Genomic DNA, 131,239 nt, shown 5'->3' with positions numbered 1-131,239 from the left:
AGGGAAAACGGGATAAGATGTTAAGGTGGTATGTCGGGCAGTGAACCAATGCCTCAATATGAAATCAGGGTTTGGGAAGTGAGATATGAATGCAGTGTACGGCCGAAAATTATTGCACGTTAGAAAGATTTTTGTGAAGTGTGTTGCCTACCTAACAGGGGATTTGAAAATAAAGTTCCTTTTGAAATATGAGTCCATGGCAGAACGAAAGACAAAGTCGGAAGTTTTGCCAGCTGAAAACTTATTAGACGATTTCAAAAAACGCTTATATTTCATTTCGAACTCTGAATTAGGTGTTGTTGGTGGTACGTAATGTTTCAAACGAGTCTTTCCTATAAGGGTGGGTTTACCCTCTATGTCAACGAGGACTTCGTTTGGAGAAACAGTTGATATCAGCCTATAAGGTCCTTTATAAATTCTGGACAGTGGTTTACAAGTACCAGGCTGAGAAGATGTGTCCAAAATCATAACTTGAGAGTCTGGTAGAAACTCTGTGGGCGGTTTGCTTGATTCGACTTTTTTCTTGAAGTCAAGAAATGCTTGGTGCGTCCTATATTCAACTAAATCCCTCATGTCTTTTAATGCCAAAAGGCGGTCCTGTAAATCTAGATGTTCTTTCTCAACATGTAGCAAGTTATCTATGGGTAGGCGAGGAGGTACTCCATATAACAACTCATGAGATGAGACACCTAAAGATGTTAAGGGAGTCTTGTTAAGTGCGGAAGTGGCGTGAGGCAAATATTTTGGCCAGAGTTTTTGATTAGATTGACACAAAAATTTAAGACTGGTTTGCAATGTGCCCAGACGTTGTTCAACTTTTCCTAGTGTGAAATGCTGATATGGTAATCCATACTTAACTGTAATGTTGAGTGATTTGAGAAATCTCAGGGATAAAGTGGAAGTGTGGCTTGACTGACGGTCCGTATAAATACAGGAAGGAACACCAAAGGGAATGATTATTTGGTTCGTAATGAAGGAGATGAAATTGTCAGTATTTGGGGTAGTGATGGGTTGTGTAATGGTAAAGCCTGTGCAATGTTCGGTTGCGGCATAGAAATATTGGTATTTCTCTGGGTCACTGGCTATGAATTTCCCTGCTAAGTCCAAGCTATAAACTGAAAATAGGGGAGCTTGGGGAAAACGTTGTATGCTGGGGTTGTTGGGCAAATAATTGCGTTTGAAAATTGCACACTGTTTGCAAGATTTGAGTTCACTCGCTAACCAAGATTTCAAGCGTGGTACGTAATATTTATAACGTATCATCCAGTAAAGTTTGTTAAAGCCTACATGAGTAAGTTCACCGTGATATTCCTGAAATAAAGCGGGTTTTAGCGCGTCTGGAATACAGACAAGCAAACGGGTTTGCGAGGCACGATACAACATACAAGATGTTCTTCTTAAGAACGTACTGTTTTGTGAGACGTAAAAAGGCCGGGTCTGATTCATTTTTGGTATTTAGAGTCGTAATAATTTTGCCAAAAAAACGGTTCTGAAGCTGGAGATTTGGTAGGTCAGTGTTGTCACCTATTGTAGTTAGAACAGTAGGAGGAGTGTCCTCCAAGGATGGGTGGGTCTGGTCAGTATCAGTCGTGTTGGTAAAGAGGACGGCATCGGGAGTGTCATCCTGTTCTAAGGCAATGGCGTCTGGTGAGACGTCCAGAGGAAAACGGCTAAGTAGGTCGGTCACTGCGTTAGACTGACTTTTTACGTGTTTGATTGTAAAAGTGAAAGTGTTGATATAAGTGATCCACCGGAGAATTTTTGCGTTTGGGATAACAGTTTTCCTAATAGCGAGGAGGGAAATGTTATCAGTGATCAAAGTAAAATGTTTTCCCAGAAGGTATTTTTCTAATTTCTTAAGTGAAAAGAAAATTGCATATAATTCCTGATGAAAAATCGGGAGTGGGTTGACAGTTTTTGGATGCCTGGAAGAAACATAACAGACGGGCTGAATGACATTAGAGCTAAGGTCTTTTTGTAACAATACGGCGCCAACGCCTAGGGCTGAGGAATCGCACATTAAAATATGTTCTGTGTTCTTTGTTGAGTACAAAGCAAGCACTGGTGGGGAAGTGAGGAAGTGCTTCATCTGGTCGAAGGCACGGTCTCTTTCAGGGGTCCATATCAATTTGCGATTTCCATTCGAAATAGCTTCATAAAGTGGGGCTAATATGAGAGAAATGTGATGGAAAAATTTCCTAAAGTAATTAGCCGAAGCTAACCAACTTTTTAACCCTTTGATGGTGGTCGGTTTGGGTGCATTGGCGAGGGCAGCGGTTTTCTCGGGATCAGGTTTGACTGTATGATTTTCCACAATATGACCTAAGCATTTAATCCGTTTAGCACCAAATACTGATTTGTTAATATTGAACAGCAAGGAATGTTTTGCAGCTGTATGAAAAAATGCGCGTAAAACTGTCATCATGTGATCAAAAGAATCAGCATGAATATACATGTCATCTACGAACGAAGTGATGTTATTGGTATATAAATCCCGAAAGATAGTTTGCAGTACCTGTTGTAATAAAATAGATGAATTTTTGAAACCCTGTGGAATTGAAGTGAGTTGCATATGATTGAAGGGCAAAGAGAGGCCCTTTAAACTAAAGGCTGTTGCAGGACAATCATCAGGATGAAGGGATAACTGATGAAAAGAGGAATGGAGATCGAAACTCGAAAAAAAAGTGGAATCACTAAGCGAATCTATAACGTCCTGTATGTCCTCTAATGGAGAAGCTAAAGTCCGGCATTTCCCATTTAAAACCCTCAAATCAAATACGGCTCGAAGAGATTCAGAATTTGGTTTTAAAACAAATAGGATGTTGTTTTTATAGGGGGAATCCGATTTTTCAAAAATCCCTTGGTTCAAAAGTTGTATAACTAACTCTCTCGCTTTGGGGCGTAATTTGTGCGGAATGACAAAAGAGTTACACTGAAATGGAGTTTTGTCTTCTAAATCTAATGTTGCCACAAAAGAATCTATTTTGGTGAAATGGTCACTTGCCCATTGAAATAAAAAGGCATATTCGGAGAGTAATTCCCGCATTTGAGCTTGTTGTTCCTCATTCATGTCTGGAGACAGCTTAAATTTACTAATATCTATGAGATGACCAATTTCTTTAAGACGCTTTTCTTTGTTGCGTGCCGCATCTTCGTCTGTAGGAAAATATATTTGCCTAACAGTCAGGATATTGTGGTCATTGTCTTGTTGGGAAAAGAGAGAACCTATAACTACCGGATTATGAGCCTGAATCGTTTGTTTTTTGTTTGTGAGATTAGCTAACGGGAGAACAAGGTTTTGTGTGGAAACTACAGTATGTGCCATATAACATTTACTTAAATTCCGAGAAAGCGGTGTATGTAGGCGAAACTGTGCATCAGGGAAATAACCATTAGTAGCAAGTGGTACGAATCTAACAGAATGAGGGGGAATAACGTTAGTGCGCCGCGCAAAAAATACAATCTGAGGTTTTGAGTGTTTTTGAAAAAAATGCGAGATGTTAATACTAACTGGGTTTTTATCCTTTACAGTATGTGGCATTTGTCCAAAATGTTTCAAGGACAAAGTGCCTTGTGAGTAATCCAAAATTGATTGGTGATCTTGCAAAAAACGTGATGAAAGAAGGGGTGGGAAATTTTTGAAGGGAACTAACCGAAAAAGAATGGAGTAATTACGACCATTAAAGTTAATTTTGAGAATAGTAGCGCGATTTAATTGGACGGGTTTGTCTGACAAACCGTGAAGAAGGGACGGGAGATGGAAAGTATGCGCATTCGGTTCCAATAATTCAAATGGAAATAATCCTACGTCTGCACCACTATCGAGGCAAAAAAGTAATTCTTTGTTTGCGTAAGTGCCCCGTATATACGGAGAATTTCCCTTAAACTGCAAGGGAAGGGTATGGTAGTCCTGGCTAGTCGCTGTGGGAGATGAAGAGGAAGGGGGAGCGAAGTTTGGGTGGTTAACGCGCGGTGAGGTGACTTCCGCGCTAATTTTGGCCGTTTTTTGAATTCTTAGGCGTGTTTTGTGTGGTCCCAGGGGCAGAAGGAGGGAACGGAGGTGGGGGATACTGGAAAAAAGGATGATAAAACGGGTAGGGAGGAATAGGTATTTGGGTAGATTGTGTGGTAAAAACATTCTGGAATGGAGGTTGGTTGTTCTGACTAGAGCGCCACTGTTTCTTGGGGTTCTTCCGTTTGGTATTGTTTGTAGATGAAGGTTCGTTTGTGGAGTTATGAGAAGGATGGGAAGGGGTTGAAGAAACGTGTTGGCAACATTGATGTTGCTGTGGGATACAGTTAGTGCAGGAGGGTGTACTGGGATTGGTGGTATGGGAATGTGGGAGGGAAGTGGAGTGCATAGCGCAAGGTGCACATGAGGTAGAGGTGGAAGCAGTGGAATGAAAATGTGGAGGAGTCGGTGAAGAGCAGTGTTGATAGGAGGTTGTGAGAGAATTGGTGCGATGGGAATGTGGGAGGGGAGCGGAGTGCATAGTGCAAGGTGCACATGAGGTAGAGGTGGAAGCAGCGGAATGAAAAGGTGGAGTAGTCGGCAAAATGGTGTTGATAGGTTGTGAGAGAATTGGTGGGATCGGAGTGTGGGAGGAGGGAAGAGGAAGGTGAGTGAGTTGGGCTCGGGGAAGAAGGTCGGGATGGTTTGGAGGAGTAGAAACGGTTATGAGGACTTGGAGAACGGGAACGGGAGGGAGCAAAATGGACAGATGCGGATTGGGAGTTTGAAAGAGTATTAACATGGAGACGGAGTTGGGATATTTGATCTGTTAGTTGGGAAATAGCCTGCGCTGTGGTATCGGTTGCGGTTGTGGAATGTCCCTTTGTTTCGTTTTCCCGTTTGTGAACAAGGTGGTTGGTCCGTTCCAGCAAAGTTACTTCGTCTAAGAGGGTGGGATAATCTGAAATTGTGCGTGTTCCAAACCAACGAATATATTCAGGTAACATACTAGAAACACATTCTAACAAAAATTCCTGAAAGTCTAGCTGGGTATAAGCTTGGTCTGCTAAATGCTTTTTGGAAAAGACATAATGAGAGAGAGGTTCGTTGGGGAGCTGAACGCGTGAGCGGTATTGGTGAATACGGGAACGGGGGACCTGATCTTGACCAAACTGACGTAAGAATTTTGATTGGATGGTTGCCCAAGGTTGGGATGAAAGGGTCTGGGTGGAAAACCAGAAATGAGCGGGTCCAGCTAAGGATTTCTCAAAAATTTGCACACATTTTGAGTCTGACCAATTATTCACTACGGCGATTTTGAGAAAATTCTTTAAAAATAATTCCGCGGATGGGTGCGTACTTGGATCATATATGTCGGGAATGATAGAAACTGTACCAGAAGTATTATTGGTATTATTGTCTGAAGTGGAATTCATGGTGAGAGGTATGAAAGATGCTTGTCTACGAGTTATAGGCATATCATAACAGAAAATATAAGTATAATGAAATATGAAAACAAAAGTATTGCCTTACAAGAATGTGAAATGTACACAAGACAGTCTTAACAACGAGAGCTTAAATTCCTCGGGGGGAGCCATAACAAATCTTTAAAAAAATATTATGATTGATTGAATGATTGAATGATTGACTAAGATTGAGAGAGGTAGTATAGAGTTAGAAATTCACTTTTATAGGCATTACATGAAGAAAACTAATTTATTACAATTATATATAACAAAGAATATATAAGATGTTTTCACTCTGCTATATTGTTCTAGAAACTTAGAGTTGATCCGTTAACTGTGTACTTCTATATTATTATTTTTAAACCTCAAAATGAGGAATGTCTTATTATTATAAAATCCACCATAAACAGTATATTAAAAATTATTACCATAATGTATTTTATCTAATACTGGATCTAATACTAGTATCTAATACTATTTTATCTAATACCGAGCAGCCTAGGGCAGGATCTGCAGAGCTCCGAAGCAAGCTAGGTGAAGTGAATTTTAGAATTCGCAATGCTCGTGCAAGCAATGAGGCGTTTAAGAGTCACAGAGCTCCGAAGCAAGCTAGCTGGAGTGGATTTTAGGATTCTCAATGCTCGTGCTTGCAATGAGGCGTTTAAGAGTCGCAGAGCTCCGAAGCAAGCTAGGTGACTAAGGTTAGGAGTCCCAACAAAGCTCCGAGGAAGGTGAGTGGTAAGCCTAGAGTTCTGAAGCTAATTAGAAGATTAGGTATATCCTACAGCAGCAAGCTAAAGGAAGTGACCAGTCACAGGCTGATGCCTTTCGTTTATATTATCTCTGTTATATAGGTACTCCAGGTGAGGCGGTGATGCTGTTATTCCAACGTCGTCACATGACCAGTGATATCGCTGCTCTCCCTGTTGTATGCAGCCATAGTAATCTATAATAAGACGTTCATGATTGTTGTTTGTAAACCCAACCGTGCGGAATATATATACGCAGAATATTCCAAAACAGCACTGACAATGTTTGGGAGATGATTTCTGACACGAAGGTGAGACAAAAATTAAAGACCAAGATAGATGTAAAATACTTCCCATCGGCGCTATGACCAGCCGAAAATTTGTCGAAAAAAAAATGCAAAGCCAGCAATAGCTCGAGAACAGTGTTCGATGGAAGTCGGGTAAAACAAATGTCTATCGTTCTTAGTTGTAGAAAATATACAATAATATGTGGAGCAGGGACGGCGAAGGTGACGCCCTAAGAAACTGGAGAATTAATGTGGGATTCTATCAAAAGTTGAATCAAGAAAATAACCATCTGTTAAGTATGATACTTGAACTCAACAGAGAGCTCCCTCGCGGCTAAGCGGTTGGCGTACGCGTCTTTGGCGTGGGAGACCCTGGTTCGATTTCTGGTGGGAGCTCATGTGGTTCGAATTCCACGTTAATCAGTAGGTCCATGTCTCAAATAGCCTCACTGTTGAAAGGGAGGACGATAAACTCAAAATCAACTCAACTTGAACTGAACAGAAATTAAAGCACATCATTCAAGTTAGAAGAACACTGCATTTCGAAAGAAAGGGAGACACATGTTTTACGATCTCGTCTCGGTGCAAAATAAACTCTGAGACGAAAAGCTGAAGCTGCAATCAACTGAATTATATAACGTTTTACGGTTATACCTTTCTACGTTATGGAAACGGATGATATATGATAGCTGATTTTTGAGAAAAAGATTTGTAGAATTAAAATGTAGAATAAAATGTGAAAACCTTAAGAAAATTCACAGACACGATGTTGTCTATCACAACCTTTTGTAGTCTGGGATCGAGCGATGGACTTTCCCCCCAGAAGTGAACACTTCATCACCAAACCACTGTGTCCGTACTTTGGAGGAGGGGGACTGATTTTGATCAATGTATTCGTCGAATAAATATTATACATGATAAATAAACGTACAAAAGGTATTGACACTCGAAATGGGAATTCGTAGAATTTTCTTCTTCCAGAAACGGTAAGTACATGTTTCTTACTCAGCTATTCCCAACTGGTGGCATGTGTTCCTCTAGGGATCACAGACCAAATGACAGTTAGTCACCGCTAAAGGTATCGCTTAATACTTTTTATTATCGTTTTTATTATTTGTAAGAAAGAAGGGATCATACGGGGCTAGAAAAGGGGGATCGTAGTAATCACAAAGCCTGATAATTACTGTCCTGGGTTAATTGTAAGAAGATGGAAATTGTATGAATTACATATAACGATAACCAAGTATATTAGATTTATGAGTCTTAAGTATTATTAGTTGTATCATGGATGAAGAAATAATTCAGCCTGTCTTTTAATGGTGGAGGAATGAGGAAATAGAAGTCTTCAATGCATGAAGAATGTAGTCGGATAAGGAAGTGAAAAGTGACCTTACACGGATTGCTGCGATATTTATACCAAATGTACCTCATATCTATATATAACGTTGGCCAGAAAATCAACTTCAAATTCCTTCGAATTTCTAAGTTATTGTTGAAAACTAAAAAGTCAAAAAGTGTTCATATCTCGAAAATAACTAAAGTTATGAGGATGAAACAAAACATGAATATACTTTGTTTGAAGAGCTTTACAGAAAACAAGAAACACTCTATTTCGCCCTTCAAATTTCTAGCGAAAAACACATCGAAAATATTTGAATTCAATTTTTTTTTGCACTATGAGTGACCACCCACTATTTTCCACCATAGAAACAATATCAACCCACCTATAAAATATTTTCACCACGGTTTGATACTCGCAGTGAAACTTGGTGTAAAATTTTTAAAAAAAAGAAAGAAACCTCTGGAAAATATGCAATCCGCATTACACCATATGTGTTGTGGCCGGCAGGAATACTGTCAGAAATCAAAGATAGTTAAGTTTGACTTTTTGACTCATCATGAATGGTTATACGTGGGAATATAACTATCATAATCGTTCCAGAAAGAGCAGCAGAGCACTTGTGCCATTGAGTTTCAGTCTGCCTTAGTAGAATTACAACATGTGGCACGCAACCTTACTATTTTGACGTAGGCAAATAGTCACACTGCTGACTTTCTCACTGAGCTCTCAGTAATTAATCAATCCCTTTTTTTTTTGAAAATAAGAACATAACTGGCTAAAGATAATCAAGAAAGTTTGTGCGGTTTTTAAAAACAGTTACATTTGTGGCGTTAGTGTAATCAAATTGATTCTGATGATATCATATGTTTACATTTTTTCAAACTTTATTCAGTAGAGAGTTGTTCAGTGCATCGCACCTTTCGATATTGGTGTTGTAGGAAGCGCAATCTTTGAAAGAACATGTCGTAGAAGGGAGTTTTTCGGGACCTAAATTGATTTACTCGTATAAATTAAGAAACAAAGCTGCTGAGGCCGCTAGAAAATTATGCTCCGCGTTTGGGGAGACGTCAGTAAGTGAACGGACTGCTCAAAAGTGGTTCAGCAGCTTTTATTCCGGAGACAAGACCTTTGAAGGTCGTCCATCCAACCTCGACAAAGTCCAGCTGGAGAAGCAAATCAAGGAGACTCCTCATCAAACCTGCCAGGAGCTTGCACACAGGTTTGAAGTATCTGACGAAACTATTCAATCATATCTTCATAACCTTGGGATAACATGGAAACTAAGCAAGTAAGTTCCTCATATCCTGTACGAGGGAAACAAACTTCAATATTTAACATATGTTTGTCGTTGCTGTCGCGTCATAATAAAGCCTTGTTGCTGAACCAAATCTTGACATGTGACAAAAAATAGATTATGTATGATAACCGAAAGAGGAAACATCCTTGGTCTACTTCTGGTTCGGTCTCATTGTTCACTAAACCGGACATTCACCAAAGAAGGTAATACTGTGTATTTAGTTGACCAGCGCTGGCATAATCCACTATGAATATCTAGAAAGCGGAAAATACATAACAGTCGCGGTCTACTCGTAACAATTGCACTGCTCCAGAAGCAACCAGCACTGATCAACAGAAGATTTCTCTTTCTCCACGATCTTGCCACACCTCATACGGCAAAAGTGACCAAAGAGGTGACCAAAACACTTGCCTGGAAAGTTCTGAATCATCCACCCTATTCCACGGACGTCACCGCATCGGACTATTACCTGTTGTTGGCCATGGATTACTGCCTGCAGAACAGCAGTTCCGAAAACGCGACTATGTCACAAAGGCTGTATCACAATTTTTGGACTCCAGAAAGAAGGATTGTTTCAAAGAGGGCATTTCTACTCTTGTGTCTTGTTGGGAACATGTCACTAAAGCCAATGGTGATTATTTCGAAGAATAAGGTGTGTGTTTAAGACTTTTGTGGGCCGTGTTAGATGAGTGATGAAAACCGCTCGAACTTTCTTGGTTACCTGATACTTGCAAACTGGCCAGTTACCTGATAGTTGCAAACTGAAAGAAGTGACTTTTTTTTATTTTGCCTCCCGTATTCCATGTAAACTACATTAAATTACTCTGTACTGGGCTAATTACATTACATCTTAATTCTAAGATGTTTTCTTATACTCTCACATGTCTGTATTTATGTTAGTAAAGAATATACATAAAACTCCCATAACTAATTCCTTTGTTTCCTCTTCGTTGCCAATTGGCTAACCTAGTTGATTTCTCTTATGAGATATCAAAATAAGGATATAACCCATTTTCAGATTCAGAAACCTCAAGTAGTCAAGGTGTTCTGTTTTCAGACCACCGAGACAAGTTAAATATTGTTTAAGAACAATTTAAGCCAAACTTACTACTTGAGAACAAAATTAAACAAAATGGAGAATACGAAAGAAAGATGTTTTCAATTGTCTTTCCAAAGCTCCGATGCATTCTTCTGCCGTAAAGAAATACCTAGCAATAATTGAATTCATGCGCCTGAGCTCCATGGAATGTACCATAGATATAAAATTGTATATAATAAAAGGAAGTAACCAAACAATGGACTTGCTATTTGGCACTCTGAATAATAAAAGATGTTTTCTTAGCATTTCAAAATTTAATGACTACGAATCGTTCGTTTCATTTTATGTTTATACCGTTTCAAACAAAAGAGCTTGAATCGAGTTACATTCCATCTGTAGCTTCAATATGTTGATAAAAATTCAATTCTTTTCTTGAAATTTGTTTTCTTAAAATAAAGTATTTCCCAATAAATCCAATATGGTTGCAGGGCTTCTAAATTTAGTAATAGTATTTCTCTTGAAGGTAAGTATTGTATAAGATTTCTAATTTTTGTAAATGTACTTATCATAATTTAGTTACATAATGAAATGTTATGTTCAAAAAATGTTATTTTTGGATAGAAATAAAACACTGAACTGTTGAACAAGAGTGTACTATTCATAGAAATAAATACTTTACATGTTACGTTTCCATCTTCTAACCAAGATCTTCATCATCAGACATACACTCAGTGCAGGCACGTAGCCAGGATTTCGTGAAGGGGGGAGGTTCCGTGATATGAAATACTGTGGTCATGAAACAAGCGGCTCGATCATTCTAAACTTTTTTACTGGAACATATATTGGTTCGTTTAGCAAGAATTTCGTAACAGGGGAGGGGGAGGGCGTGACATGAAATTCTGAAGGCCCAGGAGCTCGATCAATCTAAACTACTTTACTATCAACATATGTTGGTTTGTTAGGACAATAAAATGAGGATATGTTGGTAAGTATTTTAATAACAAACTATGAAGAAATCTCGAGTAAAATAATAATAAAAAAAACGTATTGAAAAAGATTATAAACTATTTACGTACTTCCTCTGTTTATTCAAATATAACAATTTTCCTTTCATTATGACCTCAACTATTATAAAAAGTACATATTCACTATTATAAACAGTACATACTCAATAGTGTCTTGTAAAGTATTTTACAATATCTGCGTTCCTTTCTCTGTTGAATCAAATGTTAACAGAACTTTCTTTCCACATAAATTTTTGTTTTTATTATTCCGTCAACTACTCTCTGTTCCAAATGACACGTCAAAAGAGCAGTAGAAAATTGTTTTTGAAATAACATGTTTGATACTGCAACGATGCAATGAAAAATTATGATTAAAAAAATGTCCACGCAGTTACACAACGGCACTATGCCTTCGGAAGCTTGAAATCTCCTTAACTAGTAGCAGAAATTCTGACATTTCCGTAACCTTTCTAGAAATTGCAAATTCCCTGACTCTTCCAGGATATCTCGCTCACCTCGCCATTATGTATTGCAAGTAATACAAATCTCGTCATAAGAAAGAGTAACCAAAAGTTTCCTGTAATTTATTTTTAAGGCTGATCCTTCTTTTTCTCATTTTATTTTATTTCATCCTTCCTTAATTTTTTTTATTTGTGATCTCGAAGGGGGGGTCCGGACCCCCCGGAGCCCCCCTTGGCTACGTGCCTGCTCAGTGTTTTATTTTTGTTCTTATTTGCAAGACGTACAGCAATGTTGCGTTGTCTATTTTTGAATGTAAGAGGCTTTCCTCATGTCAAGGCTTAGAAAAATCAGAATCAAGTAAAATTTTCTCAGGTTGACTGACTCAGGACAAGTGTTTAGTTGGACTTGTTGAAAGGTACAGCTATAAATTTGTATATTATTATGGGAATATATTTGTGGGTGAGATATTGGTTCTACGAGTCAGGAATGTTGCGTTTAATTTGTAGTAATGCGTTTACAATTCTAGTTTAACATTCGTGGCAAAATCCATTGAAGTAGCAATAACTCTAAACCAAATCCACTGAATTGAAATAATTTGCCTCCTTTAGCCTAACCGGCATAACCGTGGGATGTGAAACTGAAAGATTTCTGAAATAATTTGGAAATATGCAGAATATTTCTTTTGATTTCGTTCGTTAATATTGATCCTAGATATTTGAAAGTATCCACTTTATGAAAAGTATTATTTGATATTTAAACGCATACATAATTTACCATATTTTACGATCTTGGCGAACTTCAATGTATTTAGTTTTCTCTGCTTTTGCTTCTAAACCCATGTCCCTGGAAGCCTTTAATTAGACCTATGCATTTCTTTCTATTGTCCTCCTATCATCCCCTATTAAGTTTACATCACAAACTGGCGAATACCATTCAACTCTAGAACCTGGTTGCTATCTTTGATTTTCCTTATAGCGTATTCCAGGACAAAGTTGAATAATAATAGCGACAATGCATCTCCTTGTTTCAGGCCATTCTCGACGTGAAAGCTCGTGAACAAAAGTTTACCCACCTGGACTTTGTGATTTATTTAAACATACCTTAATTAATCTAATTAGTTTTTTTTTCGCTATTCCAAATTCTGTAAGAATGTTGTACAATGTATCTCTCCTAACGTAAGCCTTTCTAAAATCAACAAATAGTTGATGTAGTGGGATATTGTATTCCCACTTCTTTTGGAGTATTTGTCGAATGGTAAATATTTGATCGATTTCGTCTAAACCCGCACTGATAATCTCCAATAATTTCTTCTACGCACGGGGCCAATCTTACTAATAGAATGTTATGTCTCGATAATTATTAGTCAGTTTTGCCACCTTTCTTGTGAATTGGAACAATGATTGATTCTTTCCACTCTTGTGGCAATTCTTCCTTGTTCCAGATAAGGAGAACGAGTTTGTGTATCTTGTTCCACAATTCGCCTCCATCTAAAATTAAGTCGGCCGGAATTTCGACTACACCCGGAGATTTGTGTTCCTTTATTTCTTTATAGCGATTTCTACTTCTATTCGGTTAGGTACTGGAATATACGGTTCTGCGGTGTGTATTTCCCTTTATCCACGCACATTAGTTTTTGGCTGCGTGTTAAACAAATCTTTCCATCTACTTAAGATGCTACCTGTATCAGTGAAAACTGTTCCGTCAGATTTCTTTAATATATAAGCACAAGGTTTATAGCCTTTCTTAAATTCGTTGATCCCTCTATACCTGTCGCAAAGATTTTTATTTTTAGTATTATCTTCAGGTTTCTTAATTTTAGCTTTCAAAAATTCGCGTTTCTTTGTTCTAAAAGTTTTGGAAGTTTCCTGCCTGATGTGTATGAAATTTTGTGTAGTTATTTGATTCGGATTTTGTTGCCAACGTAATTTTGCCTGTTTTCTCTTCTCTGTTAGTTTAATGCATTCCTGGTCGAACAATGGTTTATTTCTACGTATTTTCCTGGGCCCCAATTTTTCATGTGCTGAAATTTTAATGCTATCTTTAATTTCAATCGAAGTATCCTCAACACTAGTGCACTCCGAATCTTCTAAAACCGAGAATTTATTCGAAACTTCAATCTGGTATTCCTCTCTTATTTGGCTCTCTTCTAATTTCTTTAAATTAAATCTCTCCGTTTTCAGACACTGAATATTTCCTTTATTCAATCCAGGTAGCGATCAGTGTCACAGTCAGCCTCTTTAAACGACCGAACATTAATTAAGCTACATTGTCATCTTCTATCTAGTAAAACGCGATCAATTTGATGATGTGTTTTTCCATCTAGGTGAGGTCCAAGTGTATTTATGATCAAAGTGCAATTTCATACTTTAATTTTTTCCCATTTCACAAGTGATTCTGATTGTTTTTTCCCTGTATGACTTTCTTCTATTATTATTTTCCGTAGACTAACAATACTTTTACATGTTTCAATGTGTCAAAATGAAGTACTCGATTCCTAGAATAGCGTTCTATCACAATCTATGATTCGACCTCAAAACAGAGTTTGATTATTTTTTGCCCTGTACTCTTTAATTGGATCATTAGGTGCTTAAAACTTTTAAAACAAACGTTAAGCCAAATAGTACATGGCTGAGCGGTCAAAGATATTCGGAAAATAATAGCAAGTTTCGTCTGTTACGTATTAGAGTCTTACTCAGGGTATTCATGTTAATGGATTATCCTTTATCATTCGTTTTATTATCATCATTACCTTTAGCTTAAGGGATACAACCATGTAACGTAACATTTAAATACGAAACTATACATATTATTTGGATTTTAAGTGTACAAAAAACATAAAAAACATTTTACTACACATCTCACATTCTACATTCTTAACAGGTGACACCTACACGCTGTAATAATTACTACATGTGGAATCAACCATTTCCACAATCGGTAAGTTTCTAAGCTAACATTTTTTCCATGAGAAATCTTTTAAATATATAGTTACATCAGATTTACAGTATATAAACAATACTTTGTGTAACATATTCTTCAATCTCTCTTTACCCAATTAATTGTGAATTGTTGCGAAATATAGTCTTGTGTTCATATATATTTCTTTCCATATACGTCATCATATTTTCCTCTTAAGCTGCCACTACTGCTATATATATCATTAACATCCTGTATATATATACACAGGGTGTTAATGAACTATACCGACAAACTGTAAGAGGTGATAGGCGATTCCGTAAACATCAAAATAAGAGAAGAATGTCAATGGATATATGGCGAAAAGTGCATAGTTTCAGAGCTAGGGCTGTAAAAAATCGCGAAAAAGCCAAATTTCAGCAGGCCCTATTTCGGATTCCAGAAACTGTAGATGGTGGCCCTTATCAGCGTAAAGGAAGCCACGCATACACAATCCAAAAGTGCATATTCACCAATTGTCAATAGGTATACGGGGTATTCTCTACAGGGTGTAATTCTCAGATCTGCTCTCAGTAGAGTTTTCACATAAACCCTGATTTCAACGAGGGTCCAAAGTAGGTAGAAGCTAAGCCTTCACAACAATGGACATCCAATGCTTCGGAGGGAAGGCGGAAGTATTAGGAGCCGACAGCTCCATGTTTCTTTGTGTTCGGAATAACGTATGATGCGATGTATTTCGTCAAGGTATACTTCACGTTTTCTTCACTTATAAGCGTGAAAGAAAACATCGCAGCATGTTTTTCCCCGAGTACTAGAGAGTGTGCTGTTGACGATTCTTAACACTTCCGACATCGCACCAAAGGATTCCGTGTTCACTGCCGTCAAGGCTTATCGTTTGCCTACTTTGGACCAATCATAAAATCAGAGCATATCTCAAAATTCGCCTGATGGCACGTCTGGGAATTTCACTCTGCAGGGAATATTCTGCTCACCCATTGAACATTAATGAAATATGCATTTTTGGATTATGTATGCGTGACTTCCTTACGCTGATAAGGACAACCACTCCACGATTTCTCGAAATTGAAATAGGGCCTCTTGAAATTAGGTTTTTTCGCTATTTTGGACAACCCTTGTCCTGAAACTATGAACTTTTCGCAATAGGTCCATATTAACTTTTTTCTCTTATTTTCATGGGAGGAATCACCTTTTACAGTTTGTCGGTATAGTTCATTAACACCCTATATATATATATAGCAATATTGGCAGTTTAAGAGGAAAATATGATGAAACAGAATGTGCATACGATATTAATTTTAATAATTCTGATGATTTGATCATTTTCAAGCATTAATAAATTCGAAATTAAGTTAATGTCAATGAAAAATTTGGCACAAACTTCTAAATGTAAAAGTGCTGAATGAAAAGATACGTCATAATGAATAGAGATAACGGGAATATATCAAGACAGAAATGTATAAATTCTGGGGATTACACTAAACAGCACCCATCCATAGTCCTCTGAAAATGTTAATCCAATAACATACGAACCTCGACATAAATACGTAAAGCAAGATCGCAATGCTGCAAAAATGTTGCAACCTTTGCTTCGGGATCCACCTGAATCGTTCAAAAGAGAGAGAGCGCATCCTCCGTAGAATGTCACGATAATATGTCCTCAGTATCCAATATCTCGTTAGTTAATAAAAGCCTCCTAATGTGTGTGTATCATACAGATCTACATATTTGTAGATACATACTACAACATAATTTTTTCCTGCCTGTATCTTTCTTAGGAACGGTCAGGTTGACTTTGCATCCGACCAATAGTAATTGTTTTGCTTACTTATATCATCTAACACTTGAAAGTGTATTTTGTCATTAAACAAAACTTGTTAAGGGAACTGTGGATTACGGTTGCACATCTTCAGTTCCCATTAGGAGAAATATACACGCCTATCAGGGTTTTTCTTCGTGAGGTGTTGTTTGCAAGTGAGTATGCTGTTGTTGTCATTGTTAGTAAACAGCAGATTTTGGTTTGACATTTATCATTTAATATATTTCTCTCAATAACCGGTGCATACTGAGTTTTAAATTCTTCAGATGTGATACAACAAATGTTGAAGTTTGCTCAACACTAGTTGCCCTCGACATCCACTGAATGGCCTGTACAACACAGACTCTATGGCCTAAATTTCTGAACCATCTGAGATAAGATATGATATAAATTGCCTCCTTTTCCTGGTTACAATGCATAAAATGTGTCTGCGATAACTCGGATCCTGGTCTAGCCACTCAACAACAAAACTTTGATTTATTCTTGCAGCTTAAGTGTCACGCTATATCACATGAGAAAAATAAATTATTATACCGTTGGATTTCCTCAGTTTTACAGGTAATATATCTTCTAGGAATAAAGTTTGCTTTTTGAAAAAAATTCAAATTTGGTTGGTTGATTGACTTAGTTTTTAGTGTCCTGTTCAGCGCCGAAGCTATGGAAGACGTGAATCTACAGCTTAACATGCGATATAAACTACGTGAGCTTCAATTGAGTTCGGGTCTCCCGCAACGATTCATTTTCAAATTAGTTTTTGTGGTGACACGAGAGTCTTCTGAGTTAAGTTTTGGACCTGAATTCACGTGTTCGAGTTTTAAGCTAGCTGTGATGCTAGACAAACAGACTAACATGTGGGGCGTCATTTCTACCATAGCTATCGACAATATTATTTTATTCTCTTTGGCTGTTCCAAAATTACAAGTTATCTTATTTAAACACATACACTAATGTTGATAATACTGTAAATTCTTAATATTCTTTTGTACCTGTATATATGCTTTTAATTTCTTCCACGAAATTTACAAACTATACAGTATCTATGCATAAGGTTGATACGAGTGTATTCTAATACGAACATTTGAAGCACAGCTCATCTCATGACATGTGAAAACGTCACCAATGATACGAACAGGGTCACTACATTAGATTAAAGACTAAAGTTCAATATTTGTAGAAGGATTATTAATTTTTCACATTCCATTCTTTATCATTACCTCAAAGCAACCGACTAATTTGACTTACAGTTTAAATTCAACAATAGATTCTTTACATGGACCGTTTTCAATTACACCACCAGGAACTTAATTGTAAGTTTGTAATGATTCGCCAACTACAGATATAACACCTTATTTAATGAATGGTAAAGCAAAGCGGTCTTAAAGGAAACAACAAATATATATAATAATAAGAAAAAAATACAATTAGGCAAGTTTTATATATATATATATATATATATAACTTGCCTAATTGTAATTTTTTCTTATTATTATTATAACCTAATAGCATAGTTCTTGATGATGAATTAGAGGTGGTTTAAAGAAGAGAGTTGCAGAGTAGGAGAGCGTTATTATATCCAAAAGCAGTGCTTCATTGTATTCTCTCTATAGACACCAAGAATAACAACACAATTACTAGTAGCAGTGTCATGTGTACATCACATAAAAGAGTTTGTTTTTTTATAACGTTATATTTTCTCAATTATTTTTGAAACCTAAGATGATATTACTTTATACCATAATTAGTTTCAGTAAAGAGGTTAAAGTGGATACGAAATATATTTCTTCGCCTCTAAATTGTTTCCAAAAACCGCTTCTCACTATTCGATATCTTTCTTCTCTATGCAGATCAATATTGAAACCGGAAACTGAATTATGTTTGCACCACTTCCGGTTTCAGTAGAGGGTTAAGGAAGGAGATATATAATGTATTGTTGGGGCACTTAACCAATTGCAGAAAACCATTTTTCTCTACGTATTACCGGTTTTGCTCTATATCGATCAATGTTAAAACCGGAAATGGTTAATTTCTACTACATCCGGTTTGAATATTGGCTTGAACATGAACTCGAATCCTAACTTCCGACCTTCTACATTCTAATCAAATTTTGTGAATGATCAAATGATTCTTGAGGTTTTTTGTCTCCTGTAGACGAAAAGGGAAATACAGGGTGATTATAATTAAAGTCACAGTTTCAAAACGCTGTAGAAAAAGAACCACTGGTCAGAATGACGTCATATTTGAACTGAATATACTTTAAGAAGAGGGAAACAGTATGGCATAAGAAAAAAGTTCCGAAGTGTATCAATACATGGCGCTCTAAGCGGTACACCATGCAAATTAAAGACTATCATGCCCACGACACATTGCATTTGTTATACAAACGTGGGGTACGTGGCATTCTCCTCATATTGGATCTGACAAGGGAAGTGTGAATGAGCTCATATCGAAACCTACCGTAAAATTTCACTCAGAGGAAGGAAGTTCCACAGAAAGACCACACATAAAAAAGCAGCTGCGTTTTTGAAGTGGAATTAACCAAATTGACAGATTGAAATGTCGCGTATCCATGTCCACAATTGCACAATACGTTCAGTACCTCACCATGTAAACGGCCTGTTAATAATAAAAAGTCAATAACAACAATGTGGGTACATACTATACCTAAGGGAAAGTCGTACGGTGAGGTGAACCTTGACAGCAGCCATCTTGAAATCCGCCATCTTGAATTAAGGTCAAATTTTGTAAATAGGAATAGGGCAATATGATACATGATTTTGGGCTAGAATTGAAGCAGAAAAACAATGGTAGGAATAGTTTTAAGATGCGTGCATTTGGTAAAAAGTTACAGGTATATTTATTGTGTATGTTTCCATGTGCACAACTCCCGAATGAAGCAGCTGTCGGTGTCGGTGCTGAAATGTAACTTCTACTTGATAGTTCCACAATACATTTCAATGAGGGACAAAGAAAAGCAGAAATGAGACAGATCAGAGGAAAATTGCACGTACAGCATTTAATATAACAATTTTGTTATCAGCGATTTTGGCTAAATTTTCGTATTATCTTGTCTATCTCTGCCCCTATTCAATTAATTTGGACAAAATTTGCCGACTAATCTCCTACAAGTGTGTAGCTTTGCACAACACCATTTGGAACAAATTGGGAAAATATAGAGAGTGTTTCCTATATTTTGTATTTTACAAATTGTTGGACAGCTGCTTCATTCGGGAGTTTTTCACATGGAAACATACACAATAAATATACCTGTAACTTTATACCAAATGCATGTATCTTAAACTATTGCTACAATTGTTTTTCTGCTTCAATTCTAGCCCAAAATCATGTATCATATTTCCCTATCCCTATTTACAAAATTTGACCTTAATTCAAGATGGCGGATTTCAAGATGGCTGCTGTCAAAGTTCACCTCACCGTACGACTTCTCCTTAGGTATAGTATGTATCCACATTGTTGTTATTGACTTTTTATTATTAACAGGCCGTTTACAAGTGTAGTACTGATTGTATTGAGCAATTGTCGATATGAATACGTGAAATTTCAATCTGTCATTTTGGTTAATTCCACTTCGAAAACGCAGCTGCTTTTTTATGTGTGGTCTTTCTGTGGGACTTCCTTCCTCTGAGTGAAATTTTACGGTAGGTTTCGATATGAGCTCATTCATACTTCCCTTGTGAGTAGCTTGTCCTGCGTCTCTCAATGAATAATTCCCTTCTGGTACCGTGGTGGATGGGCTTTCTACTAAAAGTGCCACGACTGTTGAATGAAGTCTAAATCATCTTTCCGTCCGACAACGAAACCGAACCAATCATGCACATTGAACAGTACAGTTGGTTTAATGTGTAACTAATGGCAAAGCCGTCATATTTTGATTTAAAATGTCATTTGTAGCCGAATCCACTTAAGTTCTGCCGCTTACAGCACCATCTATTGATACAGTTTGAAACTTTTTTTCTTATGCCATAACGTTTCTCCTTTCTTCAAGTATATGCAGTTCAAATTTGTAGTCATTCTGACCAGTGGTTTCTTTGTACAGCATTTTAAAAGTGGGACTTTAATTGTAATCACCCTGTATATACACATAAAGGAATGTGGATAAATCGAACTCTTAAATTATGATACTTTGGAAAAATATATAAATTTTATTTATATTTGCTTTTTTTTTAAAAAAAATATTGTAACTTTTAATTTACATTTATTCTTCTGTAACGTTATACCGGTACTTTTAGTAACCTAATACTTGACTTATACAACTATATTTACTATTTTTCTTTTGTTGAAAAATCGTCCTTACAATACTGAACATAGAAACCATAGCTGATAATCATTTGTAAACTAATATGTGAAATAAAGTTTTTCATTGTGATCCAGTTTATCAAAACCACTACCTACATTGATATAATAGAGAAGAAAATAATACTACACTCACAATAGCATTCACGCACTTTATAATTCAGTTACCCGTAACAAGAATTTTCGAAGTGATAAAAAAAAAAAAGAATCAAAAGATTGCGATCTTGGCCAATAATTAGTTTTTAGATCAGGTGCCACAACATTTTTGAACGGCCCCTGATACTAGTTTTCGTATTTTCTACGGAATAAGCACATCATAATGAGTAAAGTGATAGTTTGGGTTCGGCTACACTACATGTAGTTCTCCAGATACAAAATAAGGCGAAAAAAGAAATTTTTGATTGAAATGTATTGGATCTTTTGATCCCAAAAAGACTAAACAAAGAGGTGACTGGACATCTGATACTGTTTCCATTTACATATTTCTCTATTAATGTGATTTGATGTTATGCATTTTGCTATATTTTAATCAGAAAAAGTACGTTTTTATTTTATCATAATTATTTCACTGAATTACAGGAACCAATTGCTGGTGAACAGTTCTGGCCAAAGACATGGGTAAGCTATATCGTATGTTAGCACGTTCTCCTTTCGTTTTGCATTTGAAATGTTTGCATAGTGTTCAGATTATTAAGAATATCACGGTGTTATATATCATATCACGATCATAGTATGTCATTCTAAGGTACTTAAGATGTGCGTTGCCCTGTTTGTCATACTTGCATTATTAATGTGGTAGAGAACATATTTGTTAGTGAAAGTTTTTTGTGATTCTGTTGCATCCTCAGTTTGTAACACTGAATGAAAAGTGTAAAGATTTTATTTAATATGCAATTTTGAAATTTGCAATAATCTGGCGTAGTTCAGTTTGAAAAAATATAACTGTTAGGTCTGCAATATACCATAGTATAGATCCCAGGAAATATCTTACGATTCGTTCTAGAGTCAAAATCTTAACATGTAAGGCATCAGATTGCATGTCGTTCCCTATGTTTCTCTTGTTTAGAACACCCTATATTTCGGAAAGAAAATTCATAAGATTTCAATTTAAGCTCCATCAGGTGAGAGAAAGTGAAAACAAATTTGTTTTCTCCCCGCTAGCAAGGATGCTGTTTGCACACTTACAGTATTAGTGCATACAAGGAGCATGCATTTTTATTTAATACAAAGTCAACACTGTATCACAACAGACATGCAAGGCAGAAGGCACTACAAAACATTACTGGCTGAGTATGCGTTGTGAAACCTGGCACATCTTCGTAGGATGTGAAACAGGTAAAATCTTCACGTGTATGGCACAAAAAGGGTAGGATTTAATACGAGATATGAAGTACCATTTTTGATAACATAGATCCTAATATATTTTCTAGGATTTATCCCATAGTGTAAAGCGGGCATTATTTTCGTGGTACTGCATGCAGAATATACATTTTTTTTTCATATTTGTATTCCTTTTATTTATTTCAACGTTCCTTTTATTTATTACGTAATTCTCATATTACATATGAACATGCAATAATACATGATTATATTATACTTTTTTGTATTAGGTTTACGGTACAAAATCGGAGCAACTTATTCCTGGCTATAAAAACGAGGACCAGCAACCGCCATTGACATTCGGCGATTTTTCTTCTGACGTAGGAATTAATGAGTACGATTTCCCTCAGTACGAATCTTTTACACCAGGATTAGAGTTTCCAGCGGGGAGTCGTGCCTTTCGACCCCGCCAATTTAATCGTCCGTCACCCAATGGACCAGGTGCCAACAATATTGCACCGAATGCTCCTCACTCGCAGGGACCCCAGTCTTACTTTGGAGGATTACCTGGAAGTCAACAACAACATCCCACGCCTGGTAATTATCCAGGTCCAGCACCCTCCAATCAGATGGGCCCTCCTCCTCAGTCTCAAGGTAAAGGCCAAATGGAACGTTCCTCACAAGTTGATCAACAAGGCTTTAAACCTAGACCTCCGAAAAAGCCATATCGTCCCCTTCCCTCAAATGGTAGACAACGACAACAGTCTTCTTCTGATGCTGGACAACAGAAAGGATTTCCTCCAGATGCTCAAAGTTCATCTCCAGGAGAAAAACAGATTCCTTTCCAACCTTCGCAAGTTTCCGAACAGCCGAGCAACAATGCGGTAAGTACACTTATTTCAGGTCTTATAGGATTTAATCAAAAACAATAAGAAAAAAGGGTTCCATAATCTATATCTTGAAACCCTTATTGAAAACGTCAGGAAACCAAGTGTACAAGTGAATGAATATTAATATATTAATAAGTAAATTCAGGTAAGAATATATAATACGGAAGTGTATGCTAAGTCTTAAAGTAAGTTGGAACATGGATGAAGGCCACTTCAAATGGCTAAAAAATTAAAGAAGGCACCTGACTTTGGATTTTTAAAATTTAATAGGACGAAAGCTCAAATGGTCAATGGTTTCTGAAATGTTTGCATGCGTGACTGACTAGATCGAGAATAACCCAAAGTGACTTATTTCTGCCCATAAGGTAATGTTAAATTTTTATTGGCAACTTTGAAAAAAATTATTTATTTTTGAGATCAACAAAAAACATTGATTATCAAGCTCAAGTGGTTTTAATTTAAAATACTCATTTACTAAACCAAAAAAGAAGTTGGGGCACTCTAACGTCAAGCAGAAGATAGTGAGACTTTTTACCAACATCTAAATGTTAATAATTAAAACAAATACAGTTTTAGCCACACTGGAAATGTCTGTGAAAATAAATTATATATATAAAAAACGCTCTATTTTTAAAAATCAATATCTGTTTCTTAAGGGTCTTCACTACAGCGATATTAAACTACTGCTAATTCTAGAGTTTTTCTGTAATATCTTCAAAACAAATAAAAATATTCGAAAAGCAGAAACGTAGTGAACTAGACAATACGATTTTGCATGTGATTTCTTTACCACAATTAACCTATCTGCTTTTGGTACGCCGCTATTTACAGAACCCGCAAAAAATGTTAAATCTACCTACGGTTGCAAATTGAAAGCAGATAAATGAGTTGTGATAACGGTATCACATGCAAAATCGTGTTGTCTAGTTCACTACGTTTCTACTTTTCGAATATTTTTATTTGTTTTGAAGATATTACAGAAAAAGTCTAAAATTAGGGGTAGTTTAATTTCGCTGTAGTCAAGATCCTTAACATAAAATAATTTCATCATCTTATATGTAAAATGTCTTGTTTTAATTTCACAATAGAAGAAAATATATATTTCTTCGCTTGTTTGCACATCACCAATCAGTGGTGTGAGAGTTTAAATCGCCGTTTGACCCCAAGGATGGAAAGGTGTTTCATTTTTCAAAATTCTTGACTCAAATTTCCAAAATATCCTCTTTAAGATGGAAATACTCCGATACGAATATGTTAAATATGATAGAATATCAAAAATTTTAATCTTTGGTAATCCACCCATGTTTAATAAATTTTATTTTAACTTAAGTTTGAAATGCACTGATTATTCAACATCAGAGTTCAACTATCTATGAAGATAATCTTCAAGAAAAATTCGTAGGTTGAAGTGTGTTTTTGTGTTTTTTCTAGAAAATGGTTATAATGAAAAAGATATCAATAAGGTCAAAATTCGGAGAAAACTCTGAAGGAAAAAGAAAAACAGAATTTATACCATAAAATAACCTGTTGAAATGATCTACTATGCTAGTGAAAACGTTATCTGATGCCACACTGTATAAATCCTACTTTTTTCGCCGATGATGTATAATAGGCATATAAAAATTCTATGGCATATATATTGCAATGTGAGGCAAATCTACATTTATTACTTTGAGCAACATAGTTCTAAGCCCACATATTATGTTGTACTTATGTGTATATCTATTGTAATTAACTTTTCATTGCTCAGTGCCCTTCGTAATTAACTTTCAGTAAATAGTTAATATTTAACATAATATACGCTCAAAAAAGAATATACATTGTATTTGAAGAACACAGTGTGAAGCCACATTATATTTTTAAAAATACTCAACTTGATCAAATCACTTTTCTTCTAATAAATCTTATTCACTAGCATAAGAAACATAATCTTTATGAATGGAAAGTAAATCTTCAATGTTACTTTCTTTGATTATATAACACAATCTTATTCTCGCACGTTTCCCGTAGCCGTTGTGGCTCAGTGGTAGAGCGTTCACCTCAGGTGCACAGGGTCTTTGGTTCGATCACATCTCGATCCAATTGAACTTTGTGGTGAACAAACACCACGTGCGTGGGTTTTTTCAGGGTTCTCCCGTTTCCACCCACTTTCCTTAATTCACTATTTTACTTTTTTCATCAAAGTCTTCTCCTTTAGCCTAACTGGCATAAAAGTGGAACGCAAAACCTTAAAAATTTCATCACAAACACCGTGTGCGTAGGTTTTCTCGAATTTCTCCCGTTTCTTTCCACTTTCTTCATTCCACTATTTCACTCATTTCTCATCATCGTCGTCTCCTTTAGCCTAACCGGCATAATCGTGGGACGTAAAAACTTAAAGACTTCATTTCATTTCCCATCTTTTCTGACACCTTTTGTACTAGCATTTACCATGTTGCTCCGATTTGTGCCACAGGTTTTTTCACGCAAAAATTTTCATGATGGGGCAATACGGATTTATAGCACTTGGGCTCTTACTTCTTAACATTTCTTGAAACTTCTTTCCAGCAATTAGAAGTATTTTAGATGGAGTTCCACAGTTCATTTTCATCAAAGTTTAGCTTAGCATTATCTTGCCCGGAGCCCTTCAATTACACAAGAATGATTGTACAGAATACAATTCCTTGTATAATGATATTCGCAGTCAATGTGTTTGAAACGCAAGCTGAAACAAAAGAAATAAAACACGAATGGAATACCAACAATTAAAAAAAAAGACAAGATAGACTTCTACAAGTTATTCCATTTCAAACATTGCATTGCAAAAGTCACTAGGCTGGGTTTTGGGATACCATGTTACCGACTGAAACGACGTGTCGACACTTTTGGACTCTGCTCGATTACCTGTCGTATGGTCTGCATAGTTTCTTGCCGCGTCGTTGGCCAGCCAGAACATTTCTCGTTATCAATACTTCCAGTTCGCTGGAATTTTGACCAAACCTCTAATGGTTATTCGCGTGGGGGCTTTTCTATTGTAACTTCAGCAAAATAGTTGTTAAACCTTAGCAAATGACAGTCCATTGTGTATTTTAAGACGTCTATTCATTGTCTCCTCAGATTACCTGCAAAAAATAGACAAAAATTAGCGATTTTCCAGAAATGGTTACGGACTTCTTGGGCAACCTGCATTTACATTGCACTTTATAAGATTACAAGATGCATGTGGTAATTTTATAAATATTTTCAGAGGAAAAAATTCCAGTTTTGGATTTATTCTCAAGAAATTGTATTTAGGATAAATACCAAAACGGTTTCTTAACCATATTTTGTAACTACTAGGCATACAATACGTAAATCATACTTAGGGTTGCCATATGTCTGTATTTTGTACGGACTGGTTTGTATTTTTGGGCCTGTGTCCGTTTCCGTATCGTACAAAGCATGAAATAGGAAAATGTCCATATTTGACAGTTTTGGAGCTTCCCGAAAATTTACGAGTCGGGAATCGCTAAACTCTTGGGAGAAAAGAATTGTGTTTTCATCATATATTTTAGTTAGTATTAATAAAGTAGGTTATGTTTTTAAAAAGTGTATCGTTGTTCATTCCATTCTTTGTTTAGATTTAATATATGTAATTCAATTGCATGATTCATTAAATTTATGTTAACGAAAAAGAAACGAAACATGTTAGTTTGCAATAGTGTTTTAAGTATTACAGTAAACAATTGTGTGATAACCTAAAAAGAGAATTTTTAGGTAAGAAATTTCAAAATATTTATTCTGTGTTTGAGCGCCGTACCTTTGATGAGTCGTCACTTTAAGGCTTGTCCGTATTTTGGATAAAAAAAATTACGGCAACTCTAATCATATTACATCTATTTATTTTTTGTTTAGAATTTCGTACCGGATCAAGATGGCAAATCCAAAAACATTACAAGTAAGTATTGTATTAATTGTTGGCTGTATATTAATAAGATATTGTTTAGAATATTGTTCAAGTCTACTAGTGTTTAATGGACCAACAACTAAGTGTTAGAATAGGAGAGGAAATGACAGAGTAGAGTGCAAATGGAAGACAAGTTTGATAGGAATGCTATCTCTCGCCTACATTATTTAATATCTATCTATAAGAGAAAGTGAAAAAGAGCCTACAAAATGAAGACGACATTACAGTCGGAGATAGAATGATTAGGTGTTTACGGTTTGCACATGATATGGCGTTTGTTGCAGAATCTGAAGACAAAATCAATAATATGTTAGAAAACTTCAGGAAGGGCTGTGAAGAATATGGGATGAAAATAATTGTTAGAAAGACAAAAGTCATGGTGAGCGGAACGAAGGGGTTGGTGTATTCTGTAGAAGTAGGTGGGGAGAATTTAGAACAGGTGACAAGTTTTTGATACCTGGGTAGTATTATTAGTAATGATATGAAATGTGAAAGTGAAATAAAAAAAGGGTAGGAATGGCGGAAGAAGCCTGTAGGAGGAAGAAAATACTATTTTTTGGGACCTTGAATAAAGAGTTGAGAAAAAGACTCATAAAATGCTTCGTGTGGAGTATTGTATTGTATGGATCAGAAACATTGACATTACCCCAAAATGATGAAAAACGACTGGAAGTTTTAGAAATGTGGGTGTACAGAAATAGGATAGTGGGGAAAACGAATGAGAGAGTGTTAGAAATGGTGGGGGGAAAACAATTTTAAATATTAAGAAGAGGAAGAGAAACTGGTTGGAAGATTGGCTAAGAAGGAACTGTATCATGAGGGACGTGCTAGAGGGTCTGGTGTTAGGACAGAGAAAAGCAAAGAAGACTACAGTTAATGGATGATATCGAAACAGAAAAGTCGTTGGTGAAGACGGAGAGGTTAGCTGAAGACGGTGGAGCATAGAAGCTTCTCAGTTGCAACAACTGACCTGCCAATAATGGCAGAATACCTATAATGATGATGATGAAAATATATCGAAAGAGAAGGCGTAGGCCTATACAAATCAATAGATCTTATTGAGCAAAAAATGATCTCCATGAGTGTAAAATATCATGCGTAGTTTCCGAGAAAGTTTATGCTACCCAACTACGAGTGAGTACATGGGTATCAACCCGACAAAATCGTGGGGACACAGTCTAACTGTCAGAGAATCTACTGTATAAATTTCCTTTATTTATATCCAAAGTTAAGAATTTCTAAACTACTATTATTATTATTTATTAACTTATTTAGTTATTAGGGGCCGCGGTGGCTCAGTGGTAGAGCGTTCACCTCTGGTGCTAGGGGTCTTGGGTTCAAACCCTGCTCCCGCCAAGTGAACTTTGTGGTGGACAAACACCGTGTGCGTGGGTTTTCTCGGGGTTCTCCCGTTTCCTCCCACTTTCTTCATTCCACCATTTCATTCATTACTCATTATCACCGTCTCCTTTAGCCTAACCGTGGGCATAACCGTGGGACGTAAAACTCAAAATTTCATTTCATTTTTTTATTTAGTTATTACTTTTCTCTTCAAATTTCAGTATTACTAGGCGCATCCAGAAAGTAACTTTCCCACGAATTCCATAGCTAGGAAACCGTATGTTGCGCGAAGCGACTGGACACTTGAGAGGGTAAGGTCTTACACATGTAGTGCTCTCAGTACCGTCGAGGCAGTGGTTGAAGATGGACTTTTCTATTCCACCCTAATTCGCGTGTGAAATGCGAGCAGTGATAAAGTTTTTGAATGCACAGGGCATAGCACCGATTGAAATCCATCGTCAGCTGTCCCAGATCTATGGGCCTAACGTAATGGGCAAGCAGATGGTGCGTTGCTCGTGTCGACAATTTGCACTCAAGGAATCTCCCTTTCCGAAGACCCGTTTGTTAACATATATCTACGAGGGTGTCTCAGAGCTGAAATAAGAATCGCACTTGACTTCACATAACCTCCTGACACCCCGCGTAGAGCCGGCGCTACAAAACATAACGACATTTGGATATCTCGAGCTTTGGTGAGTTGAAACCTTTTGTAGGATAATTTCTTCACTTCAAATTTTGCTTTGGCAAACAAACAATAGCAGAAGCGCCATATGTTGTACAATTGGACAGCAGTTAAGATTCCTCCTGCTTCATGTACTCGATTTCCTCTGGGCGTCAGGAGGATAATACAGTAATTCTAAGAATAATGTATTAAGAATACTCATACCACGACTCAATTTGTTTTGTTTAAAGCTTCAGTCTTGCTACTGCAAAGAGACTAGACCAAGAATTGATTTTCGTCTTGTGGACTTTTCTAGTCATGCTCATTTTCTATAAATGTGGTTCCGAATTCAATCACCAACACTCTTTTGTCTCGAACAAAATGCCATTAGTACTCGAGTTCCACTTTAAGCAGGACCTCGGTTTACTATGGTGTAGGTACTCAAAACGGAAATTAACTTCAAAGTAATCAGTTAATATTTTGTTGTCATATTTGTATTTTTCAGGTTCTTTAGGCTACACAGAACAACTTTGGGGCATAAAACTCAATAAAACAAATAACAAAGTTATTGTATACAATCACGTTGTTTTATTTTTTTGGTAATCCTGCTAGAATTACGAAAGTCACTCCATACGTACTTTGTTTTACTAATAAGCAGATAACTAATACTTTGAAAGTGAAAAAGTTCTCTCAGAGCACTAGTTCGACAGGCATTATTTACAAACATAATACTTAGGTACTTGTAACTTAACTTAGGAATATAACCCAGGAAAATTAGACAAGCATTGGAACAACTTCCAAAAAAGTTCCCAACAAGCTGGACTTTTGTGGAGACCTATATTTTGATGACTTCAACGCATCCTGAAAAGCATCCTTGATATAAGCTGAGGGTTTTTTTTAGGGGAAAAGGTAGAATTCTATTTTTTAATTATCTCGAAAATTATGAATTCCTTGAAGGAAGTGTTTATGAAGAAAGTTGTAGCTTATAAAATCCAGAAAATAAAAAACGTTCCTTACACTTTCTTTCTCATAGAACCAATCGTTCCGAACATATAGATTTAGTTATATCTGAACAGAAACAAGATGAGGTTTTCAAGTTGATACTGGAAAATATCTGGAAAAATAAGCATTGAACAGGAAAAAATATATTAGAGATAAAAGTTAATACTCTGGAGGGGAAAATTTATCTGTAATCAAATTAGCCCGCTCCCGTACTCCGCATAAAATACATCTATTATAGCCTTCCCTGGTTCATTTCAATTATTCTCGGAAAGAAACAAAAATGTAGTTAAATAATCGAAAATGTAACAAGTATCATAAAGATAGTGCATTTACATTATATGCAGATTTCAGTCACATGTTCTCTACTCATTCTGAAATCTGATTTTCAGTCATTCTTGTTTGGTTCGAAATTCTTTAACTGATATAGATAAATAAACATACTATACACCAAAATGTGTATTATTTTATCCTCTTTATTTGAATGAACTACTTCAGCGAGTACAGAGTCTGTACTTACTGAATTTTGCCAGAGAAACCGAACGTTCTGCACAAAATAATAAAATTGCATAGTTGAAAAATTCAGACCTACTGAACAAAAATAGCTAGACAAATATATTCAATGCCGCAACTGGGGAAGGAGCAATAGGGGCACATGCCCGGAGCGTGTTGTTAGAGGGCGTCTAAAAGAGCAATATATACATGAATTGGTGGCCCCGAATTTTATGTTTGCCCCCAGGTGACACAAATCTTATTTGCGAGCCAGAACAACTTTTCTTTTCTTTCTTTTCTTTTCTTTTCTTTTTCTTTCTTTTTTTTTTACATATCATTACACACATTGTATACTGCTTTTGCTTGTTTTAAAGTTATGGGGACAAATTGAAAATAGGCGAAAAATTTTTAATATGGAGGCCGAAACTCGAGTTAGAGGGCTTCTAGTATAAAGGTAAACAAGGAGCTTCTGTCACTTTTTCACCCACCACCTTCGAACATAAATAAGTCACGTAACGCGTACCTGGAAGGTCAAAAATTGTCCCCATCAGAATCGACAACTTTCTGCCAACGTTCTGGAAGACCATAAATTCCATTGCGGTAGAATTTGGTGGAACATGAAACGAAGAAGGTATCAAGTACATTTGAACCTCTACTAGGGATTTGAACTGGCGGCCTCTAAGATGATTGTCCAAGGAATGAAACAGGTGATACTCGGATGGTGCAATGCCCGGCGGGAGTATGGCGGATGCAATACTGTTTCCCATCCAAGGCCTAGAATGGCGTCCCGGGTCATCCTAGCCACGTGGTGCTTAGCGTTGTTCTGTAACAGGACAAACCCTTTGCGATTCAGAAGTGCTCTCTTCAGAGTTTTGACTTTTCAATTTTTCTTAAACACTGCTCAACTGCTGACAGTAGACAGTTGCATTGATGCTCTGACCAGCTGGTAGCAGTCCTCAATGCAGGAAGCCTCAAGCAGTCCACCAAACATACAGGAGGACCTTCTGGTGCAGTGCTAGTTTCTGCTGTTTTGGAACCAGTTCATGGGATGCTAACCAATGATGTCGGCGCCATAGAGCTTCATACAGGATCCACTTCACATTACATGTCAACACCCTGTCCAGAAATGACTCCTTCCTCAGACGATACAGCAAAGAAACACACATGTGTGCTTGCGTTGCCTTCTGGTTCGGAGTCAAATGTGGGACCCATCGACCCAACTTGTAATGCTTGCCAAGTTGATGGAGGTACTTTCTAATGGTTTCTTCACTTACACTGAATTGTAGTTCCAGTTCCTCAAATGTCTGGCCGCTGTTCGCCTCAATTGCTGCATGAAGATGTTCATTTTGTGCATGTGTTGTCCTTCCAGCACGTGGTGCGTCTTCGAGTGTTTCGTCACCGTCCTTTAACTTACTAAACCACCGCTGCACTGTCCGCGAAATCACGACACCCTCACCAAAGGTCTGGCGTATCTTCTGTCTCGCTGCAGCAGCGTTTGACCCCAGTTTGAACTCGTACAGCATATACGCCCTTATGATGCTCTGTGGAAGTCCCGCGTTCACTCTGTTCTTACGAAAGTTCACGGTGTAACTGAATTGGCACAACCAGGTAGTATGTTGGATATATCCACATCAACAACTGACCTTCGTCTCATCTCCATTCGCATTCAACTCATGGTGTGAGGGCCAATTTTACAGAGACCTGCACAAAAAGCGACAGAACTTTCTTGATTACCCTTCTATAGTGGTAAGAAGATAAAATAATACAATTTTTGGAAAGTTCCTTGCTTTCATTATTTTTCTTTTTTCCTTTTTTGTATTTTTTCCGCATAAGTACTGCACTATATCCTGTATCACCTCCTCTCTTCAGGTAGCAGAGACGTAAACCTCGATGAACAAATAGAAGCAGTAGTGAAGGATTTAATGAAAACTATCGGAGAAGTTGTATCTGTTGATCCATATGGAAGACTCTATAATGATCCTGAAGCAAGCAAGTAAGTGTAACGCAGACAACAGTTATAAGATACTCTGTAATGAATACGAAATTCGTCTTGCATTTACAATGAATATTCAAGGGAACGCCGTGTTTGTTAAATATTAGGATATCATTGAAAAAAAATGTGTGAAGCCAAGAGCCAGTATAATCACTCTTTAGAACAGGAAACCAAATAATTCTCCTTCCAGTTTGATGCTGGGATATAAAGTATTCTTTTAGGTTTGAATATAAGAAAATCGTATTTTCTACATGTTCAATCATAGGAGAATTATGAATTACAAACTACATATTAAGAATGCTTTAAGTGATTAGGCCTATCTCTCATAGATTAAAAAAATACTAAATAGGAAATTGAAAATTAGGAAGCATGTGTAAAGAGGTACACGATATTTAGAATTAGATTTGCGAATACTATGTGTTTATCCTGAGTTAATCACACACGTCAACTAACACGAGGTAGAATTTTTTATGTCCGAATTGTGAGTATAGAAATCAGAACGTATTTGTATTTTAGATCTCTGTATATGGAAAACAATGCTAGGATTGAAGGAAAGTAATTCTATTTACTAATTTTACCTCAGAAGTAGCAGCTAGTCCGCATGTGGAATCTCCGGGGCACACGTCAACACATACTGAGGAAGGCATCAAGTTCTTAAGGCAATCATTCTACCGACTTTACTGGACGTCTGATTATAATTTCCTATATTTATGCCTGTCAACTCAGCTACTCACATTGGTTCAGGTCTGTTTTACAGAGCATTCGAAATCGATCATGTTACTCTCCATTTCTTAAGTAGATTTTGAATTGTTAACTTGACGGAAATTTAATGATTGAAGAACTTACCAGTGAACATATTTTGTCCCCTTTATCGAACGCGTCTACACTTAAAATTTTAATAAAGGTATCTTTTCTTGAATTGAACACGACATACCTAACTCCGAAAACGTACATGCGACCACAACACAGTAACTGAGGAGTTTGATATAAGGGCGTAAGTGAGTTTATGCCCTTTTTTGCATCAAACGCATTTATGGCTTTTGCCATGCTTGTTTAGCCTCCTGGTAACATTTCAATTCAATAACGGAATAAAATGCTGCATTATATTGTTTTATGTAAGAAAAAAACACTACTTACATTTTCAACATTGTTTTTCTCCAAATGCGTATTTCAGACTTACGCCCTTATTGCTTCAAGCTTCTCAATTGTAAGCACTGACAAGAGTAAAACTATAAAATCAAGTTGTTAACATGGAGTGTCTTTGTGACTCCACCTAATGTCGTATATGTAGTTTGTCTGATGCACTACTGTAATATCTATTCGGTAGAGAATATAATAGTTCATGATTTAACCCTTCAGCAAATTTATTTTACAAAAATATTACAAAACTTTCTTTGTATGTATATACAAAGTTAATATATCAGTGTTTCCTGATCACAAGTAAAGGTGAAGGAAGGGATATTTTTGCACGGAAAACTTTCAGCCCATGGCAGCTTCCAGGGCGTCTTTAGCAATTTCAGGATACGGTACTTTGGTTACCTCCTTAGCTCATGGCAGCGACAATAGATTTAGGTTGTAGTTAGGAATTCCCTTAGGTTGTGGCAGCCACCAGGCATTTGGACAAGGTAATACTCCTTCGGCCAGGGCGACCTCAGGAGCAAGTTCACTTTATGCGGCCAGCGGTCTACTCATACGTCGGTCCTTTTCAGGTCCATTTTTATAGGTGATTTCTCGGTGGTTTATACCTCTTCGGGCTCCGTCGTGCTGGAATTATATCTTCCTGTTCACTTCATGTATATCGTCTGCCTGTATTAATGATTGAAAACAATAGTACGTGTTGTATGGATATTACATGTGTTCACACTGAAAAGTGGGGATCCTTACTAGTGATGAGCAAATGCAAGACCAAGACCAAGACCGGGGTGGTCTTGGTCTTGGTCTTGGTCTTGCACTGGAATCCTTGGTCTCGGTCTTGGTCTTGGTCTTGCACACCCAGTTTTGGTCTTGGTCTTGGTCTTGCTTGCAAGAGTCTTGCAAGTCTTGCTTTTAAGAAATCTTATGCTTTTCATAGGTAAATTTTACTCTGGATATAAGGGGTAATAAATTCTACAATGCACCAATAGTAACGGAAATACAGTGTATGTTTCTAAATGTAATATAGTTTACCTTCTTGTAATATGATGATAGTGTACAACGTAGATGATGACCTTTATTTGTTTTAATGGGTGCCCACGCTTCACTACTTATAAGATAAATCACAACGTTTAGTAATCTTTTTATATTTTTTAACAGATCCAACACTTCACTGGTTCCCAAACTGGGGAGACTACTCGTGAAACTCAAGACGGCACAGATTATTGAAATACCGTGAATTGCAAAATTATTTTTACACTCTAAAGGCGTCATATTTTTATTTTGAACTGTTTTCATGGTTTAGCTAATCCTTGTATTAAACAAACTTCCAATTAAATATTGAGATTTTGTTTTACTGATTCCAATATGTACTCTATGGGGCAAAAACATTTACATTACGCAAAAGCAATTAAAAATTGCAGGCTTTCGGAACGTGGGCATGGAAAAAGAAAGAAGAGAATTCGGTGTGTTGAACGGAAACCGAATGAGAAGGTGTTAAAAATATTAGCAGTAGGGGAAAAAAGAAGAATTTTAGATATTGTTAAGAGGAGGAAGAGGAACTGGTTGGGATATTGGGTGAGGAGAAACTGTATTATGAGAGATGTGCTAGAGGATATGCTGGAAGGAAAGAGAGGGAGAGAGTGAAAGAGACTGTAATTAAAGAAAGATATTAAAACAAAATTGCTACGTCAAGACGAAGAGACTAGCTGAGGATCACTGTACATCGAAGCTTCTCAGTTGCAACAAGTAACCTGCCAATAATGGCAGAATAGCTACGATGATTATTATTATATGTTCAGCAATATTGACCAAAAAAAATATTATTATAATAAAACTTCTTAACACTTTAGAATAATTTGGGTGAAAACAACTCAACTGTCTGTGTTTTCTGTAAATTCAATTTATATAAACACTTTTGACCTACAGTATATTAGAAATACAAAATAACGGCATCAAACTCCACGTTATTTGAAATCACTGTACAAAATCATTCTTACTTGTGAATATGAATTACTAGCATTAATAACCCACTTCATTGGGTTAATTTAATAAAATATATGTTTCATTAGTCAGTTAGTTTTTACTATTACTAAAGCGCTCTCTGATATCGGTCATTTTCGATGATTTCTCTCCCCTCCTCCTCTCCAAGTTACGGGACTGAATTTGGATTTAAACGGCATCAGAAGTGTCACTGTTCATCTCAGAGATCCCCAAAAAATATGGATCCGGCACTAATATCGGTCATTTTCAATAACTTTATATATATATCTCATCCCCCCATGTTGCGAGGCACGGCATCGAAAGTGTCACTATTCATCTCGATGATTTCGAAAACCATGGATTCGACATTGATAATGGTCATGATCATTTTTATATATCTCCTTCCTCCCCCTCCCCCAACTTGCGATGTTGAATTTGCATTTAAATGGGATCGGAAGTATCTCAGTTCACCTTGGCAACCCCGAAGACTATGGATTCGACACTAACATTTTGTCATTTCCGATCATTTTTATGTATCTCCTCCTCTCCTAAGTTAAGGGGCTGAATTTGGTCGTAAACGGTATTGGAGGTGTCAGTATTCAACTCAGCAACCTCGAAAACTATGGATTCGTCACTAACATTCGTCATTTTCGACCATTTTATATGCCGGTATATATCCCCTCCCCCCAAGCTACGGGGTTGAATTTGGATTTAAACAGCATCGGAAGTGTCACTGTTTATCTCAGCCACCCCTAAACTATAGATTCCATTCTAATATCGGTCATTTTCGATCGGTCGCGTGGTTCAAGAGATTAGGAGTCACAAACATAATTATTTTCAATTTTATAATATAGATTTATTGTTGTAGTATAATGTCATATTGCTCAATCCTCGATGTGACGTACACCTAAGGAGGCTAAAAGTTATAATGATAAACAATTATTCAACGTAAAAGCATGCACCCATGAAATCCTTTCGGGGAATGACTTTCGGTCACATGCACATGCAAGTTTTTGTCCATGTCATAAAAATGTTATTTCGATATTAATTTTATGAGCACGCATTAAAAATTTCCAACGGATGCTTGAGTCTCGGAGCCAAGGCCATACCCATGTAGTCGGAATCTGTGTGTACAGAATTACCGATGTTCAATATTACATTTCTCTTTAGTTTTGGAAGAAGAACGCTTCGAAATGAAATGTAGTATCTACTTTAACGTCCCATTATTACGCACCAAGGCTAAGGGAGACAGTGATGATAAGAAATGACTGAAATGGTGGAATGAAGAAAGTTGAGAAAACGGAAAAACAACGAGAAAACCCACGCACACAGTGTTTGTCCACCATAAAATCTCATATGGCGCAAGATGACACCTGGGTGGCTTGAAAACGAACAATATCTACAGAACACGCGAACAACCAGTTCAGGAAACGACATACTGTAGCTATATGCTACAGGGGCAGATCGACTCACACGGATTGCATAAACTACTGGAAATACATTCACTGGAGTCAAGAATTTCAAGTAAAAGATGTAATGACTTTTTCCCCTTTTTTACATTCTATAAAAACATTCAAGTAGTACCGGTACTTGTGCAAGACTCTTGCGCAAGAGTCTTGGTCTTGGTCTTGCACCCCTTGGTCTTGGTCTTGCATGCAAGACTCTTGCAAAAACTGCAAGACCAAGACTCTTGCGCTCATCACTAATCCTTACAATATAAAATTTATATAAAATATACATTTTGTATACTAATAGGGGCAGGACTATTTTTTCATTCTGCACTCTAGTTAAATCCATATATACCCCAGTATTAAAGTAGCAGTACTAGCAGGGATCTTTATATCAATATTATGAACAGGTAAAATTTTGTTTTTTTAGCGATACAAATTTCTATAACTTGCTCCTACATGAATAAAATGGCGTTTTATTCGTTGTTACAGGTATCAATTAGAATTCTCGAATTCTGAGCCAAACTATTTTATGAAACACACTTTGGATGTGCTAGAGAGAACACGGATGATTACCATGTTCTACCATAACGGAAGGAATGTACCAGTACAATTTTCTTACAAGAAAGAGGTAGTATATATGTATATACATGTTCTTTACTATTTTTTGTGGTATAATTGGAGGTTCGAAAGGTGAGTGAAATAAACGAATATAGCCACAAATATTCCTGAAATTTCCTTGAAACATTGCATTTCACATGCAAGTTCTTGAATGGTTCTATACTAGACATACCTTTGGTTTCTTTCGAGAATCACTTATACCGATATCTCAGCGTAGCGCTATCTTCTATTGACACTTCAATGCAGTTGCATACTATTCTAATCTACAGTATATTGATTTCATTCCTAAAACTTTTCTGTTTCTTTAAATCACCAATGACTCCCTTACCTTTGTTGCCCTTGTTGACCAACTTCCTGAGGCTTTAGGGTCAAAATAATAGTACCTCTAGATAAGGCTTGATGAGTACTTCCTATTACACTCATTGATCAACGTCTACCTTCTGGAGCCCTTGGCAATGGAACTGTGAATACCTGTAAACCCCGTGCCCTTCACACTTACATAATAAATCTTTACATGTAAGATATTGCTTACATTATTCAAGGAAAGGCATGTGTTATTTTACAATCTTAATCTCGTGGCAGTCTAGATACATATTAGGTCTATTTTAGAATAAAATTTATCACTGGATTGACTACTTATGAGCCTCTCTCATTAACATCTACGCTTCCCTGCTATGAGTCCTTTTCTCATTAACATTTACGCTTTCCTGCTATGAAATACGACCGTCATCTTTCTCAATGTCACTCATATCATCAATGAAGATAATTTGGACTTACTCACTCTCAGATTTTCGTAGACCATAATAAATATAAAATGTATCTTTTATGCAGAATACATAGATTCATAAGCACGAGGCCTAACACAATTGACTGTTCAAAGTGTATCCAGATTGTGAACAAATCTAAATTCAAAAGTTATGCCATTTCTACTAAAATAATTATGATTCATGAAAGAAGAGTACAAAACATGTAACTAACACTAGGATATGCGCTTGTAACCTTCACTTCTTATGTAACAGACTGTGGATTTTCAAACCAATTTAGCGTTTAGGTATAAAACGAAACTAATAAGAAATTTTGGCAAAACCAAAGATGGATTACAACTAATTCCAAGAGGAGTCAAATCAGCCTGCAATACATGATTTTTTAAATACAAAAATAGACAATATTACAATAGAAAAGTAACAAAAGTAATCATTACAGGAAACGAACAATGTAAAAATCAGAGTCTTCAAGAAATGTTTTATCCTGTAAAGAAATTCAAATTTGAACATGCGGGCAGACAATAGACCTCTCCTATGGTATTTGTAGAGTTAAAAGTAATTCCATGTTTGCCAAGTTTGCTCATACCTGACAAGAAGATTGAAAGTCATGTCTCTTCCATAAGCTTCAATAGGTCATAGCCGCTTCATAAGGGTCATTCAAGAGATCAAGGGTCATTCATATTGCCATTGCTCCTTTACACACTTTTCATGCTTAAGTGTGTAAAGAGAAACAACTCTAAAGCAATTTCCAACTAGGTATTGGGATCGTGTGAAAATTACAGTTAACAGTTATTATATTGAATTATATTGTTGACGCAGGAATCCCATTTATATTGTGGATGTGTATAAAAGTTTGGAAGAAGCATTACAAAACCCAAAGTTTTTTACTACATAATTTTGTACTTAGTAATGAAAATAAGTTCTTCACCTTCAACTCTACTTTTACTTTCCTTTTACATTTCCCTTATTTTCTCTTTTTTGCTTTAATTACACTTTCACTTTATTTATACAGAGTGTCTCAAAAGTCCCCTGACATAACTGTTTTTACCAGAGTTAGAATAAAATGTAAGAGGAGAAACCGTCTCCAAATACAATGTTTGAATCTAAAGTGAAGAAATTTTTTAAATCGGTCTAGGCGTTTGGGCTGTACATTTTTTATGTGCCCAATGTTAAATGAAAATGCAATGTTGCCGTTTACCTGGGGCTGGGGGAGGGAAGGACGGGACGGGAGGTGGACAAATTTTGTAAGAATATGATGAATGGGGGCATGTTTGAAATGAGGGATGACCATCGACACGTTAACATTAACAGACATTAACTTCATTCACTTACGTTGTGGGTCCAGGTAAATGACAACGTTTCATTTTATTTTAACATTGGGAACATAAAGAGTGTACAGCCCAAACAGCTCGTCCGATTTAAAAAATTCCTTCACTTTAGATTGAAAATATCATATTTGGAGACGGTTTCCCCTCTTACATTTTGTTGTAACTCTGATAATAACAGAATCAAGCTATCTTAGTTGACTTTTGAGACACTCTGTACTTTTAGCTTTACTTACACTTTTATCCTTGACTTTCTCTACAATTTGACCTTGCTTTAAGTTTCGTCTTCATTGTTACGTTTGCATTTATTTTTGCGATTTCACATTCACTTTCTTTCACTTATACCTGTGTTTTCTTTAACCTCAACTATTATGCTTTTAAATTTATTTATTGTTTTATTTTTACTTTCCCAAGGGCACACTTTAGTTGCCAATTTGGAAGGATCCCGAAGGGTTCCCTCTGCCAGTAGGGATGACAGGGTCTTAACTCCAACCATCTCATTTTACGAAGAGTATACCATACATTACCGACAACAAAGGGAGATGTAGTTCGTCTGCCAAGCACAGTATGAAAGAAGCACATGATATCTATTTTCTATCTATATAAATAAAACTAAAAGTGATTATGTTTATGACTTAATAACTCTTGAACCACCAGACCGATCTCGATTAAATTTTCAACGTAGATAAAGTTCGGGCCTGGGATAGTCTTTATCATTTCATTTTGACGGTGAAGCTTAGGGGAGGGGGAGGAGGGATACACACACACACACACACACACACACATGTGTGTGTGTGTGTGTATAATGATCGATATCAGAGTGCTTTAGTAATATAAAAAAGTGAGTAACGGAAACTATTATTATTTTTTCTTATTTTAACCGAGCGAAACAGGTAATTGACACTAGTGTTTTCTAAACCTATTTTGCTCCAAATGTTTTAGTATATGAAAACAGAAAAGTAAAAGACTGTTAATTGGATTTCCCTAATTATAAATCAGCACAACCTGGCGGCCAGTCTGCGAGTATAGGCCTAATTGATTTTACATCCACGAAAAATTCACAATCCACCATGTCTACTTAAGATTGAATTTTTTTCTTTGGTCCTTTCATGCTCACAACTGACCCTGAAGACGACAACAATGTGTAGTTTACAAACGGAGGATAACGTAACATTGTACTACTTGATTGATCTCTCAAAAACACCAATTTGAAATCATTTCATGTTGTGTTTCTATGTAACTATATTCGATTTCTTATTGAAGTCCCTAATTCTTTTATATTTTCCTTGCAGTTTACAGCAAACGACATATTTGAATGGCAAGTAAGCAGAACTATGCTATGTAGCAAGCAATATTCATTCCGGGTGTACATTCCATGTGATTACGATCCTGATTCACTTGAAAGCACTGATATCTATTTGGGAAGCCACAGAGTCTTTGAGTCCACTGATACTAAAACGGAACCGAAATTTACGATTAGTTTCGAGGCTGAAGTTCCGCCCAACACAACAGCTCAGGTAACATTATTGAATAATTTATAGTCTTCAACCAATATAGAATTATTGTTATAAGATAAGACAACTGATAGAAATGAAATTCCTATAGTCTGATGTTCAAAGATATGCACAATTCTTCCTTTAGCATCTCATTGAAATGTATGGTGTATTTTACTTCCAGACTTCTGAACCGTAAATACTAAGAATCTTTTGGCCCTATCTATTCATGTACCTGTCTATTGCTTCTGGTTTCAATATCTGAACCTCATAGTACGCAAAGTCTAACCATATAAGGCGTCTATCTGTCATCTAAATTTCTGTAAATTTTAACTAAGTTTTCTCATGATTCTGCATATTTTGTTGAAGACTCCAGGAAAAGAAATACAAAAATTTAACAGAAAAAGAAATAATGATGTTTTACACAAGTGATAACTAGTAACTTATTACTCAAGTGATAACTAGTTTACTATTGTGTACTTACATTGTATATGACTAAATTTATATTCAAAAGAAACATATTTTTGTTCTTCATATTGGATTTTATACATGTCTTCTTTATGCTTTTTCACTTGCAAATCTATGAATGACTGAGTCAGTATCTAGTCTCTTAAGTTGTGCAGCTTCAGTATTGCAGCTTCCTGATTGGTATTTCGAAGATTGTTCTTCTTTATCTTCAATTTAGAAAGTAAACGAAATTATGTTGCTGGTATTTTTAGAAAAAAGTTGTGGTAAATTGATGCTATGTACGAATAATTCACTATTTTAAGTTCTAACAATTCACTGATTATTTTTTATGTACGTATCTTCTAATGGAACAAGTTGAAGAGAATAAGCATCGACAAAATGATTTGGATTTTTTTGGGGGGGTGTTTCTGTGCAGCTGAAACAGTTTCTCATCATTTTCATTACAAAATTTACTGGGGCCTAAAGGATGAAATCAGGGGCGCCATTTTAGACTTCGCTTGAGGGAGACAAAAGCAAGAAAGACATAAGACTTTCATGTTTTGTACTAATATATTAGTAGACAATCTATTAAAGTATATGTATTTCTCAAACTCTTGGGGAGGGGCAATTGCCCCTTCTTGCCCCCCTAAATGACGCCCCTGGATGAAATAAGTTTATGTCTGCTAATGTTCTTTCAAATTCATGCGATATTTAATGTACAACAATGTCCATAATCATGTTGAATATTGATACCTGGAAAATAGTTTCAGCATCAACTAATCTTTTCTCTTTTGCGAATTCGTCAAAAGGTTTTTTGAGCAATGGAACACGTTTGTCCTTAAATTTTAGTTCAATACCCCATTTACTAAGAAGTTGCTTTGCATATGTTTTCTTGCAGTTTTAAAGTGATTTGCAGCAAAATCCAAGTCAGTCATTACGTTACGATCCGCTCAGGAGAGTAATACTCCCGGAAGTACGTTTTTTCGCGCGCTACTCTAGCCAGCTGTTTTACGCGCTATCCTAGCCAGTTGTTTTAGGTTGGTCACAAAATCTATATCATGGAGTACAAGGGGAACAAAACGAGCCTTATATCATGGAGTACAAGGGGAACAAAACGAGCCCTGCGGGGATTCTAACCCGTTCCTACTACTACTACTACTTATCTGCACACAAGTAAGTAAATCACATTTTTGAGTATTATTTTCATATTATTTTAATTTAAAAAGTGTTATAAAAATGTAAAAAAAAACTTTCCTCGAGCCGGGTTTGAACTCACGCCAAAAGAGTTTTCGCTACTAGCATATAGCGCTAGCCCACGAGGACCGACAACCATTGTTTTATTTCTGCTACTTGAATGCAACGTGGCAAGACATAGATAACGCCAACCAATCAGAACTGTGTTTTTCGTTCCTACTTCCGGGAGCATTACTCTCCTGAGCTAGTCCTATTGCGTTCGTACTTCCTTAATGGCAACAAGTATAGCGTCAAGCTGTTCACACAAATTACAAGACAAAACACAAATTCAAAGCTTTGTCACTTCTTAAGCAAACGGAAAGAATCTTCTCTTTCTTGTTTTCCATTACTTTTAAAGTCAACATCAATTATTGATTTCCTAATGTCACTTTATAATTGCTTAGTTACAAACAAATAACTGTAACGACTAGTCCAACGTATGGGATTAAGTTTCTTCAGCATGACTATCGATTCATTGGTGAAAGACTGAAGAAAACCCTATCGGCTTACGCTGAACTCAAAACATACATAAGTTTCTTGAAAAGCAAACAATAATCGCAGTTCCTTAAGACACTTTACTACATCGTTAATTACTAGATGCAAATTGTAGTAATAATCAACATATATTTCTCTACATTGCATGCGATGGTACGCCTCAACTTCCATGTCACATATACTTGTAGGAATACACAGGACGTGAATTAACTTTCTAACGTAACACGTAACTATGACCGGGTATTTTGAAATAGGCCTTTTCATTTGATGGAACCTTATATCAGTACTTAGTTTAATTGTTTTACGTTCTAACTTAAAAATGATTAATAACAACACGTTCGATAACAATATACCGTAACTTTATCTAAAAATATTAGGGTAAAAAGCGTTAATTTTACTGTTTCTGATCTCTTTACAGTACGATATTGAAGTAATATCGCGAGAGACTCTGTGGCCATTCTCTGTTGATATTTACATCCAGGGTTTTGTGATTATTTGCTTCTCTAAGCCACTCAACGACAGCAAGTGCTGGGGATGGCCCATCCATAGATTCGCAGGGAACGGCTTTGTACAGGAAGGAAATAAACTAAAGTGAGTTATCCATTTTGTTTTTCATTAAACTCTAACTTTAGAAATACAGGGTTTTCATAAAGTCTGGACGGATTTAATTTGCTTATAATTTTCATAAAAATGCTCATAATGAAATCAAATAAAGTGCAAACGGTAGCGAAAGGATTAAATTTTTAGTTGGCAACACTGTTAGATAAGCGGCAACTCTGAACACGTTGAGAGAGGGAGAGGGAGGGCAAGGGTCAGTTTCTTACCAAATTCCATCCATTGTTGTTTTCATTGTTGTTTCAATGTTGACTGTTAAAAGTAAGTTGTTAGCTGTATTGGTGTGTGTGTCTTTTAAAGAAATAAATAAATGAAAAACTCCTCTGAGAAGATTATTTTTTTACCGTATCAAAGATGGCATCGGTGAAAGAGAAAGCGCAATGTGTTCTGTGGTACGCAGAGCTAAAATCACCAATTCTGGTGCGTCGAAAGTACACCAAAGAGTTCAAAAAGCCGGCACCGACTGAGATAGCAATCCGAAAGTGGCATGCTAAGTTCTTGGAGACATGAAGCGTCCTGGACCGTCCTCGAAGTGGGAAGCCGCCAACATCGCCTGCAACAGTGAGCAGGGTAAGGGAAAGCATCATCAACAGCCCACAGAAGTCGATTCCTAGACGGTCCAGTTGGAGGTGTGGCGGTGAATGAACTGAGCTGGTGCAGATTACAGGTAAAAATTTAATCCTTCCGCTACCGTTTGCACTTTATTTGATTTCAATATGAGCATTTTTATGTAAATTATAAGCGAATTAAATCCGTCCAGACTTTATGAAAACCCTGTATAATATACATTACTGATAGGAGTTTGTGTACTACTGTTAGAAACATGCATGTCACTTTAGGGTTGTGTGTGTGTTTTAGTATTATGTGTGTCAGTGTCAGGATTATGTGTGTCAGCGTTAGAATTGTGTGTATCAGTGTTAGGATTATATTTGCCAGTGTTACGAGGAGGCAAGCAACAATAGGTGCAATTTGCTACGTAACTGTAGACTAGTTACTTGTACGAAAAAGGATCAAAACCTAAAGCTACAAAGAAGGTACTTAATTAGTTTTGTCTGTTATAGAGGAACGAGGAGTGTGCAGTAATTTTAACACATGGAGTTGGCAACTGTGTAGAGTTTCAGCCACTCGCCACCTACGGCAGCAGTCGTAGGTAAACATAAATGCCAACTTGTGGATAATAGTCTCGCGAAAAAGTCCGCTCAGTAATTCGATTTCTGTGCGCGAAACATGTAACCATGGCTGAAATTCATCGACTGCTGGTAGAGGTTTACAGAGATACTACTGTATCGTCAGTATATCGCAGAATGGTGTTGAAAGTTTGCAGCTGGTAGAGAAAATGTCATCGACGAGGAAAGGAGTGGTCGACCCAACACAGCGTCAATAGATTTGATCACAGCTTGCGTGGAGGAGTTGATTGAGGAGAAGGACTACGTTACGGCATCTGATGGCAGAATTGGGAATGTTGTTCGGCAGCACTTAAGAGCTGTCGCTTCGCTTCAGACGAGGAGGTGAAATACTTCGTGACAACGTGGCTGAACACGCAAGGAAATTTTTTTTTTCCAAGAGAGGTATATTCAAACTCATGCCACAATGCAACAAGTGCTTCAACCGATATGGAGACTATGGCGAAAAATAACATACTGTAGTATGTAGTATCTGTTGGCTGTATTGGTTGTATGAAGTAATATATACACGTTTCACTGCAGGCTTTGTAAACTTACTTTCTGATCACCCGTTGTATATCTAAGGGATGTCGAGGCCAAGGGAATGAAATTCAATAAGCAAAGTTGTGAGCAAAACACAGCGAAATTAAAATACCGCTAATTTTACAGTAATGATGTGATATCTTCAAATAGATAAAAGATAATCGAAATGCGGAACAAGAGCGCCCTAGGCAATATTATTTGACATGAGATACCGTTATTACGACTCACTTATCTTCTTTCGATTCCCACCCATTTTGAAAATCAACATTTATTTTCGCGTTTCAAAATGGCTGCAAACGCAAAGCTACTAAGTGACTCGTGATAACGGTACCTCATGCAGAATAATATTGTCTAGGGTGCTCTTGTTTCACATTTTGATAATCCTTTATCTATTTGAAGATATCACATAATTACTGTAAAATTAGCGGTATTTTAATTTCGCTGTGATAAGGCCTCTTAAGTAGATGGGAAAGCTAACACTACTCTTTATACTGTACAAGTTATTAATAATATCTGGACAGGAGTATTTTAAGCCCTGAAAGGAGCTTCAGGTTGTGATCTTAAAGATAAAATATGTGCAAAACGAACAAATGTGGATTTGATTCTCTGGGACAGAGAATGTGCACTGTAACACATAAAATAATTTAAAAAAATATTCCCATAGAATAAAAACTAATCTTATTAGCAACAAACAACAACACTTTTTATTGAAATAAAAATTTATTTTTATCGATTTTATCGAAAACTTTGCGCTAGAATTTGACCCCAAAGTTTAGTTCTATGTTAATTCGATTCTTATGTGTCTCATGTTTGCATAATACTAAAGTTTAAGTGTTTGAAATACTTTTCGCCTATATCTCATTAATCGTGCATTATACTGTCAGATTAATAGTGTCATAATGAAAATCTGAATGAAGGATATTCTCTATTACCAGTTTCATCTTGATTCAATGTGGTTATCATCAATTTTAGATTAAGAAACAAATAGTTTTCTAGATTTCTCAAATACTTTAATTTACTCCTACCCATATACTTTTGTTTAGCACAATGGCATCCATCCTTTGATATATGATAGAAGAATTTAAGAAATACTTCGTCGACTTTGGTAGAGTATGAACTAGTTTTGTTAGGAAATATTGCATCAGTCATAGTATACGCGGGGTATGTGACAAGCATAACAAAATGTTCCTAATAGGCAAAAACATCATAAAAGTGGAATCATATTTATAGTTTACCTTTAAAGTCGAAGTAAAGCAGAGGCATCGTTTCGCACTCTCTGGGATGGACAATTATCCCTTCCCCTGAGTTTGAGTTTTATAAATATTTTAATCAATAGGATAATAATATATCAATGAAAAATGGGAAAATCTACTTACATCGTGGAATCTTGCCAATCTCTCGCAAAACAAAATCTCAAATGTAGCTGCTAACTAAAACATTAGGTTTACTGACGTTAGTGAGACTTATAATGTTAGTGTAATAATTATGTTTATTATAAGGCATTTTTACGCTTCTTTACAACTATTCTAGACATATTTTATAACATGATGTATAATTGCAGGTTCTGTTGTTTTCTTTCCTGCTGTGCTTTCATATCACAGCTCTGCCGAATTAACCTGGCGTGAGCTCATGTGGTTCGCATCCCACTTAAGCTGGAGGTTCATGTCTCACACAGCATCGTTCTCAAAAGGATGTTAAGCTCTATAATCCAATGCAATGTATCTGGACAAAGCAGTATATTGCTGACACCTATTTAACGATGTAAGTTCCTGTAGAATGCATTTTTTTTCTGTCTAATACAATCACATTGTAAATGGTGCAACTTGGTAAGTTGAATTGGATGAGACATGGATCTACATCTTAATGGGGTCCTACCAGAAATCGAATCTGGGTCTTCCGCATGCAAGACGCGTACTCTTATCAGAGAGCTCAAGAAATGACACAATCACAACTATTTTCGTCATGTTAGTGAGTATCTCCTTAATTTGCTTCGTCCGTTGAAGAAACAATGTTCTGTGCGAGCATTTGCTCTTTCTTGAGGACTACTGTATACCAAGTTACACTAAATCTATTTGATACCTTCCCTCTGTTGATTCATATCCTCTCCTCTTGCTGTCTTATTGTTTCCCTCGCTGCGAGATTAAAATCGACTACTGAAGTCAAATATTGTCAGTGTCTTCTAGCGTCAAGAAACCAGATACACAAAGGAAGAGTGTCCTACTTGTTCATAGTTCTATGATTATAAGGTAGATTCATTGTCTGTAAATATTCTTTATTTCAGATTCGAGTTTTGGGGAATATTCCATGGGTCTCTGGGTTTCAAGAAAAGCGTGTACGAAACATTTTACGAATTTAATATTCCTGGGTTGAGAGCGACAGATAAGTGGAAAGAAGTGATGCCGCCTATTACGAGAAATAGAACTGAAATTAAGGATCACGGTATAGCAACGAGGCCAGTTCCTGTCCCGGACGTAACTATTTGACAGAAACCATTGAAGACCTATTAACAACATAATAATATTTATAATTCTATTTTGTTTTATCTTGTAAATATCAGTTGAAATAAAGAAATGTTCTATTAACGGCTTATTCACTTGATTACCTTAATCAGAAGAAAAACTCATACTTATTGTTTCAGAAAAGGAACACTGCTATGGTTACTGACAATCTTTATGAGTAGCTAATCAAGGAAATTGGCAAAGTCAGTATCTTCTGATCTGCCTTTCTTGGTTGGAAGGGGGCTTGAATTGAAGCTTAAACTTTCCTTTCTAAACGGAGGCTATATGAGACATGGACTGAACAAAATAATAATAATAATAATAATAATAATAATAATAATAATAATAATAATAATAATAATAATAATAACCTTTACATCAATAAAGAAGAAGAAGTAGGAGCTACCATCAACACCGAATAGCTCGCATACTGTTTTATTTATACTGTGGTATCGCTTGACTTTAAGCAAGAATAGAGTATGTACACTCATGTCAAAAATGATTGTCGCATATCTATAACTGTCTTCTTGTAAGAATATAATTTGATAATGATTTTGCACGGTACTTTTAATACTGATACTATGTGTATAATCGGGAAATGTATATTTGTTGCAAATTTCATAGGAAAAGAATTATAAATACAAAAATTAGAATGAGTAAAACAAAATGTTTCTAAATGGACAAGAAAGTTTTATTTTCATTTTATTGTTCTTATTTGCTACTCTTCTGACATAAAATTTGCTACATACATGGTTTTGCTGATTATACACATACTAACATTATGAGAAATACCGGGCGAATTCGTTATCAAATTACATTCCTACAATAACACATTTATAGACATGCGACAACAATTTTGCACATGAGTGTACAACAGCTTATAAATACGTGGTTATTTGGAGCAACATTTTGGCAGTGCCCTAGTGTTGTGTATTTTCTAACAGCGCAAATTCAATTTCCAGTGAAAAGTGGTTTCCAGTTCGTTGTGTCTGAACATGTGATCTACTCACCTAAAGAGTTTAAATGTATGTAAGTTTTTAACTGAACCCAAAATACGAGTGTTTGCATTTTTTATTGACGTACCATAACAGTGGTTATCAAACTATGTAGTCACATCTTTAGAAAGTACTGATTTTGGAGAGGGCATCGATGTTGCTCACTGGATCAGCTGTCGTAGGCAAACTAAAAGCGTTTTAGGAAGCGTACATCTTCTGTGGAATACTCTATTCACGTGGTGTATGCCATATTAGAAATATGCAGAGCATAGTAAACAATGGTGCATTTCTAAATTCTTGTGCAATCGGTTCACTTATCTCTCCATATCCAATGCGTACAGCGCCATTTAAAAGGCTACTACAAAAGTGGATTAAATGAATTTTGATGCTACGTAATAATCTTGAAAGTTCATTAATTTCATGTTCAAACAAACACTATTGCCCTTCCGGACAACTTAGTAATGCTAAAAATTTTCTACCACAAGATTTGTTTCGGTAGACATTCACTTCTCATGTTGGCTTGATGCCCAAACAGGAAGGTTAAACCCAAACACCACACCCTCTTCATCTTTCACTGCAACAAATGATGGTGTTGAAACTACCACTAAGGAAAAACAGACAGAAGGGTCCCTGGTAAAACAGGAATCTCAGATTGGAATCTTCGTCTTCTTGTCTCTCAGAGAGTTACGCCTTCTCTGTGGCATATGCTTATCATACAGAAAATTAAATTCGAATAAGAGATATTCTTTATTAACAGCTGGAGTGTTAAAAAACACTTTTAAGAGGGTAGTGAAATTATCATTCAATTTTTATGTAGTTATTCCTTTCTTATTGAGTTATGCTGGTGTGTATGTAATATTGAGTGCTGCAAAGACTGAAAAATTTGTTTGTTATGCAGTACAAACATCAAAGATGAAATAAGTGGGTGAAATAATTAGGTGGTCCTTATTTATATGGGGAAAAATAAATTCAGGAATTTCCTTGGACTCACCCCCCTAAAATGGTTCCATATGGGACAAAATTAAGCCAGGAGAAAAATTAGACCCATTGAATAATTTTAAATGGTGCCCCAAACGACCTAAAATTTTGAATGCGTTTACAATACATAGTATATGGGGACAAACTGGAATAAACTCTTGTAATTTACAAACGGCTTAAGGGAATGGAAAGATATCTTGGATAATGAAACTAGAGGAAATGAACAACCTAATTTTGTATAGCATTATTATGGCGGCCACCTTGAAGTCCGCCATCTTGAATTCAGGTCAACATTTTCAAATAGGAAGAGAAGCACAAATCTCGTATTATTTTCAAGCTACCAATAATCATGTAAGAGTTATTACGTGTGAAAAACGAAATGCTTCGATGTAATGTTATTTTATTGTAGTTATGGACCACAGATTTGTAAGAATTTTAGAAGTATTTTACATAAACTGGAAACAAACTGCTAGAGAAAGTTAAATCTTTGTTTCCCCATGGACTACCAATAAGTTTTTCCATCAAGATGATTCATAGACCAATATGAGGAAAAAGAAAAAAATATAACATGGAAGAAATTGAAATATCCCTTATTTATGTAGTACTGTAGCTTTGGGGTAAGTTTTCAATAGGTTCTCAATCTTATATACTACACAGTTCACTTTTGTCACATGTAGGAAAAGATTATCTATGAGAATTCACTATGTGCAAAAGAAACTGTTTCTGATACTCATTTTTCGTAAAAACGATTTTGTAATCTTCTGTTAGTTTCACTCCCCTTTCTGCTGCATCGTTTATTACGGAGATGAATTTAACTATTGTCTTTCCTTGAAGATAGTCATTGTTATCTGACCATGAAATCGGATCACACTCAAGAAATCCTTTGGGTATTTTAAATCTCACGAGAAAAAATTGTTTGTTGTATCAAAATCACTGATTTCTCTTTTCGCAAGAATTTTTATGGTATTATCCTTGCGCCAAGCCTCTTTGCTGCTTCACGGTTTCTCCTTACAGTTTTAATTCTTTCAACCAATTTTTGTTTTCCCATTATGTTAACTTCATCATCAAAAAACTCCAATGCTACGTATTCCTCCTTCAAGTACCAGAGATGCCGAGAAAATTTAGAAAGAGACACTTCAGATAATTCATTATCTATTTGCCTATAACTGTACAAAGCTTTCAAAAATTGCAGGTCTTGTAATGATGAATGGGATACTTGATCACATTTAAATCAAGCTTGGAATATAGTCGTATCAGAAAAATTCATGCATTCCGAAGACCGGTTTCTATTTGCTTCGTTAAACGAAAATGTTGGCGAAAGAGAAATATTTTTAAACAGTATATTGCTTTTCCCATCTACCTTGCATGGTGAATTGCTCCAGGCAAACGAAAGAAAACTCTTCGAGGAGGTATGGCATCCAAGAATGTCAGTTCTAAAAATTTACTGTAATCTTCTCTGCGGTGTCCTGTTTCTACAAGTTTGATAGCAAAATTCAAGACTTCATTTCTTACATCTGAAATGTTGTTCCTTACGTCATTATCATCATCAATTCTGGAATAAAGTTAGTACAATCTATTTTAGACCAATCGTTCTGAAAATGCTTAAATAGGGGAACGTCCGGTCCAGACGCAAACGAAACACAACACTTGTCAAATAGACATTTTAAAACCAATTCATAAATGTAGTGTCTACAAGGAAGGTATAGAAGATCATTTTGGAGCATCTGTTCTAGCAGAATGAAAGCACCGTTCACATGACACATATTGCAGGGAATAGTGCGACAACAAACTGCCTGCACGAACTTTACCAAGTTCCATTCTTCAAGCTAATGAACTGTAGTAGAAATAATATGTTCGTTCTCCTCTTCATGATGACAAACTGAGAACACCAATTAGCCACTCATGAGCATCTCCTGTAATAAATATTGATAACCCGTCGATAGTCTCTCTACCAGTCAAATTCGGTAGTAGTTTTCCGTCTCATTGCATAACTAACGCACTTGATGCACTCCGAAATTGTTTTTGTAGCCTTATGCAACTTTGCTACGGATTTTCTCTCAGCATCGATGCATATTTATTAAGAGTTCCTTTACATTATGGCCTAATGTTTCTGCCGTCGCTGTCAGAATATGTATTCTCGTTCTATCAGTGGACTTTAAAATAGTGCCAGATTTGTGTTTCTGGTGAAACGCCACCTCAAAACGATATGTCACATGACCCTCTTCCTATTTGAAAATTTTGATCTGAATCCAAGATGGCGGACTTCAAGATGGCCGCTGTGACAATACTATACAACATTAGATGTGTTTCTTCCTCTAGTTCCATTATCCAGGGTATTTTTGCGTTCCCTTAAGCCGTTTCTAAATTATAAGACGTTATTCCAGATTTTTCCCATATATTATGTACTTTAATCGGATGCAAAATTTTAGGTCGCTTGGGTTACCATTTAATATTATTCAATGAAGTTAATTTTTCTCCTTCCTTAATTTAGTCCCATATGGAACCATTTTAGGGGGTGAGTCCAAAGAAATTAGGAAATCAAAAATTAAGGACCACCTATTAGACATATACCAAATAATCAGTGCGAGATAATCAGCGATATAGAAGAGGTGCAGCATGTGGCCGGAGAAGTTTCGAAGGAGGGAAATGAGATGAAATGCTAGCACATCACAAACATAAATGCATTAGTGAGACAGATGCTCGGTTAAATCTCCTGTCCCGAGCCGACTTTCCAGTAATAAACACAGTGAAAGGTCCTGTTAATGGTAATAATCTCTGGATAATGATAAGATTGAAAAAGATGAGAAAAGTAATTGACAATGAAATAAATGTCATAGATTTCTCGTTCGTTCAGAGTCAGGTGCGCACTGTTAATGTATAAAGATATAAATATATTAAATTGTGAAAAGTTCTACCAGTATGCCTCATCGGTGAGAGTATTGGAGTGAAGAATTTCTAAAAATAGTGGATGGCCTATCTGTATGCTAGAGATTAATATTTATTGGGGAGTTATGCACGATGTTCCGTGATTTTCGGGAAGGATATGTATTTATAGGTGAACAATGTAGGAAATGGTAGTTTAGGGCGATAGGCTAGGCGAAAGCTTGTCTCTCTTGTATGCAGAGTTTCTCGTAGTAAGAAGCAGGAGCATTGCAGCATGTGGTATGTCCAAAAGTGAGGATGGGACAGAGGATCCTGTTATATATGTGAAGTAAGAATCATTTTTAGGCATCGTTGTTCCGATGAATCGTCATGGGAGATTTAATCAAATAGTAGCCTTATCTGTTAAACGTCGTGACACTCATTTTGGCATTTGAAGGCGGCGCTCCAAGTTCCTTTAAATGCTGCTAGCAAATGAGAGCTGCGGTATTGCCACGTTTATTTTGTATACACTCACCCCTGCCACCTGATCGCACTGCAGTTGTTCTGCTCTGCCAAGCCATAGCCACGCCCCTTTCTCACTTGGCAACGTCGCTTCAGAGCTTGCATTTTATTCGTTTAGCTGAAATGCCAAGCTGTTTGTCACAGGCTTTACTTTCTTAAGGTGGGCGTTCCAGGTGAGTTTTGAATCGATGACCACACCCATATAGGTAGCAGCAGATGTAGTGTGTAAAGGTACCCATCTGCAGTGACAATTAAGAGAGTTGGGCTTCTGTGAATTCTGGAATGCCTTTTAGGAGGTAAGGATACTACTGCTTGTGTTTTCTTCTTTGTTGTTAAATGCCATTTTGGCACCACCAATGAAATTATTGAGTGTGGTTTGAAGAGCAACGTAAATTGATGCACGGTTTTGCCAAGAGCAAGTAAAGCTGTGCGTCAGCATATTGAAAAGTAAATACATTTAGTGGAGTTGGATGTCAGAAGCTTAAAGCATATATAATAAGGAGCTCAGAAGAGGTGCTCACTGGTTAAATGGAAATATAACCCAAGAGAGTACATTAATAAAAGGACGTTAGTAACAGGATGGGTAATGAAAGGACGATTGAGCCTCAGATAGCACATAGAATAATTGAATGAAACAGACCATAATAGAAAACCCAATCAAACACCTTTTCTAAATTCATGAGTGTAAGTCATTAGTATAATGCTTTGATATATTGGTTTGTAATTAAAGTTGTAAGGCCAAGCGATTGGTCATTTATTGAGAAACGAGGTCTGAGATCTGCCTGATGAATAGGTGGCATTATACCTTTTCACGATATGAATGAAACCTGCACATCAGAATCTTCCCGTAGCTTACTGAATACCAAGATAAGTTGGATGATCTGTAAGAACTGACAGGATGTACAAGTTTATTCGGTTTCTGAAACACACAAACTTTCGAAATCTTCTATTCAGTGGATATAAGATAGTTGGAAGATTAAATTGTATATTGCTACAAGGAGAAGTGATTGTGAAGCTTTTCAGATATGTCAGTAATATATATAATCAATTCCACGTGTTGTATACTATTTCTGCTTCAGTGTAGTTTAAAGATCAGAAGTAGTGGTAGGTGCAGTAGGAGGATGCTTCTGGACCAATGACATGCTTTGTGGAAGGATTTGTCACTAAGCCATCGCCTTTTTAATGTTACATAAATATCTAGTACTGCAACTGATTGAAAATATGTATTAGTTGTTATTTTCTTGTTATGATCAATCTTTTACGCGATAAATTTGAATTCATACTATGTAATGAACAATGTGTGATATTCCTGTAATCTTTCACAAAAGCAGCTTTCTGACGACATTTACATGAGTAAATACGGTCATCTATTTTTCCTATATGCACTATGTTCTTATTTGTATCGTTGGAGGATAATATGAGCTTAAAGGGTATCTATAATTAGTTGGATGTTGTGACCTGGTGTCCACGTAGAAAAAGCCGTAAATACTTCTTTGTGAAGTAACAAGAAAACAATAGAAAAGGCGTTCTTTTTAATCAACTGTCAAGCTATTTAAGTCTCTATGAAAATTGAAATTGAACACTTAAAGTACATATAGTAGAAACAGTTAATTCATATTGTACATAAACAATATGTAGGGTTCATTTGGGATCTTAATATACATTGCAAACCAAAATGAAGAACTAATATCAAAGTTTCGAGTCAAAATTTAAATTAGGGACTGTTCGAATGATTTGATAAGCTTATGGTAAAGAAGTAATGAGACATATTAAAAGCTGTTTTGTGTGACAGTCACACATCACGAGCATCAGAAATAATAGAAAACGAAGGAAAGTCAAATCGAACTCTCAGGACACATCTCCCATAAATGTTGCAAAAGTTAGGAACTTGCGTCAAATTTGTAAAGACATGCCTCAGGATTTGTTGGATAGTCCAGTTCCAATATTTCATGTAATTACCAGAGATATGTGTGGCATCAATGCATCTCTTTTTTGAAAGGTACTGGTACTCCTACACGAGATTTCATTGCATTTGGACTTGTCTAATAAAATTCATTGGATTTGAACTTGACTATGGGTCCACAGTAAATTAAATTTCCAGTTTATTGATGTACCACGGAGAACCGTCCAACACTTCTACAAAAAGTGGTCTAATTTGAGTCTGAACGCGAAGTGGTCTCAAAAATATGTTGGAAAAAAGACCCGAACCCAAGGAGACTGCAAATAAGTTTATCATCTGGACCAGGAAAACAGCTGTTAATCCTCTTTTCCTATAGGTTTGCTGTAGTTCGTGAATATACGTCCATTTTAGCTAATATCTGAAAGACCTTCGTAGATAAATTCATTTCACTGTAGAACACAGAAACACCACGAAAGACACCACTTCTTACTGCAGCTCATAAAGTAACACATCTTTTATCGGATCAAAAACACTGGCAGAGAGGGGCTGAAGCGGAATGGAAATATGTAGTGTGGCAGAACGAGTTGAATTTTTGTCTGTATTCCAATTAAGGAAGGCGTCACCCTCAACATTTCACCTCAGTGTGTGTGAAGGATCTGTTTCACCTGGAATGATAGTGTAGGGTTATGTTTTGTGCTATGACTTGAAATCACGCACTGAATATGAACAGGAGTCAGATTTATTTTGGCATTCTCTGTAATTACATGTTGCCATTTCTCGAACTCTTCATAGGATACTCTCATCTTTCAATATAACAAATGTCGTGCTGACAGTACTCATTGCGATTATACTTGTGTACAGGTTTGAGGAACACTCTGGTACCTTGTTGTACTTGGTCTGGCCTGTAAAATCCCTAGATTTCATTAAAAGTAGTGTGATTATTTGGAGCACTCTGCGAAACACAGAGTTATGTGACCCTATACTTTGATACACCAATGAAATCTAGTGTGAGCAAGATGATTGTTATGAGTGTGGCCAGCAAGACCCAATGAAGTAACTCTCAAACATAATCTGGGCTGTTATAGAGATCAAGAAATCTGTTCCTTGATATTAGATAAGGTTTTACTCGATATTAAGTAAATTGTAAGGGATATATTACCTGATATTAAGTTCTTTGTGGATGTGTTACCCGATATTAGGTAAGTTTTATGTGGATGGTGTTACCCGATATTAGGTAAGTTCTTCGGGAAATGTTATCCGACATTAGTTAAGTACTAAGACGGATATTATCTGATATTAGGTAAGTTCTACAGAAGGTATTACTCGAAATTAGATAAGTTCTACGGAAGGTATTACCTGATATTTGGTAAGTTTCAGATAAGCTCTATGGGAGATGATTAAGTTTTTATCTGATGTGCTTACAACATCCATACAGTTGACTGTAAGAGATAATTGCTTCTTTGATTCTTCGTTCTGTTTCTGTTTATTTTACTTCGTGTATAATGAAATTATATTTATGAACTTAATATATATACACAGTAAATTAGGTGCCAAATCTATATAGTGTCTGTCATTAATAAGTTTATGTTTACTTCACAACCTAAACAGCACAAAAGTTACAGATGAGACTTAGCGATTTTTCTTAGATTAAAAGAAAGTTTCAAGTGTAACAATATTTTCTTTGATGTAAAAATTAATCATTTTTATGGTTCCCGATTATTGCATACTGTCATAATTAGAAGATTAGTGAAGTAGAAATGCATTAATCCAATGTTCTTGGGATTGCTGCTAGAGTCAATGTTGCTGTACTGAGCTTTCGTTACCATTTATATTGTAGTCTTTAGGAATTGCTGTGTTTCTATTGGTTGTTTTTGTTGGCCAATGGCTGCTCTGATTTTGCTGGTGGAAACTGCTCTCTGATTGGCTGATGGTTCTTTTCGTACTGAGAAGCAGTTGCCGCTGTATGGTAACGAAAGCTCAGCACAGCAACACTCACTCTGGCAGCAATCCCGAGAACATTGCATTAATAGTAGATGTCAGCAAAGCTTCAAGGTCATATAGAAATGCATTGTCTGCGATAACTATCTCTTTTTTAACTTAAACTAAGAAAATGAAACTTGTCAAAGAAACTTTGATGCGAAATATGTGGATGTCCTCTATGTTTTAACATATGTAACATATGCCTCATGATTTCAAAGAAATGTTTTCACGATCGCTTCTAGTCACATACACATGATTTAATCGCTTTTCTCATATACTATTGGCACCAGTGGTCGAAGTGAGACGGTATGCAGTGATATGCCATACCGCCTCTGGTTTTCAATGATGAAGGCATACCGTCTCTGGTTTTCCAATGATTAAAACATACCGTCACTGAAAAGTAGATGCTAAATACCTTTAATAAGTTCATTTGCATGCACAGTAATTGACCAACAGCTTTGCACGTAAAAGGTTTTATTTCCTATGTAGAAATAATTTCTAAGTTGACAACACCGACATTTTTCTTACCTTTATTCTCGACGGGAACTCATGTGGTTCGGATTCCACGTTAATCAGTAGGTCCACGTCTCATATAGCCTCGCTGCTGAACGGGACGTTAAACTTAAAATAAACTCAATTTTTCTTATCTTTTTCCTACCTTTTGTTTCTAAAATGACATGTCTGCAAAAGAAGTTTACTTAGTTTATATTTTGAGTTTACTTAGATTATATTTTGGTGTGAAATATTGAATTGTTTCTTTGTTATATTGTTTGTATATGTGTGTCTTCTTGCCTTAATGCATATAAATGACGTGTTTTGAGGTTATGTCATATGCTGATGATCAGGGCCCGGATTTTGTTGACCTAAAATTTTCTAAAAAGTGACCTATAAAATGACCCTAAAATTCCTGTAAAATGACCCTAAAATTCACAAAAGTTGACCTTAAAACTTGCAGTTTTTTAAACGTTTATTTCGTTAAAACATTGACATTTTTTGAATATTTATTGGATTTAAATTACCATTTCTCACTTATTTTCAAAAGTTTTGTTTTAGTTAGTTGCAGTCCATTGATCATTTGTGTCTGGTTTAAAAAAGCAATAACATTAAAACTAAACTTTAAATAATTTAGTATATAGCTAAGCATTTCATATTTGAATTACAGATATATAAGTCTATATCCAGTTAAGCAACATATACACATTTTATAAGCTGTGATACAACAAACTAACTCAGGAACTTTGTAATCGTCAGAAAATTTAGTTCATACCTTATTCAGCATTGGAGTAGATAACTGTAAACATTGTTACGATTTTATTGAACGGAGCAGCATCTGTTGCAAAAAAAAAAAAAAAAAATGGTCATGTTGGGCACCTTCAGGCCAAAGTAGGGATATCGATTTATCGAAAAGTTGACATATTGTAAAATGGTTGACAAATTCCAACACTTCACCAGTTAGCAAAAATATTTTGCTAGGTTCGTCGGCTTTCACTGCCCCAACAATAATATTGACTATATAGCGTTCCTTCACATCACTAGTCTGTCTATAGAAACAAAAATTATTTGAGCCAAAGTTCCTTTCTAATTTTTCTTATTGTGTCCTCGTTACATTTTGGTATGTACTTTTTCCTAAGATTCGTTTCGTCTGGAATGGAACAACCTGTATGACGTTCCAGAAAATCCCGCAATTTCACATTGTTGAGTTTCCAAAGAGGAATATTTGAAGGCACAAAAACTTCACACAACTCTTTTGAAAACTGAGGATTTGGCTTTGCTATTCGAGGCACTCTCCACAAGTAACAACTGCGAACACTTGGTTTTATGTTTGTTTTCAACTGCGCGTAAATGTTTTTCGCTTCTGATATGCTTTTGTACAGTGTCTCTTTTCTCTACTGCCACTTTTACTTCACATGCCTTGCAAAACAATACTGTACCGTCAGTACTAAAAAAATCCTCACCAAATTCAGAAACAATCTGTCTTAAATGAGAAGCTGTAGATGGTTTAGGCCTCGGCATTCTACATACTGAAAGCATCAATTCACTCTCGAGTTGAAACTAGGAAGCACACTTAAAGAATAAAAGTTCGCAAGTGTAGATTGTATACACCATAATAATAGATAAAAACCCTGTTTAAAACCTTTGAACGTCTTCTAATCTATTTTTAGTTATTCACGTAGTCATATCCTTTGTGGTAAACAACCTACAACCAACTGCTTTGGCCACTTACGAACCCCCAGCCCTTGTCAACCAGATACAGCTTAGTGTTTATTAACTTGTTAGGAATGCAGTTTTTCCACCACAACAATCAGGAAGCAGGAAAAAAGATCATTTAACTTCATGCTTTTAAATCCGTAAACAGTTTTCATTTTAAGATTTCCTTATGTAGAAGAAAAAGAATAAAAAGACCATAAGTGACCTAAAAGTTACTTTAAAATATTAAAAATTGACCTGAAACTTCAAAACGGCAAAAAGTGACCAAAAGTTGACCCTAAAAAAATATACTTTTAGAACCAAGAGTTGATGGATAATGTTTTTATTTGAACTTGCCTTGTCCTAGCGTAACAGAAAAAAGTTGACTTGTCAACAAGATCCGGGCTCTGCTGATGATGTAAATTTAATAGGGGATGATAGGAGAACAATTGAAAGAAATGCAGAGATCTTATTAAACACTTGCAGGGACATGGGTTTAGAAGTAAATGCAGAAAAAACTAAATACATGGAAGTGCGTCGGGACCGGAATACAGCAAACGTTAAAATATTAAATAATACTTTTGATAAAGTGGATAGTTTCAAATATCTAGGATCAGTATTAACAGACGAAAACCATATTCACGAAGAAATTAAATGTCGGCTAAAAGCAGGGAATTCGTGTTACTATTCGGTTCAAAATCTCTTGTCGTCGCGAATTCTGTCGAAGAATGTGAAGCTCAAAATATATAAAACGATGATCATGCCTGTTGTTCTGTATGGTTGCGAAACATGGTCGCTTACTCTGAGGGAAGAGCATAAACTGAAAGTATTTGAGAAGAAGATCCTGAGGCGAATATTCGGACCCAAGAAAAACGGGAATGGCGGAAACTTCATAACGAGGAACTACATAATTTATACGGTTTACCCAACATTGTTAGGGTCGTCGTCTAGAAGGCTTAGGTGGGCGGGTCATGTAGCTAGAATGGAAGAAAGTAGAAACGCTTTCAAAGTCTTGACTGGAAGACCAATCGGAAAACGACCATTAGGAAGACCTAGGCGCAGATGGGAGGACAATATTAAGATGGATCTCGCAGAGACAGGAATACAAATAGAAACTGGATCCAGTTGGCTAAGGATAGAAGTCAGTGGAGAGCTTTTGTGAACCCGGCATTCAACCTCCGCGTTCCATAGGCCATAGAGTTGTTAGTTTTAGTTAGTTAGTTTTGAGCATGAGCGGGTTTAGGAGTTGTCTGCTGTGGGAGCGAGCCTTGGGGTGTTTTGAATCTCTACAGTCGAGTGGGGGAGCGGGAGTTTTCCCGCAGGAAATTATTAATATCTTCATTCGGTTTTTGAGCATTTTCGGGTATAATTTTCTATAATACAACTTAAAGGGATATTTTTTCAGAAAGTTGGAGGGGATCAAAGTCTTTCCATGTCCTCCCCCGCGTTACTACATAGAAGCTCTCCAATAATTTTCAGTCATTATGTAAATAGAAATGCAATCTTTTAGGCAACATACCGTCACTGCATATCAACATTCAGGTAGTCGGTAGGCCTATGTCAAGTCTAAATCGTAATAAAACATATCGCCTCTGGTTTTTTTCCACTTCGAACACCGATTGGCACAAACTTTTTTTCATCCTAAGAAAACATTAATTACAGTACGACATTTTAAATAGAAATCACTTAACCAATAAACAAGTAGATAAAACTCGAAATGCTTACTACAGTCATTATTATTTCTCGAAATTGGGAAATCTTGACAAAAAAAAACTTTAACTCCTCTTTAGAATCTAAGTTCATTCTTATAATCAAATTCCTTACATTATTCACATCCGTCTCATAAAAAAAAAACAATCGTTATTGAAGTTAGGATTACAAGGACATTACCTATATATATGGTTATGAAAGGAATTTTTCTTTTAGAGATATTGCGTACCATGGAAAGAAAGAGGATAAACTTGATTGCGTCATCACATTGCCTGAGTATGTGGCTACTTGTTTCACGAAATATTCGCAGCCAGTGAAAAATATGATAGTACGATTATTTCACATTTTACAAAGCACGTTAATAGCTCATATCATCACTCTCGTATTTGCTCAGGTAAGAATTAATAAGTGAAGGTACACCGTTTATTTATCACAAGTCAATCATTACAAGATTGTATAGTGACAGTGAAAAGTGTGTTAAGGGAATGTATTGAATCTTCAATACTTTCTTTGGAAATACATTCAAAAAGTTTAGATTTGGGCTTAATACGAGTACATATGTGGAGATAACTGATCGAAACTGGAGGTGCATAGGGCGAAGTAAATTGAACGTCTATGAAAGTGTCTAGATAATTCTGAGAGCCGATAGGCAGTATGGTATCGTAAGATGTGAATTACGAAAGTCCATTTATATTTATAGACATAAATAGAACTCTAGCCTAATACTATTTATCAATTACAAGCTCTGTTGATGTTATAAACACATTACATGAACACAATTTAAGAAACTTACATATTTGCAATGGAGATATCTTAAGGATTTCTTGACACCATGGGGTTTTGACTAGTATGGACTTTTTTGCTTGGTCAGAACTTACAACTATATTGCATATCTATGCGATAAATTACTTCCATTTTCGTATCTTGATTTTGGGCAACGGTGCGTAAAAGTACACAATCTGTTGAGTAGAAGAAAAAAAAAAAAAAGAGATAATATGTTGTTGATTCTAAATATAAAGAAATAAGATTTAATCGTAGTAGCTGAAAATCTATGCTGATTTTATATGTATAAACTGTATTCCTAGTTACCGAAACAGCAAGTAGATGTTTATTTAAAAAGTTGCTATGACGACCGAAAAAAGAAAATTATTATTAATGGAAATGTGAAAAGGATTAATAAAAGGTAATGTTGTTACAAGGTGATGTGTCTGACTTAATGTAGTTTGGTCGTGTTGATATATCTAAAAATTACACGAACTGTGGGCTAAATGTAACGTGTAAAATATAAGAATAACAAGTTATAATAGTTACAAACTAATCTTATTTCAATACTTATCTCTGATGTTGAAGACTACGTGCTATGGTTTCTTCTCCGTAGCTTACGGACTCTTCCTCGGGTCATTATTTGTTCAGGATCAACAATAAAGTTTAAGGAACGTACAGACCACTTTGGAATAAACTTGAACTTGCCAATATTCGTTCAGTTCCGATGTGGGCTACATATTATAGAACTGATATTTTTGAACCAACAAGTTTGCAAATGCTCAAGAGAATCAGATAACTAATTAAAAAAAAGTGCTACATCTCGGTTGGAGATGGTAGTATATGCTTGCTTCCGTTTTTCTTTATGTTAGAACCTGTAACTGATCTTATTCATGTTATAAGATGAATAATACACGTATATTGTGAAGTGTAATCTGACTAAACATTTGCAGCTTGCCTTGTATAAAACTCATTAATAATTTACGTATGTTATTTGATTAATTGCCTGCAAATTTAATAACTAACTATATGGTCCACGAAACCCGAACTTTCAATGTCACATTCACAAAAGCCCTCCAGTAACTTCTATCCTTAGTTAACTGAATCCAGTTTCAACTTTGTACTTCTATTTCTGCGAGATTCATTTCAATATTTTCCCTCTATTTGCGCCTAGGTCTTCCTAATAGTCTTTTCTTTTCTATTGAGTTTCCAGTTAAAATTTTGAAAGCTTTCCTACTTTCTCCCATTATAGGTACATAACCTACCACCTGAGCCTCCTAGACTTAATGACTCTAACAATATTAGGTAAATGGTATAATTTATACGGCTTCTCATTATAAATTTTCCGCCATTGCCCATTCACATCTTTCTTAGGTCCAAACATTCGCTTCAGAATTTTATTCTCAAACACTTTCAATTTGTGTTCTCCCTCAAAGTAAGGAATCATGTTTCGTAGCCATATCTCATATGTATATGATTATCTCTCTATAAATGTTCTAATTTATTGTATGGTTACATATTTTATGTGGATTTTTGTTTTACGTGGATTTTTGATTACTGAATATATGCATACAGCGGTTTCTCAAGGTGTGGGTCGGAACCCCTAGGTGGTCGTGATAGAACACATAGTCATAAAGGGAGTGAAAACAAGGATGTTATAAAATAGAGGATCTGCCTATATATACCTTCATCCAATAACTAAATGAAGCAACTCCCCCCCCCAAAAAAAATGAGCATCGGCACGTGTACTCTCGTTGATCGGCTACTCTCTTTTTCGCCACGAATGTTGGCTAAAAACATTGCGATCTTATTGGGCGGAGCGGGCGAAGTAAGAGTGGCGAAATTGTGACATATGGGTTCACGATCTTGTTCTATACGCAGATTCTCTATTTCATAACATCCTTGAGTGAAAGAGATAGATGTAGCGAGGACATAGTACAGGAAAAAAGTATTATGAAGATTGTTTTGAATGTGTTATTTTGCTAGACATAAATTTTTATTTGCAACTTATCATCAAAGACGGTTAAGAGTATTAAATAAAGCTTTATAGAAATAAATAATCGTTTAAAAAGAATAGGAATAAAAGAGAAATGAAGCAGATGAAAAATTGCAGATTGAAATAAAAGAGAGCACAAATACAAGAAAAACTGCATATTGAAATAACATTCAAAGTAAAGGCAAATGTAAAACCTACGCCTAGTGTGATTTCCCTAGGCTTCGAAGCGATAAGCACCAATAATTAAAAAGCTTATTACAAACTGGAAATTGCTTATGGGAGTCACTGGTAAGAGAATATGATCAGAGTGGTTTTTGATAAGAGATAGAATGGGAAAGTATGGTGCGTGTAATTTGAACAATCTTGTTTCAGTGTTTTATTCAAAAGGAAGATTCTTACCCACTTACCTAGTGTAGATAGTGTGACTCGTAAGATGAAATAGAGATTAGTTCTTTTGACCTATGTTGAAAACCCCGAATTCCATAAAGAACTGAACAGAATGCATTAAACTGAAAATTAGAATTAAAAATATCACATATTCAACACAAAACCATAGAAATTATACATTTATTAAACGATACTCACTTGCACAATTCAATTAATATTATTCTAATTTAGAAGCACCTGTCTATTTATGGTGTCAATCAGATCCCTAGAAAAAAGCTCATGTGGTTCGAATTCCACGTTAAACTGTAGGTCCATGTTTCATAGCATCTCGGTGCTTGAAGACACGTTAAATTCAAATTCAACCTATTAAAAAAGACAAGATTCTTGACATTGGAACATTTACAATCATAGAAAGTAGTTAACTAGGTTACATCAGTACGTTTGAAAAAATTAGTTTTACATTACAAAAGTGTACTTTTTAGTTCTTATAGAAAAATAATTGTTACGTTTATATCATTTGCTTTGTTTTAACAGATCCAATATGACGCACCTTACGAAGGGATTGCTGCTTACTTGAGGGTAAGTTATTCCATGCTGGTATTATGCAGGAAAAAGAAAAGCCACATAGCTAGTGTACTGGTAAACACTCGTCCCTTTGGTGCAAGGTGTCTCGAATTCGATTTAGGATAGAGAAGTGTAGTCACGATAGTGGTTTGTATTCCATTTTAACCCCTTCAGTGCGTAATTTTCAGATGCGAACCGCTGTAAAAAAGTGTAGTTTTTTTTAGAACTTTGGAATTTGTTACCTTGGTTATTTGGAATAACATTACTCATACTATGGGCAAGTATATTCGCCATACGCAATACAAAATAGCCAAAGCAAGCGTATATATATACGCCATCCGCACAGCAGGTGCGTTTTGAAGACACGAGTTAACTCGCCACCCACACTGAAGGGGTTAAAGTAAACGTAAGATATCGTATTACATTCTAGGTACTGACAAAAATATAAGTACTTATCACTTACGAAGGAAGGCATTAACATATATGTGAAAGACAGAGCAAACGGAGACAAAATACTGAACATAAATTTCTCATAAAATTCTATCCAAATTCATTTTTATAATCTTTATAACTCAACAAGAACAACTATATTCTTCAAAACAGGGTGCGAAATCTTGGAGTTTGGGGGAAATTGCCCCTTTTAATATTTTTGGAATAAAATTCCCCCACTAATACCTTACTATATGTGAACAAAGTGACACTCTTACCAGAAGTATGCAGATGAATTACATTAGTTCATATGTAATTACCATGTATTTTACATGTAATTAACGGATGAACTAGTGGTTGAAGTATCCTTAGTCTTACATAGTTTAATAATAATAGATATTCAAGTATGTGAATTCTCATGTCAAAACATTCTAATACGAAGAGTTTCCCCACACTTGTGTTTGTTCCAACCCCCCACCAGAACCACCCCGAAAATTCAACTATTATGGTTTCATACTATGTATCAATGGAGCATTATACAAATTTCAAATGCTTCAAATTAGTGCACATTGTTGTGAATCCGATTTCCCATTTTGATATAGTATTTTCATCGTTGGCATATGATTGTATTTTAAAGATAATTGAACTCGGAGATAGCAAACTTCAATTTTTTAAAAACTATAAACACGAATGTTATCCAGAAAATAAAGACAATTTAGTTATATGAAATGAAGAACACAACTTTTATTTGAAGAAATTGTTCTGTTTCATACCTGAAGCTTCATTCACTTCTGTACATAATCACCACCTTCATTTAAACGTTTGTCATATCTATTCACAAGATTCAGAAATCTTATGTTATACTCTTCTGTCACCAGTTCATTCAGCTAGAAGGCACTGCATTCTCCAACTCTTCAGCACTTTCAAAACGTTTACCGCCCAGAAAGTCTTCCAGCTTAGCCTACGGTCACAGTGCATCCGATTTTTCACTCTGGCGAATACGGCCGACTGGTCGGCCGGCCGCGTCTGCCGACTGTTTGGTCACACTGCAACCGATCCGTCGTCAGTCTGACTTCTTGTGGGATACAATATGGACGAGGAGTTGCTGCTATTAGAAAATCCTGTGTTAAAAATATTACTTTCAGAGGAAGATAGGAGCGAATATGTAAATACTATTTTTCAAGAAAGAGAGAAATATGGCGAGCTTCACAAGCTATTTCCCAAGTTGGTGGAGCAGCCACAGAAATTTTTTTTCAGTACTTTAGAATGGAACAGGATTCATTTTGGCACATCTTACAGAAGATCCGAAGACGCATAGAGAAGCAAAGTAATTTTCGAAAATGTATATCAGCAGAAGAACGGCTTGCTGTAACATGTAAATGGGAGACTCAATACCTCCGATGACTTGTAAACTACCTGCTAGTCTGGCGTAGTCTGACGACAAAAACAAAATAATTTGTTTCTGATCAGTGGTCGGTAGAAGTCGGCCGTAGTCGCTGACCATGTCGGTACCAGTCTGACCACGTACACTTCTCTCAATGCATTTGTTTATTTCACCGATGTTGTCAGAGTATGTCAGACTAGAAAATCGGTGAAAGTCGGATCCACTGTGACCATAGGCTTAGGGAAAAGGTGGAAAGAGAAGTGAACTGCGCGGCAGAAATGCGCGTTCGCTCTTTTGTTTCAATACAGTGATCACATGGCTTAATGAACTGGCGGCAGAAGAGTATAACATGACAATTTATCAAAACGTTATTAAAACGTTTTGCTAAAATCAATGAAGGACAATTTTTGAACAGACGGGAAATGACAAGTTCATAAGTTTTAATGCCTGAAAAAGAAATGACTCACAAACTTCTTAGAACGAGAGATTCTACGTGTGGACAATAATACCATTTCACTGACAAGGATAAGGCAGACTTTGATAAGTGAACTTCGGGACCATTTTTGCGAGGAGATAGTGCACATTTAAAGAGTTAATATTACAGACTGGGAGAGCGCAATGGGGAAAAATAAGGGAGAAAAAACATCTTCAAAACTTTCTACTCGCCTCATGTACTGTTCGACGCGCAAATTTATCAAGTGACGGCGTGGCAGAGTGAGTAAAGTGTGCAACTGACATGCAAAGTGTCTCGGGTTCGATTCCCGTTCGAATCAATCCTTGTTTTGATTTTTGCTTCAACTAATAAAGTAACCATTTGTAACTATAAATAAAATATTAATTCACCATATGTTTATAATGAATAAAAAAATAGAAATTTTAAAATCACTTGTAAAATCTTACAATGTTCCATGTTAACTACCAAGAAAATTTAATCTATTCCGTAAATATATTGATATCACGAGTTGTATTATGGTTACGACAGTGAACGGCGCCGATTTCTCTGTAAATATGGAGGAGATACTTGTAACAATAAACAATACATATGAAAATACATATTCATAAAAACACATGGGGCCTACATGAGCTTGGGGAGACGGCCCCCTTCATGATCGGCTCCCTTGACGACAGTTGTTGTGTAATAAATGTTATTGACGCTTCGTGTCTACATCTATTGACAGTGTGCGATTTACCAAGGAGTTGAGGGAGGAAATCCCCTTTGCTAATACTGGATGTTGCTATAACCAAAGCAGATTTCCCCCTCATTCCTCTTGTAATTCTCACACTGTCAACAGATGTAGACACGAAGCTTCAAGAACATTTTTTACACAACGACTGCAGTAACAATAATATTTATTACGGAAGAGATTAAATTTTGTTCCTAGTTAATATGGAACATCAAAAGAATTTACAAGTGATTGAAAATTTCTATTGTTTTATTCATTATAAACATATGGTGAATTAATATTATACTTATAGCTACAAATGCCTACTTTATTGGTTGAAGCAAAAAAAGAAAAAGAAAAAAGTTTGACTCGAACGAGAATCGAAACCGGGACCCTTTGGACTCGAGTCACTGTTTCTTCTCACTCTGCCACGCCGTCACTTGATAAGTAAACGCGTCGTACGATATACGCCTGTATGCGTCGAGTAGAAAACTTTAAGACGGTTTTTCTCCCTCATTTTTGCCCATTGCGCTTTCCCAGTTTGTAATATTAACTCTTTAAATGTGCACTACCACCTCGCAAAAAATGACCCCGAAGGTCACTTACCAAAGTGTGCCTTCTCCTTGTAAGAGCCTACCATCCCTAACAAGCAACTACATTTTCTATTTACCTGTAGCTTGGAACGCAAGGTCAAACACAATCAGTAATGGATATCAGTAGACAATAGATGAGAGTACTAACAGATTCCACTTATTCACTGAGAGTCTGCCTTCCCGTTCAAATGATTACAGAGTTTCATATCATCATTTGCAACGCAAGGTAAAACACCAAGAGTAGTCACCGAAGGGAACTACTTGAAAGTCAAAGTAATTATTAATCTTCTCCAGGAAGCGCATCTACTAAATAATAATGGAAATATCATGAAAGTTCGATTAATTTTCTCAACTAGAGAACCAAACATTAATAAGCATCAACATATTTAGAGAGTTAAGGAATGTTTTTACACTGGTTTTTGAAGTCTATACTGTTGCAGTTCATTTAATAAATTCTCAAACAACAAATACAGGACAATAAATGCGAATAATTAAAAATAAAATACCTTTACGCTTAACAGCCAGCTACATTAATACTCACTAGTCAGTGACAAAATAAATGAGAAAGGCACATTCTTATTATAAATAGCATGAGGAAAATTGCCACTTAATCTGATGGATAAGACTTTTTATAGTTTTAATGAATTTAGGTAAAGAAACACTATGAGCTTTACAGATTGCTTTCACGACCTAATTTAAAATTTATAAAATTTGGGGAAACACGTTTAATAAATCACAACTAGCCTCTTTCTACTCAACTACTTACTAGTTTACTCTTTATTTAAATATAAATTGGCTGGTACTTACGTCCTTTTTAAATTCATTATATAAGTACCAGAACGTCGTTAAATATTGATCTTTAGACATAACTTCTATAAGTTTGCTTTTAGTATTCGAGCTGCTATAGCTACGTCGTCTCAAAATTTAAGAACTAAAGCACTTTAGCAACTAGTTTTTTCTAACATTTAGCAGATTATACTTCCTGTAGATACATTTTTCAACAAGTTTTTCTTTCATTTGGTATAAAGAATCATCTACAGAAAAGTCAAAGCTTTCCAACAGTACACGGATTTAGAACAGATTACACAAATATGTGATGTGGAAAGGGAGTTCAAGCTTCTAATGGCCATAGAAAGTTATAGCATAATGGGGTTTTTGGACCATAATCCAAATAATGCTCAAATACTTGACATAGATATCTTCAAAAATGTTTTATATCAAATGATGTAGCTAATGCAGTATTAGCAAATGAATACAACGTCGTGCTTTCAAATTGCTTTACATCGAACTATTACAAATTTAGGTGAACGGTAGTGAATGTTAGGCGTGACAGTAAAAAAAATATTTACAACTTACTCGAATATCCTTTTGTACGGGTATGATGTTCCACACTGTTTTACCAAGTATTTGATTGATATAATTCAAGTGGATCAGAGTTGATTCCTGAATTACTGGATAATAGTCCGGGACGCTGATTATACGACCGATACTGGTACACGTAATGATTTTAGTGATTTTCACTTTTCTATCTTTTTTTAGGTCATATTATCTAATGATTACTTCACCTTCATACTTCTTATATAGATTAATATTTTAAGATGATGAATTCAAGTAACAGTTCGGAACAAATGTTCTCGAAATTACTGGAATATTCCAAGAATTTTATATTCTGGGATCAAAGCTGAGACACTCATATTCTTTCAAATGAGGTTAGAGTGATGCTTTTAGAAACTATTTCCATCAAGATCAGCTTGTCCTTGTGTGCTCCAATTTCCAAGTCTATACCAGGTACTCAGAAAGTTAGCAATATTTCAACGTATAATACATTTTATTAGACTATAAATTAATGCAGGTCACATCTTGAAGAGATCTACAAAATCCGCTTCGTGATTTTCTAAACCCACTGTTCAGTTGTAAGTCACTTCTTGTATGTTTGGTGCTGGTGTTTTGCTGCAGACTGCAGACTGAATATTGTTCACTTGTGATGTAACTAACAAAACAGCAGAACTTAGAACCTACATCACACATATTGATGTATGTTCATATTTAATTATAAATTTCAAACACATTTTACACGATAACATAAATATTTTAACATTATCTTTAAAACAGGTACACACACTAAAAACAAGAACTGTTTCTGTTCCAGGATCCACTACAATTACACTACCTACAAGTGAGTACTTAAAAATAATTTACACGTTTAGATCATAAGTAAAGAAGATTAAACTTTTATTTAAATTTATATTTCATGTTCTACTTTGATTTTATATAACACATTCAAACTTTAACAACATAACAATATTACAGGCGTACAGAATAAATCAATATCCGACAAAAACTTTCATTAGACTCAAAGAGAGAAACTTGCATAAAAAATACACAGAAATCACAATTTGTAAATTACTCGTAATTATTAAATTCGCATGCATATACTGGTATTTGTTTTGCTAGATTTTATGATTTGTAAGCATAAAAATATTATACATACAAACATTAATGAAACCTTCATACATTTATAAAAAATAACTCTTGTAAAAATAAATTAGCTTAAAATAAAAGTAAATTAAGGTTTCTTCAAAGCAAATGATAATTAAGTATAATAATTTATCAAATTGAAAGAGCACCAGAGCGAAAATGTCATTTTAAGATTTGTTTCCCGCCATGTCTAGTATTGATCTCAAGATTCTTTTTTCTAGTTTATGAAGTCCTTTGTATATTATTAATGTATTGAGTTTTTTTAAAAATACTAATTACCAAATTGTTATTTCTTAAAGAACACTGGCTGTGCTTTGCTTGTTTTCTTGGTTTTTAACAATTAACCTTGGACTAATAGTAAGAATGCTAGGAGAGGCTAATCACACCATGCAGGTTTTCACTGTGTGGTGATGTTTTCTGGAGTTAACATGCTAATGCTAAGATTTGGGAGCTTAGAACTAGTGGGTAGCTAGATTATAATAAGCATAGTTATTGCCTATATTAATTTATTGGCATTACTATTATATTTACCATGAAAACTGCTCAGAAAGTGAATTTTTATTAAATGTGTTTAATTACAAAACACTGCTTCCTTCTGTTGGTTTTATTAAGTTAATAAAATAACATATATGAACTTGCGTACAATTATATTAATAATTATGACTGTAACTCTTTACTTAGTATATATAAAAACAAGATAACAAAATTGTATATACAAAATCAATTGTTTGACACCAGGTGGTAGCATTATAAAAACAAAACACTAGTAAAAAACAATACATCCAAAGACTTTATGGAAGTTCGATAAAAATTACTGAATTTTGACTCTAATATACGTAATAAAATTTTGCACAAAATTGAAAGAGTTATAATATTTAATCAAATATTCGGTTACAAGTTTCAACAGATATTTTTGTTGAGACTTGGATCTATTTTTGTACTTTCGATTTGGGGAACTAAAGAAACTATAGAACATTTCAATCTCTAAAATTAATTCCAATTCTTATGCCACCTTTTGGAAGAAATATGAGCGTAACTATTCGGAGTATCTGTGTGAATTAGAAATATGTATGCCACCTTTAGGAGAACACAAAAGTCAACAGATACCATTTGTTACAAAAGAATATAAACTGTTAATTATTACTAGAAACAAAATATCTTCATTTTGATGCCACAAAGATTCGTTTTATTCTATTTGCTCGAAAAACTCCTCAAAAATGTCATTTTATTCAACTGGATATGATATATCGATTAAAATATATTATCTTCGAACAGTATTATAGTTGAACAGAAATTAAAATGTTAAAGGTATCTCTCATTACCTATACTACGTCTTACTATTTCCATATTGAATAATTCGCTTAAGTACGGATATATTTCAATATTAGTTTCACCTAAGTTCTAATTGATAACGTGGTTATCACACAGTAACAGTTTTTAGGAACTTTTTTAAAAAACAAAACTCGATTGTCACGATTTTCTCGAAAATTACGCATGAAGTTTTGCACTCACTTCTATCATTTTGAACAGTTCAATGGAATCTACACTGAAAAAAAAATGTAATTAAATTGCCAAACATCAATGTAAAATTATTTACACTTCACTTTGTAAGTTGATATACATTTCCTTAGATTAAATTACAAAATTTGTTGTTTCTTTTTTACAAATTTTATGACCGGAAGGGTTTGATTCTTACCTGGTCCCATTCGGGATGAGCTAATTCACATACCCTTCTGAGTTCGAGTCTTGTTCGGTACGCCTTACCTGCGGTGGATTTCAGCAATTGGTGGAAAGAGGACATTCGCCGGACAGCAGACACCATTAAAATAAAACATGAGCAAACCTCCAAGCAGGATCTCGAACCAATATGACACTCAATTGAGGTTGCGACTTCGGGCGCCCACCGTCCTCACCACGCCTGCTGACATCAACAAAATAATTACAAGTAGTTAGATGGAATATCCACCATTTCAGTAGTGATTTGTGTAGAGCACACAGTAAAGGTGATTGCAAACCAAACATGTACCATATGTAACTTTTATTCAATGAACACAAGTTATATGTAATACTTACGTACACAATATTATTACATATTATAGTAAAATTTACTCAACGTACATTAGCACATCATAAGCCCATAACGATTTTCATACGCAAACATTACGAAGAAATAATGGTGAATTATTGATTTCTTTCTTTCTTTGAAGAAAATAATCGATTGTGAATGCCGGCTGATACTTAAATTATACAATGCACAAACACTTAACACACGCTACTTATTCACACTATATTTTGTTGCACTAAAAATTGGTGGCTTTGGGGGGGGGGGGTTACATTGTTATTCCCATTGATGAAAAGTTTTTATAGATGCTGGTTGATTGATCAATGGTCATCATTTAGGCTCCGTTTTAGTTTTCTTTCTCAACTGCGAATACATTCAACTATTTGTTTCTTAAGGTTCCATGCTCACAAATCATTGCTTTTCACTGTTTTTATACATCCCTTGGTTTTGCACTAATTTTACATTTTTATACTTACTTCGGCGTTACTTTAGTACGTTACGTAACTAGATTTAAAATTCTCATGAAGATGGTTGAAGAATCCTTTGATTTTTATAGAACGTGATGTATACGGAACCATTCAGCTTGCCGCCATCGATAAGCACACCCGCGCTTCTTACTGGGAGTCAGTAAGCTTGCGCTATACCTAACAAAATAATATTTTAAAAATATCAATAGTAAATGTTTTTTTTATAAAAAATATACACATTGAGAGGTGCTAAAGGAGTTCACCATTAAAGCGAAATAATTGAAATGTTAAAAACAGTAAAAGTAAGTCTCGATGATGTTTGAATTCGACGAACTATGTTTTGCATCATTTTGACCATATTGCACATCCTTTGTTCGGTGAACAGGAAGCACGAGTCACCACTCACAGGATTGCCAACTTATAAAAAGATAAAACTAGAACACAGTTTACGTCGACGAACAGTACATAGAGCCTCATTCCAATTCAGCCAACAGTAACTGGGAAATTTAAAATGGAATGGGAGTGAGGGGGGCCACACGCTCACAAATGGCGTGCGACACGGACGATGATCTTCTTTGAAGATTATCAGAATCCTGGGATCTTGGGTTCCCTCTTCTTAAAGTTATTTTTCCGGTTATTATTCCTCTTCTTTCTTCCATTATTAACATTTGATCCATTATGGTTCATTAACACTTTACACAAACGTAGATGGGCTTTTTATTTTATGGGCTATTCACTTTAAATGGGCTTTCTTTTTTTGTGTATGTGTATGCGAAAATATAAAATTACATTTGTTTTTATAAGACAATATTTCAATATAAGTTGAGTAATATTGATTATCTATTATATTTTCATTTTATATTTTATACTATTCATATTCTATTTATTAACATCAAACTAATATATTTCTTACACCATTACTTAAATTATAAAATTTCAATATTTTTTTTGTAAGTATCTGACTCGTATTATTACACCTCACACTAAATATTCTTATCATACTAAACACATAAAATTTTCAATATTTTAAGAAAAATGACACATGAAATGCAAAAATAACCTTTTCATCAATATATGCTTCCTTATAACTAATTCTCAAAATAACTCCTAATAATGTAATATTTCCATTCTTCAAACCTTTAAAATACAACATTTAAGCAACACTATATCAACTTACAAGTTAATTTTCAAATATAATGCAATAGTATAGTGACATGAAGATACGAAATGAGTTCTCTCATTAGTAAATAATTTTTCAAAACATACTACATGTTAAGAACTTTATTTTTACACAATATTGAGTAATATACGTTTTGTCGAGATTTAATAAAATTTATCGGCGCCTTTAAGATTCACAGCTAAATTTTTACAACGTAATAATTCAACTATGACTCTCTCTGATCACTCGACTAGATCTGCCTGGCTAAATTTTGAAGAAACCTACCCACGATAAATTATTTATTTTACCACCCTGAGATGAGGCAGAATTAAAGAATGCAAGGTTAAAAACTTAAAATAATAAGGTATGGGATTGTACCAAAATAGCTTACTTCGAGCATTACATAAATATAGTGTTACCCAAAATATATATAAAAAAGGGGGGGAGAACCTCATCTCCATGACTTGGCATATTTCTTTACTAGTTTTTCCATTACTTTGGAAAAGAAATATCAACGGCCATCTGGAGGTCGCATAGCGGGTCACAGATGCCTGCATATATCATATGAAACGACTTTTTTTTTTTACATTCTTTGTACTTGTTCATTTAGTGCCACATAAGGATTCTGTAGATTTACTAACGCAAATTCCAATACATCAGATGAACATAAATTTTTACAGTACAGAAAATTCAAATACTTATCAATACCCAACAATTTCTCCAAGATTTTATGTATTCGTTGGTTATTACTTCTGGATTTAACACTTTGAGATAAACACACTGGTGTTGTGGTTAATGCATTGCAAAGAACAATTTCAACACTACTTTCTAGATCTGAATTTTTAAATTCGCTTGAAATTACATCATGGTATTTCTCAGAACTATGTTTTACTGCAAGATCTAACCAGATTTTACGAGTTTGTTTCGTAGGTTTCCACACCTTAAGTCTATCCACAGAATGTGATCCAATTGATTTACCAGTTAAAGGATCTAACAATTCGAACACCTTTTCTGAATTGGAGGGTTTGTTAACACAAAGATAGGGTCCTTTGAACACATTGAAAAATTTGGCGATTTTCTTGTCTGTTGCGGAACTTAAGTTTGTCTGTTTCAAAAAGACCAGATCATTCACCTGTATTTTGTGTTTACTCTCCTGTTGTGAGTTATACCTTTCATTTCGCTTTCGGATCACTTCCTTTCTTTTAAAATCAGCCATTACCAATTTATTGTTCCAACTTTCATTGTCATTTTCGTTTGTATCATTTGTAAACATGCCAAAATGCCAAAATGAAAAAAGATAGGTTTTTCAGCCTGTATGTTCAAATGTAAACTGGCTGGACTCGCGCCAAGACTGCTAGATATAGAATAGTTCAGCAACACAACGACTTGTGGTATAAATTTCTCCCAAGAACCATGATCATCTTTACAAAACAGTCTGAACAACCTGTTCGTGTCCCGATGGATTCTCTCCACCGCGTTCGACGCCGGATGGTAAGGCGTTGAATAAAATATCTTAACACCATATTCTTCCATTTTCTGTTTGAAGTTTTTAGAGATAAAACAACTACCATTGTCCGCCAATATAGCTGAAGGTATTCCTAAGTGCACAAAGTACAATGTCTCCAAACATTTAACTACGCACTTCGTAGTAGCGTTCCGGATCGGATATAGAACAAGGTAACGGGTAAAGACGTCCAAAACTGAGAGTATAAATTTACACTTTGAGGGAGATGGCACAAGAGGTCCGATAATGTCAATCGAAATTAATCTCCTGGGGCCTTTCACCTGTATGGTTTCTAAAGGTCTCGCCGGGGGTCGAGTATCGACTTTAGTTCGTTTACACTCGAGACAATCGTTAATATAATTCATCACGTCTCGCCGCATAGATTTCCAATAACAGATCTCGCTGATGAAGCTTACTGTTCTTTCGCACCCGAAATGTCCACGGTTATTATGCATTTCTTCAATTACCAGATTTACTAAAGATGGTGGGATGCAAATTCTCCAACTATTGGGAAAGTGAAAGTTCTTATATAACAATATACCATTTTCCAGTTTGTAGAATTTTTCTACATTTCTGTTTTGCATCTTACTGTAGGGATCGTTTGGTTTCTCTAGAAATTTGATAATTTTATTATACTCAGGATGTTCCTTTTGTTTTTCGGTTAACTCTCCTGGTGTGAGATTTCTGAAGAATGATGGAAGTACTTCTAAATTGTTTATGTCCAAAATTTCACTAGGAGGAGCTAAAACTATCCTGGACAATGCATGACTAGCTACATTTTCACTCCCTGAAATGTGCGTTATTTCTAAATCAAATCCCTGTAGTTCAAGACTCTACCGAGCCAAACGAGAGTTCCAATGGCGAATTTTATTCAAAAACATTAATGAGTTATGGTCTGTGTAAACTTTCACATGATGGCCATATAATAAATGTCCCCATTTACGTACGGCTGTAACGATTGCATACGCCTCTAATTCTGTGATAGTGAAATTTCGCTGTGCACTATTCAAAGTCTTACTGTAAAAACCAAGTATGTGTTTTTCACCGTTAAATTCTTGAAATAATATACTCCCCACTGCTACCAAGGAACTGTCTGTCACTAAACAAAAATCGTGATCTAACAGCGGATGATTTAACAACACTTCTTCAGCTAACGATGCTTTTAACTGAGTAAAACTTTGCTCACATTCGTCAGTCCAAACCCATTTTTTATTCTTTTTCAGAAGTTCAAACAATGGATTGGCTAAATGAGCGAAATGATATACAAATTTAGAACACCACTCGAACAAACCTAACACTCGCTTAAGTTCCTTTACATTTTTCGGACGAGGCAATGTTCGAATTGTTTCTACATACGACGGATCCTTTTTCACGCCTTCAGGTGTGACTACGAAACCAAGAAATTGAAAACTCGTATTGCAAAATGAAGATTTCTTTAAATTTACAGTCATATTGGCTTCTTCTAATTTTGTAAACAACAAATTTAAAATTTCTAACTGTTCATCAAAAGAAAATGTTGGTACAGAAATGTCATCGATGTACGTAACTAATTTATCAAACAATGCATGACCTAAGACAACCAAAAGACAAGCCATTAATCCTACACCTCCATTTGCATATCCAAAAGGGATAGATGTAAATCTATACATTTTGCCATTCCACGAGAAGGCTGTGTAATCTCTACAATTTTCAGAAATTGGAACTTGTGTGTAACTTCCTACTAGATCAATATTTGATACGTACTTAGCACCCTGAAACTTTAACAACAGATCATCAATTTTATTTACCTTTAATTGTTTTATTTTTACATGCTTGTTCAAGACAGTTAAATTGACTACTACTCGCATTTTACTAGTGTTTTTCTTTGGCACGCAAAAGATTGGGTGAGAATGGATTGACACACAAGATTCTATTACGCCACATTGTAACCACTCATCGATTTGCGAATCAATATGTTCTTTGAATTTATATGGTAATGTATACTGCCTTTTAACCAAAGGTTGATCAGTGTCTACCTCAATTTCATATTCAAATTTGGTACAACGCCCGGGAATATTTTTAAAAATTTTCCTATGTTTCAACAACAATTTGAACAATTTCTCTTTCTCAAAATCAGACAATTGTGCTTCCATAACCCGTTCCCGTATTTCTGAAATTGGAACAAATTCACTTTCAATTTTACTATCAAATGTATTACAAACTGCAGCTCTATCTAACGATTTACAATGCGATTTTTCGATTTCACAATCTATTTCTGAAATTTGCTGTGAATAGTAATCAAACAAAAATTTATCTTCGTTAGCAACTTCTAAATTTAACACTTTCATTTCCTTTTCATTACTACAAGAATTACGAATTTCATTATAAGCTTGATCAGAAAGAACAACATGATTAACCCATTCCTTTTCTAATTTTTGTTTTTCACTTACCAAATTATTTACTATGGGACACTCTACATTTACCTTTCCAATCTCAAATAAAATTTCTGATTCATCCTCGCTGTCGCTAGTAACATTCATTTTAATATCAATACCAACTTGAGATACAAGATTTACCTTTTTCTGTACATCACCTTTAGTCAGAATTTTTGTAACTTTCATGTTGTCAGCTTGACCACCTAGCATAGGTACGTTAACAATTTCTCCTTCCTTTTCAACCGTAATAGAATTATCACCAAAATCTATCTTTGCCTTGGATTGTGTGAGAAAATTTCTACCCAATAAGCATTCAGTATTCAAATCAGAGACAACTAGCACACGTACGTCAAAACTAACTTTCCCTATTTCAATACACAATATTGTTTCACCTTGCACCTGTTTCTTTTTCTTACCTGAAAAATCCACCAACAAAATATGTGGAGCTGGTCGTAAGTGAGGGTGTGATATGATTGACGCTATACGTTTCCATGTCTCTAACGACAAGATACTAACCGAAGCTCCAGAGTCACACAAGGCTACTACCGGTTGATTTAAAATATGTACTTTTATTTCAGCTGACCTAGCTTGGCTATTAAATTTCTGTTCTTCATCACTACTTTCAGATGAATCAGTGTCCCAACTTACTACATTCACTACATTCTTTCCAATTACAACAAACTCGCATTGCGAATCATTTTTGAGTGCATTTTGACTTTCAGTACCAAAATTACCATTTACATTACCAACTCTGCAAACCGCACTCGCGTTGGAGAGGAACTTTAGTTTAAAGTTTGATCTTTGTTTTGTGGAAACATAACTCTTGGGCTATAATACGGAAATTGTGGTGCAGATTGAGTATATGTAGACATTGGCTGTGTTCGGTTCATACCTTCATCATGGTTACTATTTACAAAGCTCACTCTTTCGTTTTGATTTGAATTTTCATACTCGTGATCATCTTTGTAATTACTACGATTATTACCCTGACTTTCATTGCGATAATTATTCCTTCTATGATTATTCTTACCTTTGTTCCAATGGAACTTTCTCTTGTTCGGAGTTCCCTTTCTTCTGGGTCCGTCAAACTTACCTTTACCTGAGTTTTTGTGGTTTTCATTACCATAATTTCCCCTTTTATTAAAATTCTCGTAATTCCCTTGCACTTCATCTACCTGATTGACACGTACAGTTCTACCATAAAAATTGTTTCTATCATTAGTATTTCTGCTGTCATAATACAGTGCTTCAAGATTTTGTATGGCTGTTAAAAATGAACTGAAATCTAAATTTGGGAACAACGCTAATTGTCGTCGGTAAGAAATAGGGATCAACTGTTTAATTGTATTCAGAATAAAAGTATCCGGTATATTAGGTGACAAACCACGTATCTTATTGAACCTTTTGTGAACGAAATCAGTAACCGTACCATCAGTTTTCGGGTTGAACGCTTGCGATTGCAACACTGAGAGTTTGCTTGCGATGACTTGTTCAGAACCAAATTGAGCTTTGAATTCTTTAGTGAAATCTTTAAATGAACGAAATGTACCTAATTTTGACTTGTACCACTCACGAGCGTTACCGGTAAAAATAAACCCTAGTACATCCAAATATTGGGATTCGGGTACATCTACAGCGTGCGCTGCAATCTTAAACTGCTCTAAAAACGAAGTTGGTGACTCGTCATCTTCTAAACCAGAAAACTTTGGGAACATTTCAATGTCACCATGACGCAATATTCGTCGTTTAGCCCTTTTTACGTCACCCCTTTCTGATTTTCTCACTTTAATACGTTTCTTTAGTTTTGTTGTCTCACTAGCCGTCGAGGAACTACAATCTGTTTGGTTGTCACTACTAATTTCTTCCTTACTGCTGTATTTTGACTTATGGCTACTCCTATCATCACCGGATGTACTTAATCTACGCCAGTTACGTTCACTCCCCTCTCTGCTAGCATGTTCAGTCAATGAGGTTAACTTCGTTTGGGTTTCATCTACCTTAATTTCTAAACCTAACAACCTGTCACCTATCAAAGCAATATTTTGGTTCATGTTAACAACGTCAATACCGGGAGGGATAGTGTTCTGTGATAGAGTATCAACCCTACTATGCAATACAGCGACCTTTCTTTCTAACTTGTGGGTCGTATCACTTAATCCCACTAACATTTTTTCTTTATTTTCTAAATTACCTTCAATTTTATTTACTGACCCCTCAATTGCTTCAATTTTCTCAAAAGCTCGGTCCGCCTTTTCTTCACATTTACCCAAATCGACCGTAATGTTCTCAAGTTCTTGATAATTCTGAAGTGTTTTCCCCCATATTTTTTCACATTTATCATTTACCTTCTCACATTTCTCGTCTATTTCTTTCGATATTTGTTCATATCTACCCACGCATTCTTTTCTGAATATTTCTAATTGCACCTCAAGCTTATCGTCAATCTGCTTTTTTGTTATTTCAGAAACTTCCACTATTTTGTTTTCTAAAGACTCATTAACTTTTTCTATTTTTCCTTCCAAAGATTCATTTATTTCAGCTATTTTATTTTCTAAAGATTCATTAACTTTTTCAACTTTATTTTCTAATGATTCGCGTACCATATTAGTTTGTTCACTAACCCTTTCAATTTTATTTTCTAAAGATTCACGTAAATTTTGCATTTCAGTTTTATTTGCTTTAAGTGCGTCCAGCACTAACTTAACATTACTTTCATCCATTTTTCACAATTGCAGAAAATTTCTAAGTACGAGTCAGATACTTTATACTTTTACGTTTCTACACATAAATCACTACTTTTTACATGTACGGTGAAGGAGTTCTGTTCCTGTTTCGGAGCGCCATTCTTATGACCGGAAGGGTTTGATTCTTACCTGGTCCCATTCGGGATGAGCTAATTCACATACCCTTCTGAGTTCGAGTCTTGTTCGGTACGCCTTACCTGCGGTGGATTTCAGCAATTGGTGGAAAGAGGACATTCGCCGGACAGCAGACACCATTAAAATAAAACATGAGCAAACCTCCAAGCAGGATCTCGAACCAATATGACACTCAATTGAGGTTGCGACTTCGGGCGCCCACCGTCCTCACCACGCCTGCTGACATCAACAAAATAATTACAAGTAGTTAGATGGAATATCCACCATTTCAGTAGTGATTTGTGTAGAGCACACAGTAAAGGTGATTGCAAACCAAACATGTACCATATGTAACTTTTATTCAATGAACACAAGTTATATGTAATACTTACGTACACAATATTATTACATATTATAGTAAAATTTACTCAACGTACATTAGCACATCATAAGCCCATAACGATTTTCATACGCAAACATTACGAAGAAATAATGGTGAATTATTGATTTCTTTCTTTCTTTGAAGAAAATAATCGATTGTGAATGCCGGCTGATACTTAAATTATACAATGCACAAACACTTAACACACGCTACTTATTCACACTATATTTTGTTGCACTAAAAATTGGTGGCTTTGGGGGGGGGGGGTTACATTGTTATTCCCATTGATGAAAAGTTTTTATAGATGCTGGTTGATTGATCAATGGTCATCATTTAGGCTCCGTTTTAGTTTTCTTTCTCAACTGCGAATACATTCAACTATTTGTTTCTTAAGGTTCCATGCTCACAAATCATTGCTTTTCACTGTTTTTATACATCCCTTGGTTTTGCACTAATTTTACATTTTTATACTTACTTCGGCGTTACTTTAGTACGTTACGTAACTAGATTTAAAATTCTCATGAAGATGGTTGAAGAATCCTTTGATTTTTATAGAACGTGATGTATACGGAACCATTCAGCTTGCCGCCATCGATAAGCACACCCACGCTTCTTACTGGGAGTCAGTAAGCTTGCGCTATACCTAACAAAATAATATTTTAAAAATATCAATAGTAAATGTTTTTTTTTATAAAAATATACACATTGAGAGGTGCTAAAGGAGTTCACCATTAAAGCGAAATAATTGAAATGTTAAAAACAGTAAAAGTAAGTCTCGATGATGTTTGAATTCGACGAACTATGTTTTGCATCATTTTGACCATATTGCACATCCTTTGTTCGGTGAACAGGAAGCACGAGTCACCACTCACAGGATTGCCAACTTATAAAAAGATAAAACTAGAACACAGTTTACGTCGACGAACAGTACATAGAGCCTCATTCCAATTCAGCCAACAGTAACTGGGAAATTTAAAATGGAATGGGAGTGAGGGGGGGCCACACGCTCACAATTTACAGTAAATTTATAAGAAAATATGTTTTTATTAATAAAAATGTAATTTTATACCATTTCATATTAGTAATTTCACTTTATATTAATAGGTGTAAATTGATTTACATAGAAGAGTAGCAAACAGATTGCTAACGTTTTTTTTTCTTGTAAATTTAGTTATGAAATTTTTTAGTGTAATCTTTGTCATTTCCCCATCAAACACTCTTGATATTAGAAAATTGACTATTTTCTAGGAATTCTAAAATATGATTGAACAGTAAAAGGAATTTTCAAATATTAATTGTTACTTTTAGTTCATCATGTTATGTTAATGTTTTATCATAAATACAATACAACCGTAAAAACATTCACTTCTCTCTTCTCTACACTAGCATTTCGTAAGGGTAGAATTCTTTTAAAGCAGACAATCACATATGTTGTTACGTTTCTATTGTGTATTAACGTTTTAAAATGTAGTCCTTTTCAACATTTAAGTCTATTATAGTTTCAAATTCTTTAGTAAAATTTATCGTGAAAGTTATCTTTCTACAATAAAAGGAATAATTTTACGTATATCAAGAACCACCACAATTTGAAAATTGAGGACCAAATAATAATCGTTCGTGCAGCATCCAATATTGTAGATAAATTAGTTAATACAAATGTTAATTTTTTGATTGCACAAATGATTATTACTATTTGTTAATTTTTGAGTTTCGTGTTGATATCTTGACAGGCATATAATTTCTTATCTCAAAGTCCTCCTCTGCTGTCCATTCTAGAGTGATGACATTCGACTGCTGTTGGAAGAAGAGTTGTCATCAGTGGTGACTCCTGTGGGAAGTTACAATGATTTTTCGCTTGATGCTAATGGAGAAAAATTTCCTAATGTGTTCATTTTTTCTTGGTGATTCTACTTTTCTTCTCTTCTTTGCTTTTTAAACATTTTTCTTCATGTTAGTCATCGGAAAGACTTTGTGACTTTATGGTTCAGCCGGAGTCGGTTGCCATAAAATAAATATTTGTAAAAGCTACAACTTCTTCTCTATCTACCTAGGAGGAGAGATAATAATAATGATGATTACAAATTTTAAAAGCAACTAGTATAAATAGAGAAACAACAAAGTCTCTGTCATATATACGCACTTAGTAATGATGGTTGGCCCTAGGTAAAGAAATTATGGTAGGAAAAATAAACTGAGCAATAATCGAGTAGTGGTTAGCATGCTTGGTTTGCAGTAAGAATATCATTTATCAGCTATGCTGATTTTTTTCAAAAGTATATTTCTTCTACCAGACGAATAACTGGATATTATCTTACATATAAACGTTGGTTGTTGATTTCTTCTGGTAGTTGTTAATGTTGATTGCTATTGAGTCTGGTTTTACTTACTCTATCAGACTCTCTCTAGAAAATTCTTTAATAAAATTTAACATTCAAAACTCGTCACATACAGTGTGCTTTAAAAAGAATCATCCGATTTCGCAAGACTATATGATTTACATATAAGCATAAAACTTGGGGTGTTTTACGTATGTTCTGAATACGTTTATTCTTTTATCTTTCACAACTGTTCAATATGCTCTCAACCGGACATGCGGCATACATGTAGACGATACTCAAATTTGTCCGATATTTGTGTGAGGATATCTAATGTTACTCTAGTTACTTCTGCTGTTATGCGGCGTCGCAGTTTGTTCCCAGTTGTTGCAAAGGGAGGCGGAAAGACGACGCACCCCTCCACAAAAAGTCATAGTTAGATCAGGCGACCCTACTACTGAACGAGCGATCTGCACCAGGGCGATTCCTATTGGCAACCATGTGAACCGGCAATTTGCAGCTACAGCCAAGGGAAAGGTTGAATTCCGAAGTATATTTTAAAATTTCCTGCAAAGTACTATCTTCATTCCTGTAAACAAAATAACAATGTGAAATCCGACGATTCTTCTAGATATACAATATATCTGCGAAGTTTACAAACAATTAACTTTCATTTTTCTGCATTATCACTTCATTTTCAGTATCAATTAATCATATAAATGTTTCTTTTTGAATTTACTTTTGTACTTCTTACATCTTATTAGTATTTTCTAGGCAGCATTACCAGAACCAAATATTAATAACCAAGGAATACGTAACACTGGATTAAGACAGGTGAGATGAAAAATATGCAAATATTAACAACTGTCTTCCTATTCAGTCAGTAAATAACAAACAGTCTTTATTTTCATTAGTATTTCATTTTATTTACTGTTAAGAAATGTTTATAAAAATACGAACCTCATACTATATAGGAATGGTTTATAAACATGAACACAAATGTGGATTAAAATTTTTTACTTTGTATTATAAGTAAGATATTTCTACAAATATTTCTACAAAGCATAACGATGATGTCTTATTACAAAATACATTAACACTTAAGCACGCGCTAGCGGAGATTCCCCGTATTAGAAGAAAAAAACTCCATTTTCAATTTCAACATATTTGCAAAATATTCTTTTGGTGCTCTCACAAAAACAATTGCGATTTTTTTTTTGATTTTTTAACAAATAGATACATAGGTTATACTGTAATAAAAATTTCTAACTAAAATACTTTTAAATTAGACATCTAAGGGCAGTGATTTAGAGAGTGAGGGAATTCCTGCACCGCGTGTAGTTACGACAGAAAATAGGCTAGTGAGCTTGAGTGTTAAAAAGGAAAATAAAATTATAATTTTGATCGAGTGTACAGATAATTTCTTTATCGAAATTGTCAATATTTTTACTCCAAAAATAACAAAGGAATAATTTTCGATCAAGTTTTTTTTTAAATTACTGTCTTGTCACAATTCTATTCTGAATTTATTGTCGGATATTAGGTCGTAAAATATTATTTATGACTAACTGTATTTTCCACCAATATAGACTTCAATTTATCTTTTGAAAATTACTGTCGCATTAATGCAAGAAGTTTCTATTTTTCCAAGTTTACAGATTTCCTTAATGAGGCTAGTAACGGGTTTATGACAACTCCTTTCATATTAAGCTAGCTTTCATAAACGTTAAGTAATGTGTGCGTGTGTTAAAATTAAAAATGTAATTGCTACATAATGAGTGCTACAAGCGCGTACATTATAGAGTCAGTGCTATAAGCGCGTACATCAGTAGCACAGGATGATATGCTCGTAACGAAAATATATCACAACTTGAGAGCTATTCAGTCTTCTGCCACATTTTGTTATTTAAACAATTATTTCACTAGTTTACAACAATCATTCTTCTCTTCAAAATCAAACTCGCATTTATAGGGTATTAAAATAAATATTTATTTTAACTCACCTCAAACTCTTGGAATCTTATAATAATTATTTGATGCATTTCTGCTCAATCCAAGCTCAAAGCTGTGAGATGTTAAAATATTTTTTAACTCAAACCAAACACACAACTGAAAATTTTTATTAAAATTTATTTTATTTTGAATCAATCCAAATTTATAATTCTGGTATGTTAAAAGAAATAATTAATTTAACTAAACTCAACTCGAAACTTCAAATGTTAAAATGAGTCTTTAGTTAAAACTCAATCATCCGAAATCGTAACTGTGGAATGTTAAAAATTAACTTTTTAGCTCAACTGAAACTGATATCTGAAATATGATAAAATAAATATTTTACTCAACCCAAACTCATAAAACTAACATGATACAATAAAAATGTAGTTTAACATAACCTAAAACCATAACTAATATAATAAAATGAAAAACACTGTATTTTAACTAAACTAAAAGTTTAAAATGTATAGTGGTTAAATAAATACTCAATTTATCCTAACTGAACTAAAATTTGCAAGTGTAATGATGTTAAAATAAAGATTTAACTTAGTTTAATTCAATTCAAACTCAGAGCTATGGAGTATTAAAGAAATATTTACTTCAATTCAAATTAACAATGTGATAATGTTTTGCTGTCCGTATAGGTACATTTATTTCACAATTTTTTGCATTTTGCTTGCCCGTACAAATGTCCATATTTATTTTGTCATCCTGGCATAGATTTATTTTGGTTCAAAACTAACTCATAACTGTGAGGTATGAAAATCAATATTTATTTTAAACAAAATATAAACTCACGGTTGTTGATATTCATAAAACTTAAAAAGAAATTCATAACTGTTGGAGGTTAAAATAAAAGTGTAATTTATTTCATTTCAAATCAAACTCAAAACCATGGAATATTAAAGTAAATAATACATTTATCAGTCAGTTTAACGTCCCACAATTATGCCCTGTTATACTAAGGGAGACGAATGATTAAGGCAAGTGAATTATGGTGGAAGAATTGGGGGAATTAGAATGTGGGAGGAAACGGGAACACCCTGAGAAAAGCAACGGACGCAATGTTGTCCATCATAAACTTACTTGTCAGAGGATCGAACCAAAGACCCCATGCAACATAGGTAAGCGCTTTTCCACTGAGCCCCAAATAATAAATTTAATTCAACACAAATTTGGAAGTATGTGATTTGAAATGTTTAACTTAATACAACTCAAACTTGATTGATTGTTAACTTAATTTAACTTAAATGTATGATGCTAAACAAAATAATATTCTAAATCAGTACAAAGTCATAATTCTATGATATTAAGGTAAATGTTAAATATTTTAACACAACCGCAGGTGATAACTGTGTAATGTTAAAATAATTGTTAATTAAAATTTATTTTAATTTTAAGTAATAATTACGTTAACATAAATATTTAATTTATTTTGATGTTAAAATAAAGATTTAATTTGTCACAACTCTATAATGGTAGAGTAAATATTTGTTTTAACTCAACCTAAACCAGGGTTGTTTTGTTTAAAACAAATGTTTAAAACAATTGATTTTGTTTAAAACAAATTGTATATACATTTTAAACATTTTGTTTTAAACACGTGTATTTTTAAGGTTTCTTTTAAAAATATGTTTATTTTTATTTTATTTTATTTTTGTAAAAAAAATCTGCCAGAGAAAGAAATTTGTCAAAAAGTACTCCCCATTCAGAAGGTTATTTTCTTCCCGTGGGAATGTTTTGATTTCTCGTGGCTAGAGAAGGTCAATGTGGTGATCTACAATTTTTGCCTTGTTTCCCTGGCTTGTAGCATTTATTGTATTGTTTAAATTCTTATCAGTTAACTTTGCGAGAAAGTGTCATAGTCGAAGGTTGGACTGTTTGTAGAAATGTTATTAAAAATAAACAAAAGAATTATCTTGGAAACATGTTTTTGTGTTTATTCAGGAAACAAACAAAGGTTCTTTGCTAATTTCCGTTCTGAAATTAAATATCGCAGGCATTCGTTGATACAGTACATGTTGGGTATCAGTCTGGGTACAACTTGGAATCGTTTAACGCGAAGAAAAACGAACATCATTTGGAGCAAATTTATTAAGGTAACTCAAACTCCATCAGATAAAAAAACCATCATACGAGCTCATTGCAAAAGGTGTAAGAAAAAAATGTTTGGTATAGTTAAAAACATATATATTTTTATATATGAGGTGTTCAGAACACAAGGGATCCAAGTGCATTTTCAAAAAGATTCCTTTTTGCTCAGCAAACAATGTATCTTTGTAGCCAAGAGTCCTAAATAAATTAAATGGAAACCACGTGAAAGGGCGTAATATGTCCTAGAGTTTCATAGGACAACCGTTATACAAGGGCGTTTCTGGAACGGGGGTACAAGAGAGCTAATTTCCACTTCCCTGCTCATAAACTTATGATATTAACATTATATTGTGCACGCTGCAGAGTGGGAAAGATTAACAATGAGTTGATTTGATTTTGAGTTTAACGCCCCTTTCAGTAGCGAGGCTATGTGAGATGGGACTTACTGATTAACGTGGAATCCAAACCACATGAGCTCGCGTTGGGAATCAAACTCGGGTCTCCCACGCCAAAGACACGTCCGCTAACCGCTTAGCTAAGAAGAAGCTCGAAAGATTAACAAGTCAAGCTCCGAATGCTATCGTCAGTGATGCATAATTACGTTAAATAAATGCAGAGTGTGTAAAAAAGAATACACTGACGGTAAACGTAATATCTTCACAACCTCGAATCTGAAACGGAAGAAAAGAAATGCTGCGTGACAAGACAAGGTGCAATCTAGAGTTTTAAATAACTGCCGTTAGAGAGGGGCGTCCATTTAGAGGTTATCTGTTCCCCTATACTGAATTTCAGATTTTAGAGGCAGTAATGCAGATTTAGAAACCTTTTGCCAAACAAAGTCCAATAGCCCAAATTTGAAGTCCTTACACGGAATAAATACTAATTTTTATCACTTATAATCCACTTCCGTGGGCCGAAAGAAGCTATAGGCCTATATTGCTCTTTAGTATATTTTTCGTTGGCGAAGAATTCCAAAGGTGGCTCTACTTTCGAGTTTTGGACCTATTTGAAATTCTGGAAATTGCGCCTAAGCAACTTCCCAGTTTTGATCATCTATATTTCCTCTGTATTTATATGGTGTTAGTACCTCAAACTTGTTCTCTTGGACTTTGCTTATCAAAAGGTTTCTAAATCTGCCTTACTGCCCCCAATAACTGAAATTCAGGGTGGGGGCTGTCCTCCTGCCTCCCACTGACGTCCCTGTCCAGTAGCTGTCATATGAAACTAGCCCAAGCCCTTTCACATGGTTTTAGTTTCATTTATTGCGGACTCTTGACTGCGAAATATTACGTTTTGAAATAGAATTCATTTTCTGAGTAAAACTGGACCTTACTGAAAATGGTCTTTAATCCATTGTGCTCTGAATGCTCCAAATATTACTTTTCTTCAATACAATTATTCACTTTAAAAAATAACTAATACAAAGGTTTGCAGAAAAAAATCTTAAATTTAGCACATGAAGTGTGCTTCAAACATTATTATTATATTCGAAAATTTATTATTTTAAAATAATTTCACTAGCATCAGTGTTCTGAAATAGCAATCAAATTTTGCAACTAAAATTTCACCCACCTCCAGATGATCAATTGATTAGAAATTATGCACACGTGTGTACAATTACGATAACAATACAATTATTTGAGCCAAATGCCGCAAAGAATGCCATGTTAAATCCAACAGTCATTATAAAGTCATTTTACAAACCGCTGGTGCTACAGAAATGAAATTAGTTATTTTTTTATTTGGTCTAGGAATTAATTCGTGCGGTTTTACAAAAGATGGCGTAACTAGCTTATTGTCCCATAGTTTCGTTGATCCAAACATGCGTTGAAAACTACTGTCATTGAGCATCTTGTTTAGTATATGTCAGTTGCTTGAAGCGGAAACAACAACATTTTTTCTTCAACTGAAAATGGCGCATTTTGTGCCTGATAAAGTGTTTTTGCGGGGAGTTATTCTTCATTGCTTTAACATGAAGAAAAGTGCTACCGCAAGTCATCATATTTTAGTGGAAGTGTTTGGTGACCATGCTCTAGCTGAGCGAACGTGTCAGAAGTGGTTTGCACGGTTTAAAGGTGGTGATTTCAGCTTGGAAGACCAAAAGCAATTTGGACAGCCAAAAGAATTTGAAGATGAAGAATTGAGAGCATTGCTTGATCAGGATTCGTGTCAAACGCAGGACGAACTTGCAGAAGCATTTGGAGTTGAGAAAACAACAGTTTCCAAACGTCTCAAAGCCATAGGAATGATTCAAAAGATGTCTTATTGGGTTTCACATGAATTGAAAAGAAAGACGTTGAAAGAAGAAAACCCGTTTGCGAATTGCTGCTTCAAAGACAGAAAAGGAAGGGATTTTTGCATCGAATTGTAACTGGTGATGAGAAGTGGATTCATTACGAGAATCCTAAACGAAAAAAGGCCTGGGTGAAGCAAGGCGAACCAGGTCCTTCACAACCGAAACGAGATATTCATTGTGCAAAGGTTATGCTGTATATATGGTGGGATTTGAAACGTGTGGTGTACTATGAACTTCTGAAACTTGGTGAAACTATTAATGGACACCGCTATCGACAACAATTAATGCGTTTGAAGCAAGCTCTGGCCTGAAAACGACCAGAATGGAATAACAGGCATAATAAACTTATTTATCAAGATGATAACGCTCGACCACATGTCGCAAAACCGGTCAAAACCTATTTGGAAAATGTCGGATGGAAAGTGTTACTCCACCCGCGATATTCACCAGACACTGCTCCGTCTGACTACTACTTGATCGATTGCATGAATAACGATTTGATTGGACAGCGGTTCACTTCTTCAGAAAATATCGAAAAATGGATCTTTGATTAGATTGCGTCAAAAGATGAGGAATTCTTTCGACACGGAATCCGTAAATTACCTGAAAGATGGGAGAAAGTAGTGGCTAGCGATGGACAATATTTTTGTTAACGTATTCATTTACTTTGTTTTTGAAATAAAGCTTCAATTTTTCATTAAAAACCGCACGAATTAATTCCTAGACCAAATAAAAAAAGTGCGTTATCAGTAATTGCTTATGGAAATAGAAAGTCAGCACTTTGAATCCGATGTGGACACAAAAAAGTCATTTCCAAAACCGCTGATGCTATAGAAAAAGAAGTTTGGTATATTGAGGTGCATCATCACTAGTGGACTGCGAAAATATTAAATTAGCTTTTAGTAAATCATCGTGAATTCAATATGACCAACAAAAATTTATTTTAAAAATATATAAAAGCCATTTTTAGTCAAACGATTTTATTTCTGTTATCAATGTTACAGTAAACGATATATACAGGATGAACCTGTAATGCCAGTTGCAAGTAACGAGCAAAAGGTCTTCATAAATAAGTTATTATACGATTTTGAAATATATGTTTAAAATCATGTTTCAAACTGTTCAAAATGTTTAAAACATGTTTTATCAAGTGTGTTTTAAAACATGTTTAAAACATTTTAAACATTTTTTTTTCATATTTTAAACACATGTTTTATTTTTTAATGTGTTTTTCAACCCTGAGCTAACCTCATAATAATATAATGTTAAAGATCTTATTTTAACTCAACCGAAGGTTTTAATTCTGAAATGTTAAATAGAGATTTAAATCTTTGTAACATATTCAATGTGTATAGATCGTTGTAATAATACACTGATTTTTAAAAACTTTCCAGGAAGAAGAGGATGAATATTATTATGATGAGGAAGAAGATAAGACTCCTGAAACTCCTGTCAATAAGAAAATTAACCGTAAGGAAAGAATTTTGACACTTTCTAATCTATTTACATTAATAATAAGTCTAATAATTCATATATATATATATATATATATATATATATATATATATATATATATATATATATATATATATATATATATAGGTTGAAAATGATTGTGTACTGAAATATTTAGTGGAAAATTATTAGTAGCAATATTCTAGTTTCAACATTAACTTTTTCTAATGCTCTCAATATTGTTAGCTTTTAAGAGAGACATGGAATATGATATTGAGTACTTTCCCACATCATTACACTTTTTCTAAAAATAGATATTTCCTGACGAAAAGCACTTGTTTGTCAAGATACACAAGGACAAACAAACGTTGTACATACCTGTCAAAATCAAGAAAAAAAACTTGAGTTGGATGAAAATAAGATATATCAAAATTGATTAAGACTTCCAGCTTTAACTACTGCAACAGATCACCTATGTATATCAAGAAACAGTGAAGAGTATCTGACATCTCCTAGCTTCTGTAATAATGCCTTTGTAATCTACGTGTCCTGATTACTAGGGATTTACAAGAGACAAAAGTTGAGTTTGTCTCATTTCCTCAAAAGCGTCATGAAAATGATAGGCAATATTAAGAAACGATTATAGGTGTGATTAAACTCGTACAGTAGACGATCTTTAATCCGGCATTCTATGGTTTGCTACAATCTGTGATCTGGCAAAGATCGGTGTGCTTGAGTTTTCAACAGTGATTGGAGAGTTTTCTAGGAATTATTTCGGACAACTTGATTGCCTAATCGTCTGTTTGAGCATTCTTCAATACTCATTTCGTATGCGATCGGAAAATAGGTTACATTACTCGTACACTTCATTCTTAGATTTACTCAGATTTCATTCAGCCTAAATAGATGTCTGTGGGACGTTAAAGGTTTACAAATATTTTTAAGTCATCAACGCCAATTTGCTAATGCCTGTATTACGCCAAACTTTAATCGAGATTGTGAGGATAACTAGGATTTCATGGAGCATGATATGACTTGAAATAGTATGAAAACGTTTTCCAATGAAATTGGTTTAATGTTAACAAAACTATATTCCCACCACATAGGTTTTTATCCACTTCCCCTTAAACCAATCGACTAACTCTACTTAGTCTTTCTTTGACTCACAAGGTCTGTAACACTGTACTTACATGATCTATTATTCATAAAGATATTTGCAAAGAATTTCTTTAATGTGAATGGGCAATTTTGGTGCCGACTAAGAAGTCATATGGCTAATAATAATAGTAATTTCTTTTTTCGTTCTTAGCGTCCAAATATCTTCCTGTGGACTTTGATTCGTGGCTGGAGAAGCGTGTTACCGCTGTCCTAAATGACAGAAGAGTGTTGGCAGGTTACGACCCGTATGGACTCAAATTTAAGAACAGTTACGAAGACAGAAAGTAAGTTGCTTACATTCAAATTAGAGTAAAAGTTTCTGTGAATTTGTGTCTTAAATCAAAATTTAAAACCAGAAGCTTTCTTTTAGTTAAACAGTTAACATATACGTGTTTCGGGCTGTAGACGTGGCTTCAATTCTGATTGGATACTTATGTGATGCATATTCCATGTTAAACTGTAGGTTGGCTTCTCATATAGTCTTGAAGTAAAAGAATATTAAATATAAAATAGAATCATTTGAAGCTATATTGGTTTGTAAATTTTTCATTGGATAAATACCTAATTATATTCATCAATACACGACCACTGTTTTCTCTCGATCTCATAGGTTATTAGAGCGGTACACGATATGATACAATAAAAGTTAAGACTTTCTGATAAAAGGCTGCGTAGTTCATAACTAATAGTAGAGGAGATATTCATTGTTACTATTACTAAGCTAATATGTAGTATAGCTTGTAGTGTTAATTAGAAGACCACAAATTAAAGAAGAGATTCTTACAAACGGTGGATTGTCATTATAGACTGATACTTGGGAATTATTCATGAGTAAATAGTTTTCAGCATTAAAAGAAAAATTACTTCAAGAACTTATAATAATCCAGATTTGAACTCGGTCTTCCAACAGCGTGTCAACCTCAGTAACTGACGTCAAGTGCCAATCGAATTGACCAAGAATGATTTCCTGTAAGATTGAGCGAGATTGACTTGCTCAATGATTATTTCCAAGTGTCTTTTGATCCCTCCTCTGGAATGGTATTGGCGTCTGCATGAGGAAGGAATTTGACAAAGTAAAACTGAAGACTCTACCTGTTCAAAGAACGGAGAAATCATACAACATGTCTTACCCAATCAAAAGGATTGACAATGAAAAAGAATGATGGACTTACGTTAAAATTAATTCTTGATTCTACGCTCGTGATTTGTATTAGGGTTTATTTGAACAATAATTAACCTATTAAAATTTGCTAGAATATTTCTCTGAGACGCTCCATATTTAGGAATATACAAAAATAAATTAACATTTTGAAATATAAATTTGTAATATTAGATTTTGAAGCAATCAAACCAGAAATAGCAGTTTGCTATGAACAGTTGGATATTGACTATGATTTACGTGGTTAAGTTTTCCCAATTAACAAGGAGCCATCATCCAGCATGATAATTCCTGCTCATATGTTGCTATAATAACATTAATGAACACTTAATAAGTATTACTTCGCCCAAAGTGTTCTCCTAATTTGGCATCTAAATTTACAGTATTTTATTTCGCGTTGCAGAACTCAATCGTTCTGAAAAAGTATGATGACGTAGAAATTGCGAAGTGACTTGCAACAGTTGTGCAACCTCGGATCTTATATTAGTGTGGGATTCATGCTTTACCAGCAGAATTTCAAGAGGTCATCGATTTAGATGGTGACTATGCACAGTCCTATATGAGATAGTTTGTGTTCTTTGCATTATCTGTAAATCAAAAATGAATAGAACGTTAGTATATACCATATGTATGCATATCCGTATAGCCAGAACTTCGGCTGTAATAAGACTAGGTAAGAACATTACCTGGTGTAATATGGACAGCATAGGACTCAGTCACTTATTGCAACCATCAGGTGAAAACGTTACAGAAAATACATTCTAGTCCTGCTCAGAGAGTGTCGTAGCGGTAAGATGATGCTATTAGAGCAGCAAGTGGACATGAAGGGGATAAGATATTTACTGAGTCAAGCGCTCGCTTTGAGTACGGAGATAAAGTAATGTCGCGGACCCAGGTTTACATGTGGTTATGTTTTTAGTAGAGGTAATCCACATCCAGTACTGAGAAAGGCAGAAACTGAAATAATTACGAGAGTTCATTAAGAAGACAGACAAGATATACTTACTGTCTTTTTTCCAACACAAAATATTTGTTCAAGAATATGTTTGCTCAGATCTAAGACGACAAAATGTATGAGATGAACGCTCTGAAGAAACTGAAGAAAATTAGCTTCAAGACTGTAATGAGCACTATGAACGGAAGCAAAAGTCCGCTACGATCCCAAAGCAATTACTTTGAAAATAATGGTATATAAAGGTCAATTACATAAATGTTTCTATAACAGTTGGCTGTACACATATGTTTTGTTTCTAACTTAGTACTTGTTGTGTCCTATTAAGTTACAATATAAAAATTACTATTACTTGGATACACATTTCCTTAAAATTTATTTACAAACGGATTAGTTAATTGTTTTATGTCCAAAGTGCACAACATACAAGTGTCTCTAAATATTTGCCAATATCTTAATTAAATGCAAAGGAATATTCTTCTTTGTAAGAACTTACTTTCATTAAGATTTTTCTGATCAAATGGATCGTTCGATAAATTTTACTTTTCTAAGAAGTATATTATAGAGAAAGTACTTCCGTATAAACCAAAGGATAAAAAGTGTGCTTCCGTAAATAGTAAATATCACCTTCGACTACGGGTGGACGAACAGACTTTCTATATCGTACAAGTAACATGAAGCTATTGGAAAACTACTTGAAGTAAAGGATTTTAACTTATAAGTAACAGAGGCGGAACCAACATTGTGACAAACACATCATCGAACTTAAACATTTTGTATAGCATTAGTCTTTTGCTATATTCACGAAGAAATTAAATGTCGACTAAAAGCAGGGAATTCGTGTTACTATTCGGTTCAAAATCTCTTGTCGTCGCGAATTCTGTCGAGGAATTTGAAGCTTAAAATATATAAAACGATAATAATGCCTGTTGTTCTGTATGGTTGCGAAACATGGTCGCTTACTCTGAGGGAAGATCATAGACTGAAAGTATTTGAGAACAGGATCCTGAGAAGAATATTCGGACCCAAGAGGAACGAGAATGGGGAATGGCGGAAGCTTCATAACGAGGAACTACATAGTTTATACGGTTTACACAACATTGTTAGGGTCGTCAAGTCTAGGAGGCTTAGGTGGGCAGGTCATGTAGCTAGAATGGAAGAAAGTAGAAACGCTTTTAAAGTCTCGACTGGTAGACCCATAGGAAAACGACCATTAGGAAGACCTAGGCGCAGATGGGAGGATAATATTAAGATGGATCTCGCAGAGATAGGAATACAAAGTAGAAACTGGATCCAATTAGCTAAGAATAGAAGTCAGTGGAGAGCTTTTGTGAACGCGGCACTGAACCTCCGGGTTCCATAGGCCATAGAGTTAGTTAGTTAGTTAGTTAGTAGTCTTTTGCTGAATTAGTGCAGAACTAGTCGAATTCAATGTAATGATACATCAAAAAACTTACCCCGCAAAATATATTATTATTCTTACATTTTTTCTAGACAATTTCAACACTATTGCTTTGTCCATCGTGATGAGTAGTTTGATTACGATAAACTTCCCTGCTCTAATCATATGAACCACACTTTAACATGCTAAGATTCCATAATCCAGTTCTTTGACTATTTCAGTTATAAGGTCGTGTTGAAGCCAAGCAACTTTGAATGGTTGAAGTGGACGATGTATACAACTGACGTACATATTCAGTATGCACAGTGGTTTCACAATCCTACTGATGAAGACATGCCTGCAATCATCAACAGAACAGTTAAGTATTCTAACATAGCAGCACTTATACAAGTACCTTCTTAAGCCTAATGTTGGAGTTGATCCTATACAGAAAAGTAAGTACATTCCTCTGTAGTGAAAGTAATTGTCCTTCATTAATTTGAGCAAATCTTGATTATAAATATACACTGCACTTACTTCCTTTAATAAGGTTGTTAATTCAAGCCCGAAATTTGATAATCAATAACTCAGAAAGGAAACGTATCCACTCCACAAATTTTTAAATGTTGGTAGATCTTAAGAATAAACATGTTCATAAAATATTATGCACATGCCTTTGTTTCTGAGTTATTAGTTGGTAAACTTGGGATTTGGACTTAAATAAGTCCCTTCTCAAATTTGATGACAAATAAGTCGAGGACCAAAGATCTACACATCATAATATCTCATATGTGTACTAAGCTCATAAAGGTGTAGACCACCTATGTGCAACAGCCGAGCCTCGGGCCACCTCCGGCCTACTGAGACCTTCAATCCGGCCTGGCTGACTAGTTATTGAAAATGAATTTCTTACGTAATCTCTTAAACTGAGCTGAAAATATTTCTTGGATAACTGATCTCCACCTTAAAAATATCCTCCGCGTTGAAACGTCCAGCGTAGAGTGCACCACCGAACATTGACAGACTGGTCAAGTGTTCCTAAAATGGTAAATAAAAAGATTTTTCTGATTTTCGTTAGTAAGTAAATATTTTGGTTACCGTTAGATGAGTTTGTATGTTCCTCTAATACGCCAAACGATTTTATGAATTGAATATAACTATTTCAATTTTTGTGAAAATGTTGTACATTGTCTCGCACGGCCCTCAACGTCAGTAAGTCCTCTGCGGTTGACCCACTTCCTGTTCCAACTTGCACATGGATGGTGTAGACCATGCAAAAAATTGGTGAAGATGAGATGATTCATTCATTCTGTCTAGTGAATATCTTTTGTGAAAATTGGGCTACATTCAAACCCAATTTCGATAGTCGATAACTGTAGAACCAAAGGATCCTACTTAACTATGTCTGAAATGGTACTAGATCTAGTACCATTTCAGATATAGTTAAGTCGACTTTGATGAGCTAGATTCTCAACTTCATTTTATATCCATTTTGTTGACAAATATACTGGTGTAAGTCAATGGCTTCGTTAAGACGAAGTGATGTAAGTAATTTTCGTTAGCAGTAAAGTAGTAACAACTGTATAAATTAAATTCTACTCTAGTCTTTATGTGAAACGTGGACTCAGGTGACATCGCTAAGATGATGACTCAGGTGACATCGCTACTTCTGTATGTTTAAATGTTCATAAATGCTTTGCATTATTTTCGTACAATCATTTTATTTATTTATAGCTTTTAGGTAGCCTTCACACTAGGATCTTGTGAACCGCTTGCATGAGGTACAGCTGTTAACTTTACATTGTCTTAAATGTACGCCTTCACACATGCGCTTCGGTGCGAGTGAGCCGTGGCTCTGAACTGCTATGAAGATCACCCCGCCAGTAGCGTGAACTTAGTTGGAATGGAGAAAAGTGTACATATATTTGATGTTGAAAATTTTCTCATTTTGGTGTTACTCTGATAAAGTACACACTTTATACTATCATACAAATGTTCGTCCAACGATGATACAGACATCCAGAAGTAATTGAAAAATTTTCTTTCATCTTCTCTCAGTTTAGGAATCAGACTGTAAAATGAACATTCTTCCAGTTTTGATCGATTTATAGGATGAATCCACATTGTTCTATATCTTCATTTCCTTCTTTCTTGCAATTTATGCCAAGATTAAAGCTGCAGCTTCTTCTGGCTCGAGCATGGCTGTCAGTTTGGTATCACGATCTTTTGAGCGGCTCAGAAGTATTCAGTGCATTCACACTACAGGTTTGCATGAGCGGCTCACAAGATGCTAGGGTGAAGGCAACTTTATACTACAGAGCGTTCAAAAAGTCTCTATACACCTGAATCGTGGCAAGTCAAAGTCGCATTCAAAGGGTTTGGGTACAAAACCTCGCGGCCAGAACCTCGCGGCGACAACCTCGCGGACCAAAACCTCGCCTGGCCAAAACCTCGCCTCCCAAAACCTCGCGGCCCAAAATCTCGCCAGGCCGAAACCTCGCCTGGCCAAAACCTCGCCGCCCAAAACGTCGCGGGCCAAAACCTCGCGGGGCCAAAACCTCGCTGGGCCAAAACCTCGCTGGGCCAAAACCTCGCGCCCCAAAATATCGCCAAACCAAAAATCTCGCCTGACCAAAATGTAAATGTTCCAACAGATGATAAGGATGACGGTATAAAAGACGTTGTTTCAGAAGAAGTATCACGGGTATTTGACCAAGTCCCGCGATACCATATGAAAATTCTATTTCTGTATTAGAGGATTTCAATGTGAAGGTAGGGCGACAGGATGTTTTTAAACTGGTTATAGGGAAAGAAAGTCTGCATAAGGAAAGTAATGACAACTAACGAGGTTAGTTTCGTGAACTTTGGAACATCCAAAAACTTAAAATTTTAACAAAAATCTAATAATATTTATGAAAGTATGAAATAATATATGAGTTTTTATGACGTCCCTTGATTATGTCCTGTAGGTTCAATAGGTTAAAGGAGACGTAGATGACCAGGATGAAGGAAATGATCGAATAAAGAAAATGGGAGGAAACGGGAATAACCCGAGAAAGCCCACGCACACGATGTTTTGTATCTTCTTCTTCTTCTTCTTCTTCTTCTTATTATTATTATTATTATTATTATTATTATTATTATTATTATTATTATTATTATTATTATTATTATTATTTGTAATGTGGAATTGTATATTAGGAAACACATTGGGTAAATTTTAAAGATAAGTTTCATTCGCGGCGAGGTTTTGGCCCGGCGAGATTTTGGGCGGCGAGGTTTTGGCCACGCGAGGTTTTGGGCGGCGAGGTTTTGGCCACGCGAGGTTTTGGCCCGGCGAGATTTTGTCCCGCGAGGTTTTGGGCTGCGAGGTTTTGGCCACGCGATGTTTTGGCCCGGCGAGATTTTGTCCCGCGAGGTTTTGGCCGGCGAGATTTTGGGCGGCGATGTTTCGGCCGCGAGATTTTGTCCGTATACCCATTCAAAGTCACATGAAATAAAATTTTATGCGAAGGTTTGCAACACTGCTATATTATCGCCTTGCGTGAAGTTCCTTTCTTAGATTCCAGTCGGCAAAGTGACGTTGAAGTGATTATTGCATCTAGTTAGCGATCTCTGAAACAATGGTGTTAACTTTGGAACAACGAATATTCCTGGTTGAACATGTGTTCCGTGAACAAGGTGAGTACAAACAGACAGTCAAAGATAAGTTTGCAGCTAGGTTTCCGGATACACCTGTTCCGAATCGTCACACTGTAAGGGCACTGATCGATAAATTTAGAGACATTGGAACGGTAATGGACTATGATCGAAGTGGTAGACCGTCAGTGCTCGATGAAGAAAAAATGCTACAGATATCGGATGCAATGCAACGTAGCCCCCATAAACCACTTTGAAAACTTGCCAAGGAAGAAGCAATAAGTGTTGGTACGGCACAAAAGGTGGTTCGTAAGAAACTGCGTCTTATCCCGTATAAGGTGAGAGCGGTGCAGCAGTTACTTCCTTCCGACAGTGTAAAACGAGTACAGTATTGTGAATGGTTTACACGGTTTCTTATGCACAAGTCTGACGATGTTTTGGAGAATGTTTTTTTTTTTTTTTACTGATGGGGTTATGCAAAGAATTCTGTTTATAAAGGGAACCCCCACACGCTACAAGAACTCGAAACAGCTATTCGAGATTTTGCTCATAGCATTCCACATGAGCAACTTGTGAGACTATTTGAGAACAAGAAGAAAGTGCAAGTATGTTTGGAGGCTCATGGAGGACATTTCCAACATTTGCTGTGAAAATGTGTGTTTAAATGTGTGTGTATAGTGCTTTTATGGCATAGTGCTTTTATGCCATAAAATATAATAAATTTTGAGTAAAATAATTTTCTCGTTGCTTTGAATATGTGCCAATTCAGGTGTATAGAGACTTTTTGAACGCCCTGTATGAATCATGTAACACTAAAACACTGTTTGAGATCTAAGAGTTCAATGAAGAAGTGTTGCCCTGAGACTCGTGAAATTTTGGGTTCAATATCAAAAACGAGGCAAGAATTGTCTAATCTCGAACTTAAAAATGTACTTCTCGTCTTAACTCTAGTCTCACTGGCAACACTCTTTTCCGAGTATTCCACATCCTGTTTACCCTAGTATCACACTTGGTAGGGTAATGCTGGGTATGGCTGACAATTGTATTTCGAATAGTAAAGTTGACATATGCATTGAACCATCGGCCATTTTCAACAGAAATTTACTTTTTCCTAACATTTACGAGGGAAAGTCCGAAAATGTTTCCCCAGGCGACTGTGTACAGAGGTGGGGATGCAAGACCAAAAATAGCATCTGACATTAAAGATTAGACGTATCTTTATTTTTCAACATACAGTAAGTACCACGTACATTGAGACATTTGTCATACCGGTCTCTAAGCTTCAAAAACCCTTCCAGGAAAAATTCAAGGCTCTGCATACGGAAGAAGCGTCGAACAGCTTCTGTGGTTTTAGCATTGCTTCCAAAACGCCTGCCGTCGAGAGTCTTCTTCAAAGCCGGACACAGATGGAAGCCAATGGATGCGAGATCAGGACTGTATGGCAGATGGGCAAGGCACACCCACCCAAGAGTTGTAATATGGTTGTGCATTGCTGTCATTGACTGTGGCGTCGCATTGTCATCCAACAACAGAACACCAGGCGGTTATGGCTTTCTGGTCCCGAAACGCCACGTACCTATTCATAGCTGACAACCGCTCGCATTTCCTCCTTTGACCACAACGTCCAAACGCACCTTCTCTCCATATCTACCAGGATCAAACTGAGAGACGCATCTCCGCTCTACGCAGACGCTGCGACGGTGCTATCTGCAGGGTCGTGGGCGAACGATACCCACTTGTGCCCGAGTGTGTTGCTCGTGCACCAGTAGTCATCTTTCCCCATTCTTGTTCGCCTTCCTGGGGAAAACGAGACAGGAAACTTATTTTCGGACTCCTCCTCATTACATTGGCAACCTACTTGATTGGCAAATGCTTGGTAAAGCGAGCAATTCTAACGTAGTGCCAATATTGATTTTTAATTAGCCTAACGTTTTCCACTGTTGGGCCTAATATTTCTGTTGCTAGGTTAATATTTCTCATCATTATTAGTTATAAGAATAACAATCCATAATAACAATATGCAAATTCATTCTAAAAAAAATTAATTTCTCTTCTAGATTTACGTAAACCAAGAGTACGGGTGGAGAGCTGGTCAATGTCTCAAAATTGGTGCTACTCCGATACAGTTGAAAATCTATGCTCCCTGTGAGTTTGATACAGATCCTCATTTGTTCGCCGAGTTCCAGATAGACAGCAAAATAAAGAGCAAAATGGTGAACCAGAAGAAAGGAAAGCTTTATCCACAAGGAGTAAGCTTAAGAAACAGAGTCATCAAAATACCTCCAAAGACCAGCGTGCGTGTAAGTATTTATTTCATAGCTTTATTCTTTATTGTGTTTCTTCAATTACAGAATATTGTCTCTCAATGTTTTAGTTCATCCTCTATTATTCAGTTCTTCAATATGTTCATTCCTAATTGTATAATGTTCTAATATTTTTCAATTCAATCCTGGATAAGTTTCATGCATTTTTTGAGTAGCTTCATCCTTTCATTTAAATTTATTCAATAGTTTATCTATGTTATATTTACTAATTATCTTTATCAATTATCTTTACCTTTTTTCTTTACCATACAGCTACATTTTATTTGCTATTTTTACTAGATTAATTGAGTGGGTATCTTAATAAATTTCTCAATTCAACAGTTTAATCATTCAGAAAATTTTCTGTCGCCGAAGGAACTAGAAACCCAAACTGCATGGTGTCCAATATTTAGTGCAACACGGAGTTTGGGATAGTAGAACTTTTGAAACTGAAGTGATACACGAATAATGGTTATACCAAAATGAAGCCTTGTTCATGCATATATTTTTAAACTAGGAAGCAATGATTGAAGTACACTAGGAACCACACAGTGTTGCTAGATGTAACCGAAGGTGTATTTTTTTTTTTTTTTTTTTGCAAAACATGTAAATTGACTTATACGTATGGATGTTCTGTTGTTAATTTTCAGTTTGTTTAGTTGGAGGGGCTTGGAAACTACGGAGCAGAAAAAAAGAATTTTTCATTTCCACCGATAACTAATCGGATGAGGCCTCTGTAAGGGGTAACTAGGGAAATCGTAGTTTTTATAAATTAACACTCTAAATTGGCAACTGCTGATGTTTCAGTGCATCAAAAGGGTGTTAAGGAGCTGTCTACATTATGCAATTCCTGAAAACAATGAAAAACAAACTTTCAATTTATCATGATGAAATTATCATAATGAATTCTATCAATTTTATGGTTCATGAGGAATTGTTACTTGATCGCTAATATTTGTTTAGAACGGAAAATTTTCCGGGAAAAAATAGGGGAAAATTTTCCACCTCATATCACTAATTGTACCTAAAGAAATTGAATGGTTCTCATGTATCGTTTGCTTGACCTGTAAAAGTCTAAACCACAAACTTCTAACAAGGAAGGTTTTACAAGTGTCATACTCCGATTTGGTTGAAACTCCTACAGTGAATAAAGGAATCAAAAGTAGGACATATGTGCTTTTTTATATCGGTCAACGTGGGAGATGAAGGGGTAAACACCCTCTAAACTGCAACCATAGGGCAATATGACGCCTGGAAATCGGAGTGTGATACTTGGAAAACCTTGTTTGTAAGTTCAATGTACAGTAAATTATGAACGATGAAGTTTATCAAAACCCCATTTAACTTTGACTTCAATGAAATACCTAATATCAACTGTGAAGATGTGTAACTATTTTCTAAATTTTTACCGCATTCGTCTTGGTGCTTCAAAAATATTATATATATTATAATTAATTATACTGTTACAAGGTACATAATTTTATATATCACTCATCAGCATCTTTTTTAACCTTTGGAAGCATCTCATTGCCGACTGCCTTTCTATTGTTGCAATGCTCTGCTAATTTTAATATTCTGTTCTGAAAATATTAATACTTCACTCTTTTCAACTTTCTAGGCTGACGTACAAATAATGGTGGCTGTTGCAGTTGTACCTTTCGTCCACTACATTCGCCTTACTGGTTATGTGATTGTATGCTTCAACAATTCTAAGAAGGAGAGCGTTGAAAGAGTTGTCCAAGACATCTACTGTTGGGCGTATCCTGTTGGAACCTTTGCTGATGGTCAGAAGTTTGTACAGGACGGGAATGGCCTTCGGTAAGATATCTTTCTTCACTATTGGCATTGCAGTTCTTCTTATGTAACAACGAGTAAAGTAATAACACAATTTAGTTATTTACAACTACGTTTTTAACTTTATTTACAGCTTAAGCGATGATCATCATCATCATCATAGGTATTCTGCCATTATTGGCAGGCCACTTGTTGCAACTCAGAAACTTCCATGCTCCACGGTCTTCCGCTAATCTCTTAGTCTTCACGTAGGATTTTTCTGTTTTGATATTGTCCATCAATTGTAATCTCTTTCGCCCTCTCCCTTTGTTTCCTGCTACCATACCCTCTAGCACGTCCCTCATTATAAGTTCCTCTTCTTAATAATATTTAAAATTGTCCTTTTTCCCCCCATGATTTCTAACACCCTATCATTCGTTTGCCGCTGAACCCAACTAATACTTTCCATTCTTCTCCACATCCACATTTCGAAAGCTTTCAGTCATTTTTCATCCTTTTTGCGTAATGTCCATATTTTTTACCTATACAGCACTATGAGCGATGAAGAAATTGAAATTGTGTTGAAAAGTGAAGTTTTACCTTAAGATATGTTGAATTACTGCCTAGCTATCTTTAATGTGGTGTGCTAATATAGAACTGATTAACTGTTCAGGTAAATGAAGGAATACCCTTAAAATCGTCATTCATAAAGTAACACTATGCAGTAGGAATATTGACAGTCTGCAGGTTAATCTCAGAAAGGACAGTTGGACTATCACAATTTTAACCACAATATATTCAATGGACAATTATTAATCCAGAATACTTAGTTCACTCACTATATCTTAATTGTTAATGCAGATCAACTTGCTCACCTTGTATTGATTTAAAAAAATGATGTTTGCCACATTTCAATTCAAATCAACTCCTTATCTTTGTTACTAGATATACCTAATACAGTATATGGTAGATGATAAATTAGTTCAGCATGTACAAAATACAATGTATTTCCACCTCTAGCACCTAGCATATTGTTATATTTTAAGTTTCTGTGCAAAAGCAAATTTTAACCTTTTAGAAAATGTGGCTTTGTGGGTCACTAATTTAGTGGAGCAGGAGTAGATAATTTCCTTTCACAAAATGTAAATTGAAAACAGGAAAATATGAAAGTTCTGTGAAGTAATAGTGTGTGAGTTAGGATTAAGTACCATGCATAAAAGAACTAAGCAACTATAGCTACTTTATAGACATATACACTTATATACATCAATTAATATTATTGCGATGATAGACAGTCCAAACGCTTAACAGAGGGTACGTGTTAACTAAGCAATGTAGATTGACTTTGCCACTAAGCCATTACGATATGTGTAGGATGGTTTGTTTCTTTCCGATAAGGTTCAAAACAATACATGGAAATTAAGGAGTTATAATGAAGGAATTAATTGACAGTCAAAATTATTGTTGTCACTCTATAAGCTCCAATGTTTGATTGACTTTAGTAACAAGAGTATAAGAAAAAGAGACCTATAGTTTAATGTGGGATCTGTATAAAGCTAGTTAAAGAATAAAAACGCACCTGTAAAATTTTTGGCAGTTCCACAATTGAATTTTCCTAACTTCAATACTTTCACAGCTATAACAGAAGAACTATGTTATGGTGTTATGTGATATACTCATAAAAATCGATAGATTAGTTGACTTGGGTTTCTTGGATTTTAACGTCCTTAGATGTTTTTAAATCTTAAAAAATAACGATGTTTAACATAAGTCCACTTATTTATATCACTTTAAGGTACTTTGTTTTTCGACTACTTCGTACACATATATTTTCACGGAAAGAGGATAATCATAGTTATACGTCTCGCAAATAAAATCAGAAAATTAAGCACACTGCTCAACAAGACTGCACTTATTTAATATAAGAACACATTTACACGTGACGTTTCGATCTTCTAGCCAAGATCGAGTCTGATGAATGTACGTCTGATGAGGATCTTGGCTAGAAGATCGAAACGTCACGTGTAAATGTGTTTTTATATTAAATAAGTGCAGTCTTGTTCAGCAGTGTGTTTAATTTTCGGAAAGTGGATTTTGAGTCTAATTCATCAGATTCTCAGAATTGGAAAGCTAACAACGCCAAAGTCAGGATTAGGGTTCGCATAAAAACTTTCTAAACACACTGCCTTTAATGAACTGATTATGGCTTCTTGCCTTTAGGTTTTACTGTCACCTGAGTGATAGTATACGTAATGACGCAGCTGAGTTAATATAGTGCATATTTTAATGGCTATGGTTAATCATTTTTGTAGGCCAAATTATTCTTCATGCTTTCCATTCTACGAAAACAAGGTATTTTCTGTTTCAAGTTCCTATATCTTGAAAGGTAGGTTAGTAAATTCCTCTTCATAGCCAGTGTGTTAAATTACCTAAGCTTTAGTTTTCGGTAAAACGCTAATACGTGAGAAGTCGATAAAAGAGCCTACGAGCTTTGCATATGAGTCACATAGTCAGTATGAGTTTACTTTATGGCTGGTCCCAGCGCAGCCAAACTCTTTCACACATTCATCAGTAGACCACGAAATTATCAAGGAAACTTCGGATTTTCTTTACAGGTTAAATAAAAATTACCTCATAGTACTTCGTTATTTTGTAGAAGCAACAACACATCAAATTGAAACTTAGGTAGTGGTCGGAATCCCATTTACATAGCGACGTAGCACGATCCTAGTAGACCTAATAGCCATGGGCGGCGATTAGGGGGCAAAGGGAGCCAGTTCAGTTGCTCCCCCACTTTTTTGAAGTAACAAGTTAGTGTATATAGTTTCATTTCAAAATGTGAAGTTTTTGTATGTATTACTGGTTCATAGAAAAAAAAATGGTACCATATAATATTTGAAGGTTTGTGAGTATGTATTGGTTGTCTCCCTGTGAAGTTAACAAAACTACAGGAAAACTACAAGAAACTATCTGAGAGAATATTTCGTAAAAAAAAAAAAAAAAAAAAAAAAGTATTTCACAAGTAATTCTTTAATTACATAAAAATTGGCAGTTACTAAAATATATTTTCTTCTTTCTATAAAAGTAACGAAGATAATTGTGTCGCTTTTTGAGGAGGTCTGTGTTCAATTGGTCTTACACCGTGATCTCAATGTGAATGGAGATAAGCGAAGGTCTGTTGCTGGTGTGGGTATATCCAACATATTTCCTGGTTGTGGCAGTTCAATTACACAGTGAACTTGCGTAAGGACAGAGTGAACATGGGACCTCCACAGAACGTCATAAGAGCATGTATGCTGTACGAGTTCAAAAGCGTCAAACGCCGCTGCAGCGGGGCGGAAGATATGACAGGCCTATAATAAGGGTGTCGTGACTACTTGGACAGTGCAGCGGTGTTTTAACAAGTTTAATGACGGTGACGAAACACTCGAAGACGCACCACGTGCCGGAATGCCAACAAATGTACAAAATAAAGATCTTCAGAAAGCAATTGAGACGAACAGTGGCCAGACATGTGATGAACTGGAACTACAATTCAGTGTGAGTCGAGAAACCGTTCGGTAGCTCCTCCACCAACTTCGGAAGCAATACAAGGTTGTGTCGATGGGTCCCATATGATTTGACTCCGGGCCAGAAGGCAACGCGAGCAGACACCTGTGTTTCTTCGCTACCTCGTCTGAGGAAGGAGCCAGTTCTGGACAGAGTGTTGACATGTGATGAGAAGTGGGTCCTGTACGAAGCTCCGCGTTGTCGTCATCATTGGTTAACATCGAATGGGCCGGTTCCTAAACAGCCGAAAGCAAGTATCTGAAGAAGGTACTCCTGTGTGTTTGGTGAGCTGCTTGCGTTATCGTGCATCGGGAATTGCTACCAGCTGATCAGAGCATCAATGCAACAGTGTACTGTCAGCAGTTGGGTCGTGTTCAAGAAAAACTAAAAACTCTGAATCGCAAAGTTGTCCTATTACAGAACAACGCTAAGCCCCGAATGAGCCGGGACCTATTCTACACCTTGGATGGGAATCAGTATTGCTTCCATCACACTCTCCGGACATTGCACCGTCCGATTATCAGCTGTTCCATTCCTTGGAGAATCACCTTAGAGGACGCCAGTTCAAATTCCTATGAGAGGTGCAAAATGTATTTGATACTTTCTTCGCTTCACGGCCCACCAAATTCTACCGCGATGGAATCCATGGCCTTACAAAACGTTGACAGAATATCGTCGATGCTAATGGGGACTATTTTTAATCTTTCAGTTACGTCTTAGGTGACATATCGCTGTTCGAAGGTGGTGAGTGAAAATGTGACAGAACTTTCTTGGTTACTTTTATAACATTAAGGAATATCGATTAAAGAGAGAGTAATAAGAAACTTCTCCTTTTTCATTGTATTGCAGTGTAATATACGAGTGAAATGGTGTGTTTAGTCATGTACGAGCGTATATACAATTAAATTTAGCGAATTCAACATAATTCTATGGCTTAGGATTATTTTGTATAACTGGAGTGTGGAGTGAGTGTAAGTATTGTGTTTTGATGTGTTCCAAGAAAGTGAAAACTACCTAATGGCAACGAACATGTTGCAGAAAGATTCAAAAGTAAGTATTTCTTTAAATGTCGTAACATATGCTTATATGTACTGTCTTTTATTTTCTAAGAGAAATAATATACATTTAATAGCATATGCAGGATTAAAAATTAAGTTGTTCATCAATCCCCAGTTTCAATATAACTTCTATAATACAATCTTCATTATTCATTGTTATGATAATTATTATTCTTTCTATTTATTTGTTTTTCAAATTTGTTATTACATAGTCTGATTACGCAGTTTTCTGAGACAGATTTTTAAAATGTTTATGTGCAATTAATCAAATCTCTTCTTACATCTTAGTTGTTTAAGAGTACAAAAAGCTAGTACACTCATGTCCAAAATTGTTGTAGCAGGTCTATAAATATGTTGTTGTAGGAATCTTGTTTGATAACGAATTCGTCCGATATTTCTTATAAACTTAGTATGTGTTTAATCGGCAAAGACATGTACAGGCAAACTTCATGTCAAAAGACAGTAAATAAGAAGAATAAAACGAAAATAAAACTTTCTTGTCCATTTTGCAACATTTTGTTTTACTCATTCTAATTTTCGTATTTATAATTCTTTTGCTATGAAATTTACCACAAATATACATTTCCTGATTATCACTATTAAAAGTACCCTGCAAAATCATTATCAAATTATATTCTAACAAGAAAACATTTATAGATATGCGACAATTGTTTTGGACATAAATGTACACCTACATCTAATACAAAGAGCTAGAGATTACTTCCATTATTCTTGTCAATTTACTTAATAAAATATGAAGTACAATACGGTATTTTAACCAAAAAAGATAATATCCTATTAGTTATTCAACATTTCGTCAAAGTGCTAGAAACAACCAGGGAAACTAAGATTGATATACAAATATTCAGTTCACGTCTTGCCCCCCAATTTCAACGTCCAATCGCCGCCACTGCTAATAACAATAAGCAAGATTTACTGAACTGGTTCTTTTGAATGTGTATACAGAATTTTATACTTTTTCTGATTTCAGATTCGCATTTACTGGGATGTTTAGTGGGAAGAAATATCACAACACAACTGGAACTATCAGTGAATACGAATTCAATTCTAACATCTCGATGCGTCGTGGGGTCAATAAATTTGCTAAATTCAGGAAGCAATATCCATTGATGGTTGCTTTCGAGGAAGAGCACATGCTGCTACCGGAAGGCATTCCTGGAATTGAAATATAACACATGTGCTAACATCACTGTACAATGTATTAAAATACAATAACATAGCATTTAGAATTATTTCATATATGATTTTGCTTTGCACGCATTAGAGATTCGAGTGGTTAAAAATGTTTAGAAGATTAATTTTAGAAAGAAGTAAATCCTTGTAGTCATATTTTGTAGGGTTATGTTATTGAAGAATAAAATGATCTTACTTTGTAAAAGTAGTGTCTTACGTGTTTCTCAGTGTATATTTTACACGTACACGTCATTAATTCATAGAGTTTCAGTTTATTTACAACCTTCATTACTTACATGTTCAAAACAGCAGCCTAGGGTATACTAGGAAGTACAACTGTAGATTATGATTATCTATCAATATTCAGTTTTGCCAACGAGATCACTGATGATTACACCACATTCGTGAACAAAACCGCCAGAATTCCATCAGAAAATGTGGCAATTTTGAAATATCACCAAAATACATCTAACAAAGGAGCATGCCATTTTGGTCTACATATTCAACAAAGACTAAACAATAAAAATGATTGGTTGATTTGCAGTTAAACTTCCCTTTCAGCAGCGAAGCTATGTGAGACAGGACCTACTGATTAACGTGGAATCCGAACCACATGAGCTCCCGCCGGGAACGGAACCTGGGTATCCCACGTCAAAGGCGCGTACGCTAACAATAAAAAAGGGGTTTGCCACTAATGCATAATTTGTAAAGTTACGTAAGTTTCTATGTCATTGTCAATAAGACCCCCGATATAACTAGAGTTTTACATATTATCATCGTATTGATTAAACTGTATATAAATCTCAAAATCGAGGGGAAGGAGAATAGCCTTTCCACCCCTTAGCTCCAAATGACGCACCTGCTCTTAGCCAGACTTATAAATGTCTGCCAATGTCCTGGTTTGTTCTTCTCATTTCAGTATCAAATGCATTTCAGCTTCAAGACGAGTCATGCAACATATCCACAACCAAAATAGCAGGTGTGCGTGTGCGCCGTGATCAACCCTAAGTAAAAGATCAAATTTACCCAAAATGTAGTGTGGCAAACAAACTATTGAACACGGATGTCACCACTACGTCGGTATCTTCAGTCAGTTGTTAGTAGCTGTGATGATCAGTGCTCAACAAAGATGATACGTGAACTGTTACTCTATAAGCTGGAACTCGAACATAACGCTGAGCAAGCAATCCAAAACATTAGTCATGCAAAAGGGAGCAAGCAGTGAACCAGAACACAGCAACCTGTTACTTCCAGAAATCTCTTACAGTTGCATAAATATTGAAGGTCATCCAAAGACCAGCCGCTTCAGGGTGACAGATTCTAGGTTATGCTAAACGTCACTGAAAAAACAATCATCAATCAGCACACAATGACTGCCAAACAAACTCGACATGTTCCAATATACTGTATTTCGTCACCTTCACGAAATCGACAAAAAATGCCTCCTTGTGCCACAAGAGTTGACCAAGATCAAACTCAGGGAAGAGTGAATGTTTGTCGACAATATTGCTGCAAAGTCTTTATAATGTACATTTCCTGAAACAGATTGTTACGTGTGACGAAAAATGATGTCTTTTTCTGAATCCTGAATATGAAAAAATAATGGTTGATCAGGTCGTCAAATAGGGACATTTGGAGCATAAAGCCGTACTCTGTGTGTGATGGAACTGAAAGAAGTTAATTCATTTTGAGCTCGTTCACAACAGTCGTACTATCAATGATTACCTTTGCTCCGAACAGTTGGAGCGGATGTATGCTGCACTGCGCCAAAAATATCCTGAATTGTTGAACAAACAGTGATCGAGAAAGGCAACAAGGAAACTACGAACTTGATGACATCAAACTGATGCCATCCAGCATTCAGTCCTGGCCTTACCCTTTTGAAGTACTAACTGTTTCGGTCAATGGCGCACTTCCTGAAATAATGATGCTTCATCAACCAGCAGAAGATAGAAGCAGCAGTTACTAAATTCTCTGCCTGTAAGGACAAGTGTTGATATCGCTATTGAATCGAGGAATTGGCAGGAAGATGGATATGATCTAACACGTGGGCCTCAACCTTGAATGTTAACTTTTCATTGTACTGTAATGAATATAGGTATCTTCATGAACGTCACTTTTAGCAGCGAAGCTATATGAGACGGGACCTACTGATTAACGTGGAATTTGAACTACATGAACTCCCGGGTCTCCCACGCCGAAGGCACGTCCGCTAACCGCTTAGCCACGAAGGAGCTCTGTGCACCAGCAAATTGCAATTCTTATAACTCACCCTTGTAACACTAAACCATGAAAGAAATTTTCACAAACCGAAAAAGGAAAAGGAGTTCTTAAGCAGCCAATAGAATGTGATTCATACTATTTTGGTCTAGGAATTAATTCGTGCGGTTGGTACGCACACATTGAAGCTGTAGTACAAACACAAAATACATAAATACCTTAAGAAAAATATTGTCCATCGCTAGCCACCACTTTCGCCCATCTGTCAGGCAATGTACGGATTCCGTGGCGAAAGAAGTCCTCATCCTTGGAAGCGATCCAGTCAGAGACCCATGTTTCGATATCTTCTGAAGAAGTAAACCGCTGTCCAATCAAATCGTTGTTCATGCAATCGAACAAGTAGTAGTCCGAAGGAGCAACGTCTGGTGAATACGGCGGGTGGGGTAAAACTTCCCATCCGACATTTTCTAAATAGGTTTTGACCGGTTTTGCGACATGTGGGCGAGCGTTATCATGTTGAACAATAACTTTATCATGTCTGTTCTCCCATTCTGGTCGTGTTCTGGCCAGAGCTTGCTTCAAACGCATTAATTGTCGTCGATAACGTTCTCCATTCATAGTTTCACCCGGTTGCAGCAGCTCATAGTACACCACACCTTTCATATCCCACCATATGCACAGCATAACCTTTGCACAGTGAATATCTCGTTTTGGTTGTGATGGACCTGGTTCACCTGGTTTCACCCAGGCCTTTTTTCGTTTAGGGTTCTCGTAATGGATCCACTTCTCATCACCCGTAATAATTCGATGCAGAAACCCCTTTCTGCTCTGTCGTTGCAGCAGCAATTCGCAAATGGTTTTTCGTCTTTCAACGTCTCTGTCTTTCAATTCATGTGGAACCCAATGTGACATCTTTTGAATCATTCCCATGGCTTTCAAGCGTTTGGAGACTGTTGTTTGATCAACGCCTAATGCTGCTGCAAGTTGTTCCTGCGTTTGACACGAATCCTGCTCGAGCAATGCTGTCAATTCTTCGTCTTGAAATTTTTTGGCTGTCCAGCTCGCTCTTGGTCTGCCAAGCCGAAATCACCACTTCTAAACCGTGCAAACCACTTCTGACACGTTCGCACAGCTAGAGCATGGTCACCATACACTTCCACCAAAATATGATGACTTTCAGTCGCACTTTTCTGCATGTTAAAGTAATGCAGCAGGACACCCCGCAAAAACACTTTATCAGGCACAATTGCGCCATGTTCACTTAACTACAAACTGGTGTTGTTGACGCTTTAATCAACTGCCCAATACTACGAACGATACGCGATGACAGGGGTTTGCAACACATGTGTGGATACACGGAACTGTGGGACGCTCCGTTCGTTGCGTCATCTCTTGTCCACCCGCACGAATCAATTCCTAGACCAAATACATAGTAAAAAAGCTGAGAAAGACCATGTGGTACACACTTATACGAATTAGCAAACAGCTGTAACATCCTACTAGTTATAAACGGATAAAAGTGTTTTACAGTAATACGTGATATCGAAATATCGATCATTTTAGAGATATGTTGCCAATTGGTTTTTCTTTCTTTAATCTGCTCACGACCAATTTTCGCCTCTAGATGAGATTGTAAAAGCACCAGCTTTAGTAGAAAACCACTCACGGTGACAATATTGCCATCATATAAGAAAATCGTTATTTTTTATTTTGTATTTCTATTACGATAGTTCCCGTTCTGCCACGTAGCAAATAGCGCGTGTTCTGGTATACTTCGTCCTGGGTTTGAAGTTTGTGTTAAAAAACCCTCAAAAGCAAATGGCGAAAACTATTTGAGTTCACAATTCACATAATCTTTATTGAGTCTATTGAAGGAAGAACAGTCTAAAGAAGACCCTAATAAGCAATCGAAATTTTACGAGAATTGCGTTCTTTAATGTCCTTCGTTAGAAATCTTACGAGAATTGCGTTCTTTAATGTCCTTCGTTAGAAATCTTCCGAGAATTGCGTTCTTTAATGTCCTTCGTTAGAAATCTTACGAGAATTGCGTTCTTTAATGTCCTTCGTTAGAAATCTTACGAGAATTGCGTTCTTTAATGTCCTTCGTTAGAAATCTTACGAGAATTGTGTTCTTTAATGTCCTTCGTTACAAATCTTACGAGAATTGCGTTCTTTAATGTCCTTCGTAAAGCATTGATTTAGTGGATGTTAGAGGAGAAAATATTGTATAACGTTATTAGTTCTAAATATAACAAAACATTTAGATTGATTTTTATAAATTCTCGAATTTTCGTCAAAGTTTATGAGTCATGTTTAAGACACGATATGCAATAAATTATAGTTAAGTAATTGAAATTAAGGCGTAAGGGAAATATGGAATTCTACAACAAAAGCGTCTACAGCCTGTAGACAGATCATCTTTGTTACGTTAACACAATTTATGAAATATAGATCAACATAACTTTTGTTTAGCTACTGGTAAGTTCGGCAAATGTCATCATTCTTAGCAATTCTGAATGTGGTAAGTCAAACTCCTCAGAAGATTAAAGAGTATATGGTCTGTTTATTGGAGAAGAAATTGTACAGAAAGAGCCAGTCTGTACAGAGAAAAATATGAGAAGTCGAAGAGAAACAAATGGTTAAAATTATAATGGATCATCACGTCGATTCTAGAGCTCCTCCGTGGTTAAGCGGTTAGCGCACGCGCCTTTGGCGCGGGAGACCCGGGTTCGATTCCCGGCGGGAGCTCATGTGGTTCGGATTCCACGTTAATCAGTAGGTCCACGTCTCATATAGCCTCGTTGCTGAAAAGGGACGATAAAATCAACTCAACTCAACGTCGATTCTATTAGGCTCTAAGTCTTAAGTTTCTGGTCAAGCTCATACCCGTGGGATATTCAACTTGAAGAAAACAATTTATATATATATCCACTTACTAAGAGATCACTTTGGAGTCCCGCCAAATGAACTTTGTGGTGGACAAACATTGTGTGCGTGGGTTTCCTCGGGATTCTCCCGTTTCCTCCCACTTTCTTCATTCCACCATTTCACTCATTTCTCATCATCACCGTCTCCTTTAGCCTAGCCGGCATAATCGTGGGACGTAAAACTTTCATTTCATTTTTTCAATTTGGAGTCCTGTGTTCATCAAATTTTAAGATGACCATTCTACTCTTTTGCTGCTTTCTATCTTACCCTTACCAACCGATTGCATCCCTAATAAGGTATTTATAAATTTCAGGAATGAAAATTAGTTATTTGAAGGTATATTTACATTTCTCGAACAATAAACTTTAATCTCACTGCCTTCTCTATTAATATCCATTTATTTTTATCATATTTAGGTTTTTACAGTAATTCGTATTAAATTATAAATTCTTATCTCGAAATTCTTATAAGAATTATTTCCATATTGCAATTAGGGCTGACTGTTCATGACCCCTCCGCTCTGCAATAGCAATTCATGAACTGTAGTACCTTAGAGTTTAGTTGTTTTAATTACATGTCATTGTCTAATGTCCAATATACTTTATTAAAACAACTAAGCCCACTACAGCTTACGAACGGACATGAATAGATATTAAAGTAGCCCTTCCGCTCCGTTTCCCCCAACATTATATCGGGTACTCTAGACTCTGCATCTCCTTACCGAATTGTTCAACCAGCAGTCCATTTTAAAGGTGTCCAAACTCATGAGATCGGCGCTCACGAGTTCGGAACTCACGCTCACTCGACTTCAACCTCACGAAGTGAGCGTGAAATTGAGTGAGTGTGAGGTCGGACTAGTGAGGTGAGTGTGAGGTTGAGTGAGCGTGAGGTTAGAATGATGTTGTGAGTGTGAGGTTGAGTGAGCGTGAGGTCTAAATGAGTTTGTGAGCGTGAGGTTGAGTGAGGTTAGGTCAAAGTGGTCAACTCTGGTCCATTTTCCTCACGATTTTAGCTCAATACTGAAAATGCTGTAACACCATTATTTTCTTTCTTTGTATTTTCTATGAGAATCTCAATGAATAATATATAAGGAATTTTTATAATTATATTTCATGTACTTTTAAGACTTGATTCAGTAAGATTCAAATAGAAAAGAAGATAATAATGAAGTTAATGAAATATATTATTCCTTGTACGTACACTAATTCAAATGATATGTTAGAATACTATATGACAGGGTACTACCCCCTGTCTATGGTGATTGACACTAATTTCAAGTATAAACAGAGTAACATATTAAAGAATTGAAAAACTCTTTTGGAAAAGCAATGGCAAACTATCATATTATTTTTCACTAATTTGAAGCATACAGAAAGAGGAATATATATGTATTGACACTAATGATCTTTCGAAAGTCAAAATATTTCAAACGTAAAACATAATTCTTGGATCCTTGGGAGATAGATGTCTTGGGAAAAACGTACAGGATAGTATGAAAACGATAAAGTCATAAAATGACATACAACTTTTTCTCATTATTATGAAGGTAGGCGCAAGGTCGACTACTAATTGGTAGAGATTTCATCTATGATGCTAAGTATCTACTTTATTTAACATTATGTGAGCTTGGAGTAAGTCATTGTTTCTGTATTTTTCGGCTTTCTCTCTCTACCTTTATTCTAACAACTGTTTTCATAATCATTCACTTGCGGTTATGGGCCAAGAGCCAAGGGGGTGATAACTCCCCCGCCACTAGGGAACTTTTGCCACTATATTAGAAATGTCCCTTAGGATCCTTAGAATCAAAAAATAGTTGTTGGTCAACATATAAGTGTAACACCTGGGTCCTGGGGCTCTTAACTCTTTAGCACCCGTGTATATTTACAGACATCGATGTGATCTCTTTAAATGACTGTAGATCAGACAGTTAGAACAGCTCGCAGTAACAGTAAATCTGAGTCAGTAACCAAAACACTTACTGATATAGATCAGACAGTTAGAACAGCTCGCAGTAACAGTAAATCTGAGTCAGTAACCAAAACACTTACTGATATACCTGCAAAGAGTGTGTCTTCAATGAATTTATCTTTAATTTATCATGTTTCTTCCATGAAAAATTTCAGCTGGACGATCTGGTACTTTATTTCGGCTGCTATGAAATCCATTTCTTGAATCTGTAACAGAAGTGATTCATTTTCCTATCGAATAGGTGTTCTTTAATTGCACGTTCAACTATTCTAGTAACACATGTCACTAGAGTTTCCCATGAAACATCCTTTCCCTTTTTTCGTGATAATTATTAGCTCTATTAAATGTAGAGAAAACTAAATACATGGAAGTGCGTCGGGACCGTAATACGGCAAATTATGGATGCGTTAAAATATTAAATAATATTTTTGAAAAAGTGGATACTTTCAAATATTTAGGATCAATATTAACAGACGAAGAAATTAAATGTCGACTAAAAGCAGGGAATTCGTGTTACTATTCGGTTCAAAATCTCTTGTCGTCGCGAATTCTGTCGAGGAATTTGAAGCTTAAAATATATAAAATGATAATCTTGCCTGTTGGTCTGTATGGTTGCGAAACGTGGTCGCTTACTCTGAGGGAAGAACATAGACTGAAAGTATTTGAGAACAAGATCCTGAGACGAATATTCGGACCCAAGAGGAACGGGAATGGGGAATAGCGGAAACTTCATAACGAGGAACTACATAATTTATACGGTTTACCCAACATTGTTAGGGTCGTCAAGTCTAGAAGGCTTAGGTGGGCAGATCATGTAGCTAGAATGGAAGAAATGCTTTCAAAGTCTTGACTGAAAGACCAATTGGAAAACGACCATTAGGAAGACCTAGGCGCAGATGGGAGGACAATATTAAGATGGATCTCTCAGAGATAGGAATACAAAGTAGAAACTGGATGCAGTTAGCTAAGGATAGAAGTCAGTGGAGAGCTTTTGTGTACGCGGCATTGAAACTCCGGGTTTCATAGCCATAGAGTTAGTTAGTTTTATTATTTGCTCTATTTCTGGCCAAATAGGCACTGCTCCTCGTTAAATAAGATTCTGCTACATACTGTCGTATAGCAGTACGTTCCAAATATGATGAATTATCCACTAAGAGTCTACAATTTTCCGCAATACATTATTCAGCAAACTGACTTAGCAATCGTGGTAATTTTATGAAACTTTCGTAGTCCCAGTGATAGACCGTGTTTGTTTGTGTTGTATTCTGCAGGAATTTCGACGCAAATTGATGTTAAGCGGCGCAGTTTTGCAGTGTCATCCTCTTGCCACAGTTCTTTGACCTGAAAGTTTTTATGGAAGCCTTTTTCAATGAAATTTGTCGGGGGGGGATTTAATTTGATTATAAACTTTGAAACGTGTTGTATAATTCAAGGAAATGTGTTTTGTAACGTCCAATCTCAGACTATTACAAAGAAATGAAAACTTGTCACAGCTTAATTGAACCACGAAATCAAAGACTGCATAATTACATTTAACAAGCTGACCAGACGTCCCGTTTTAGCCGGGACAGTCCCTTATTTTTAACCGTTGTCCCGTTTTTTTCTGATTCTCAAACGGGACGCCTAAATGTCCCGTTTTTAAGCAAACACGACACAGGTGTCCCGTAATTATTATTCAAAATGTAAATGTGGTCAATGCTAATTCTACACTCTTCAGTACCAACACTCATTGTGAAGGTTCACCCGTGCCTAGAACTTCTGAATATTCAAATGAGAATTGAGTGTTCTGTGGTTCAAGTGGGAATTGATTGGGAATTCTGAGTGTTGAAGTAGTTAAAAGTATTGTTGGGTAGTACTTAAGTTAGAAACGCTGTGTTATCATTCTTACTTATGTATTTTGTAAATTGAAAACACTGCTGAGTCCCAAAATGCAATGTGGAAGTCACCCCCTTCCCCCGTCGCCGATTCTTATGCGTCCCGTTTTTGAAAGTAAGAGTTCTGGTCACTTTGCATTTAATACTGTATATCAGTATACAATATAATAGGTAATAATAATTGTTTTATTCAAAAAATCGTTCTTAGTTTAACAACAGAAGAATGAACAAAAGTAAGGCGAATAAGAAGTGTAAGACAAAAGATCCATGTTGAGCATGTTTAGTTTTCCAATGCTGGATTGCTTACTGGATGCCTAATACAATACAAACATTGTGTTGTACAGTACAGTATCTCGTGTTGTTTCTTTAATTTGTTTTCTTACAATGAATCAAGAATAAACTACTTTAAGTTAAACTATTGTTCAACAAGTCTTGAGCTTAATTCTTGTAAAAATGTCCTTAACTCTTATGGACGCGTTGTTTGAAATTGCAAGGAAATATGTCTACCATATTCCATAGAACCACGCGTATCGTAGGACGAATTTATGCAACTTTTCGATCTCTTCTATTTTATGCAAACGATAGACATACAGGCTCTCCTTCCAGTATTCCCAAACGAACAAGTTCAGAGTTGTTAAAGTCAGGGAATGGAATAGGAAAGAAAATCACCACAGCAATAGATCAAACGATTGGAAAACAATTCTCGGTGTACAGTCAAGCGTGTACATGTCGTTACGTCGTCTTGTTGAAAGATAATGATTTCCACCAAGTTGTCAATTGTGTATGTCTGGTGTGGTCTGGAAAATTTTGTACTTATTTTAGGGAACTTGAATGCAAGTCCTTATCCGTGTTTTTTTTAAAAATTGGTTAAAGGTATTGATCTGTTCTGAAATATGTGCAATTCCACAAAACATGGTGTTATGAGCCATAGACGCCTTTGCTAGTCGTCTCCAACACTAAGTCCGTGGAAGCGGAGCTAATTTTGTTTATATATTTTCAAGACACGGTGACAGCAGTAAGATTGTCAGTGAATGAATTTAACGCCCTTTTTAGTTATGAAGATATATGAAAACTTAACTTATAGCCTCACGTGGGGCCCAAACTATATGAGCTCCTACAGAGATTCAAACCTAGGTCTCGCGCGTTGAAGGCGCATATGCAAACATATATCTACCAGGAAGCTGTAAATCATATGTATTAAATGCACATGCATCCTTTTTTGTAATCATAAAATTATAACAAGTTTTCATTGTCTTGTAATTGTCTCCTGAAATTCATAGATCCAATACGCAACTCTGGATAAAAGAAAAATGCTTTACCATTAAAATACCAAGATTTTTGTTCAGAATATTTGCTCAACAAGATGAAAATACTAGCTGGTTGTAGACACGGTGCATAGATTATAACAATATGAAGTGACCCATAAACTATTACAACATGATTTTATTGGGCCGGCCTCATGAAACAGAAATACTTTTTTTTGTGCTAAGCATAAAATATGATGAATGTGTTTTCACTGATTTATTGCAATATTGCATCAAAGATTTTCATGGTTTGAAAAGACCAGTCACACAATTGAATTTATGACTATAATACGCAGAATGAAATCGAAATATCTTGAAGCTGAATATGGTTGTTGGAATGACAAGAAACAATACATATATTTTGTACGGAAATGTTATACTGGAAGGTACTCTACTTTAAAAGCAGGTATTATTGAATGCCTGGTAATATCATGGATGGTTATACAAAATTCAAAAAAGAATGTTAAATAACTAAAAATATGAGCTTCGTTACCCATGATCACCCACTGTCCATAATGATAGAAGGGAATATATAATGAGTGTGACACTTATATTTTTTGTAAAGACTTTCATAGGAATTGTGGTAGTCCACTTATATCAGGTAAGTTTTCACTCTTTTGTATTTCTCGTACCATTTAGTGGAGATTTGATCTATGTAGTAATGGGTGTATACATTGAAAGATGTTGATTATAATTTTAAATTAGGCATTTAGAAAATCAAAGTAATAAGGATCTCTAATTTTCTTTTAAAAAAGTTATTACTGTTGAAGTATAGAAGTTAGACCTAACAAGCTTAAGAATATACAGGGTGATCTATTTCTTTACAGGCTGAAATTCTATCTGTTTGGTAAGAGATTAACGTCGTCTTTTATGAAGGAAGGCATGGGATAAATGAACCTTAACATGGAATTTCAAAAATTTCAGAAATCAAAATCACACTATGAAAGGCTACAATGCTCCTGAAACATAAAGAAACTGATCCACATACAGTAAATACAAATGCTTTCTAGTGCTAAATCGTGCGCGCAGATGCTACGACTGGACAAATAACTTTTGATTTCTACACAGAATTATTCCACTTCTTTATTGATTTAGGTCTATAATAGCCTCAAGATATTGAATCAACACTCTAATATTTTATTCTTCACCGAGAATAGATCCCGGATTAATTCGCAATTAAACAAGGAATGATAGGAGAAAATTTTACGATTATTAGATGCTTATTCTAAGTTGTTGAACATAAAAATCAACTGTGATATTTTCCATAAGTAGGAGCTTTGCTTTGTATATAATTAAATACACACTAATTATTTGCTGAGCAAAATCATTATATTTTAATTAAAAATTAAATACGTGTTACAGTTTCACCAACTAACTTTTTGGCTTCATCAGATACTATGAGTTACAGGATAACTGTACAATCTTATGTATACTCATGTCCAAAATTATTGTCGCATGTCTATAAATATGTTGTTGTAGGAATATAATTTGATAATGAATTCGCCCAGTATTTCTCATAATGTTAGTATATGTATAATCGTCAAAGACGTGTATATGGAAAATTTCATGTCAAAAGAGCAGTAAATAAGAACAATAAAATGAAAATAAAACTTTCTTGTCCATTTAGCAACATTTTGTTTTACTGATTCTAATTTTTGTATTATAATTCTTTTCCTATGAAACTTACCACAAACATACATTTCCCGATTATACACATAGTATCACTAGTAAAAGTATCCTGCAAAATCATTATCAAGTTATATTCTTACAAGAAAACAGCTATAGATATGCGACAATCATTTTGGACATGAGTGTACATATCTATTTAATTTTGTAGCACGTACTTAATTTTTAATGAAAATATAATGGTTTTGCTCACCAAATAATTAGTGTGCAATTAATAAAAATCAAGAAGCATACCATATTGATATATTTCTTCGTTAATGTTCAGATGTTAACAGTTTACTATTTCAATAGTACTCCAGATCTGGCGGTCATCTTCTCATATGGAATACTAAATGTACGATATATTCGTACTCTTGATAGAGTTAGAATCTTTGTTTTCTAATAAGATCTAATCTAAATAGTCAATAGTTATTGTCAATAATAGTATCGAGAATAGGAATTCCACTTTGATAGTAACTGTTATCTGTATTTACTAACAAAGCGTTTATTAATAAATTTAAATTAATCTTAAGACGTGAAGTGTAGTGGCAACTTCTTTATTTAAGCCAGACAAGGTACACAACAAAACAGCAACATAAATGGGGTTTCACATCTTTTCTAAAAATGTAAATGAAATGATGAATTTTCAACTTTTTGGATGAAAAGATTCAATATATTTCAATCAAAACGTTTCTTGTACACCTTATACCTGGAGAACTACATATAGGGTAACCAAACCCAAACTATCAGTTAACTCACAAGGAAAGGTCACAAACTGGCTCCGCTGAGATTCGAACGAGATAATTATGTTCGCATTTTATATGTTATAACTAGACGAATCCCAAAGTTATACGTGCCACCGGTTGGGATATCGCAAGTTACAACTTATTTTGTAATGTAAAAGCTATGAGCTGGCAGAATATTTTGAACCAGGCTATTTATTCGGAGACGATTGGGTAGATGGAAAAACACGTATCTCATGATTTTCAAGGGAAGGGAAAACTTTTTGGGATAAAAAAGTTTGCCCCAGGGTACCCCGCATGGTCCAAGATGGGGTCCAATCAAAAGTTTCAAATAGCACGGGGTTTAAGTAGCACTTTATTTGAAAGCTATTGTAAAATGAAAGAATATGGAGCAAGTCTCGACTCTCTACAAAAACTTTAGACAAAATGTCAGCGGGTCAAAATGTAAACACAAACTTAATTGAAAAGTCCATGGCCACCTTGAATTCAAAATGACTCGCTTAAAACCTATGTCGAAAGTATAGGCACTCCAAACTGCTGAAGCTAGAAAAAAACAAATTTGACATGGATGTTGATCAGTAAGCATAGGTAGCGGATAGATACGAAATGTTAAAAAACGCAACATCTTGAGTTCTTGAGTTCAAAATGCCGCACTATGTATCACGCGCATGTCCAGCTCAAACCACTGGAGCAGAAGAAGCGGATTGTGGTATTTTACGTTTAATGTGAGCACGTAGTTTAATGTGTTAATGACCACAAAAAGTCAAAGACATATCATCTGTAATCCAATACGGCTGTCATCGTGAAAAATGAGTTTGTATATAAATGCTCACAATGAAGTTGCATCTGACAATCGCAGATGACAATTATATTACATCTTCATTAATTCGACCTGTCGAAATAAAGAGATCTACAAGTGACCCGACCGAAGTACAGAAGTTGTTGCTACCAGGCAGTAGACGATTAGAGGCATCATAGAACGGAGACTATATTGTTTTTTTTTTATTTAACATTTTGATTAATTCCTATTTCCTTGTTATTCTCACTTTCATTTCCTATGCTCTTTGTATCATACATAAATTAGTCCGTCATTGTGAACTCATCTAAGAGCTTTCAAAAGATACGCTACTTAACGCCCCTGCCTTTGAAACTTTTGACTTGAACCCCACCTGGGAACCTGCGGGGGCCCTGGGACAAGACATTTTTACTTTAAATCGTTGTGCTTTGAAAATAATGCCACACATGCCGTGATGTTTTCATATTTGTCTTACCTTTTCTGATTCATAGGGGTGGCCATGAACTTTTCAATTTAGTTGTTGTTTACATTTTGACCCGCTGCCATTTTGCACAGGGTGTTCGTAGATAGTAGGGACTTGTCTCTTCTTTCATTTTACAACAGCTTTGAAATGAAGTGCTACTTAATCCCTCTTGTTATTTGAAACTTCTGAGTTGGACCCGATCCGGGACTCAACCTAGGACGTTGGGGAAAACTGTTTTTACCCTAAAAAGTGTGCCCTTGAAAATAATGGGATACGTGTTCGTCAAATTTTCCATCTACCCAACCGTTTCCGAATAAATGATCCGGTTCAAACTATTCTTCAATCTAGTAGCTTTTACATTACAAAATATGTTCTAACTCACGATATTCCGACCGGTGGCACATGTAACTTTGGGATTTGTCAAGTTATAACATATGAAATGAAAACACAATTATCTCGTTCGGATCTCAGCGGAGCCAGTTCATGACCTTCCATTGTCAGTATGATGTGCTTATCCCTTACGAAAATTCGACTTAGGGGGCGTTCAAAAATTGTGTGACCCCTGATCGAAAAACTAATTATTGGTCAAGATCACAATCTTTTGATACATATTTTGATCATTACTAAAATTCTTGTTACTATATTTAACTATTTAGTCTTATACAAACTACTTCGCTTCACATCATGGCATCATCGCATGGAAGCTTCTCAGTTGCGGCAAGTAATCTACCAATAATGGCAGACCATATATGATGATGATTATGTGCAACTATTTCATTCTAACACTCTTAATTGTTCTAATTCTTTTCTTAAATAAGCTCAATCCCATGAAGCAAAATATGCTATTTCTTGTGTATTACCTAAATGTAAAAAATACCCTGAATGTTTATTTAACTAAATTAGCGTCCTTATCAGCATCAAAAAAATTATACCTGAACTCACAGTTTAAGATGGAATTCGAAAAACAGTAATGGGATCAAACTCAAGGATGTTATAAATAGAGGATCTGCCCATATGTATCTTCATCCTATTAAATCGATGAAGCCAAAAAACAACCGAGCATCGGCACGCCTGATTGGCTACTCTCGTTTCTTCTATCGTCTGATTGGCTACTTTCGTTTCCGTCATGATTGTTGGCTCAAAACACTGTGATTCTATTGGGCGGAGTGGGCGGAGTGGGCAGAGTAGGGGTGGCGATACTGTGACGTATGGCTTCAAGATTTCGTTGTAAGGGCAGATCCTCTATTTTAAAAGATCCTTGATCAAACTTCATAATTCTCCCACCAGAAAACAAATTCGAGTTCCCGTGTTCAAAGATACACACAGTAATCACTACATTAGTACAAAAAACTTAATTAAATTTGTAGGTGACAAAGCCATAGTTTTGAAGCGTTGTTGAATTGTTCGCGCGGGAAAGGAATTGACTAAAAATAACTTGTTTATTTGTCTCTTTTGACTGATAATCAAACGGTCTGAAAAGGCAGAAAAATTATTTTCTTCTTCTTCTTTGATTGTATTCAGCTTGTCAAACAAGTGCTCATGCATACCTTCGGAACCCGACCATAATTAGCTTGGTAGAAACATTTATTTGGTGGTGACACTTCTGACCCTTATACGTAAGAGTTTCTCTTCTGAGATAATAGACTTTTACCAACAGACACATAACTCAAGTTTTAATTAAAGTAGCAAATTATTTATACCTCATTGATATAATTCTATCAAATACTCCCAAAACAGGATTTTAACTATATACAGTACATGCTATCATATAAGTACTTAACAACATATACTTTTCAAGTCAATTACAAGTGATAACATAGTGAATTTTTCTCAGATAGTATTTGAGCAATTAACACCAATATTCACAAAGTAACAAAGTATCTTTGAAATATATTGAGATATGCCTCAATTCTTTTTTGCTTGTCTTCGAGTAATAAACGAATAAAATTGAACCAAATTTGTATCAGTAAACTCCCAAAATTTTCCTCTGTCGTTTTTCTGCTCTCGAAAGTATTCAAACTAGACTTATACAGATAAAGATACTACCTAATTGCAATTCAAATTAAACATAGACATAAAACATCCTCTACTTTAATTAGAAGTTTACCAATGCGTCCTCATAAAAGTCTACGATTTTGCCAGTAGAGAAAGATCTTCCAATGGTCGAAAGTGTTAAACTAAACTTTCTCACTCAAATTCCTTAAACGAAATCATGTAGGGCAACAGATATTAACGTAACATTTTCCAGTGAAATATGAACAAAATTATATGATATTTTCGGAAATTTTTACGGAAAGAAAACTCATCCAGAAACGTAAACTACTCCTTGCAGATTTTTCCTTAAGAAATGTGTTGTGCCATATGTTCGAGTAATTAATGAAATATTTGCTTGTAAAATAATAAGAAAATCACATGAGTGATATTTTATACAATTATACAAGAAACTCACGCTAAAAGTAAACTACCCTTTGAGGATATTCTCATCGAAATGACTTATGCAAAATTAAAAGGATAATAATGAAATAGTTATTTACAAAATAGACCAAAATAGCGTGAGTCCTTTTTTGAGAAACTACTCTCAAAAGAAACTCATCTCCAAGAGTGAACTAACCCTTGGGATTTTTCGTAAGCAACAATTTACACAATATTATAGATTTATTAATGAAATGTATATTTATGAGAAAATCGTCTGAAAAAATATACCCAAGAATAAACTACACTTCGTAGACCTTTTCAAGTCCATATTATCAGGTTATTAATTAAATATTTATTTGTAAAATATGAACAAAATCGCCAGAGGTATTTATGAGGAAAGCAACCTATAAAAACTCCCAAAGAATAAACTTTCCCTCATAGATTTGTTCACAACAAACGAATTATACCATATTGTCAATCTACTAATGAAATATATTTATTTATAAAATAAGAAGAAAAATCGGCCGAAAACACACACCCTCAAGAATACACTAGATTTTCGGGACAAATTAATTATAATATATTGTCAGATTTTTAACAAAATATTTATCAAATATGAAGAAAATTTCGTGATTAATTTTTGAGAAAATCTTTCGAATAAAATCGCCCTTGACTTACCCTCCAGGAACAAACTACTACTTTACAGTTTGCAAAACAAATGAGATATGCCATCTTGTATCGTTATTAGTGAAATATTTATTTATGAAGTACGAATAAATTGCCTGAGTCATCCGAAGAAAGACTCAGCCCAACAATAATTAATCTATCCCTTCTCGATCTTTATCACAAAAATGAGTTATACCACATAATGTATTTTCGGCGGGAAATTAATTTATAAAATATAAGCAAAATTGTTGTATCCATTTTTGAGAAAATCGCATTTATTATTTTTATCCTTCAAGAAACTATCCTTATTTTTAGCAGTAGGAAGATTAGTAAAAAAACCTGGAAGATGATATAAAAAGCTTAAGTTTAAAATTTCGTTGAGATAGGCTGAACAGTTGCATCTACGTGAGTGTATATTAGGACGAACGGGAAACAGATGAACTGATGTCGAAAACATTCCTTTTTCGATATCAGCGTTTAAATCTGTTGAAATCTCGAATTCGATTTTTATTTCTACAATCACCATATTTTATTTTTCCTTCTCTCCTTTCTGCCTCCATCAGAACGTTTGCTTTTGATGGAACACCAAGGAGACACTTTTCTATGGTTGAAATTTGAATCCGAGAAGATTGGTTACGTACAAAAGCACAAATCATTCAGACAAAACGCAACTATTTTTGTTTCTTAAGTTGCTCTCTTCACTCGCTCAACAAATCATTCAGACAAAAGACAACTATTTTCGTTTCATAAATTGTTCTATTCACTCCCTCAATAAATCATTCAGACAAAAGACAACTATTTTCGTTTCATAAATTGTTCTATTCACTCCCTCAAAAAGTCATTCAGACAAAAGGCAACTATTTTCGTTTCATAAATTGTTCTATTCATTCCCTCAACAGATCATTCAGACAAAAGACAACTATTTTCGTTTCACGAATTGTTCTATTCACTCCCCCAACAAATCATTCAGAAAAAAGGCAACTATTTTCGTTTCATATATTGTTCTATTCACTCGCTCAACAAATCATTCAGACAAAAGGCAAGTATTTTTGTTTCATAAATTGTTCTATTCACTCCCCCAACAAATCATTCAGAAAAAAGGCAACTATTTTCGTTTCATAAATTGTTCTATTCACTCGCTCAACAAATCATTCAGACAAAAGGCAATTATTTTCATTTCATAAATTGTTCTATTCACTCTCTCAACAAATCATTCAGACAAAATGCAACTATTTTCGTTTCATAAATTGTTCTATTTACTCCCTCAACAAAACATTCAGACAAAAGGCAACTATTTTCGTTTCATGAATTGTTCTATTCACTCTCCGAACAAATCATTCAGACAAAAGATGACTATTTTCGTTTCATAAATTGTCCTATTCATTCCCTCAACAAATCATTCAGACAAAATGCAACTATTTTCGTTTCATAAATTGTTCTATTCACTCTCTCAACTTATATTTTTTCTTTTTCAGTTTGGATGGTGTTCAGAAAACGACTTCGGTATTTTTGATTCTTGGCATAGTTTTCCACCAATCATCCTTGGAAATGATAGTGTAAGTATTGCTTGGTAAACAATTATATAATTTCAATGATCCTTAAGAAAATGTTCAATATCTTGATTGGAATTTTCTTATAGCCAATATGAATTACAATAACAGTCATAGCATAATCAATTGTACGATTTATTACAGTTCCTTTGGATATTGTTTATCTTAATAGGTATGTGTGTTTTTATATAAAAATTATTTATGATATAAGTAATTGATTCTCAATATGAATTGGATGTCTAATATCTCGTACTAAAATGAAATCTTTATCTCCTTGATCAATTTACAGCAGTTCACAAGCTTTCATTGAGATGGTTAAGGTAGCAGTCAACCACACCTACTAATCTATTTTTTTTCCTCAATGCTTGGATGAAAAAAAAAGAAATTTAAAGTTTTACGTCCCAGGATTACGACGGCTAGGCTAAAGGAGTCGGTGATGATGAGGATGAATAAAATGGTGGAATGAAGAAAGTGGAAGGAAACGGGAAAACCTCAAGAAAAAACTCACACACGTTGCTTGTCCACCGCAGAGCTCACTTGGCTCGAGCTGGGATCAAAGCAAGGACCCTATGCACCAGAGACGAACGTTCTAGCACTGAGACACCCAGGTCCATTCAACGAAATGTTGTCAAACAGGAAATGTTGACAAGAGGACTGTTGAGGATAAAAAGGTGTATGTAGAAATGAAAATGAAAGCTTTCAGTTTTACGTCCCACTGTTGTGTCGGTTAGGCTAAAGGTGACGGTGAGTAATGAATGAAATGGTGAAATGAAGAAAGTGGGAGGAAACGGGAGAATCCCGAGGAAACCCACGCATAAGGTTTTTGTCAAACACAAAGTTCACTTCGCGGGGAATGGGATCGAACCCGGAACCTCAAGCACCAGAGGTGCACGCTCTACCACTCAGCCACCGCGGCCCGCTGTATATAGAAATGTTGAAAGGTATAAATATGGGCGAAAAATGTGTAAGATATTGTAACTGGAGATGTACTCGCTTAATAAAAAGAGCTTTCTAAAAAACGATGTTTTTTCCATGGCTTTTTTCTTTAGAAATTTGAGTTTATTTAGTTTTCAACTTTAATAAAGACATAACAGTACATGCTACCTATTTCTCATTATAACACGGAAGGCATTGATTTACTATATTCTGAAGGAGAAATACGAGAACTTCAATCACCTAGGATAATCAGTCACTCAACAGAAAAGAAAGGGGGCAAATTGGTAGACGCAATTTATTTTCTAGTTGGAACAAATTATTTGTAAAACTATTGAAGCAATACTATATAACAAAAATAATGTTTTAGTGAAAATTTAATAGTGTTAGCAATAAATGTTCTCAAAATTCATTAGTTAGACTTACAGTTAGTGGAACAAAATTGTCATTTAGGTTTTCCTGGGTTGTTACAATAGTAAGATTTATTGTCCAAAGTTTTCTTAGATAATATGATTTTGTATTATTCATGTTCGGAAATGGCAAACATTTCTCTAAATCGACCATAACTACAATTTTATGTGACCCAAGAAGCCTGCTTCTTTTTTGTCTTTATCTTTTCGTGCACACTTATTTTTTGCTTCTTCTAAGTGTTCATCCCACTGAGTCTTAAGTGATACTCTTTTATTATCATTCTTTGTACCACATACATCACTTTTGAATTTGTCACAGTCATTACAGCTATCTTAAAGGACAGCATCTTCACGGCGTCTTAAATTATAAATAAAATTCCGTGTTGAAGGTTTGTCGGTAGTAAATCAATTTGGTTACATCTTGAAGGGCGGATGTCCATATAAACGTTCATAACATTTCAATAAAAAGTCCACTTACGCCTTTTAAATCCCAACATAAAAATGGACTCACGCCTTAGTGCAACCGTAACGACTCTAAAACTAGTAGGCTTATCGCCGTGACAGCTAGATACACTGATAGTCCACTCTGTACTTAGTAATATAATACTAACTACTACTTATAGAAAACTTTAAAAATGCCAAAAATGGGCACCCGCCCTTTGTGAACTGAGGCATTTTTAAAACATATTTAGAACACATATCATTTCACTTGTATTTTTAAAAACGATTGAAAGCTGTCAAGAATTCTTTGTAATAACATATCATAAATTATTAACATTTATATATATTATATACCTTACTAAATTGTATAATTATTATAATGATCCATACTTGTTTAAAATTCTCAAACTCACACAATTCAATTGAATTTTAATCTTTAAATCTCTTTTTAGAATAATCTTTAATCTGTAAAGGCGAAAAAGTAGGACCAATTGTGCCCCGCAATCCAAAATTTGGAGCCACTCTATAAGATTCAAGCTCAGTATTCAGATCAAATAATGAAATACCCACACAACATTAAAAAAACCTCACAAAGTTAACAATTCGAATCTCAACACAAGGCATAAAAATTAATAATAAATCAGAGTTGTTACTGGCAAGAGGTTGTGAGGAAGACCTGAGGACGAAATTATGAATAACCCAACAGTTTCGTAAATAATAATTCCGTTGTATGAAACAAGCCGAGAGAAGTGTTACTTGCCCTT

General features: G+C 35.4%; 2 protein-coding genes across 3 annotated transcripts; both read left to right on the top strand.

Annotated features, from left to right (window-relative positions):
- Nucleotides 1-21,157: 21,157 nt before the first annotated feature.
- Nucleotides 21,158-48,039, top strand: LOC145662218 (uncharacterized). The gene is made up of 8 exons (XM_081727552.1): nt 21,158-21,280; nt 22,273-22,866; nt 26,746-26,788; nt 32,160-32,283; nt 37,338-37,476; nt 40,848-41,072; nt 43,642-43,814; nt 47,826-48,039. The coding sequence occupies exons 2-8, from the start codon at nt 22,612-22,614 to the stop codon at nt 48,025-48,027; spliced, it is 1,161 nt and encodes a 386-aa protein (XP_081583678.1). The 5' UTR covers nt 21,158-21,280; nt 22,273-22,611; the 3' UTR covers nt 48,028-48,039.
- A 13,374-nt stretch (nt 48,040-61,413) lies between these two features.
- LOC145662217 (uncharacterized) lies at nt 61,414-110,201 on the top strand. Of its 2 annotated transcripts, XM_081727550.1 has the most exons (10): nt 61,414-61,570; nt 64,856-64,900; nt 70,604-70,630; nt 84,868-84,927; nt 91,873-91,948; nt 93,243-93,375; nt 96,826-96,961; nt 102,280-102,522; nt 104,144-104,343; nt 109,897-110,201. In XM_081727550.1, exons 1-10 carry the CDS (start codon nt 61,499-61,501, stop codon nt 110,096-110,098), a joined length of 1,194 nt encoding a protein of 397 aa, XP_081583676.1. In that variant the 5' UTR covers nt 61,414-61,498; the 3' UTR covers nt 110,099-110,201. The 2 variants fall into 2 exon arrangements, with proteins under 2 accessions (XP_081583676.1, XP_081583677.1); XM_081727551.1 differs by lacking the exon at nt 70,604-70,630.
- Nucleotides 110,202-131,239: the final 21,038 nt, after the last annotated feature.

This window comes from Thermobia domestica, chromosome 10 (assembly GCF_964235325.1).
Source record: "Thermobia domestica chromosome 10, izTheDome1.hap1.1, whole genome shotgun sequence".
NCBI classification, from domain to species: Eukaryota; Metazoa; Arthropoda; class Insecta; order Zygentoma; family Lepismatidae; genus Thermobia; species Thermobia domestica.
This window is presented reverse-complemented; position numbering and strand designations above follow the sequence as displayed.

Excerpts from the sequence above, each read along its gene's own strand:
- LOC145662218 (XM_081727552.1), top strand. The coding sequence starts at position 22,612 with ATGGGCCCTCCTCCTCAGTCTCAAGGTAAAGGCCAAATGGAACGTTCC. Across the intron at positions 41,073-43,641 it reads CGCCCAACACAACAGCTCAG|TACGATATTGAAGTAATATC; the intron begins GTAACATTATTG and ends ATCTCTTTACAG. Across the intron at positions 43,815-47,825 it reads CAGGAAGGAAATAAACTAAA|ATTCGAGTTTTGGGGAATAT; the intron begins GTGAGTTATCCA and ends TCTTTATTTCAG.
- LOC145662217 (XM_081727550.1), top strand. The coding sequence starts at position 61,499 with ATGATAGTACGATTATTTCACATTTTACAAAGCACGTTAATAGCTCAT. Across the intron at positions 61,571-64,855 it reads TCACTCTCGTATTTGCTCAG|ATCCAATATGACGCACCTTA; the intron begins GTAAGAATTAAT and ends TTGTTTTAACAG. Across the intron at positions 102,523-104,143 it reads CTCCAAAGACCAGCGTGCGT|GCTGACGTACAAATAATGGT; the intron begins GTAAGTATTTAT and ends TCAACTTTCTAG.